At 50.2% G+C, this 126957-nt stretch overlaps 4 protein-coding genes and 1 pseudogene across 4 annotated transcripts; 2 read left to right on the plus strand and 3 right to left on the minus strand.

Annotated features, from left to right (window-relative positions):
• Positions 1-408: 408 nt before the first annotated feature.
• SPATA6L (spermatogenesis associated 6 like) lies at positions 409-36715 on the minus strand. The gene is made up of 13 exons (XM_075558857.1): positions 36677-36715; positions 29202-29339; positions 26337-26385; positions 18471-18512; positions 10106-10230; positions 9172-9249; positions 6384-6623; positions 5714-5816; positions 5501-5503; positions 3840-3871; positions 2161-2345; positions 580-676; positions 409-429 (listed from the first exon to the last, which is right to left on the minus strand). Exons 1-13 carry the CDS (start codon positions 36713-36715, stop codon positions 409-411), a joined length of 1152 nt encoding a protein of 383 aa, XP_075414972.1.
• On the plus strand, positions 31801-33187 carry PLPP6 (phospholipid phosphatase 6). Its single transcript, XM_075559881.1, has one exon. It carries the CDS (start codon positions 31883-31885, stop codon positions 32774-32776), a length of 894 nt encoding a protein of 297 aa, XP_075415996.1. The 5' UTR covers positions 31801-31882; the 3' UTR covers positions 32777-33187.
• Positions 36716-48550: 11835 nt separating the features above from the next.
• On the plus strand, positions 48551-86362 carry CDC37L1 (cell division cycle 37 like 1, HSP90 cochaperone). Its single transcript, XM_075559882.1, has 7 exons — positions 48551-48861; positions 54617-54898; positions 61677-61770; positions 66293-66408; positions 66973-67095; positions 82484-82648; positions 84173-86362. Exons 1-7 carry the CDS (start codon positions 48730-48732, stop codon positions 84272-84274), a joined length of 1014 nt encoding a protein of 337 aa, XP_075415997.1. The 5' UTR covers positions 48551-48729; the 3' UTR covers positions 84275-86362.
• Positions 51973-52161, minus strand: LOC142457800 (small EDRK-rich factor 2-like; annotated as a pseudogene).
• A 1594-nt stretch (positions 86363-87956) lies between the features above and the next one.
• On the minus strand, positions 87957-103950 carry AK3 (adenylate kinase 3). The gene is made up of 5 exons (XM_075559883.1): positions 103700-103950; positions 97460-97579; positions 95325-95497; positions 94396-94514; positions 87957-90215 (listed from the first exon to the last, which is right to left on the minus strand). Exons 1-5 carry the CDS (start codon positions 103848-103850, stop codon positions 90095-90097), a joined length of 684 nt encoding a protein of 227 aa, XP_075415998.1. The 5' UTR covers positions 103851-103950; the 3' UTR covers positions 87957-90094.
• Between the last annotated feature and the right edge of the window lie 23007 nt (positions 103951-126957).

A 126957-nucleotide genomic window follows, 5' to 3' on the forward strand; every position in this document is an offset into this window, starting at 1 on the left:
GAGCAGAGTGGATCCGAAGCCCCAGGAGCTCGGAGTTATTATACAAAGAACAAGCGTAGACACGGAGACACGCACGGGAGAAAGGCGCTTTGTCAGACTTGTATGCAAGCGAAACAACACCCAGGATCTCCAGCAACAACAAAACCAGGGGAGCGGTTCCCAGAAGACAACGGCGTGGGGAGACTGCTTGGACTTGACACTGCCAGACTATGAGAAAATACATTTATGTTCTTCAAAGTCACCTGACTGGGACATCACTAAGTAATCAAAGAAACCATGTTCCCTCCCTCTGCCAGTCTCTCTCTCTCTCTTTCTCATTCCTCTGCTCCAAGTCAGCTGCTCCTCATCTTCAGGGCCCCATTCCATCGTCTCTTCCCCAAGAAAGCCCTTCCCCGACTCCCTACCAGGTCAAATACCTTTAGCAGACACCTGCGGGACACCACACACCACCATCTGCGCTAGCACGATTTTACAGTGATTTCTGGGAGGTCCCGAGGGATGGCTGTCTTGCCCACCAGCCTCTAACTCCCGCTCTCTGTTAGTAGTTAAGTTAGCTGGTGCTTCATCAGAAGCCCTTACCTGGGTTGGGCTTGGCTGCTCAGCCCGGTGGGATGTCAGGATATTGCATATTCTCTCGTGGATCTTCTTCCACGTCGACTCGAAGCCGGAGTGGAACCTGCCCACAGAGCCAACGGGAGGGAGGGAGGTGCTGTTACGTGCTGGAATTGACGACTTAGCACGTCCGTCCGTTCCACACGCAGTATGATTGCAATGTCGTTCTGACACACACACAGAGGAACAATACTCAGATAGGAACTAAAGTCAACCGAGATGGTGGAATGGTTTCATTGAGGGTCTGCCTGTGAATGATTTGTTTTTTCTTTCCTTTTTTATCTGCTGACCTTGTGTTTCTTTCTCTTTTGATTTTTCCCCTCCCTTTAAGGGTGCTCTCCATGTTTCTCATCTCTCTCACCAACAATTACTTTGTGAACTTTCATCTTTGATTTCAAAAAATGTCATACAGAATACAAACCCAATGGTGTTCCACGGCGGGGAAGCCATTGTAGGTTGCCTGTGTTTTAGGCAACCCAGTCCTGACCCAACCTTGGGCCTGCCTTCCGGGCCGTTCTTCACCCACGGCGCACATGCTCCTTTCTTAAAGGTGCTCTCGCTCCCAAGAAAGCCGCTCTCACCTTGGCGGTCGGTGCTGCTGTAGCACGCATGGGGTCCCCAGGACAGCTACTTACTTGTTCTTTCTAAAGAAGGATTCTGCTACCCCTGCCCCGTGGACATGGCTGCCACCTCCAGCCCCCACGCCCATCCCTACTCCTGGAAACTCCTTCCCACCCATCAAGTGGCAGTTCAGCCTGATCCCCCAGGAAAGCCCTCCGTGGCCCCTGTCCTGTCATCTACGGGTAGTGCTCTCGTCACCTCTTCTGGGGAGGGCTCCCCTCGCCGGGACGCTGTCTCCTTCCTTGGTTCATATCTCTTGGTCCTAAACTGCAACTTTCATGAGGTCAGGGCCCAGGGGGAGTAAGCACCTGTTCCCTTGAGGTCCCAGGTGTGGTAGGCTGGGTTCTCGAGAGAAGCAATGTCATCGATGCCTGTGTGTGTGTTTGTACAGAGAAAGGCATTGCTCTTGAGAAATGGCTCACACAGCTGTAGAAGGAGGTAGGTCCAGTTAGTGCCTGCTACCACGGAGTCTTCAGTACGGACTAAAATGCAGGGCAAAGCCAATCAAAATCCTCACATCTGGACCAAGAGGTAGTATCAGAATAAGCAGGGGGAGACTGAAGTTGTCACGGATTGCATCTTGCTGAAACCACAGAAACCAGCCACCGAGAACCCCGTGGAGCCCAGTTCCCCTCTGACCCACAGGAGCCACCAGGAGTCAGCGTGAACTTGACGCAACCAGCTTTTCAGGGCCAAGTTCACTGTCTGTCTTATTTCCAACCAACAGAGGCTGACCTAAGCCTCCCAGAGGCAAGGAAAAAGAATTGGGTCGGGCTGGCTGTAAGGTAGCTTACAGAGGCACTAGTGTGTTTCCGTGCTAAGGTGTCCCAGGCTGACTATCCCAAAGAAAGTACATGTAAGAGGTGCCCTGGCTGCACCTCAGCCAGACCACTGCGTGCTCGGCAGGCAGAGACCCAGCTCACTAACCTTTCTCGCAGAAGCGGGCTGGACGGCCTGAGATGCTGGGAAGTGACCAACGGAGCTTCCTGGTGGAAGTCGGCATCCCCTCCGTTACTGTAACTGGGCCAGGCCTTTCCAAGCTGACTTGCACCTAAAGGCGATGTCGGTGAGTTATTCCTGAGGACAATCCGCTCGTCTGGCTCTTTGATAACCTGCAGGACAACATGTATTTTTCTGGGGGTGCAGCTTTGTTTGGGTTTGTTAAAGCTGAGGGGTGGGTGGGACTAGACAGAGATCAGGGTCAAAATGGCAGACTGTATGTCCCCCAGGGGTCTTCTGCAAATGAAAGAAGACCAGAGAAAGAACCCATTTGGAATTAAACGCCAGGGAAGAGAAACCATGTCATATACAACAAACAAAATTCAGATGCTCAGTCTAGACAAGGGAGCGTTAAAAGGCTTGTGGGAAAATCCCATTATCCTCGAATCCCATTTCCTATGAACTTCCTGAGACCTCTTTTCTATTAATAAGTCAAAGAGATCTATACTCTGAACTTTCATTTTTGAGGTTTGGGGGTGATTTGGTTTAGGAGAGCTTGTGTTTTAGCAAAACAGTTCAAGGCTGCGTGGCATAGAAGCGTAGTAGACTCAGGTTTCCTTGCACACCGATCTGCGTGTGTTGTAACACTTAGGTTCGAACCTGGATCTTGACAAAGCCTTTGAGGACAAGTAATTTACCACCTCCAGCACGGAAGATATTTGATTCTAGAGAAAGCACTGGCAACCACTCCTCGTCAGTCAGCTGGTCCACCACCTGTCCGTCAGCATGTCTTACCCCCACACGTGTCGCTACAATGCTGGAAGCTGTGCCAGCAGGATTGCAAACACCAGCAACGTTACCCCATGCAGACAGGTTTCAGCGGAACTTCCAGACTAAGACCAGACCAGGAAGAAAGTTTTGATGACCTAATTCTGAAAATTCACCCATTAAAAAAAAAAGAACTTGTGGGTGACAACAGAATATTGTCCAACTGGCTTCTCTGGACACTTCTCTGGACACGTCCCAGGGGGACTGTGTGTTCAGGGACATGGGGGGCCCAACGAGATGGACGGGCCACAAGCGCTGCGACACTGGTCTCAAACGTGCCGGCCAGTTTGGGGATGACGTAGGTGGGCAGCATTTCATTCTACGTGTGATGGCAGGAAGCTGGTGTCGACAAACCACACAGGAGGGACTGGGCCTCCAGGTGCCCACACTAATGATGCCAAGCGCTTAGGCCCAGGGAACAACCCAACGGACCCCAAAGCAAACTACAGAGTGGAACCCAGACCCCTCTTCACGTTGACACTCGTTAAACCACGCCATTTCACAAGCAGCCCTAACCAGCGACGGCTCTTTTCACCACCAACTGGCAAAGAAGCATCATAACTGACATAAAAAGACAAACTCACTGCCATCGAGTCAATTCTGACTCATTGCATAGCCCTACGGGACAGAGTAGCCGCCCCTGTGGGCTTCTGAGGCGGTCACTCTTATCAAGAGAAGAGAGCCTCATCTTTCTCCTAAGGAGCAGCTGGTGGGTTCAAACTGCTGACCCTGGCGGTTAGCAGCCCAGCGCAGAATTCACTACGCCACTAGGGTGCCTAAAAAGTTGACATAAGAGCGGTGGAAATAAAGGGTTTTACAAATGCTACTTGTAAAATTACCTTGACATCAATTGCCAGGCTGTCGAGAGAAGCTGGAAGAGAGGGAGGGACAGGTGTCTCGGTGACTCGGCATCACCAGCTGCTCCTACAATCGCAGTCATGACTCCACGGCAGCACAGGCGTATTAGGCAACGAGTGGATTTGCAAAGAACTTAATGCTCCCTGGCAATGGACGTCTCCCTTGAAACGCAATGAGGTCTATAGATGACTAGGGGGTCTCCCTTCTCTTTGAGGTCACCAATGGGCAGCACATGAATGTGGGGCAGGAAATGGGCAGGATAAAGGTGAAATAATCAGTTCCCTAAGCCCGGAAAACTAGTATTTTCCCGGGGGCCCAGAGCCGAGAAGAAAGTGTGAGCCTGAGAAAATGCACAGGCGCTGCCTCCTCCTGTGCTGTTCCCTTGGTTTCCCATTTCCTTGGAAGTCTGCGTACACACGGACGTGAGAGTGTTGCCCACGGCGAACACACGTGGGAAATGGACATACGGCATCGCAGATGGGAATCATTCAACATTCACTGCCATTGAGCCCAGTCTGACTCGGCCTGACCCTACAGGACAGGGTAGAACCACCCCCGAGCTTTCCCAGACTAAAACCCTTTAAGGGAATGGAGAGCCTCATCTTTCTCCGAGGAGTGGCTGGTGGTTTTGAACTGCTGACCTTATGGTTAGCAGCCCAACTCATGACCACTGGGTCACCGGGGCTCCCAGGTTACCCTAGTTCATCATAATTAGGAAGTAGACCTGATGTTGGGGAATGGGAACCATCACTAGGGAGTGGAGTCAAAATACAAGCAGACAAAGCCAACTCTAAATGGGAAGTTTCCAGATTGGGAATAATTTTTGGAGAGTCTCGACAAGGCTATGAGAAGGCAGCCGTCCTTGGTTGGCTGCTGTCCAATGTCAGCACTAGCCAAGAACACTGCTTGCATGGCCATGGGTGGCCGTACAGCCCCTTCAAAGTCCCTCAAAGCCTGCCCAGCTAAGGTGGGACCCCTGCTATCAAGGTCCAGCCCTCCTGGGAGGCACCATGATGCCCTCTTCTCTAAGACTTCTTAGTAAGTGCAGGGATTGCCTGTTGACCTGGCTCCTCTATCACCACGGGATGCCCTAACCCAGCACCTTTCCGAATGTGGCCCAGGGACTTCGCTGGAGTCCCCAAGACACTGCCAGGGGATCCCCCAGGGTCAGAACGGTCTTCCTCATGACACTGGGAGGACATAATTTGCCTTCGTCATGCCTGTTCTCTCTGGTGTGTAACAGTGGAGCCTTCCAGAAGCTACACCACGTGTAATGACGTCTCATTCTGATGGCTACTAGACCGTGTGCTTCAAATGCCCCCGTTTTAATTTCCGGTATGGTCCCCAGGGGCAGTTATGACAAAACTCTTCATCGAAAGGTAACCTGTGCTCGTGTCAAGATACGATGTTCAAGGGTACTGAGGCCAGACAGGTGGAGATCCGCTGCCTTAGCCTCACTGCTCCTGGCTGACAGGGAGTCTTCTAGAACAACTGTGTGGCTACTGATCTCCACTCTACCCCCAGCTCTTTCCCATGCAAAAAAAGGGGGGCTATGGGTGGGTGTGGGTACCTTTGCTAAGATTTCGCCCCGGCATGAAGCTCCTCTCTGCTTTTCCGGCCCAGCCAGGGAGCAGATCGACACAGGCTCAGCACACTTGGTCAGCAACGTGGCTCAGAACACTCCTTCCACACCGGGGGGAGACTGCTCTGTGGGCGCGCCGCCCTGCCTACTCCACAGCTGGGGACTACCTGAGGATTAGGCCCACAGTTTCCAAAGCACCTTGTGATTCCTCCGGATGAAAGGAGACGGACACGGAAGCTTCCATGGGCTAATGTACGGAAGGAACTTAAGTACCTCTTCGCATGGGGAATGGGAAGTTTGACAACTTGCACTTTCTTCGCGACTTTCGGGAACGCAGCTCGGAAAAAGTCTCGCCGAAGGGCTTTGCACTGTCCACCTGGAGGACAACGAAAGAAGTCAGACGTGAGCGCACCTGAGCTAGTCCTACCGGTCGCCGTGGGGGTGTGTCCTGCTATGTCTGTGGAGTCGCCATGTGTCCAGAGGGTAACTGGACAGCCACCGCCCACAGCAGCCTAGGTGGGGACAGCACGTTCGACTTGTGATTTTCAAAAATTAAAGCCAGAGGTGGCTGTTGAGCACATCTTCTCTATCTGACCTCGTGGTGGACATCTCAGCCGAGAAGAGAAGGCCCATCAACCTGAGGAATGGACCCAGAGGCTCCAGTAGCGGGCCCGAGCCTAAGAACCACTGTGAACATGGCGCCGGGCCAGGCGGGGCTTGGCTCTACATGCCCGCTGTGAGTCAGGACCAGTTTGTTGGCACCAAACAACAACAACCACATGGTGATGCAAGAGTTACAAGGACAGTGGCGTGATGGGCGGGGCATAGGTCAGACCACACTGTGATTAATCCAGTCCTATTGGTCAGGTGATGTGAGCTTGCCCCAAGTTCATCTACACGTCCCACCCCAATCCCAGAGACTCAACAATGGTTTTAGGCTCACGTGTCTGACTACAAAGGGAGGTTTCATGTCTCGGGCGATGCTGGCACTATGTCCATTGTTTGCGTGCACTGGCTGGTCCTGGAAGTGACGCCTGGCAGGAAGTGGAGAGGGTGACCGGGACTGGGCACCCCGGGATGCCCTGTCCAGATGATTTCCCTTGGACTTGGTCTTTTTGCTGCTTGTGGGGAGTATTGGTCCAGGTGATGTCAGTAAGGGCTTTTGTGGCTTCGCTCTGTCTTCCTGAGACCAAGAAAAAAGAACACCCTTAACACAGATATTTCAACCGTGAATAGAATTCCATCACAATGCAGCCACGTTTAATCCAAACTGCTGAATGAAGGCAAAAGACCAGGCACCTTTGTGTTTACAAACACAAAGACAAGCATTGTTCTCTGGGTTCTCTGGGCCGGTTGAACACTGCTTGCTAGTATCTGTAACTTGCTGGAAAAACATGTTTCATGACACCGATATCTACCTGGATTGCAGGAGCGTCGGAAAGTCTCAGATGCTTCCCTGTGCCATAATAAACAAGCAGGCTCCCTGAAAGGAGGGATGAAGGAAGGAAGGGAGGGGAAGAAAGAGAAGCGCAGGAAGGAAGATACTCTGGCATATTCTCAAGTGGTTATGTGTTGGGCTGCTAACCACAAGGTCAGCAGTTGAAAACCACGAGCCACTCCTTAGGAAAGATAAGGCTTTCTACTCCCTTAAAGAGCTAGGAGGCAAAGGGTATTTACAGAGGTCTAAATAAAGGCATGTACATATGCAAATATATTTATATATGAGGATGGGAAAGTAGATCTATGGGCATATATGTATAGGTTTAGTATTAAGGTAGCAGATGGACATTGGGCCTCCACTTAAGTACTCCCTCAATGCAAGAACACTTTGTTCTATTAAACTAGCATTCAATGATGCTCACCTTCCCAACATAATCAATGAAGACAAAGTGGGTGCATAAGCAAATGTGGTGAAGAAAACTGATGGTGCCTGGCTATCAAAAGATATAGCGTCTGGGGTCTTAAAGGCTTGAAGGTAAACAAGCAGTCATCTAGCTGAGAAGCAACAAAACCCGCATGGAAGAAGCACACCAGCCTGTGTGATCACGAGGTGTTGAAGGTATGAGATTATCAGGCATCAAAAAACAAAAAATCATATCAGTGTAAATGAGGGGGTTGCATGGAGTGGGGACCCAATGCCCATATGTAGGCAACTGGACATCCCTTACAGAAGGGTCACTGGGAGGAGACAAGCCAGTCAGGGTGCAGTGTAGCAAAGATGAAACATACAACTTTCCTCTAGTTTCTGAATACTTCCTTCCCCTACCCCCCCCCCCACTATCATGATCCCAATTCTACCTTATAAATCTGGCTAGACCAGAGGCTGTATACGGGTACAGATAGGCTCTGGAAACAGAAAATCCAGGATGGATGATCCCATCAGGGCCAGTGATGAGAGTGGCGATACAGGGAGGATAGAGGGAAGGTGGGGTAGAAAGGAGGAACCGATTACAAGGATCTACATATAACCTCCTCCCTGGGGGACGGACAACAGAAAAGTGGGTGACGGACAACAGAAAAGTCAGATAGTGTAAGATATGACAAAATAATAATTTATAAATTATCAAGGGCTCATGAGGGAGGGGGGAGCAGGGAGGGAGGGGAAAAACGAGGAGCTGATGCCGGGGCTTAAGTGGAGAGAAAATGTTTTGAGAATGATGAGGGCAAAGAATGTACAATGTGCTTTATATAATTGATGTATGTGTGGATTGTGATAAGAGTTGTATGTGTCCCTAATAAAATGATTTTTTTTTAAAGAAAAGAAAAAAGAGGAGTCGATACCAAGGGCTCAAGTAGACAGGAAATGTTTTGGAAATGATGATGACAACATATGTACAAATGTACCGGATACCATTGATGTATGGATTGTTATAAAAGCTGTAAGCACCCCCAATAAAATGATATTTTTAATGGAAAGTGGATGTCAAAAGAGATTCTGAAACTTGCTTTTGCCACCCAGAGTAAGTTAAGTGAATGGAAGACATGCTGAGGGAAAGGACCTGAACAGAAGGTGTCAAAGGGCGTCTCAAGGCAGCCAAGGACAATAATACAATACCATGTGCCAAGCTGCAGCTCCAGAAAGCAGAGGGGGATGGACAACTGCTGCGAGAACCGAGGCAAACTGCCAGGCCTCGAGTGACAGCACTGAAGGTCCACGGGTGAAGTGCGGGTGGCAGAAGAGCCCTCAGAAGAAGAGGGAGGAAGAATACACAGGATCGCTGTCACAAAAAGGATGGGTGGATGGCCCCCAGTTCAGGGACGAGCATGTGATCATGAGCCAATGGTACTGAAGGAAGACGTGCTCGCAGCAAGGAAGGCACAGAGAAAACACGGCTCCAGGAATTGACAGAGCACCGAAGGAGAGGCTTCAACAAAGGGCAACCCACAACTACTTTGAACTTCAGCCGAAGGCAGAAGGAAACCCGCGTGTCTGCCTGACTGGCAGCTGACACCGTGGAGCTGGCCTACACAGCCGGACTTGGGACCTGAACCCCTGGGCCCCGCTGCTCCCCAACCACACTGTGCTGAGAGTGGTAAGCACGCCTTCTCTGGCGGCCGGACGGCTGCCGGAGCAAAGCCTTTGAGTTAAGGAAGTCCAACTGCAGCACGAGGTCTCCGGGGCTCCCCGTGCCCCGTGGCTTCCACATCTGGTAAACTGAGTGTGGGTGGGACGTCTGAGTTGGCAGATAAACGTCTGTCATTTCTCCCTCTGGCTTCTCTGCGGCACTTACGAGAAATCTGTTCCAGTGCAGACACACTCGTTCTCGGATGGCCGTCCTTGTAGAAAACTCCAGTTTGGGAGCAATGCCCTGAGAACAAAACAGCATTGAAGGAGCGAGGGGAAGTGCTGGGGGCAGGCTCCATGTCCACCCCCTGCTCCTCTGAAGTCCTGCAGGGACTCAACTGCTTTTCTCTTTGCCTGGCAAAGCGCACACACTGGTCTCTGAGATACACACATACTAAGAATTGCTATGACAAGATTCACTTTTGAAAATGCTTTTGGCAACACATGTACAGATGTGCTTGATACAGTTGATGTATGTGTTATTATAAGAGCCCTAAGAGCCTCCAATAAAAGGATTTTTTTAAAATCTCTAATAAGGAGCCCTGGTGGTGCCATGGTTATGAGTTGGGCTGCAATCCACATGATCAGCAGTTCAAAACCACCAGCAGCTCCTTGGGAGAGCGACCAGGCTTTCCTTAGAAACAGTGACCGTGTCGGAAACCCACCGGGGGTTGCTATGAGTCAGCATTGACTCCCGGGCAGTCTGCTTATTTTCTTTGGCCTGAATATTCATGTGTAGCACTAGAGATGGGGCCTATCCTAAACCGCGGCATCTATTACCTGTGGGAAGTGTTAACTGTGTCCCCATTTTGCAGATGTGTAAACTAAGACACAGGGAGTTCGACTTGCCCAACCGAAGTGGGGAGCCCACGTGTGTCAGGGTACCACTGGGCTGATAGTTTGGAAATAGATGATCAGGTCAACCAGTTGCACGATGGACTCAGCACGACAGGGCTGCTCCTGAGCAGAAAAGAACTTGGGTCCTCACACGGAACCAGCACGTGAGATCCGCCCAAGTCCACGCCACACCAATGGATAAATGTCCAGGTCCCAAGAATTTCTCTCCCCAAAAGACATCCAGCTGGGCCCAGGTCACTTACTGGAAAGCCGATCGCTGTCTTCATGAGCACCTCCCGACACATGCCAGGATGCGAGGGGGTCAGCTTGGGCTCCGGGAAGAGAAACTCCCGTGTGTTTTCTTCATAGTAGGCCAATTTCTCCCACCCTAGGAAGGGAAGAGACACACATGACACACGGCCAGGGAACAGGGAGGTGGGGCAGAGACCGGGCAGGTGTGAGCAGACGCTCGGGCCCTGGTCCTGGTCGGTCCAGTGGAAAGTGACTTCTTTTTCTCTCCTGGACATGTTTTAAATGTGGACCCCAGACCTGAGGTGGTGGGGGTGGAGGGGATTACTAAAAGGCTACTCCCACGGGGGAAAGACGAGGGTTTCTACTCCCTCCCGTATAGAGTTACCGTCTTAGAAACCCACAGGGGCAGCTACCCCGCCCTACACGGCACCGACTCTGTGGCAAAGGCGACTCTGTGAACCTTAACCAAGAAGAAAATCTATCTGCCTGGTTTTTTATGCAATCGATGTATGGATTGTAACAAGAGTTGTAAGAGTCCATTATTTAATATTTTAAATAAATAAAATGAAATAATAAAAACACTGGGTTTTCCAGTTGCTATGAGTCAAATGACTAGAAGTCGGGGCGACTGGTTTGGAGAGGGCAGGGGAGCCCAGGAACACAGGTCCCTATAAACCCAGGAACAGCTGTACCCTCACTTCTTTATCAAGGGCTACTCTGTATTTTAAGTCATATCACATCTAATGACTTCATTATGTCTCTGGGTAACTGCACCCAGCACGTACATAGTGATGGGTAAATAGCTTACACACAGCTGCTGTTGTTGTTAAGTGCCACTGAGTTGGCTCCGACCCATGAGGACCCAAAGCACAAGAGAACGAAACACTGCAGGGTCCTGCGCCATCCTCTCAACTGCCCCTGTGCCGGAGCCCACTGATGGGGCCACGGTGCCAACCCTCTTTTCCGCCGCCCCGCCACCTTCCCAAACACGATGTCCTGTGGGAAACTGAGACCTGGGAAGAATGTATGCGGACAAACGCTTTCTTCTCATAGGTCAGAAGCCTGGGAGGCAAGGATTGTGGGTGGAGGGAGGCCTTCACATTTGTTGGAGTCCCAGTCATGCTCTCCTAATTAAAAATCGTCCCCACAATATCCTCCCATCATAGTGCTACCTTCATGTCACCTCTTACAAGCACATGGCTGACTGCTCTCTGGCCAGCAGCTTCATCTGTGGAAGCAGACATGTTGCTATTGCTCTCCCTGCTGGGGGGACAGTCACTCCCCTTACCTGACCCCAGCACTGGTGTTAGGTTCCTCCCCCAATGACCTCAGGGACCTCTAGACGTAAGATTCTGCTCACCTTGTTACAAAGTACGTGTCTGAGGTTGGGGGGCTTGCATACCCCAAAACGAAGTTGGTGAGAGAATGCATTCTCTCTCTCTCTCTCTCTCTCTCTCTCTCTCTCTCTCTCTCTCTCCCCACTCGAACCTGGTTCCTGATGCTATAGAGGAGGTGAGCACCCAAAATCTTTTGTCTGACTCTTTATTTATTCCCTTCAACTACATAACCATCCCCTTAGGACCCATCTGGAGGTAGGCTGGATCCCACAATGTCTTTCTCCCAAGACTAGTCTCTCCTGACGATACGAGGATAGCCAAAATATGTCATTTGAAATCATGCCCTCCTGGCCCTAAGGAACCCCTGGCCTGCCTTCTTCCAATACAGACTGGCTTCTCCTTTTAGCAGTCCATGATGGTTTCGATATTCTTCTCCAGCTCCACAGTTCAAATGCATCTGTTCTTGGACGGTCTTCCTTATTCCACGTCCAGCTTTCATATGCATGCCATGCCATGGAGAATCCCGTGGCGTGGGTCAGGCACCCCTTAATCCTCGGGGTGACAGCCTTGCTCTTCAATACTCTACAGAGGGCTTGTGCAGAAAATTTGCCTGATGCAATTGTCAGCAGAAGCCAGCCTCTAACATCTGAGTGATTGGTAGGTGCAATTGTACAGTTGATATATAAAGACCATTGGAAAGTCATAGTGGGTAGGAAAGAAAGGAGAGAGAATAAAATGAAGGAGTCAGACACATTTTAGGGTAGCCTGCTCACCTCAGCCCCTCCTGGTGGTCCACATGGAGGTGGGAGAAAAGAGAGTCTTTACTATCTTGAGATATTTATAGGTAGTCATAAGACATGCATATTCAGTAGTTTTATACCTCACAAGGTGGGTGGAATTCACAGTAAGGTCCCTGAGCTTACAGAATGTCTGCTTCTATAGGGAGACAGAATCAACCCTGTGCTCACTTTAAGGCAGCACAGCTGTAAGGGGAGAATCTGTGGGAGCAATACTTAAAGCAGGATCATGTACTTGGACTTTATCTCTAACTTAACCAAAGTGGTGGCTTTCCTGTCGTGGAATACTGGCTTTCCAGATTCCCTCTGTTATAAGTTAGGGAATATAGTCCTAGTCATATTTCCCTCCCTGTTAATTTTCCACATGCAATACGTCTTTTGATTTCTTGACTGCTGCTTCCATAAGCATTGATTGTGGATGCAAGCAAGACAAAATCCTTGACAACTTCATCCATTTCTCCATTTATCACGATATAACCTACTGGTCCAGTTGTGAGAATTCTGGTTCCCTTTGCAGTGAGCTGCCATCCACACTGAAGGCTGCAGTCCTTGAACTTCGCCAGCAAGCGCTCACGTCCTCCTCACTTCCAGCCAGCAAGGCTGGATGTCTGCGTACCACAGGTTGGTAATAAGCCTTCCTCCAATCCCGATGCTGCACTTTTCATACAGTGCAGCTTCTCTGATGATGTGCTCAGCATGCAGACTGTATCCGTGTGGTGAGAGGAGGCCACGCTGGCGCACCTTTCTTGATTTCAAACCATGCAGCGTTCCCTCGTTCTGTTTGCACAACTGCCTCTTGAGCCATGAACAAAATCCACCTGAGCCCAAGGAAGTGTTCTGGATTTCCCTTTCTGCTCAAGGTTCTCCATAGTTGGTCCGGATCCACACAGCTGAATGCCGTGGAATAGTTAAGAAAACACAGTATCTTTGTGGTATGAAGTATAAGTTATCTCCTTTTGTTGCCTCCCTGCATGTTCCCATACCCACTTGGTGTGTGTGTGGGGGGGGTATAGCACCCCCTGGGAAACACTGGTCTAATTGGATTGAGAACCACTAAGCCACAAGTGTTGCCACCTGAGCCATCCCCTGTCCCCAGCAGGTGCTGCACAAGTGGACTGGACTGGACAGACCACAATCAACAACTATCTGTAGCCAGTGAGTTCGTTTCATTGGGTAGTGATGGTTGCTTTATTTGGGAGGAGAATTCTAATGAGAGTTTTTTGACACACCAGTTGGAGAAAATCATGGGTCTTACAGCGAATGATATGATGAATAATTTTTCTCCGACTTGTTCCACTTAATATTGCTACAGACCAGGCAGAAAGACCTGTGAATGACAGCTGGCCATTAGTCCACGGACTCCCCATGGGTCACATGTGATCGTGCATTAACTGGATTGCAATGGTGAGTTGAATCCGAATGCGTGTGGCCTATTGAGTGGAAAATGGTGGCCTGCCCTGTCCACTTATACCTCATTCACAATCAAGCGTGAAACAACAACAAGGACAACTATGGATCGCGGCAGAATATTGTCTAATATACTGCTGGAAGGTGAGCCCCTAGGTTAGGAGGAGCTCAGGATACACAGGAACCACAAGACTCACCGTGTCCCTGTGGGTCGGAACCAACGCGATGGCAGTGCTCACAGTTTAAACTGTCCATGCCAATATGTCTGTTCTTCCTTCTCACCCTGTTGAGATCTTCGTCACCCTTCAGGTTTCATGTCAGATGTCTTCTAGCATCGGCAACAGAACAGGACACCTGGTATTTCCCAAAAATCAGCTCTCCCTTGTCCTCCCATTAGAAGAGCAAACGCCATCATTGGACTGGTGCCTCAAGCCCAACACCTAGGATTCGTCCTTAATTTCACTCTTTCTCTCACTTCTTACATCAAGCCCTGAACACATACTGTTGACAGCCTCTCCCAAAAGATCTGTCCCCTAAGACCTGTCCCCGTTCTGGTCACCAGAGTGGCCTAACCATCACCCTGCTTCCCTTCTTCCTGCAGGAAAACCTCTTCTCCACACACCGAGGTGTCCTCAGTACATCGGAGTGCACCTTTCACCCGCTGCCTTAGTGACCTAGAGCTGCTGGAACAGACAAACCACGCGGGGGCCGTTCTAGAGATCAGATGGTTCATCCTCACCGTGGGGGGGGGGCGGGTTAGATGTCTCTATCAGGGTCCCAGCTGTGTTTATTGCTTCTAGCTCTTTCTCTCATTGCTTCTGGTGCTGCTGGAAGTCCTTGGCATTCGGGCGTGAAGCTGCATGTCTCTGTGGGCACACAGTACCCATCTTCTCTCAGGGTGATCTCTGTCTGGTCTGCTCTTTCAAGGACTTGGAAGTGATTAGGTTTAAGACCCACCCTACTCTGGTAACACCTCATTACTGTACAAAAGAAAGATCCTGTTTCCAAGCAGGGTAGCGCCCACAAGTGCAGGGGCAGGAATTCAATGCATACTTTTAAGGGTACTCAATTCAATCCATGAGAGCTGCTTAAAACCTGTGGGGTTCCCAGCATCTTAAAATAAATCGAAGCATCCAAGCCTCCAAGACTAAAGAACCAGGCAACTAACTACCTGTCATCTCATGGATTCTACCTCTCCGGCTTTGACCCCTCCTGCAGTCAGTCCCTCCAGCAGACCACAGTAGCAGCAGCCTTGTAGTTCAACCCCACTCTCCTTCCTGTACTGCTCCTTGCAGGCTGTCCCTCCTTCTGAGTGACAGACCCTGGTTTAAATGTCAGCTTGCCAGAAAGGTGGTATTTCCACCTGAGGGAGCATCCTTTCCCGCCCCTCCTATCACCTGGCTTTGTTGACACTCTGTGTTAGGCAGGATTCTCTAGAGAAACAAAACCAGGATACTCATGATTTTATATATACAGATGGATAGATAGGTTTATACAGTTAGAAGGAGTATAACAGCTAATTAGTCCACAGAGCAGTACAGAGGGAACAGTTAATATACAGGAAGTCCTTCCACTCTCGTGGGCTGCCGGGATCAAGGTCAAGGAAGGAGAGAACAGAGTCCTCCCTTGGGTAAGGCAGGTAGAGCCTGGCCATGAGCAGCAAAAAGCAGTGTGGGTCAGCAACAGTCAGTAGCTCGGGAGCTTAGGGAAGAAGACGCCATTGGGATACCAAACTCATGCAGTGCAAGGTGACAGGATCTACGAGCCTCAAGCTCAAGCAAAGTGCACACCAGCAGCGTGGCGGAGCAGGTCTTGAAGGAGCCTCATGGCCCCAACAGGGACACCATCGATGGCATCTTTGTTCCTCTTGCCCAAGTGAAACAAGTAAGACTCCAAGAGAAATGGTGATTTCAAGAATACTGGGTACAGACCTATACACAACAAGTACAAAGCATCTCAACCCTGACAATGTGCTTCCAGATACGGGATCGCATGGGGTTCCACCTGTTAAAGAGGGGGGATGTGAGGCTGTGGCATTGGTCTGGTGGGGTGCTCGGTAAAGTGGAGGGGCAGTGAGAGAGAAGAGGCCCTCAACGAGATGGGGTGACACAGAGGCTGCAACCATGGGCTCAGACACGGGAACCCCCGCGGTGCGGGACCAGGCAGTGCTCTGTTACGCTGTGCAAAGGGTCACCACGGAGTGGAATCTGCTCGGAGCCAAGAAAGAACAGCACGCAGCTAAGGAGTGTGCTGGTGGAGGCTCCAACCACATCGCCGGGGCCAGCCCTCTGTCCTGATGTCTTCGTGCCTGGGAAACATCCCACCGGCCTAAAGAGGGCTGGCTAACATAACATCTGGCAGCAGGACTGAATGTACCATTTACTCCAAACTGGAGGTGATTAAGAAGCAAGCACCAGGCTCACCGTCAAACAGGACCACGTGACCCCTGTCTCCACCCACTCCTACTCAAGAACCAGAGGGGTCCTCTGTGGGTTGAGTTTTTCCCCCGCCCCCCTCCCCAGCCCCTCAAAAGGCATGTTGCATGTTGAAGTCCTGAGCTCCTCGCTCCAGTCACGGTAAGGTAACTGTATACGGCGTAGAGAACCTCGTCTCTCTCCTGCAGGGTGTCTGGTGTTTCAAACTGCTGGCCTTGTGGTTCGCAGCCCACAGGGCCAGTTCCTCCCTGTCCTATAGGGTCATTGGGGGTCAAAATGGACTCAGTGGCAGTGAGTTTTTTGGAAATCTTCACAGGAGCAGAAAACCTCATCTTCCTCCTGAGGAGCAGCTGGAGGTTTCAAACTGCTAACCTTTCAGTTGGCAGCCCAACGAGTAACCACTACACCATGAGGGCTCCTGTGTATTCTAAAGGGACACACACACACAGACACACACAATCTATTGTAGAGGGTCTACAACGATACACAAAAACTTACTACTGGTGATTGTGTCTGTGGGGAGTGAGGAGGATTGAGGTCTTTGATTGCTTATTCCAGATAGTCTAGTTACATTGAAATTTTTACAGTGGTCCCTGTTCTAGAACCTGGCACAGAGGATGGCTTGAGGTTTTAGAATATTAGGTATTGGGTAATTTCTAAATTTTTTAATGTAAAATGAAATAAGACCAAATTGAGCTTGTCTTATTTTATTCCCGTGTTAAAATATATCTTTTTATATATATAAAAAGATATATTAATCATGGTACATGTTTGGACATAAAATTAGGTCAACTCAGGGGCTTAAGTGGAGAGCAAGTGTTTTGAGAATGATGTGGGTAACGGAAGCACAAATGTGCTTCATACAATTGATGTATGTATGGATTGTGGTAAGAGTTGTATGAGCCCTCAATAAAATGATTTTTTAAATTAGGTCAACTAAGAAAAAGGGAAAAGAAAAAAAGACTCTGATAAGAAAAGCTCAGTGCCCTGGTTTTGGCGGCTGCTTCAAAGCTGGAAAACAGCCCGCGCAATTTCCAGAGAAGCCGGCTGGAGGCATCTCGTGTGTGTGTGTGTGTGTGTGTGTGTGTGTGTGTGTGTGTGTGTGTGTGTGTGTGTCCAGCAGGAGGCATCTCGTGTCGTGTGTGTGTATGTGTGTGTGTGTGTGTGTCTAGCAGGAGGCATCTCGTGTCGTGTGTGTGTGTGTGTGTGTGTGTGTGTGTGTTTTCCAACCTAGACCCAGAGATGAGGTTCTTGTCAATTTCCAGGGATGCAGCTGACAAGGAACCGAGAGGCAGAAGAAACAATAGAGTCTGGGGGCGGGGGGAATGGGGCACAGAATCCTAGTTCCTGGGAAGTCCAGACTGGCTGGGCTGAGACTAGAGGGCACACTAAAATATTTTCCCTGAAAACCAAATCCAAACCCACTGCCATCGAGTCGATGCCGACGCACGGCAACCCCGTAGGGCAGGGCAGAACTGCCCCTGTGTGTGTCCCAGACAGTCACTCTCCACAGGAGGAGAGAGCCTCATCTTTCTCCCTCAGGGCGGCTGGTGGCTTCAAACCACTGACCCTGGTGGTTAGCAGTCCAGCATGGAACCACTATGCCGCCCGGACTCCTCGAATCCTGCAGGGATCCTCTTTAAACCTTGAACCAACATGGCCCTGGGGATGACCTTTTAGCCTAAATAACAAAATAAAGAAAATGACTGCACTGTACTGCTTTCCCAAATAATCTAGACGAGACCAAACGGCCAGCCATCGCTCTTCAGCCAATAAATGCAGTCACAGGGAAGCCGGCAGATGCTCTGGTGGCACTGAGGGTTAAGCAGTGCGTGGAGTTGTGGTTAAGGGGGTTGGAAAATGAAATGACTAGAAATGGAGCCACTGAATAGAAGGAGCAAGAAGGCTGACATGTTGTGGGAAATGTCACCAAGGCTGCCGAGCAGCTTGTGTAGGAATTGTTCAAGGGGAACCTAGCTTGGCCCCCATAGATACAGTGATCTCTCCCATGGGAAGGCAGGAGCCTAACAATGTCATTCACATGGCCACCAACACGAAAACGACTCCAGTGAAGGCAGAGGGGCCCTGTTGGTGTCCTGGTGACGGGCTGGGCTGCTCACCGCAAGGTCAGCAGTTTGAAACCACTCCCCACTCTGAGGCAGAAAGAGGAGGCTGTCCACGCCCTTAAAGAGTGACAGTCTCAGGTCATCTTAATGGGAGAGAGTCTGAGTTTTTGTGTGAAATTACACAAAATCCAATAGATTCGGCAAAATCCTCCTCATAAAGATGTGTGTGTTATCGAAGACACAGCTTCCAATCCTACCTCCCATCGTTTAATGCCGGGAACCTTTTACAATTCAAGTAATGTATGTGAAAGAAAGGCAATTCTGGGCATGTTACCTGGAGGCACTAGCTGAACCAACTCAAACCTGGTTAAGAAGCCTGAAAAAGAAAAAAGAGTGAGATTTTAATACTTCTTGAAAGTCACCACAAGTTTTCACCAAGTTTAAAACTTCCGTCATCTCCCATGTGGACACTTTGTGAATAATAATAGTGATAGTTATTATAATTAATAAGTACCATGTCCACAGTCATTCGTGTGTTTCTGGGTGGCAGCTTGTTTGGCGTCCCCGAGGCAGAGGTGGTGAAAAACCAAATACAAACCTGAAGGTTGGTGCTTCGAGACCACCCAGAGGTGCCTCGGAGACAAGGCCTGGCGATCTCTGGGCCGAGTTCTGCTCAGCACACACACAGGGTCCCCCATGAGCCAGACCTGACAGGGATGGTGGGTTTGGTTCGAGGTTTGGTGCTTGTTTGGGCAAAGCTGTGTGCTGACCATTCCCCATGGATCACCCACATATCTTTACCACCCCTCCCCCACCCTTATGTGGCAGTTTCGATAAACTAGGAAAACAAATCCAACAGAAACTCATATGTAAGAGATAGTTTTATATAAAGCATAAGTGTATATTCAGAAAGCATCCCAACCCAGTGCTGCCCAAGCCCACAAGCCCATATGTCCGCCACCAATCCACAAAGTCCTCCTCCATCTCACAAAACACATGCAATGACGCCGACTCAGGAGGAAAACCAAATCAATGAGCATGTAAGCACCTCAGCGCTGGCAGGGGTCTCCACACCGTTGCTCCAGCACCCAGGGCTGCATCGAGGTAGGTCCATATGGGTTCTCCTCAGGGATGCCTTGCAGGAAGTGAGCCTTGCCAGCTAAAGTAGGGAACTGGCTAAGGCAGCTACACTGGTCCGACCATCAGAAAGCAAGAGACCCGAGAACTAGAACAACTACTGAGCCATTTATCTCTCTGCCTTCAATTACTCCCACATGTGTTTATCGGGCAGGTTGGCACAATAAATCTTTCACAATAGGACACATCCTTAAAAGGCTGTTAATAGAAGAGCCATATGACCCAGCAATTCTTTTCCTTGGTTTATATCCTAGAGAAACAGCGACCATGACACAAATAGATGGATGCACACCTATGTTCACCCCCCAGCTCTGTTCATAGTAGCAAGAAGATGGCAACAGCCTAAATGCCCATCACTGGAAGAATGGATAAGCCAGCTAGGTACAAATGCACAACAGACTACGATGTAGCATAAAAGAGTAATAGTAACTCTGTGAAACACCTCATTATGCTGAGTGGAATGAGCCCATCAGAAAGAACAGATATTGTATGAGCTCACTATTGTAAAAAGAAGTGATTTTTTTCACCAAAAGAAACATGGGATCAGGCATCAACGACCCAGAACAAAAAAATCATATCAATGTGAATGAAGGGGAGCATGGAGTAGAAACCCAAAGCTCATTGGTAGACAATTGGACATCCCCTTAAAGAAGGGTCACAAGGAAGAGACGAGTCAGTCAGGGTGCAGCATAGCACCGATGAAACATAAGATTTTCCTCTAGCTCTTTAACGCTTCTGCCACTCCCCGCTATCATGACCCCAATTCTACTTTATAAATCTGGCTAGACCAGATAAGAGTTGGAAACACAGGGACTCCAGGACTCCAGGACAGATAAACCCCTCAGAACCAATATTGATACCAGGAGGGGAAGGGGAACGTCACAGCTCGTGACTATCATCGCTGTCAGTACGTTGTTCACCTGCAAAAGCACAGATCAGGCAGAAGTGGTGTCACTATATGTTTGCGATGATGAAAAGAAAACACAGATGAGGCTGCTTATGCATAACCAAACGCCTCATGGAATCTGGCTCCTGGTTTTGGAAGTTTAAGGTATTGGTTTCCTAGGACATCCTTAAGACTCACTGCCATCGACTCGATGCCGACGCCCAAAGACACTCTAGGAAGAGATCCCTGTGGGTCCCTGAGACTATAAGTCTTTACTGGAGTAGAAAGCCTTGTCTTTCTCCCTTGGAGCTGCTGGTGGTTTTGAACTGCTGTCCAATGCGCAGGCACTGTGCCACTGAGGCTCCCAGGACATCACTAGCTGGTCTGATAGTGTGGGTAGAGCTTCAGTTCTACCTCCTAGTTGGTTGAGAAGTAACTGGGACACTGAGAGGACCAGTGGTGGCACCGTGGCTCAGGCTCAGGCTGCTAACCACCTGGAATGGTGGTTACAGGCTGCGGTAGTTACATCATCTTTGTCAATTTGAGAGGCTTAGGAGAGAAGGGGTAGAGTCTAGCTTGTTAATCAGGTCATAGCCAGTGAGGCCTCTGTGTCGGCATGGCCTTCTCCTGAGGATTCTGGGAACCCTTGTCTTCCTCCTTAGAGTCAGGAGTCAGTCTCTGTCTCTCTCTCTCTCTCTCTCTCTCTTTCTCTGCTCACTCCCTGGGAGACATTACAGCTGACAAGACACATGGAACTACACTAGTGCCCTGAGCTGGAGAAGCCATGTGGAGATTCCTGTCAGCACTATGTTTACAACACTCCTGGACCCATAAGACTTCCCACCCACTGGCCTGTGATCTTCCTGCATTCGGCATCATTGCATGTTTCATGAATCTGAAGAATTTATAGACTAGTACTGGACATATGGGCTAATATCAGACTTATGAACCGGCTGGGCTGCTTTCTCAATGTACAGCTGCTCTTGTATATAAAGCTCTTTCTAATACACACAGGTCTCTCCCTGGATTTGTTTCTCTAGTCCACCCACACTCACACATATGCCAAGCATTTGTCGAAAGCACAGGCTGTACAAGACCCCCCAAGGGGAAACACACAGCACCCCCTTTCCAGGGGACTCCAGTTAACAATGTATCGCTACCACTTGTAACACATGCCACCCACACAAAACCCCAAACCAAGCCCCTATCAGAGTTGATGGTAACTCATAGCAACCCCTCTATTGGGTTTCTAAGGCTGTAATCCTGTGGAACAGACAGTCTTATCTTTCTCCGTGGAAATGTTGGTGGGATTGAACCACTGGCCTTGTGGTTAGCAACCCAGTGTTTACCCAACAACCAAACTCTCTGCCATCGAGTCGATGCGGACTCACAGCGGCCCTACAGGACAGGGTAGAACTGCCCCTGAGGGTTTCCGAGTCGGTCGTTCTTGAAGGGAGTAGAGGGCCCCATCTTTCTACCAAGGAGCCGACGGTGGTTTCGAACTGTGGACTTGGTGGTTAGCAGCCCAATTCATAATCAGCACACCCATCAGGGCTCCCCCAACACAACCACACAAATGGAAACTGCTACTAAGGGAGAAAGCATGTTGTTGTTGTTTTAAACAGTCTCATGGGCACTTCATCCACATCATACAAGTCAATAATCCAACCATATCAAGAAGAGTTGTCCAATCTTTAACACAATCAACTTTAGAATGTTTTCTTTCTCTCCCTACTCCTCTAATTTGTGTAATTATTTTTGTTAATTGTAGCAAAATATATACAACAGAACACTCACCAATTCAACATCTACATGTGTAATTCAGGGCCACTGATCACACTCCTCATGTTGTGAAACCATTATTGGTACCCCTCTCCAAATTGTTCCAGCACCAACTTGAACTCAATGACCCCTCAGCACACCCTTCCTGCTTCACCCATGGGTGGTTGTTTTCAGGTGCCACTGAGTCGCTTCTGACCCATAATGACCACCAATAGGAGAAAGCATCACATTGGAAGGAAACTTAGTGGTCATCTGTTGAAGTGCTCAGCAGTTAACGACAAAAAAGGATCCGCAGTTAGGACCCCAGCTGCCCTTCGGCAAAATCAGACGTGGCTGTTGGCTTCCATAATGGCTCCCAGTCTCAGAGACCCTCTGGGGTAGCTCCACCCTCTCTTACCGTGTGGCTATGAGTTAGCATCCACTCCGTGGCAATGGGCTTGGGCTTTTTGTTTGGGTTTCTTGCAGGCAGCGGAATGGTTTATGGGAACTCTTTGCACTTCCTGCACCATGCTGTTCTATAAACCTAAAGTCTATTTTCCCCCCAAATGGATTGTGACAGTGGTATTAGTCTTTATGATAAAAACAAATGAGCCTTTAAGCCACACAAGGAGGGACTTTAAATACATAGTGCCGAGTGAAAGAAGCCTACTTGCCAGATTTCAGCCCTGTGACTTTCTGGGGAAGGGAAACTGTAGAGACAGGACGGCATCAGAGATCATCAGGGGACCAAGGGGGCAGGGAGGGGGCCTGTGACGGGTAAAGGGTGTATCTTCAGGTTCTTGAAACACCTCCAAGTTCGCTGCTTAGGTATTGCTTTTATCATTGCACACTTGCTTTTGAAACTGTTTCTTGATCCTTGCTGGGAAAGTCCCTTTTCTCCCTGAACTGCATCTAGAATTTTCCATGGCACCTCCCTGATGGTGTCACTGGGCCGCTAACCACAAGGCCAGCAGTTCAGAAACACCAGCCGCTGAGGAAGCAAAATGAGGTGTTCTCCCATTAAAATGTACACTCTCGGAGACCTACAGGGCAGTTCTACTCAGTGCTGGAGTATGGATGAGCTCGGCGATGGCAGGGAGTTTGGTTTGGGAGTTGAGCTTTGGGAAGGAGATCGCCAAGCCTTTCTTCCAAGATGCCTCTGGATGGACTCTCACCACCACTCTCCTCAAGAATCCATCAGGGACAGGATCCTCGTGTTCTACACGTGAAGGACCATCCTACCGATGACAAAGGGCAGAGTACATGGACTCAGCCCATGAAACTCAATGTTGTCCTCATGTTAGAATATTCCATGTTTACTCTGGAAATGCCTTTGTCAATTGTGTTCGTCTGGGTTGACCAGAGAAACAAATCGAGGGACACTCACGTTTTGTGTAAGAGAGAGCTGTAGATCAAAGAGTAATTGTATATTAAGAAAACATCCCAGCCCAGTCCAGATCAAGCCCTAAGTCCGGTATTAGCCCATATGTCCGAAACCAGTCTATAAATTCTTTAGACTCACACAACACAGGCAATGATGCCGAATGCAGGAAGATCACAGGCCAGTGGGTGGAAAGTCTTGTGGATCCAGTGGCAGTGGAAGCATCTCAGTACTGGTGTGGGTCTCCACGTGGCTCCTCCAGCCCCAGGCTTCTGGCTGCCATCAGGATAGCTCCTTGTGGCTTGTCAACAGAATGTGAGACAGAGAGTGTGTCCGGCCTCCAGGGAAGAAGTAGTTCCCCAAATCCTCAGAAGACCACGCCCACACACAGGCATTATTGGCTGTGACCTGACTGACAGGCTAGACTCCACCCCTTTCACCAAGTTGACAGGAGAAGACGTAACTGCCACATAAATGACGGCTGCAGACTTGCCCTTGTGGACTCTGCCACAACCCATGGATATAACCGTGCAACCATGGAGAGAACAAGTCAGTGGCAACAGCATGACAATGTCCTTCTACAGAAGACCCCCCAGCTGAGCTCAGGTTCCCAGAGCCAGAACACCAGCCCGGAGCCCTTTCTTGTGTGTATAGCCTGGCCTCAAATGTGTCTTGACTTAATGTTGTTTAGTCTTTTCAAACACAAAATAAATTTTTTTTATGTAAAGATGAAAAGAAAAGGAAAGGGCCAGTTTTAAAAGACTATCCAGTGGATGGTTCTAACTCTTGGTCATTCCGGAGAATGCAAACCAATAGAAATTAGGGGAGCTATCAGAGGTCGCCAGTGGAGCGGAAGGGAGAGGGGAGGGGTGACAAGGAAAGCAACTATGAACACAGGAAATCCCCACGCACTATAATAAAGAAACAAGTGGAATCGGATGTCCAGCAAGGCCATCCGTACCCAGAGAAAAACGGTAATAGAGCACAAAAAGCCACGAGTCCAGGATCCTGAACATAATTACCGCATCAAACGTGGAAATATAAGATCAGCATTTTATAGCTGTCGCTTAAATACAATCGAATAGCTAGTGTGAATGTCATTTTTCCCCTAAATAAAATAGTGTGTTTTCTATGAAAGTTCACACAGGTTTTCATTTAATAATTTCTATACAACCTGTTCAATAACATTAGTCACATTTTTTCAATAAAATAAAAATACTATAATAGCCCATTAAGAATGGACTAAAAGGGGGGATGGTTACCGTGTTAAATTCAAGCTAGTTTTAGCTGCAGTAATTTGCTTTCTGACCTGGCGTTCTCTGCCTGTGGGCAGGGTTTTCCACATTCGTGGTCAATGGTCTGAACGTGTTCAGCGGAGGCTTATTCCCTGTAGGACCCCTGCACATGGATTGTGGGCTTTCGCCATTACCCATGGCCTTCTGCAAGCTGAGCACTCAGAATTTAAGCTCGAGTACATTTCCCTTCTCTGAGCTTGGATTTTGTGTTTATAGTCCTTGGGTCACCCAGGCTGAATGGCTTCTTCCATGTGGGCTTGGCTGTCCTCTCACTTAGATGGCTACTTATTTTAAGGCAAATTTTTGTAAAACCCCAGGTGCTATTTTTTTCTGATAGCTAGGCACGCACCATTGGATTTCTTCACCACATTTTGCTATAAACCCTTATCGGTGATCCCTTCATGAGGGTAAGTACTGAGCGGGCCTGCATTATAAGAACTGATTATTCTTAGGTTCGAGATTACAGTGGAGTGCAAATTCAAAATCCATCCATGTATCCAAGGTGTACTGTGGGAAACTGAGGACCAGGAAGAGAATACATGCGGCCAAACTCTATGCTCACAATTAAGGGTGTGGAAGGCCGAGCCTGGTGGAGGAAGGCCTTCACATGTGTGAGTTAGAGATGACTCCCAGTCACATTCTCCATACGAAAAATCAACCCCACAATAAACCCCCATAATGATGCTCCTTGAAAGATGCCTCTTACAAGCACATGGTTGCTCACTCTGCTCCGAAGGCTACCCATCTCTCGGAACAAATAAGTTCTATGGTCCTCTCCACTCCAAGGGCAGTCAATTCCCCTCTGCCTGCCCCAATCCTGGTCTAGGGTTACTCCCCGAGGATTCAGGGACATCTAAGGTTAAGACACTGCCCACCTTGTTACAAGTGTGACAAGGCCTGCAGGCACTAAGACTACATAAGCCTGTTGGTGAATACATTCACCCCTTTCTCCTGCTGACTTCTGGAAATGTAGCACCCTCCACGCGTTGTCTGTCTCTTTATTTCCCCTCAATTGCACGGCCAGTCCTCAGGACCCTTTTGGTGGAGTGGCAACTATATAGCCTACTGTCACTTTGAGGCAGGGGTGGGGCCTGGCCTGTTGATCAGGTGGCCATCTGATGACTACTTGGATGCGACAGAGTTAAATAGCTCCCCGGAGGCCAGACACACTCCCCCTGGGAGACATTCCTTTTGACAAGCCACAGGGAGCTACACTAATGGAACAACAGCCTTGGAGCTGGAGGCGCCAATGGAGACCCACGCCAGCGCCGAGATGCTGCCACTGCCACCGGAGCCACAATCTTCTCCACCCACTGGCCTTTGAGCTTCCTGCATTCGGCGTCATTGCATGTGCTGTGTGAGTCTGAAGAGAAATTTAGAGACTGGTATCGGACATAGGGGCTAATCTGTGGACTTATGGACTTGATCTGGGCTGGGATGTTTTCTTAATATGCAATTACTCTTTATATAAGGCTCTTTCTTATACACATGAGGGTCTGAATTTGTTTCTCTAGCCTACCCCGACTCACACAGGTGGCGAGGGCGAACCTCACAGTTTACATGTGTGCCTGTTACACTTCAGTGGCAACATTAACTGCATTTTGAGGGTTACTCTAAATGACCTCCACGGGACCTTGAATAATTCTAATAGTACTTATCACAACACTAGCAGCTGGTCTAGAATTTAGAGTCCCGCTGAGATCGTCTATCAGCTCATGAATTCAATTAGGGGGTCTCTACCTTCTAAAATGTCTGCCACAGCGCCAGGATCGACTGCTTTTTCGAAAACCTACAGAGAAAAATGGGGCGATGCAGTTTAAATATTTTACCCATGGGTACACATAGAAACTATACATTTTATTCTTCTGAATAATTCATCCATGGAAAAGTCCCCCAGATCGTATTTTTAGGATTCAACAGGAGCACCTATCACAGGTGGGAAGTTAAAAAGTTACCATGTTGGCGGCAAGGTCCGCTGATGAAGTTTTCTATCAGGTGGTAGATTCCGCTACTCCTGTTTCTTTGTTTCTGACACTAGTGTGTCACCTCCCGTGGTGGGGTGCCCTGGTGGCGCAGTGGGGTTCCTGTTCAAATCCACCAGCCACTCCTCAGAAGAAACAGGAAGCGTTTTACTTCCATAGAAATTTGCAGCCCTGGAAAGCCAAAGGAGCAGCTTCCCTGTGTGCTGGAAGTGACCAAACAGCAGCGGGCTTGTCATGTTTGCCCCGGCAGCTCTGTGGGCTGTGCACTGCTGTGCTAACTGCCAGGTCAGCTGCTCAAACTCACCGGCTGCTCCAAGGGAGGAAGCTGAGGCCGCCTGCTCCCGGAAGGTTACAGTCTCACAAAACCTGAGTATGGGGCCAACTTGATGGCAATGGTTCAGCATCTCAAATGGACACTGTGGCCACCCTGGCAGATGGGGCCCCCGAGCCTGATGTTTCCTCGCTTCTACAAGTCAAGGAGGAAGACGAGATGACCCCCAAGGTTGGTCACGGTTGTAGCATTCTATGTTTTCAGGGTTCTGCGTCACCGGACGTTTATTTGTTCAATGTTTGACATCGTCTCTAGAAACTAGGAGCCCTGGTGGTGGCATCAGGTAAGCGCTGGCCTAGTGGTTCAAATGATCCAGCTGCTCCCTGGGCAGACGACGAACCTACCTATCTGCTCCCTTCAAGATCTGCGGCCTCTCACACACTGCCATTGAATCAATTCCGACTCATTCAGCCCGATAGCACAGGGTAGACCTGGCCGGGTGGGTTTCCGAGGCGGTAACTCTCTAGAGGAGCAGAACGCTTCATTTTTCTCCAGAGAAGTGGCTGCAGGGTTCAAACTGCTAACCTTGTGGTCAGCAGCCCAACCCGTAGGCACATCATCACCAGGCCTCCTCCTACAGTTTCAGAAACTCTATTAAAGGTCACGATGAGTTGGCATCGGCTCCATGACACTGGGAGTAGAAGCAGATTCAAAACTGATGAAACTAAAAAGAACTCTGGCAGGAAGACTGCAGCCGTTCACCAGGCGTTCTCGCCACTACCAACGTCTCAAGGGGAACAGTCCGTTCCCTTCCACTGCAGTGCTATGTGCCAGTGTAGCAGGCCGGCGGGGTTACCCTCTTTATTTACCTAAGAGGCTGCGGCTCGTGTAGGCATGACAACAGCTCACTCCCTGGGTATCATTTCCCAGATCTGTAAAAGGAATGTGCTCTGCCCTGGAGCCTCCCCAAGCCACGTTCTGCCCCAAAAGAACCACCACGGGGGTACTGCGGGAGGGGATCATTAGAATTATCAAGGGGGAATTTGATCCCATCTTCCACGCCCAAAGCAACACCTCAAAGGGGCATTCATCGGTGGCACAGCCATGAACAATGTGGCTAGAGGATGACCATAGCCTCAAAGATCTGCATCACTGAAATGCAATCTACCCTTGAGCCTGTAGCTCAGGCAACCAGGCCTGGCCCAGAGGAGGGCAGTTGGTACATCTGGCAGCCTTCGGATCCTGTGACAGGATTTCCACTTTATGGGGCTGTGGTTGTTAGGTGCCATCGAGTCAACTCTGACCCAGAGGGACCCCGTGCACGAGAGAAGAAAACAATGCGTGGTCCTGTGCCCTCCTCACATTTGCTCCTATGCCAGAGCCTGTGGATGCAGCCCCTGTGTCCATCCGTCTGTTAAAGGTCCTTCCTTTTTTCGTTGTCCTTGTCCTTTACCAAGAATGGTGTCACTCGCTAGGGTCTAGTCTCTTCTGACAACATGTCCAAAGTATGTAAAACAAAGTCTTGCCATCCTGGCAAGTGTCCCGAGTCTAAGCACTCATTTGGTAAGAGACCCCCCCCCCCCAGGGTCTAGAAGGTTTGTTTGGCAGGTCGGCTGACATATTGATAAAGTCTCCTATCAAGGCCATGCAGCTGCCTCCAGCACCTGCAGGAACATTAAGATATGCTCTCTGCTCCAGTTCGAGAAGGCCAGGGGAATTCCAAAAATAGTCCAGGCCCAGCCCAGGAGGTTAGCTCTAGGCTGACAACACTTGGCTCAGGCCTGCGATCCTAAATGGCGTAACCCAACAGGCAACCTGAGTTTCTACACAGTGCTTTTAAAAAGTGCTTTGAAGGGAATATATATATATGTAATAAAACAAGATTGGGAGCCCTGGTGGCCTAGGGGGTCAGCAATTCAAAACCACCAGCCACTCCTCGGGACAAAGATGAGGCTTTCTGCTCCAGTCAAGAGTTAGTCTCAGAAACCCACCGAGCAGCTCTGCCCCGTCCCCCCACTCCAGGGTTGCTATGAGTCAGATTCGACTTGATGGCTCAAAAACTCAGCCTCACTGCCACCTCATCAACTCTGACCCATAGTGACCCTCTAAGCCAGGGGAGAATTGCCCCTGCAGGTTACGAGACGATGAGTCTTTGCGAGAGTAGAAAGCCTCCTCTCTCTCTCCTCTGTGGAGCAGCTGGTGGTTTCAAACTGCTAATCTCAGAGTTAGAAGCCCTACTCAAAACCAGGGCTGGACGGCAGAGGCTAACGAAATGAGCATTCTATTGGCCCCAAGATCTCTGGAGGCAGGCAGTCTTCAGGCGGCCGGACCTCCTTAGAATAGCACACCCACCTTTTCAAATCGCATGGTCTGATGAATCACCACAGGGAACAGAGGTGGGAAGCAGTCCGTCTCCAGGTACTGGTTCAGGAAGTAGACTCCCAGGTACACATCTTGCTTGTTTGGCAGGAACACCCCAGGGCAAGACACCTTAGAAAAATAAAAGAGGAAGACCTAGATGTGTCTTGCTACACGAGGAAGCCAATGTGAAGCCATCTCCACCCTAAGCTCCCCTGATTCCAACCACACAATCAGTTCCACACCTGACTCACTGCCATCGAGTCAACCCTATAGCACAGATATAGCACAAAGCTGCCCCTGTGAGTTTCCAAGACGGTACCTGTTAACAAGAGTGGAGGCCCTGTCTTTCTCTCAAGGAACTGCTTGGTTGTTTTGGATTTATCATTAAACTCAATATTCGGTGTTTTAGCTAACAATTAGCAGTGGTTAGCCCAACATGGCATAAGAGCCTCCTACAATCATCTGGAGGGCAAAGCTATGGAAACAGTGAATACTCAAAGGTTGTTAAGGACTGAGGCGATGGGGGAAGGGGTATGGGTAGGTAGAGGCCAGGGAGTCTTTAGGGCAGCAAAACTCTTTTAGATGACCCTTCTCATCACACTCAGAAGCCCTGGTGGTGTAGTGGTTTCCTGTTGGGCTGCTAACTGCAAGGTCAGCAGTTCGAAACCACCAACAGAGAGAGATGAGGCTTCCTACTCCTGTAAAGAGTTACAGTCTCAGAAACTCACAGGGGGCAGTTCTACCCTGTCCTATAGGGTCACTGTGGGTTGTGCATTGACTTGATAGCAGTAAGTTTGATGTTTGGCCTGATTGTCAAGCACACTCTGCACTATGCATTTGCCAAACACAGAAGACCATTCCATACCCAGTGAGCCCTTCTGTCAACCATGGAATATGGTTCCTAATAATTGATCCATATGAGTTTGACTCTTGTCACAAGAGGTTAACGACAGGAAAGGCTGGACAAGGAGGAACTATGCTCTGAACAATAAAATTACTTTAGAAGGCCATGCTGTGGTTGCAAAAAAACCCATGTTGTAAGCAACCCACACTTATTCCCATGACTAGAGATGGGATGCTCTGGTGGCAGAGTGGGTTACCTGTTGAGCTGTTAACCACAAGTCGAGCAGTTCAAAGACACCACCTGCTTTTCCATGGGAAAGATGAGGCTTTCTACTCCGGTAGAGTTAGTCTCGAAACTCACAGAGGCAGACGCTCTCGAGTTGCAATTGACTTGGCAGCAGTGAATTTTTTTGAAGGGTGGGACAGAAGGGAGAGGGAGCTTTTCTTTGGAGGAGTCCCTGGAAATGTTTTAACATCAAATGCCACCCTCTTACCACCCAGTCTATTCTAACGCATCGGGACCCTGAAGGGCAGCGCAGAGCTGTCCCATCGTGCTTCCACGGGTGTCAACCTGTATGGAAGTGGATTGGCCACGTCTTTCTCTTGCAATCGGTCAATGGGTTCAAACCACTGACCTCTCGGCGAGCAGCCAAGGTGAGCTTAAACAAGGTTCCTGTTGATGTTTGGAGGAGTGGGACATTTTGGGAGAAGGGTTGACAAGAAGGTGTCGCCATGTGAAAAATGTAGTCAGTGTAACTAAAAACTGTGAGGGTGACGGGGCAGTGTGGCAAGCATTCAGTGTGTCTATTTTCACCACAATACATGTGGGGGTTTCTCCACAAAAAGGAAAAACAACAGAGTTACAAAAATTAGAAAGTCAAGGCTCTCCATAAGTGCTCCCGAGCCTGATAGGGGCCCGGGAATTTAGAGTACTGTACTGCAAAATGCACAACAGGGCACATTGAGAAACATTCCGCTCCTACAGGGCAGGGTAGGACTGCCCCTGTGGGTTTCCCAGTGCCCCCCCCCCAAGGTTTCTGAGGTGGCCAATCTTCACGGGTGCCACAGTGGTTACCCGTTGGGCTGCTAACCACGAGGTCAGCAGTTTGAAACCATCAGCGGCCGTTCTTCACGTGGAAGACAAGCCTCTCCACACCCATAAGGAGTTACAATCTCGCAAACCCAGAGACACTTCTACCTCGCCCTGTAGGGCCTCTAAGACTTGGATCAGAATCGACTGGACGGCAGTGCTTTTTCGGGGACATCTTCACAGGCGCAAATCCTCTGCCATCGCGTCAATGCCCATTGCCAGCGATTCTACAGGGCGGGCAGCACTGCCCCTGTGGCCTTCAGAGACGAGAACTCTTTAGGGGAACTGAAAGCCTCTTCTTTCTGTCAGGCAGTGGCTGAAGCTTTCGAACTGCCAACAGCCCGGTCTTCCTCCCAGCGGTGGGCTACTGGGTCTGAACCGCCGACCTTAACAGAGGTTTGCAGGTCAACGCCCAGCAGCCTCTCGAAGGGCAGCTCCCGAGGAGATCGATCACGCGCAGTTTGGAAACCATCGCGCCGCCCCCGCCCCCAGCGCCGACGCAGGCCCCGCCTCCGCCCGCCCCCAGCGCCGACACCGGCCCCGCCTCCGCCCCCAGCGCCGACACAGGCCCCGCCCCCGAGCCGACACAGGCCCCGCCCCCCGAGCCGGCCCCGCCCCGTCTCCGCAGGTGCCGCGCCGGCGGTGCCTCCCCGCGCCTCCGAGCCGGCCGTGCGGAAGCGGAAGCGGCGGCCGGGCTAGGAGGCCGTTCTAGAGCCCGCCGCGCGGCCGCGGCGCAGCGATGCCGAGCCCGAGGAGGAGCGCCGAGGGCCGCGGGCTGGGCGGCCCGGCCGCCGGCTGTGGCAGCGGCAGCGGCAGCGGCAGCAGCCCGGGGACCCCGGCGCACGGCGGCGGCCGGTTCGAGTTCCAGTCCCTGCTCGGCAGCCGCGCGCCCGGCGCGGACCCCACCTGCGCGCGGCTCCGCGCCTCCGAGAGCCCGGTGCATCGCCGCGGCTCCTTCCCGCTGGCCGGGCCGGGCCCCGCGCCGCCGCCCCCGGGCCCGGCGCCGGACGAGGCCCGCATGGACTTGAACCCGTCCTTCCTGGGCATCGCCCTGCGCTCCCTGCTGGCCATCGACCTGTGGCTGTCCAAGAAGCTGGGCGTCTGCGCCGCCGAGGGCTCGGCCTGGGGCAGCGTGCGGCCCCTGATGCTGCTGCTGGAGGTCTCGGGCCACGGCATCCCTTGGCTGCTGGGCACCGTCTACTGCCTGGCCCGCAGCGACAGCTGGGCCGGCCGCGAGGTGCTCATGAACCTGCTCTTCACCCTGCTGCTGGACTTGCTGCTCGTGTCGGTCATCAAAGGACTGGTCCGCAGGCGCCGCCCGGCGCACAACCAGATGGACATGTTCTTCACCCTGTCGGTGGACAAGTACTCCTTCCCCTCGGGCCACGCCACGAGGGCCGCCTTGGTGTCGCGCTTCATCCTGAACCACCTGGTGCTGGCCATTCCACTGAGGGTGCTGGCGGTCCTGTGGGCCTTCGTCGTGGGCCTCTCCAGGGTGTTGCTGGGGCGCCACAATGTCACCGACGTGGCTTTCGGCTTTCTCCTGGGCTACCTGCAGTACAGCATCGTGGACTACTGCTGGCTCTCGCCCCACAACGCGCCCGTCCTCTTTGCGCTGTGGGGCCCACAGTGATGGCAGCGCGTGGACTGCGGCGGGAGACCCGAGGGTTCCCACGCCAGTCAGTGCCATGCCGGCAGAAGCCCCAGCCATTCCTCTTGACCCTGTTAGAATTGTTCTTTGCCTTTGGGACTTGCGGGGATGTGGTGTGTTTGGCTAGGCTGGAGCGTGGGTGGCCATTATTAATCACAGCTATATTAGGGAAAGGAAAAAAAATTCTATCGTATGTATTCAACAACTGTCTCCAGGACAACTGGGGGGGTGGTGGTGGTGAGAAACCAGGCTGGGGTGATTCTGTCATTGTTTTCCTGTTGTTTCTTTAAGTTGACAGTAGTAAAATAGGTGTTCCCTAATAAGTCCATAGATAAAACAGGTCCCTTTTAACAAGTGAACTTCGAAAAAGTAACACGATCTTCATCCAGTAAACAGACACGTAGCTGAGTCTTGAATTACCCTTCACGCTCAGCCTAAAACAGTATCTTAAGAGCTTCAGACATAGGTTTTTCTAGATTATTCCTTGAAGGTCTGTTGCCAGATTTGGAGAGTTGTTCTTAATCCTAATTTTCTTGGTAAGGGGTTCGTTTGTTTCTCGCAGTTATAATCTGATTTTCCATCTTTGCTGATTGGGTGCTGAGAACAAAGGGAATAATCCTTGTCTTCCTCTCCTTCCCCTCTAACCCCCAAAGGAGCTTTACATAGCTAGATATTTGCACAACTCTCTAATGCAATGTTTTGTCACTCAGCGGACAAGTGAGGCTGGAGAAGAAGTAAGCTCATGTTAGGTGCCCGGAGGAAAGGAGGAGGGCACGAGTCCCCATGCTTAGACCTGTGCACAGCAGGAAGCAGATATGACAAGCAGAGAAGCTAAGGGTTGGGAAGTTAAAAGAGTTGAGAGTTTGGCAGAAGGCTGACCCCATAATTATGGCCAATGAACCTGTACAGCAGGGATGGGCCTTCTACGAAACAAATAGCAATGCTTCTCAGCCGGGGACATTGAATGAGCAACTTCCTAAATATCAGCCATTGAAAACGCTTGGGAACACAGTTCTCCCTTGACAACACATTTTTTGTGGTGGTTGGTTTTTTTGTTGTAGTTGAGTCTGTTTTTTTCTTGTTTGGATTTAGGGGTAATGAGAGTGTATGGGTTCTTAACACTCAGTGCTGTGAGGCTAGAGGTTTGAATTCACCCAGAGGAGCCTCAGAAGAAAGGCCTGGTGGTTTACTTCTGGGTAAAAAAAATTGGCCATCAGAAACCACCTGGAGCACAGTTCTACTGTGACCCACATGGGGGTGCCACAAGTCAGAGTCGACTGGACAACAACTAGTTTTCTGGAGGTTTGTCTGTTTAATGCAAGAGTATAAGTTTTCTCATATTTACATGAATGGCCCAGGATGCTAGTTTCTTCCCATGGAATTCTGTTTCCCTGAATTCAGCACATTTGTGTACAGTATTTAACTTGAAATTCTTCGGGAGGAGCCTGCTGCTCTACCAGTTCCTAAAGTCCCATCTGCAGGGACCATAATCTTTAGTGCCTCCCAGAATCACAAGACCAAAGACAGGATGGCCAAACGCAAGATGGGTGCTGCTATTGTTCCTTGAGCACGGAAGGCAACGAGTGCTGCTCTATCTTTAAAAAAAGAAACTTAGAATCACCTATAGGACTGGTTTTGAGATTACCATATTTTTCACCTGTCACCTGTCAAAGCACATGATATGTATGTGCATATAGTGCACATAGCACATAGCAAACTAATGGGATTTCATTGTTTGCCTAAACCAAATCTTGCGCGAGTTATTTGTGTGAAAATATGGTACTTGTTTAGACCCAGGAAGCCCAGGTGGCAGGTGGGTCATGCATTAGGCTGCTAACCACGTGATCTGCGGTTCAAAAACCTCAGGAGAAAGACAAAGCTTTCTACTCCTGTCAAGAGTTACAGTCTCACATCAGTGGTATTATGGTGAGCACAGCTACCTTCCAAGAGCTAGTCTCCAAACCCACAGGGGCAGTTCGGTCCTGTCTTACAAGGGTCGCTAAGTTGAATTCAACTCAATGGCCACGCGTTAGGGAGTTTGGGAGGCTTGTAAACAGGATCGTGGACTTTGTCCTACAGAAGTGCTGGTGGAATTGGTGAATGACTGTGATAAGCAGGTTCTGATGCTCTGCTGGGGTGCAGGGAGGGCAGGGGACAGGACAGAGTGGAAGAGTGAACTTTGGGAGAATGAGAGGCAGGAGGACAAACAGCAAGGCTTCTAAACAAAAGGCCTTTTGCATTCTGGCCACACCCCAAACACCCACTACCTCTTTCCCTGCAGTATTAGCCCCAGTATGACTTGCCAAGTGTTTGGGTTGTGGTTGAACCATGCAAGGATCTGTTCTCTTTATCACAGCAATGTTCAAGCCAGTTCATCTGGAAGCACTGACGCTCCCTCTCGCATGGTTCACAAGCCCAGCTGCTGGGCGCTCAGAATTAGGCTTCCCCTCTGGTTTGAGATGATTATTTTCAGATTCCCCTCGTCTTAGTTGCCTGGGTCTGGGTTTGCCACCATTCAAAACAAAACCAAACTCAGTCAACTCCAACTCACAGCAACCCTGTAAGACAGGGTAGAACTGCCCCTGTGGGTTTCCATACCTGGAACAATGTATGAAAGTAGAGAGCCTCCCCTCTCTCCCAGGGAACAGTTGGCGGTTTTGAACTGCTAACCTTGCAGTAAGCAGCCCAATGGGTAACCCCTAGGCCACCGCAGGTCAATTCACCTGATGATGGCTGGACCATCCTGAGTACTGTAGAATAGGAAATGTTTGTGAACTGCCTGCTGAAGAATGGATGCCTTTGAAAAATAAAAATAAAATGAGCCAACAGTGTTGAACTACGTGGGATGACACCTTGCTTCCTTTCTGCTGTGCTGAGGGGGGCAGCCTAGTTTAGCGCAGGGCTACTCGAGTGCTCCAAGATCTGTGGCAGCAATTTGAGAGCCAAGAGTCAGTGCCACACAAGGGTATGAGTCTGGCCCTACTTGCAGGGAGACCAAGCCGGGAGCAACGATCCGCTTTCCTTCAGGGCTGCACGTCTGATGCATTTTCACTCTTGGATGGAGGCTGACTGTATGTGGGTTTGTGCTAACTGAAAGGTGGGAGGTTTGGGTCCACCCAGAGGCACCTTGGGAGAAAGGCCTGGGTGTCTGCTTCCGGAAAATCAGCCCTTGCACACACGGTGAAGCACAATTCTGCTCTAAAACACTCGAGTTGACTGCTTTCTTGTGGCGACAAGTTTCCCATGGCAGAACACACGGTAACGCTATGCTTGTTCTCATGACAGAGAGAGGCTCCTCATGGCCTAGAATCCAATCTCCCGCACAGTCGGAAAGGTCTGGAAAATGGAAGCTGAGGGCAGGAAAGACTGACTCCAAACAGGAATGATGGGGCCAAGCCACAGCACCACACTTAAGGGCATCCTGTTGGATAATTTACATTTTCTTGCTTGATCAATTGATCGTTTTGGAATTAAGCCAGAGCCTTCTACGAGCAAAAGTTTAGAAGATACTTAGAGTGGTTCACAGAAGTGGGAAATTATCAGGAAGTGATGGGGCTTCTTAAAAGTTAAATGATTCCCTAGTTATTTTAAAATGTATTATTTTAACCTTAACGATTAAAAAAAACCTGGAAAAGAAATCAACATCGTACTGGATTATTTTAAAAGAACAGGAAAAAAATCAGGATAAAGCTAAAGAAACAAAGTTTATGGGGAGGGCGGGGGGGACGCGTTGTAACAGGTTAACTTGAACGAAAGGCTTGGCAGTGGGGAAGACCTAGTTAGGGACTAAAGGTAGGAGAAGTCTGGGGCGCTGGAGTGGGCGGAGGAGGGTTATGTGGGGAGACAGGGACCATGGGAAGGGGATATCCGTCGATCACTTACTGCCCGGAGCTGCAATTCCACCACCACCTCCAGAGGCATCCTCCTGCGCGGGCGAAAAGACCTGATTGAAAGCGCTTTTGGGGATGAGCCGGGTGCCGCGTCCTGTTTCGCTCAACCCCTGGGGCTATCGGTTCCCGGCAGTGTCCCCAGCGCCCCCGCCCCTCGCTGCCCCATCCGTCCCCCGCCCTGCCCGGTCCCTCCCGCCGGCGCGGGGCTCACTCGGCCGCCGCCGAGTCTCGGCTTCCAGAAGGCGGAAGCGTCGCGTTGCCATGGACGCTCAAAGGCTCACCTTCCACCTGGAACGCAGCGGCGCGCGCAGGTGCTGGCCTGGGAACGCGCGCGCGCGCAGGCTTGCCCCGCTGGGCCGGCCCGGTGCACCCACCCCTCCCATGGACTCTGACCCCACTCAGTAGCTCAGAATGCTGACCGTTTCCATCCTAAACGTGCTGTCCATGTTGTCCATTTCTGCACCCCTTTTGCTCCCGCCCTGGGAGTTCCCGGACCGTTCCGATTTCTGCCGATGGCCCGGCCCGTCGAATTTGACGACCTTCTGTTTGGGTGGGCAACTGTGGCCCCGTCAGTAGGAAATGGAACGTGCGCGCCATTGAGAAACGCCGGGGCCATCCGTCACCGTCCGAGACAGCCCTATGGAGGTGGCAACGGAGGAGAGACCGGCCGGCATTTCTCTCCGTGGCTTTGTCCAGTGGTGTCTGGGCTTCTCTTGCGGGAGGGCAGTTGGAAACGCGGTGTCACCCAGTGACTGGTGGCTCTGTGTGCCTGACCCCCGGACAGAACACGTTTCTTTTCAAAAATGGCCCAGGATGCTAGGGGGCCCGGGAGGGCCTTCCCCTAGCCAATCTGAAAGAAAACATGGAAGGGCCAATGAGGTTTGGTAGAGGGGGGCGAGGGGAGATGGGGTGTGGTGCGTCATTTATTACTAATAGTTGGCATTGGAGATGTATGCACTTAAAGACACTGCAGAAAAACCTCTTGAGACCAGGGTATAGGATTGATTGATAATTGATTATCAGAATTCCTGTCCCGGGAATGGGAGAACTCAATGACTACATATCCACTTCCTAGGGCTCTAGCTTCATATCAGGGAGCCTTGGTGGCGCCGTGGGTCAAGCACTGGGCTGCTAACTAAAAGGTATGTGATTCAAACCCGCCAAGCCTTTCGTGCTAGAAAGGGGAAGCAGTCAGCTTCCCTAATGATTTACAGACTTAGTAAACACAGAACCCTGAGCTTGGGATGGGGTGTTGCTGGTCTGGGGAATTTAGCAATGATAGATAAAGGGCTAATCACAATAACCTATTGAAAGCTGCAACATCTTAATAAGAAAATTACAAATAGCCCAATTAAAAATGGGCACAAGACGGAGGAAATTTACTAAAGATGGCATCCAGGTGGCCAACAAGCACGTGAAGAGATGTTCTAAGACCTAAATGTCAACCCCGAAGCGCTCCGGATCATCAAGGTGAAGGCTAGAGCAAACTCAAGGGCCCTATTGCAGGGCATACATGACTACCAGTATACAGAAAGAGGCACACACAGCAGAAGACAAGATCGGTGACTGGGACATGCTGAAATTACATCACTTCTGCACATCAAAAGACTTCATCTGGAGAATGAAACGAGAGCCCACGGGGGGTGGGGGGATGTTTGAGGTTTTTTTTACTAATGACACATGGGACAAAGGGCTAATTTACCAAAATACACAGAACTCTACAACAGCTCAATAAGAAAATATCAAGAGACTCACTTAAAAGGGAAAAAGATATGAACAGACAGTTCACCAAAAAAATTAAGTACAAATGGCTAACAAAGACATAAAAAAATGTACACGATCAATAGCCATCCGGGAAATGGAAACTAAAGCCACCAGGAGATACCACTTTACACCCATGCTAGCCCAAATTAAAAACAAAAAAGAAACCAACAAATGCTGGAGAGGATGTGGAGAGATTGGAACTCATCCACACTGTTGGTGGCCTTGAAAATACATACAGCCACTATGGAAATTGATATAGCAATGCTTAAAGCAACTGGGAATTGAAATCCCATATGACCCAAAATACCACTATTAGGCATATAGCCTAAAGAAATTTGAGACACAACACGAGTTGATATCTGCTCTCCCAAGTTCATAGCAGCGCAGTTCACAATAGCAAGAAACGAAGCAGCCAAACACCCAACAATGGAAGAATGGATAAAGAAACTATGGTATGCATCCCTAAAAACAGTGATGAAAGCATGAAGCACCACATGACACAAAAGGACCTGGAAACCATTCTGCTGAGTGAAGTACGTCAATCACAGAAGGACAAGTATTGTATGAGTCCACTACTACAAGAAGAAATACCAATTAAATAAATCTTATAAACCAATTTCTGAACAAAGGTCAAGAAGGCTACCTTACCAGCCATTAACCACATATCACCTCCCTTTTGCTTACATCACAAGAACCAACTTGAAAGAGGAGACCTCACATTGCCTGGGGTCATGAGGGAAACAGAAAGGTTATTTCCCAGGTTGTCCCCTGATATTATATGCCAAACCTAAGGTGTTTCTTGCTAACCCATAGTCAATGACCATACACTTGGCGGTCATGAGACTCAGGGAGGACCAAAGTTAGACTGCCCTCTTGAACCTAGAGCCCGCCCATCTTGTCACATACAGAGCTCTAGTGCTTCCCTTCCTATTGCGTGTATGCCCCTAGCTCATCTCCCTCCTGGTGCACCTATGCCGATTGTACAACCCCTTCCTGTTACGTATGTCATTAGCTGTAATTAGGGGCTTGCACGTCCCCTACGTGTATATAAGCCTTGATTGGATATTACTCACGCTCTCTGCACAGACCTGGCTGCTGAGGTCATGGCCATCCCGAAAGTGAGCACTTGCAGGCTTTATCTTGTCTGATGTCTCTTTAATTTTACCCCTCAATTACACAACTGCCCCTTGGGCCCGTTCAATTGTGGAGGCTGGTACCCCACATGGTTACCCCTTCAAGAGCGGGGAATGGGAGATGACCATCCGCTGGAAGCTGTACAACATCGAGACAAGGCTGGGGCAAATCAGTGGCCCCCTCCCACACGAATGGAAGGAGAAGCTTGGCTGGAAAATCAAGCAAAGAGCAGGGGAGGGGACCATCTACATTTTGGAAGAGACATTGATAGTTCTGTTGGTGAGTATGGAAGCAACCTCACCTCGGGAAGGGAAGCTAAACAATGACTGCAGGGAACCTAGGGGCACAATGGGCCAGACTTTATGTTCCCAGGGGTTCCTGGGGTTATGAAAACATTTTCCTCACCCTCCAGGGAGCCACAACATAGACTAAGCACCATGATGATGGTGGAAGCTGACCTGGCAGGCAGCATGGCATAACACAGGGGCTACCCCGGAAGGACTTAACCTAGAGGCCTGGCTGAGTGAACTGAACCCTGCCTCCAAATTGCCTGCATCCTTGCACACTAAGGATTGGGGGTACTTGGATGGGAGAAGAAGCAGAGAGTGGCTGACCCGGGACAGTGGAAATGGCAGTCATTGAACCTTGGGGGAACCCCTGGTTTGGTGGGTGTCCAATGGAAAGGGACCCAGAATCACCATGTATTTAGTACCTTGTTCCCCTCATCACAATAACATGGCCGGTTTTGATCGGCTGGGCAGGGATCCGCACTTGGAAGAATTGGCTCAGGAAGGTCCCCCCTGGCACCAATCCCCATGCTTAGAGTCAGCAGAGCTCAATCAATGGGAGATTGAACTGTGTAGGACAACAACTCATAGGTTGCAGCTCAAGGTGGAAACATACTCACTTAGACTCCTCATTCCAACCAGTGTCCAGAGGGCTGTGTCGTGAGAACATTGGCAATGTTATCAGTGCCATCCTCTTATGCCCAGGGTGATGATTGACAATGTTGTACTTTTTTGTTTCTTGGATTTTTGTTTTCTTGCTTTTAGTTTGTTTTGTTTGTTTTGCTGTTTGCTTGCTGGTTGGTTTGTTGCTTTTATTGGTGTAGTTGGTTTTCTGGGGTTTTGATTTTGTCATATTATGGCTGCCTAAGAATACCTGAGTCGTGCATATCCCATGGACATGCAGATGGATTCTTGATCCTACTTCATTCCAACCCCAATACAAGAACAGTTAGTTCTGATAACATGACCCTGCGTGGAATACTCACCTACATGGAATGATCAGTAAGATAAGGTGCTACAGTGAAGTGGTAAAGAAAGCAAATGGTGCCCGCAATCGATAAGAACAGTGGCTGGAGTCTTAAAGGACTGTATCCAAACAAGAAGTCATCTAAGCTAGGAGCCAACTAAGTCCACATGGAACAACACACCAGCTTGTGTGATTCAACGATGACAATAACAAAATTCAAATATGATGATGGGAAAGTATCAGAGCTAAAATCATGAGCACCCAATTGGTAGAAGGCTATGGAAGGCACTGGGAACCCAAAACTCATCTGTGGAGTAACTAGTTCGATTAAGCCACTGGCAGACCCCCCACTAGCTACAGCCAAGCGTCTCAAACAGCCTTACTAGCAGACAAAGGTCATTGTAACCTTGATTATACTGGATCGAATTTGAAACGTGGTCGGCTGACCTCCCTATTGACCCAACCTGGATTTGTTCTAGGTGCAAGTATCTCTTGCATGTCCGATGACAAAAATTTCTTCCCTTGCTTTGTAATTACGTAGGGTGGTCTTCTCTTTCTTACTCATTATTTTTATTTTTATCTTGACAGTATTATTATTTTATCCTTACCACTTTATCTTGGTTTTTTTTTAAATTTTTTCTATTGGGTTTCCCAATTTGTGAAGCACAGAAGGAGTGTCTGCATAGAGATAGTAACTGATACGAGGGTGTATAGGAAATATAGGGGTGGAGGCGGGAGATAAGGAGGGTGAGGGGATTTAGGGAGTAAACAATGCAGGTGGGAGAAGGAGGGAGCACTAGAACTGATTGTGATTACACATCTCATTTTAAAGGCAATTTAACTATGGGGGGAAATGTTCTAACATTAATTGCAATAATGATTGTTCAATTCTTGGTATGATTGAACAATTGAATGATTGAATTGTATGATATGTGGATTAGGTGCCAACAAAATGTTTTAAAAATAAATACAATAAAATTTAAGTATCAAGGGGGAAAATAATGTGCTTGTTCATTAACCATAAGAGAAATACAAATTAAAACAACAGTGAAATACCACTTCACTCTGAGCAAAATAAAAAAAAATAACAAAACAATAAATGCTGGTGAGGATGTGGAAAGATTAGAATGCTTTTAGATTGCTGATGTGGTTGTAGAATTGTACAACCACTATGGAAATCACAGTATAGTGCTTCCTTAAACAAATGTAAACGCACACACCTTATGATCCAGCCATCTCTCTACTGGGTAAAAAAAATAGAACAAAATAGGAATAGACATATGCACCCTATGTTTATTCCAACAATTTCTATAATAGAAAAAAGATGAGAAATTTTAAAACCACAATTCCAGAGGAATGGATAAACTCTGGAACTTTCCTATAATGGAATATTATACACCCTTAAGAATGGTGGGGGAAAAAGAAATAATGGTGCATCTGTCAAACATTTTAAGACAGACAAAATCAGAGAACATTATGCTCAGCAAAGTTAGTCAATCTCAGAGATAAATGTTTTATGACACCATTATTATAAAGGAAAGGTAGATGATTTTCACACTAAAGGTAAGACTTTGAAGACTCTGACAAGGGGTGGGGGCAGAAATAGGACAGAAAAGTAAGGGGGGTGAATGACATACGTGAGGGGTTTAATTCAGAGACTGTCATTGAGTTAGAACCCTAGTGGCATAGTGGGTTATGTTAGGCTGCCCAGCTATCCGGGGGAAAAAATAGCATCTGGGGTCATAAAATCTTGTCTTAAAATAAGCACACATCTAAGTGAGTCACCTAAGTCTGCATAGAAGAAGCACACAAGCCTGTGTGATCCAAGGATTGTAAATAATAAAATCCATGATCAAAGGAGGGAATTATATTAGAGCTAAAATTCTGAGCACCTGGTTTGCAGATAGCTTACCCCACTGCCATCAAATCCATTACGATTCCTAGTGACCCTAGAGGACAGGGTAGAACTGCCCCCACAGGGTGCCAAGGCTGTAAATCTTTATGGAAGCAGACCAACACATCTTCCTCCCTCAAAGCTGCCGGTGGACTTGTGTCTTGCAACTAAGTGTGTAACCACGGTGCCACCACGGCTCCTTACACAGCTAGCAGAACAGACACTCAGTGAACATGTTTGAGTGGAACTAAATGCAGAAGGGAGCCAGCCAATGTCTAGGAGCTCATGGGTAAGGGGCAGAGCTATGCTCACAGAATGAGAAGGTGTTGGGCACAGCAACTTCTGCTCATCTGCCCTTGGGGTGAAAAATGAACTGGCAGGGCATCTTCCCCCTCACTCCAGACCCCCAGCATGGCCACTGGAGGTTGCCAGCTGCCACAGAGAGCAGAAGTTGCTATGTACCTGTTACCTCTGGGCCATTCTGCAAAGAAGTGAGATGCTCCCACCTTCGCAAGTGGCTACATCAAGCCAGTCAAATGACCACAGCTTTAAGAGGTTGACTTAATCACCTGCACTGGGCCTTCTCAGTGGCAGGAAACAGATCTCGACAAATACCTATTACCCCCAGTGTCTCTGCCAGTACGGATGTCGGTGGTGCAGGACTGGCACATCAGCACATCCTGCTGGCATCCTGACCCTATCCAAGGAAACTGGCAGGTGCCAAGTGGGAATTTCCCAGAGTTACTGAGCAGGGAAGGAACAAAAGCTGTGATTGTAACAGGAGTGTTCAAAGCATCCACATGGAAGCTTCTCTGGTCCTGAACTTTATGGAAGCCTTGTTTGGTGGGCGGGGGGCGGGGAGTCACTTTGATGTTAAAATTACATCCTTTGGGGGAAACTGTACAATAGAGGAGTAAGTTATTACCCTATGAACCAGCTAATCAATCCTACCATCACTGTAGGGGACATCACAGGCCTTAGATGCCGAGTAAGCATCCTGGTGCCCCTATTGGGTATGTGTGGGACTGCTAACTGCAAGGCCAGTGGTTCAACCTCAGCAGCCATTCCAAGGGGACCAGGTGAGGCAGTCTGTAGCCACAGAAACCCTATAGAGAAGTGGTTCTCAACCTTCCTAATGCTGTGCCCCAGCCCTTTCATACAGCTCCTCATGTGGCGACCCCCAACCATAAAATGATTTTCATTGCTACTTTATAACTGTCATTTTGCTACTGTTTAGGAATTGTAATGTAAAATATCTGCTATGCAGGATGTATTTCCGTTGTTACAAATTGAACATAATTAAAGCATAGTGATCCATCATAAAGACAAGATGTAATTATATTGTGAAATATTTATTTCTAATGACAAATAAATGAAATTTTGTCTTGAAGCATGGTGTAGCATGGGTAACAGTTTTCACGTGGGGTACTCAGTAGGTGGATATATCTGCATGTGGGTGAACCTGCCTGGAGATGGATAGAGGAGCGACGTTTCAGTTCCTAAAACCATCAGAAATAGCTGTTGCTTGATGGTCTTAGGTGGCCCCTGTGAAAGGGTCGTTGGACCCCCAAGGGCTTGAGACCCACAGGTTGCGAACCGCTGCTATAGAGGGTCACTGTGAGTTAGAATTGACTTAATGACAGTGGGTTTGATTTAGGGATATTAAGTCCTTGATAAGTCCTGATAGCACAGTGGTTAGGTACTAGGCTGCCAATCCAAAGGTGGATGGTTCAAGTCCACCAGCCTCTCTTAAGAGACAAAGACTTAGTCTGCTGCAGTGAGGATTAGTCTTGGAAACCCAGTCGGGCAGTTCTACTGTCTATGAGATGTCAGTGGGCCAGAATTGGACCCATAGCAGAGGGTTTGGCTTATGAAGCACTTTATGAGTCAGCATCAGGACTGGAGGAAGGCTCATGAACAACCCGCAGTATGCGGTTGACACGCCTTGTTTGCTGGAAGTGAGGAGCACTCGAAGTACTTGCTGATGAAGAGCAAAGACTGCAGCCTTCTGTGTGGATAACAACTCATTTCAACGAAAACCACTCACAACTGGACCAGTAGGTAACATCATGAGACATGGAGAAAAGATCGAAGTTGTCAGGGATTTGGTTTTGCTTGGATCCACAACCAATGCTCATGGAAGCAGCAGTCAAGAGTTCAAATGATGCCTTACGCCAGCGATTCTTAACCTGTGAGTAGAGATCCCTTTGGGGGTTGAATGACCCTTTCACAGGGGCCGCCTGATTCATAACAGTAGCAAAATTACAGTTATGAAGTAGCAATGAAAATAATTTTATGGTTGGGGATTCACCACAACACGAGGAACTGTATGAAAGGGTTGCGGCATTAGGAAGGTTGAGAACCACTGCCTTAGGCAAATCTGCTGCACAAGACCTCTTCAAAGTGTTGAAGAGCAAGAATATTACTCTGAGCACTAAGGTGCACTTAACCCAAGCCATAGTATTTTCAGTTGCATGTGGAAGTTGGACATTGAATAAGGAAGATCAAAGGAGAATCCATGCATTTGAACTGTGGGGGTGGTGAAGAATGTCGAAAGGATCATGGACTGCCAAGTGAACAAACAGATCTGTCTTAGAAAAAGTAGCAAGGATGACAAGACTTTGTCTTGCATATGTTAGACACGAAGTCAGGAGAGACCAGTCCCTGGAGAAGGACATCGTGCTTGGTAGAGGGACAGTGAAAAAGAGGAAAGCCCTCAACGAAATGGATTGAGACCGTGGTTGCAACAATGGGCTCAAGTATAGCAACAATTGTAAGGATGGCCCAGGACCGGGCAGTACTTTATTCTGTTGCGCATGGGGTCGCCAAGAGTCAGAACTGACTCGATGCTGCCGAACAGCAACGACATGAGTCAGAACCAACTCAAATGGCAGTGGGTTGGGGCCCAACAAGTTGAAGTGGAATATAATCAAGTCACTACAACTGTGTTGTCCAATATGGTAGCCTCATGAGGCTATGTAATTCCTTTCAAATGAAATAGATGTAAATTCAGTTCCTCACTGGGACCAGCCTAGTCACCTTTAAAGTGCTTAGTGGTCACATGTGGCTAGTGGCTACAGTAGGGGATGGTGACGGAAGACTATTTCCATCACACACAAGGCTCTGTTGGACACCTGTGCTCTACTGAATGCTCCCCGAACTCCACTTCCTGCCGAGTTGATACCCAGCCAGAGCGAGGCTATAGGACAGAGGATTGCTCCACAGGGATTCCAAGTCTGTAGATCGCACAAGGGGAGCAGACTGCCATATCTTCCTCCCTCAGAGCCTTAGTGGCCCTGCACTTAACACACTGCATCACCAGGGCTCCTTGGTACTCTGTTCCCTAACTTCATTCATCATGGCACTATGACAGCATAGAGTGAGCAGACAGGTGTGGAATGTGGACCTGCTTCAGGATGCCATCTGTTTGTTGATGTGCCTCCATGCCACTGAGAATAGGGCCCATCGTGGCAGGGACTTGGCATCAAAGATTTTATGCCGAGAGGTTGTTGTCAGAGGTGGTACAGCCGAGAGGAGTCATGGGAATGGCTTTTGGGTAAGGATATGTTTCCTTTGATATTTGTGTTAAGATCTTACCAGCAGAGTTTACTGGGACGTACCCAGAAACCAAACTCACGCCATCTAGCTCATCCCGACACATAGTGACCCTATAGGATGGGGTGGGCAGACAGCCTCATCTTTCTCCTAAGGAGCAGCTGGTGGTTTCAACACGTAACTCACTACAGCAGCACGACTCTTCTCCCAACTCCAAACCAAATTCACTGTCCATGCTGACTCGTAGCAACCCCGTGGACTTCTCTGGTACACATAAAAGCACACTGCCATCAAGTTGATTCGGACTCAGTGACCCCGTAGGACAGGGTGGAACTGCCACTTGGAGTGTCTGAGACTGTAACGGTTTACAGGGAGTAGAAAGCCCTTTCTCCCCTGGTAACATGTAACCAAATCCATCATACAAAGCAAAAGGTCAGCCTTTTAGGCTGCCAGTTCAAACCAAGCAACCTAAATAATGGAGGCCATTGGAGATACCGTGATCATTTGGGCATGACAGCGCCATGTGATTTTGACAGTTAGGACCATGGTCTGTGATGATACAAGATGAAGCTGGACAGTGCTCAAGTATGTAGTGGTAAATGATACGGGGTTTGAAATTTTGCTTCCAAATGTTCCAGGAAATCAGCAAAAGACAGAGAAGAATCAAATAAGAAACATCTGAGTCACTGTTGCATCTGGGTGCTGGATTTATGCAGTCATTGTACTGCCCTGTCCTTCTGTGCATTTAAGAATGGTCAGAATTTAAAACTGTTAACTCGTGAACAAACACAGTGAAACGTGTAAGTACCGAACTCAACAGTATTGTCTTATTTTCCTAGGTCTCACAAGGTTTATGTCTTGGGCAGGGTGTTAATCATTTTTTTTAACCTGGAAAATATTCATGTTTTCCTTCCCTGACAGGTTTCTGCCTGATAGGGTTCCAGCTTCCACAGGTTTTACTGTAATTTATTCACAATCCAATGGACAGACCAGGTCCCTGAGTGGCGAAAGTGGCCTGAGCTCAGCTAACCCAGAAGGTTGGTGAATGGACTTCATCCAGCAGTGTCACTGAAAAAAAGATCAACTTCCCATGATTACAGCAATTTAAAAAATGCCCATGGACCTCACTGCTTAGAGCCAGAATCCACTATGAACACAGAATATGTTGAGCATCATAGAATATGCTCTTTTTTGTTGTGGTGCCTAAGGTCGCCAAAAGTCAGTGGCTGCTGCCAGGAGGCAGTGAGCTATTTACAGGTAATTACATTGTTTCCTGTTCCTTTTTCTTTTCACCCCCCAGGGCATTGTGCTGCAACCAGATAAATCTTTGACGTTTGGTGCAAAACAACAACCTTTGCATAACTTCCTGGTAGTGAAATTGCTGAATTAAAGGGTGGAAGCATTTAAACTTTATTATAACACCGAATTAACCTTCCTAAACCATTACAAATGACATTCTGGATGGCAGCATTTCCCCACACCTGGTCAACATCCGGGATTAGCAAACTCAAAAATCCTGGCCAATCCGGTCGATTAAAAAACAAACTAGTGTGTGCTTTTTGACTTGGAATTCCTTGATGGTGGGTGGAGCGCCAAGACCTGTTTACTGTGCACGTTTTGAAATCACTCCCGAGCCAGATCTGCCTCTTTCCCCCTTGAACAAGGTGTGCGACCTCGGGCCAGCAGGATGTATTTCGGATTCAGCGAGCGAAGAAGGCAGGCAGGGACCCCCTGGTTGGCTGTTCGCTGTACTCCGCTCGGTTTCTTAAGCCTCTGCTCGCCCCAGTCCGTCGTGGGCGTCCTGCGCCCAGCCCAGTGCCAAAGAAACCTGTTCGTAAAGAGAAAAGTGGGGTCTGACATTCAACTCGCAGCTCCCCACTGCCACCCAGAAAGGCGGCCTTCGCATCCCATGCACAGGAGCAATGAGCTGCCGTTTTTTTCCACGCCGCACGCAAAGCGGACACGACGTCCTCGCTCGCCGGAGGCCACAACCGACAGCCTCGGGAGGACGCTAAGCGACGCGCCACCTCCACACGTCTCCCCACGCCGGCTCCGTTAGGGGCGCGCAGGCAGCGCTGAGGGGCGCGAGAGAGTCAAGTCTTCAGCGAGCGCTCTCGGCACCGCGCCCACCTTCCCAAACAGGACGCCACACGACGGGCACCGCCGAGAAAAAAAGCCCAGCTCCAGGCCCACCCTCCGCGCGGAGGCCGCAGGCCCCGCCCCTCGGGCCGCCGACCGGAAGTGACGCAAACCCGCGTCCGTCCTCTTCCGCCGTCCGCCGCCGGCGCGGCCGAGTCCGGCACGGGGTCTGCGTCGGCGTCCGCGGCCCGCGCGGGGATTGTGGGTAACGGCCTCGGCCTCCGGCGCGGCGGTGTCCGCTCGGCCGGGTCCAGTGCAGCCGAGGCAGTTGGCCGTGGCGGTTGTGGGGCTGCAGACAGCGGGACATGGAGCAGCCTTGGCCGCCGCCGGGACCCTGGAGCCTGCCCCGCGCCGAGGGCGAGGCTGAGCCGGAGAGTGACTTGGACGCGTCCCCCGGGGTCCCCTGCTGCCCGCAGCTGCCGGACGGCGGCGCCCAGGTGAGGAGAGGGGCGCGTTCTACTGGAAGTGCGGGCTCCGGGCCCCCCCCCACCCCGCGAGCTCTGCCTGCGCCCCCGCTCTTGTAGCATCTTCGGAGCGGGCCGTGCGGGGCCGTGGGTCCTCCCCGCACCTCTCTCCTATCCCCTTGGCTGATTCCCCACCCTTGGAAGGCTCCCCTCCTCCTCGCCCTGCCGACAGCACCCACATTTGGAGCGGCTCGGGCTACCCCCCTGACCCTTTGTCCTCCTGCTCCCGGCTTCGCCGTGCGCCCTACCCGGTTTCAGGTGCGTGCGCTGGGACGCAGCCGGGGGCACTGAGTGGTTGTAATTGAACAACTCGCCGAGTTCCTGAGGTAGAAGTAGTTTCCCATCTTTTTCCTCCGCCCCGCCCCCCCTCCATGCTGACATGTGAGCGAATTCCAGGAGCCCCGCTCTAGATGCTGGCGTACGTCTCCCACTCGCGTGACCATCGCTCTCTAAAAATAAAAGCAACAGCAACAACAAAAGCGAGCGTGGTTGTTACTCGTTCTGCTTCTGGCCACCCCCAATCTCGAGCAAACCCAAGCTGCACGCTGACCTGCCCGCGGGCCGCTCCGCCCTCCGGGTCCCGCCCAGACGAGATCCAGCCTTTGAGGGTCGTTGTGGGTCCGCGTGTCCTGGTTTCTAACCTCTGGACCGGAGGGTGTTTTACGCACGTGCCCCGGGTTACAGAATGGGCACTGCCACCAGTTTTCGGGCTGCTACGTTTGCCTGACTTCAGGCCGGTGGCATTCGGACGAGCGCAACCCGAATGGAGAGCCGCGGTTCGCTCGCCGCGGTTTCCTGAAGACCGGCCCGACCAGGTAGGGCCGGCCGTTCAGCGTTCAGCTAACGGGTTAGTTGGCTTCATCATCGCAGACTCCATTCGCTCGCGAGCCAGCCTGCCGCCGGGATCATGCAGGACATTTTTTCAGGACCGCCTGAGACCTGACGGGGTCAGTCGTCACCCACTAATTATGGATCAGGAGTGTCTACAAAAAACAGCGCATACCAGGTTACAGGGCCTCAGGAAAGAATGCCCAGCAGCTGCTCTCCCCTCCCCCGTTTGGGGTGGGGTGGGGGGAATCTGACAAATTTCAGGGCTTCGTAGCAGAACCACAATCGGAACCTGAGAAACACCGGCTGTAAAATAGGTGTGTAGTTTCTGTGCTTGTGCACTCAGGCATCAGGCACGTAGAGTCATCACGTCCGCATAGATGCAAGGCCGCTTCAGGGGCGTGTAGGGGTTCGCACCTTGAAGAGGCGGGGCAGCTAGTTAGCTAGAACTTCTGCTACCTAGTCCAGTGTTGTCCTCACCGTGAAGCGCAGTAAAACTTGATTTGGCCAGAACTTAAGTGGTCAGACTTGCAAAGTAACTATTTAGTAATTCTTAGTTCATGTGTTTATAACAGACCTGCTCCCACCACCACCCCTGCCATTTTAGGCTGTGTTTTTGGCTTGGATATTTGGGGAAGTAGTTTATATTCACTTTATAATATTAATTTTTAAACAAGCAAAGCAACTTTACTTGCTAATGTCAAGGCAGACTAGAATGTAGAGATCTTGCTTGGCAGCTGTTGTAATGATGCATGGGTCAGCCGTATTCATGCCAACAGCAGCCCGTTGTGCCACCGCCAGGGCTCCTTAACGCTGCTGTTTTTGTTGTTAGGTGCTATGATCGTTAAGGTTTTCTGTGCCCACCAAATGAGTTCTGACTCACAGTGACCCTCTGCCCAGCAGAAACAAACACTGCTGGTCCTAAGTGAGCCTCACAATGTCCTGGTTGAGCCAGATGACATAGTCACTGTGTCCATCCACAGACCATAGAGGTTAGGATTCACTGGCTTGGAACCAGTTCATTCCAGTTTGATTTCCTGCTGAGAATTTGCCTTTCTAGCCCAGATAGACTGACGTGGAACCTACATTTCAACAAAATCCTTAAGGAACTCTTAGGTATACGTAAGAATTTGGGGGTGATATAGTTCAGTCTCTAAAGTTGCACCCTCCGGCCCCCCCAAATTTCATCACCTTACTCCAAACGTCTTAACTCCAACTTCAAATCTCATCTCCTACATCTTGTCAAGCAAATATGGTCTTCATCTACAGACTCTAGAATACAAGCTATCTGCTTCCAGAGTACACTGGTAGAACTTGTGTTCAAGGTAGACACATTTCCATGATAAGTGGGAGGAATGGAGGAAAGAACAGATAAGCAGGCACCAAGCAAGTTCAAAGCCCAGAAGAACAATTGTATTCTCCCTCAAGGTTTGGAAAGGTTCCCTCTATTTTGTTTCTGTGAGCCAGACTGTGTGGTGGCCATACTCTCTTGTTTCTGGTTGTAGGCTCTTAAAGAGTGGGCTTGGGCTCTGCCTTCGAGGTCCACTGGGGTGGCCCAGCTCTCCTAGTCCATCTGAGTGGCGAACTACACCTGTGGGCCTGGCTGGTGCCTTGGCAAGGCAGCCAGCGCTCTTGAACTGAGCCGCTGAAGATCTGACTCTTAAGTAGGAAGCGATGGCTCCAGCCATTGGCGCTCAGCAGATGGGGTTCTGCCCTGCTTTGGGTATTCCCTCTAAAAGCTCTGCGGATGCCCAGGCTGCTCCAGGGGGGACCCTCTTCTGGGAGAACAGCGCATGCAGCTGCTTTGGCCGGTTCCCGTCCCTGTAGTCCCAAGACACTGTCTAGGCGGAGCTGAAGGTTTTTTCTGCTGCCCTGTAGTTGGTTTGCTCCCGCAGTGACAGCCTTAGTCCTTATAACAAAAGATGGTGTAGCCACACCCTTGGTGAATGTTCCACAGATTTAGATTTAGTTTTCTTTCTTTTTTTTTTTTTTTAATTACAAAGCTACACTTTGTTTAACACTTTGGGGTGAGCCCCACAGGAATAAAAAACACTGGGAAAGGGTAACCCCTTCACCCCCCAGGTGTGGCCCAGGGGGAGAGGGGCTACCTGAGGGGAAGGAAGCACAACAGGGACCCACTGCAGACTCGGGGCAAAGGGAATGCCATCCGTGCTGGGACCTGCGAGCACTATAGGAGGAACGCAAGCCTGGTAGGACTGGCTCCAGGCACACAGGCCGAGGGCAGGAAGCCACAAGCTACTTGGGTTCCTCCTTCTCGTTTGCCTTTTTCTGCTTCTGCTGCATGATCTCCAAGTCCCTCTGCTTGCGGGCAGCAGCAGAAAGCCCGTCATCTCCGCGCTTTCCCTGGCACTTTCCCTTAACCGAGTTGCTCTGCTTTTTCATATTCTTCTAGCGGTCAAGCTCACGTTGGTTACCGCGGCTCATGGTGACGGCAGCAGCTCCAGCCTGCCTAGGTTGCGTCTCCTCGTTCTTAGATTTAGTTTTCATTGTGCACTGTTAATTGTTAAGTTCAGCTTTGAGTTTTTTATGATCAGCCTCAGGAGAAACCTTGTGGCCTCTTTAAGATACTGCTTAGAAATCTCCGCTCCCTCTCCAAGTTCATCACTTATAGAAGTCCTACCTTCCACCAAACATCTGACGCTAATTCAGATAGGGTCCTTGCGACGGCATAAAACACCGTTCAGCCATTGTCCAAGCACATGTTCATCATCTTTCCAGTCTGCACCTGAGCACTTCCAGCATCTGTGCCTAGTAGCCTTCTGTTGTTGGCATCCAGTGCATGCTCTTCAGACTGTAAGGACTTGCTCTTTGGTTCGCCTCAGTTTCTCTGGAGCCCTTACCAGAATCACCTTTGACACCCATGGTTCTACTAACAGTCTCATCAAGGCAAGTTAGGCGTTTATTGTCAGGCACCATAACACTCTCCCAGTCTCTACCCAGTACCCACAACCTGGTCCACGTTATAGGTGTGCGCTCCAGCAGCATCCCCACTTGTTGGTACCAGGTTCTGGCTTCGTTACCTCACACTGCTGTAACAAATGCGTGTCTGTAAGCAACTCATTAATTTCTTCAGTGGGGAGGGCTGGGGGGGTGTCAGCTCCCTTTGTGCACGCTGGAGGAGGGTCTTTGTCTCTTTAGCTTCTGCCTCCTGACTGCTTGCAGACGCCCATGTGTCTGATCATCTCTGCTCCTCTAGATTGATGTGTATTTAATCTCTTCTGTCTCAAAGAGGGAGAGAAGGCCCTCAAGGAGGTGGATGGACTCCGTGGCAGCAACACTGGGCTCGAGCACAGGAACCATTGTGAGGACAGTGCGGGACAGGCAGGGTTTTGTTCCGTTGTGCATGGGGTGGGGGTGGGGGTGGAGGTGGTCACTGGGTTGGAGCTGACTGAATGGCACTTAGCAACATCTCAAAAGAGGGACTTTAAGACCCACCCTCCCCTCATCCTGTCTTGTTACCGTAGACAGCCAGCCCACTCCCAAATGGATGTACCACACAGATTTGGGGGGTGGGTGGGGAACAGGGACAGGGCAGTGTGGTGGTTAGGCCCCAGGTCCCTGGGCTGAGTGGGTAATGATAGCATCTAAAGGGCAGCACTACCCACATTTGTCCCCATAGCAACCTCTGTTTACTTGAAAACTCACCTGGGAAGTCAGAGAGCTCAGTAAGGGGGGGGGGCGCAGGAGTAATGGTCTTAGAGCCACCCACCTCAGCATTCATCACCACCACCTGGTCTCTGTCCCCAGAATGGAGATGCTTTTATTCATCCAGTTCTTATGGAATTCAACCCCTTCAAGAGACTGGTAGTTTGGTTAACACACATAGATGCCAGGCCAAGTGCAGGTGGCATGCTGGAAGCCTGCCACTGTGAATGGCAAGGGAAGGCCTAAGAGGCCGTTTAGGGGGGCGAGACCAGGAGCCAGGAAGATGGACCCCTGCCAGGGTTGCCCAGGAGATGGGGAGGGCTTGTGATGATCCCGGAGGGCTGAGGGACAAGCAAGCACCAAAGTGCCCCTGGGATTAGTCTAGAGGGGTCGCAGGAAGTGAGGTGGTGTGGAACCGGGTTGTGGGTGGAATGTCAGACATAGGTTGCCAATTGCTCGTCGAGCCGAGTGGAGAATGTCCTGGGAGCGCTTGAGACCAGCAGGCCCAGGATGCGTCCTCGAGGTGTGGCATGGAAAGGGTTTGAGTTCTAGCAGCGGCTGTGGTGGAGCAGGTAGGGGAACAGAATGGAGAGAGGATGTGGAAGAAGTATCTTGACATTGGTGACATTTGGCTAAGAAATCACCAAGAACACGCCTTCAGGTTTTGTTTCCTCGAGCGGAAAACGGCAGCAAAGACACCTGCTGTGTGGTGGCCTTGGTGCTGTGGATGTCTGTCCTCATTGAATACCTGCTGCTGTCCAGGGAGCACGCACACGGGGAGGGGCACGCACACAAAGGTGGGCTCCTTTGGTTTGGTTTTGGTTTTCTATGATCCGTTTCAATAGAAATTTTCAGCAAAAATGTTTGGAAATCACAGGGGCTCAGGATGGCCCAGAAGCCAACAAAGTGGTTACGTTTGAATCAAAGGTTCTTTGCGGCCAAGACTTCCTCCCCCAGTTTTCAAGGCCTGCTTCTCTGCAGGTCGGGAGGTGAGCATTACTGTGAATGCAAGCTTTGTTGTTGTTGCCTTGGTTTGAGGGTTCTGACCTCTGCCAGTCAAGTGAGCGTTAGCACCGCCCTATGCATGGCATTGTGCTGCCTGCCAGGCCTTTCTTCAGAGGGAGGGACGCCGATGCACTGAGTGGCTCAGAAGACAAGGCCTGCGAGGGCTTGTGGGTCAAAACTGCATGCTGTGGTCCTGCCTTTTCTGACACAGAGCCCTGTTTGTCCCTAGATGTACAGCCGCGGCATTGAGCTGGCTTGCCAAAAGCAGAAAGAGTTCGTGAAGAGTTCTGTGGCGTGCAAGTGGAACCTGGCGGAAGCACAGCAGAAACTGGGGAGCTTAGCACTGCATAACTCGGAGTCCTTGGACCAGGAGCATGCCCGCGTGCAGACAGCAGTCTCGGAACTGAGGCAGCGGGAGGAGGAGTGGCGGCAGAAGGAGGCGGCGCTTGTTCAGGGAGAGCGCATGTGTCTGTGGAACACGGACGCCATCAGCAAGGATGTTTTTAATAAGGTATGGCCTTTTGTCACGCCACAGTGGACGTGGGGTGAGGCAGGGGACACTTGGCACTCTATGCAGAGCTGGCGTGCACACCCAGCAGAGTGGCAGGATCCTCTCTTTGTGGCAGGCAGCAGGTCTTGGTGGGGTGTTCTGAAGAGTGCTTGTTATGGAGACCGGTGTCGCTGGGGGCTCCAATGTGGCTAGTACTTCATCCAAGTAGACCTCTTCCCCTCACTGGTCAACTGTCTCACTACTGACAGCAGCGAAACCTCTGCTTGTGCGGTAGTGAGGTGGTGGGCCTGGTAGCCATAGGAAGCTGGGCCACATTGCCCTGTGCACTGGCTCCCTCCTACCCAGCTGCCACATGAAACTGGCCTCCTGGGACCGTGGTCTCCCAGCAGACAAGCGGGCCACCTGTGCCAATGGGGACCCACAATTGCTGGGTGGCATCGGAGAGGGTGCTGGGAAGCGGTTAGTGTGGATTTAGTGGTGCTGGACAGTCCTGGAGCCTCATCCTTAGCAGACCGGGGCTCAGCCAGACCCCCTGTCTTTAACACCTCCCAGGAAGCCCTGAGCTCGCTGCCTGGAGAGTGAATGCAGAGGGGAAGGCAGTGCCCTTGAAACTGAAGCAGGTAACTGAGGGCCCTCCGGGCACACAGCCCAGCTTTGTCCAGCCAAGTCTCCACCTAGCCATGCTTCCACAGGCACACGGTCCACAAGTGGACTTGTCCTGGGAGCCCTGCTGACCCTTCAAATCCACTGGCCACCCATGAAGAACGGTACTCTTGCTGAGTTGGGTCTTCTTGATGGCAGGCAGGCGGTGGGTGGGTTGGATTTGCCACGATGGTGAGCATGCCGGAACTCTCAGCAGTGGTTGTCCCTGTGGACCCGGTTTCAGGGAAAAGCAGACGCGTGTGCTTTGAAAACAAGGGAAACAAATCCTTCATTTCCCACAAGAACCTGGCTTTTGGAACCTGATGGTGTCGATGATAAGTGAGGAGTGGGTGCTTGTGGCGACAGCCTTACTCAAGACTGGGCTTCCTCATCCTCTGGCTTTGTGACCTTGGGCAAGTCATTGACATCTCGAAACCGCCTGGATAAATCAGAAGTCATTATCCGTCCCTGTGCCACAGGCTGGGTGTGAAGATTGGATTGGTGAATGTTGGGAAAGCATGTGGGGTGGGGCTGGCTGTGGCTCCAGCGCGCTGGCTGACGTCCTGTGCTGGCAGCGCACAGACAGTTGTGTTAGCAGGACCCTCAGGTAGTACTGGACCTAGTGGTGCACGAGTTAGCGCTAAAAAGGCTTCAGAAATTACTTAATCTCTTTTGTCTCTAGGAGCATCGTGGGTTACAAATTGGGCTGCTAACCAAAAGGTGAGCAGTTCAAAACCACCAACCCTCTGAACCCAGTGGCTGGACATGTATGGAGCTCAGTGTCTCCAAACCGGGTGCCCTGACCCGGCGTGGCTGAAACCATCTGCAGTTTTCCAAGTTGCTTTTGCAGCATTTGAGTAAAAGTGCGTCCCCCTTTGAAAAGGTCGACATGGTACTGTGGCGCTCATGTGTGGGGACAGGTTATGTCTTAGGACAGTGGTCTTGAGGACCCTGCTGCCAGGAGGCCTTTCAGAATCCACAGTTGAACAGGCTCCCCCAGGGAATTCTGTGCGTATCAAAAACTGAAATAGGAGTCTTGTCTGACTCAGGTGGGAAGGCAACTTCTCGGTGGAGCTGAACTGGAATGAGCTGGTTCAAGTCCTTTTACAGTAGGCCACAAGGTTAAAAGTGCCTGTTGAAGCGTGGGAACCCCTGCTCTAAGCTGCAGGCACGAGAGAGTTTCAATGATCCTGTCCTCAGTGTGTGTTTATGTAGTACTTGGACTGCTGGACAGAGATCAGGTACATACACACCCCTGTCTGCTAAAAGACTTGCTGACCCATCCATTGTCCTCCAGTCCATTCCACCTCACAGTGGCTGTCAGACAAACCAGAAGGGCCCCTTTTGGTTGTCAGTCTTTACAGGAGCCGAGAATCCTATCTTCCTGACTGAGAATGACTGGTGGGTTTGAACTGCTGACCTTGTGCTTAGCAGCCCAATGTGTAAACCATTCTGCCACCAGAGGTAACTTAAGAAGCTGGGCAAATATGTAGAGTGACATGAGGATACAGTGATCCACAATGAAATGGTGAAGAGGATGTTCCTGGCTGTGGCTTTGGTGAGACTAAGGTGCAGTGAAGTTGTTGAAACTCGTTTTTACCAGACTCAGGAAAAGCCCCTGCCATCGAGTCGATTTCACCTCACAGTGCATTGCCATTTCTGCTACTTCTGAGAAGAAGGCTGGTGTCCATTATTGATGGAGGAGAGAGTCCTGAGTGGGCTTGTAAAACCCACTGTGTCTCAGACTGCTGGAGTCTCAATCCTTCCTTGCCTTCTTTGTGTGAAGGCTTGTGTTCCTGGCTGTGGATTTCAAAATGCAGGAAGAGGGGAACAAACTGCTGAGCTTGATCATTTCATGGACCAGTGCTTTAATGTGGAACAAATGATGTCGTTGTCTATTGGACGCTGCAGTAATCGGTGTTTGTTGGTATTTTGGAGCACCGGATATAATTCAGTCTAAGCACGTGCCCATGGGTACCGTTTTTGTACGGCTCGGGCCTTTTTCCAGTGTGCCAGATTAGCTGAAGGACATATGTCATGGAAGCAAACCTGTGGCTTTTGTGTGTGATCCACCATCACTGGCCCATGGGCCTGTGGCAGGGGAGATGCCGCGTGCCTATGCGGCGGCGGCGGCGGCGGCAGCAGCAGCAGCACCGTTTCTCCTAACTAACCAGGCCAGAGCTGGCACTTGCCCCGGACTTTCTGAAGCCCCTGCTGACAAAGTCCGTGGAATAGCTCATGGAAGCCCGTGTCCCTGTCCACACTGGTCATCATTCTGCCATCTGTGCCCAGCTGTTCCTTCCCTGGCTGCCCAGTCCGCTTGGAGCAGGACTTTTCATCGTGTGTCACTAAGATTCCCAGGCTGTGACCTGACCAGATCTCCCAGGTACAGTTGAGACTCACGTGCCTGTCCAGATAAGTAAGGCAGAACTTTTTTCAAATCTTCAGTCAGCCAGGACCCTCGAGCCATCCACTTCCTCCAGGTTTGTAGAGTAGGGTTTCTTTTTATGTGTACACAGCTGATGCTGAACCTTTTGGACGAAGCTCATCCTTCTTACCAGAGCCCACCCTCACCCTCCCCTTTGTTCCTCTGAGACTTTTCCACCTGGTCTGGGACAGGCGCGCCTCGCTTTCTCACACTCCACTTGGGTTCTGGGCAGAGAGGGCTTTGTACCAACAGTGTGTAGCTAGCCTGCTTCGCACCAGCTTGCCTGCACCGTTTTCCACGTTCGCTGCGTCTCTCAGGGTCACATGTTGGTCGGTCTCGTGGTTCCAGTGTTTCCATGGTGCCGCCTCACAGCCCAGACACAGGAGAGGCTCAGCATCACTGTGTATGCACTGGGAGACCCGAGTCTGTGTGACTCGCGATAGTGTGAGAGTCTTTTTGTTGGGGTCCTTCTCCGAGGTCCGTCTGCCCTGGTGTCTGCTCCCTTTACAGCCACTCCCAGCCCCCTCTGGAAGCGTCTCTCCAGCCGCTGCGTTGCATCAGTAACAGCAGTCAGTCATGCAAAGACCCAGCACTGCCCACCAGACCAGTACTTGCTGCCTCTTCAGTGTTAAGGAACGCTAGCACTATGCTATGTGTGTGAGATTGAACGTGAGGGGCCACTGCTTCCATTGCCCCAGGCTGTGCCATCGAGTCGGTTCCCACGCACGGTGGCCGCTCCTGCCTCACCTGCACCAGTGTTATGTGTGAGCCCGGTTTCCAGGGACTAATTCCTCCAAAACGGACAGCCTACTCCTCCTCCATCATATTCTGTTCTCCGAGAGCGCTGCCGGAACCTGTGCTCTTTGGGTGAACTGCTGGTTTTTGAAATAGCACTTATCAAAATAGCCAGTCTAGGAATCAAATGCTTACTTCCCATGCCTTTTAGCTCTGTCTCTGAAACACACACACACACACACACACACACACACACACACACACACGAGACCCATGGTACTCCAGGTCTGGACCCATCACAATGAAGCCCACTCCTGACACCAGTTGTGTGGTCTTAATTAGTGTTCTCAATTCTACTTCTCTACTTGATCTTTCTGGTTTCTAATATCCATTATGATGGCTACACAGAACAGACAGAATTAGTGATTCATTAAAGTCAAAATGCTATGAGAAATGTGCATGTTAAGTTGTTTATCAGGATGTGTTACAAAGTTCTTTCAACTCTCATTGGCCGTAACCAGAAGACATTTCAGCGTGAGCTCCGTGGGTCAGCAAACCCAGCTCCCTGAATTAAGTGCTCAGTACTCCATTCCGTGGGTCACCAGAGGCACCCCGCTCCGTAAGCCAGCCTCCTACACAAAACCACTCGGCTTTCCTTGCTCCGTGGGCTGGGAGGTCCATCACGCTGTCGCATGCTCCGGTTCTGCTGCTGCTCCTCTGACGGAACAGCAGTCGTCTCGATCCAGGAAGTTTGCTGCCCAGGGATCTCAGGTCCAGAGGACCAGCTCCACTACTGGCCTTTGCTCATAGACCCTCCTCCTCCTCCTCACAGGGTTCATTTTATCCACAGCAGGACGGCACTCCAGGGAAACCTATTCGCAGTCACTCACAGGTGAATCCCATCAGTGTCTTTCCCACCTTCTCACCTGACCCATGCAGGGAAAAGCTGAGACTCGGCCTGGAGGAGCCACATTAAACCATTCATTTCCCTGTAACAGTGACACAGCGTCCAGCTACACACAAGCACTACAGTTCGACAAACTGACATACAAGTTCAGCACTGTTTCCAATAGAGTCCAATCTTTCTAAGCCTCTTCTGTGCCTGCACAGACGTATGTTTATGTATTTTTCCCTCACAGCCAGATCATTTATCTGAACAGTGCTGCTCTATTCGATAAAATGTGCTGACCTGCTTTACTGCAGTGATCCTGATGCAAATCTTTTCCTTGTGTCTCTGCTTTGGGTTTTTCCTTTAACTGTAGTAGAGTCAAGATAGCTTCGGTGTACACATGAGCTCACTAGGACTGGCATGAAGACCCTGTTTTTAGCAACATTAGCTCAGGCTCCCACATTGGTTTCTGCCTCAGAGCTCGAGACCTGGTTAGCTGTGCCCACCCCATAGCCACCGGCCACACGTGCTGTCCAGCCCTTGAATGGGCCGGTCAGGATTGAGCGCTGCTCCCAGTGTCAAGTACACGTCAGAGACGTGTTACGCTGTTGGGAGCCCTCACGTCCAGTGACGTAGCTCCCAGTAGCATACAAGCTACACAGTATGACACATTGACAAACAGGTGATGGTTCTTAGAGGTAAATACCCCAGAGTAAAGTAGTCATTCGCAGTTTGTTTGTATTGTCTCCTTGCTGCAGTGTGCATTGCTGACTAAATGAGCTGAAATGAAATATGTTACTAAAATGAATGTTCCCTGTTTTGCTTTTACTTTTAATTGGGGCTAATGGAAAAATTCAAATTCCTTTTGCACTTCTGATTATACAGGCCGTCAGTCCTTGGAGTACCAATGAGACCAGCCCCTAACTTTCAAGAATTTGTAGCTATATTTCTTTCCTTTGGGGCAGGGGGCCTCAAGCTTTTTAAACAGGGTGCCAGTTCACTGTCCCTCAGACCCGTTGGAGGGCTGGACTACAGTTTTAAAAAAACTATGAACAAATTCCTATGCACACTGCACATATCTTATTTTGAAGTAAAAAACAAAACGGGGCAAAAACTCCTGGCGGGCCGGGTAACTGTCCTCGGCGGGCCGGAGTTTGAGGACGCCTGCTTTGGTGCATACGATTTAAAAGCTGCCCGTGAAGTAGGTCACGGTCATGGTGCTGGTGATCAGGAGTGTGTGGCCTGGCCTTGGTGAAATCTGCCAGATGAGGACCCGTGGCCATGGGGTGAAAAGGCATGTAGGGATTTTCTGAAAGGATGTTTGTAACCGGGAACTGCCTGTATTTCAGTTGGACGATCCTTATCTAGATGGAAGACCATAAGGGGGAAATGCCTATATTAAAAAATATATATATTTTTAATACCTTTATTTTTAAATAAATAAATTGTGGGTGCTTTCTGATTATAAACTGGCTGAGGGCTAGTTAGCAATTTCGTTTTGGCAGTGATGATCTACGGCGCACTGCGATCACCGACTGTCCTGAGCGACGCTTCTTTATCTCAATAGTGTTTCTGAGGAGATAAAGATTCCAGCTAGGTCTGGTGCAGTGACATTTTAAACTGAAAATAAGCTGTTTCCTAACAGAAATTTGTCATTGACGTCTCCTGAGAAAGGCAGCCTGTTGAAGGGCTGCCGGTGACTTCTCCCTTTGGTCTTAGCAGAGTTTGTGGTGGGCACACTCCTGCAGTCACCTCTGGCACGCATGTATGAGCCATGTGTAACCCACTCGGGGATTGTATGTGGAAGGGACTTTCTGTGCCTACATTTGACGGAGAAAGTTCGTTTAGCACAAAGGGTGCTTCCATTGTTTCTCTGTGTCGTTCCAAAGACAGCTCTCTGATTTCCCACATGTATATAATTTTAAACAATGTCAATTAAACTTCCAAAAGTTTAACATAATTAAATAACGTAATACCGAATCATCATCTTCTAGTGTTTAAAAAGAAAGGTGGTAGGCATTGAGTATTTGTGAACAAAGATTCCGTCAGGATGCATCATCTGATTTTCATTTGTACATTTTTAGAGTTTCATTAATCAAGATAAACGAAAAGAAACAGAAGATGAAGATAAAACAAAATCATTTATGCAGAAATATGAACAAAAAATCAGACATTTTGGTAAGTCATCTCCTTGAATTCCTTTTGTAATCCTTGGTGGCATGTGGAGATGTATTTTAAAAAACGGACTTAGAAAATGGGAACCAAAAGGAAGTTCAGTGACAAATTGCAGGTGCTGAGCGACGCCTGGCAGGCCGTGCAGCTTGTTGTGGACTTTGTTTCCCCGCTGGCTTTGCTCTGTTTCTGTAGCACACGGAGAGGTGCACTCCAGCTGCCGTTAGCGAGATGCGGGCACACGCTTCTCCCCTGCACGCCCCGCTGTCCCCGTGCACACTGCTCAAAGCTGGATCAGTACTTCGTGTTCAAGATGCTTTTCTAAATTGTAACGAAATGACACCTTGTTGTAGCCGTTGTGTAGTGTGGCTGCAGCCGTCACCGCGTGAGCAGTGTCACCCTCCTGCTGTCGCTGCCGCATGACCGGCCTCCGCACCTCCTTGCGCTGCTTTCTTCCCTGCCAGCCAGTCTGCTGCTCCTCTGCTTCTTGGGTCCCGTGACCTTCCGCGCCCGAGACTGCCGTTTTGTCCTGGCACTTCTGGATTGGAGGTCCGGGCAGCTCAGTGCACCACCACCCAAGTGTGGCTGCTGCTGTCCCTACTCGGACCCCGTGCACAGCCGAACCAAACGCTGCCCGGGCTGTGCCAGCCTTGCCCTTGTTCCGATGCTCGAGCCCATGGGGACAGGCGTCTCTCCCACCGCCCCCCTCCACTTGACCAAGCACGATGTCCTCCTCCAAGGACTGCTCTCCTGACTAATGACCAAAGTGTGGGAGACCAAGTCCATTGGTAGACAAGTGTCCAGAGAACTAAAGCAGTAACTTCTCTTTTGGAGACAAGGGGCGGGGCTTCCCATAGGCGGTCTTTTCTGAGCTAGATTCTCAGGTGCGCCTGGTGTGCGCTGTCCTGCCAGCGTAGCCATGCCCATGAGCGGCGGTGGTGGGGATGAAGACACTAAGCCGAGTTTTCTGGTCCCGAGCAATAGATTCATGTAGTAAGCATGGTTTTTCTCTGCAGATGTGAATAAGCTCTCAAATGTGTGAATTTTAAAACTTCTTTCCTACTGATTTTTTTTGACCCAAAGTAATTAAAATTTCAGTCTGATCAACACATTGGATATTATTGTAGATATTTTTTCTCCTTCATAGAATAGTTATGTGCAGTTTTTTCACTGAGGAAAAAAAAGGCCCTTTGCGTTGAGTTTTATGCAAGAATAGTAACCCCCAAACATAAGCTGTTTATTTTCTTTTCACACATATGAATCCTTGTGGCATTATCTCTAATAGGAAAAAAAACAATGGCAACTATCGGTTCCTTGGATAGATCTTAACATGTTTAAACCAGTAGAGCAGAGAGTCCTGAGGATAAAAAGCAAACATTTGCCAGGGAGTCACTGGTGGTGGTGAGGTGGCCCTCTCACCACCAGGCCTGGCTTCCTGGGCCCTGGTGTTCTGCTTCAGATAAGAGGCCCCTGTGTTGGTCCAGAGCTTGTATTGTCTTTAGTGTCACCCAGCTGGCCGCCTTCTGGCCAGCTGCTTTGGGGCCATGGGCAGCCTAGAGGCTTTGCAGGAAAATGAGCCCCTGGATCTGCAGCAATGTTGTGCAGGAAAATGTCCCAGCCTCACAAGGGACATCCTCCTGTAACCCCTGCTGCTGGGGGGGTCAGCAAAACCCAGGTGCCCTCGCTGTGCTTAGTGTCTCGCTCACATGGCTGTAAGTGGTGTGATGGGTCATGTGGCTCCTGCAGTGACAGTGGCGTGAGGGTCTCCAGAGCTCAGTATGTGTGTTGCAGGCAGTTAGCACTGGACCTTCCATGGTCACTCATGCATGCATCCCTAGTGGAGAGAGCCCGTGTGATCTGAGTTCATGTACAATTTCCCTCATTGCCTCCAAGGGCCCCTTAGACTATAAACTGCTGAGCAGGCATCGGAGTGGCTGGTTGGGGAGGGCACGTGATTGGCAAGGGGCTGTTAGGCCATTGTGTGCCCTGTGCCCATCCTGGACTCCTCACCAGAGACCTCGCGCACGCCCAGTTTCCAGCCATGCTGCTGAGTGGGCCCGTACGTGGAGGAGATGTGCTCCTTGCACAGCCATCCTAGCATGCTGCTAAGGTAGCAACCTCTGAGCGGCTCCAGCTCTCTGGGACGCACCATAACGCACGCCTGCTCACCACTCCCTCCCTCTGAGTGGTGGGAACCAGCCGGAGATGGTGTGGGAGGGTGAGATCCCCAGCTGACTGCATTTGGCTGAGCGCTGAAACAGCCCTAAGCGGGACCTGGAAGGTTATAGACCCGGAAAGAGAACAGGCGGCCTCAGTGTAGGGAGGCCTGGGGACTGGGAGAGGGCAAGGAAAGGCGAGGCTGTGGAATTCGTGGCTGAGTTTGATGACAAATTCCCAGTGGGCTCTTCAGGACGGAAGAGGACAAGGCATTGCCAGGCCATAAGCCGATGGAAGACAGGCTGGCTCACTGTTGTTGCATGGGAATCCTAGTGGGGATTTTAAAGTGAAGCCCGTTCCGGAAACCCACGGGTTTTTAAACAACGAAACATAATGAAAAATAAGTTGATTTTCATTTCCTGTTTTAATGTACTTACTGTGTTTAGACATTTTAGCAGGTATTTCCACAACCTAGGGCTGTTAACTTTTTGCTAAAGTCCTGGAAAAAAATGAATTTATATGTATAATTCTGGGGCTTCAGAACCATTTGGTTGGTTTTCCATTTCTTAAGAGAAAAGTATGTTTGGTTCTTGAATTTTTTGTTTGAACAAGAATTTGGAGTTCCACAGCTGAAGCGAAATATCAATGTCTTGTCATTCCCAGGGTCAAAATGTTTCATTTTAAGCCTCTGGGAGGAAAACCGATGAGGACATGTGTCTTTGAGGACCATTGTAGGGATTAGTGATTTGGTAGGACACTGAAAGAGGATTGATTGGGATTCGGACGTTCCCTAGAGAAAATGTACAGGTGGAAGCACATAATTGTTACTGTATTTTATTTGCTCAGATGGGGTTTTTCAAGCGTTCAGGGAAATTGTTTGGCTGTGTTCAATGGCTTGTCCTTAATGGAAGGATTATCAGACTGTATGTTGGTTGCATGAAGGGGAGTGTGTTGTTTCCCCATTGTTACTGATACCGATGCTCCAGGGCCTTTACTCAGTGCCAAGGCACCAACTCATTGAAACCTCCCAGCCATTGCGGGTGAAGGGGAGGTAATGTACTACATGAGGGAAATGGGGGGCGGGGGGGGGCAAGCCATGGAGAGGATTGGCCATTTGTCTAAGTTGTTGAATGCAAAACAGTGTTCTGAAGCGTAGCCCACCTCTCACAGCGAGAAGTTCTTTGGAGGGAAGTCCTGCAGGTTGTAGTTAGATTAATGTGGGGTTGGGCTGCTAACCGCAAGGTCAACTGTTTGACCTTTTCAGCTGCTCCCTGGGAGGAAGCTAAGGCTTTCTCCTTCTGTAAAGATTTACAGCCTTGGGACCCTAAGGAGCAGGTCAAGGTTGCCCTCTAGGGTCACGAGGAATCAGAATTGATGTGATGGCCGTTGGTTTTCTAGATGGAGGTCCAGGGAGAGAGAGGAACTCGCCCAGAGTCCCTGAGCTCCGTGTTTGATGCAGGCATTGTGTCTCCAGAGCCAGCACCTTGCTAGATTGTGTTACTCTCCGTTTGTGAGTTTGCCAGTCAATTCTAAGGTAACCTCAGTCGTTTGAAGTATGTTCTGTTCCACCCAGCCATTGACTGCCCTGCTTCTTTCATAGACTCCCTTTCTCCCCACAGCGGGCTCTCTGGCTACCTGCAGTCTGACTTCTCTCCATGGTCGGCGTTCAGGGGGTCGTTTTTGTGGTGACTTCGTGAGTTGTGTTAGATGGAGTGGTAGAGTTGAACAGCGTTCATTCATGGTTAATGACGCCCTGCAAGTGTCACTGGCCCTCTCGTGCTGTCCCAAACGGAGGGGTCTTGGGAGCACACAGGCAGACACTGCCCTGTGGAAGTCAGCCACAGAAGCGGGCTCCATGGGGGGCAGAAAGGGTGGCAGGCAGTAAATTCCTGAAGCGTCACAGAGCTAAGGCCCGACAGCCTCCGGGCTCTGCTTAGGGCATCTGCGCTCAGCATGCTAGGTCAGACGGCCGCCTCTGACTGCTCGCTGTTTCTCAGAACTTCAAAGGCCAAGGCACCCTTTCCAAGGCTCTGCTGGGGCACCCAGTTAGTGTCCCGCCATACTGCGTTCATTCCTGCGTTCATTTCTGCCTCTCTCACCTCAGGTGACTAGCTGCCCTGTTTGCTGGGGTTGGGGGCTTCCCTGGATGCAGGACTATTTCCGCCTTCAGCAGGAAAGCCCCAGACAACCGCAGGCACATTAGTCTGACGACTTAACTGACAGCAAAGGAAGGCTGTGTGGATCACGCAAGCAGAGCGTTCTCCCACGCCCCCTCTGCTTCCCAGAGGCAGCGCGCTGGGACCCGCCATGGGCCTCCTGGAGAATCCGTACAGGAAGAGAGTCTTTGACAGTCACTCTTGTTTTTTCGCAGGTATGTTGAGCCGCTGGGGTGACAGTCAGAGGTTCTTGTCTGACCACCCCTACCTTGTCTGTGAAGAAACCACCCAGTATCTTAGTCTGTGGTGTTTCCATCTAGAAGCCGAACAGGTATCACGGGCCCCAGCTTTTCATCTGGGGAGTGTAGTGGGGTTCGACTTCTTCTTACTGCTTTTTTTCCCCTCCCTTTGGTTTTAATTTTGTTGGGTGTTTTTGTTTGTTTGTTTGTTTAGCATTGTTTACTTTAAATGAAAGCAGAGCTTTTCAAATGTGCTTGAGCTTAATACGTTGGGGTTTTTTTTGCTTTCTTTGATTTTTAAGTTGTTTTCATTAACAAATGTGGAAATTTTTCCTGATGTGGCCCCTCCCTTTCCCTCTCCCAGGGACATCTCTCATGATCCCGTGTAGTGAATAAACCTTCTCTGTTAACTACTTAGAAAGTCTTGTTTTAAGTCCCCAGCAGTATTCGCACACTATGCAATGGAGCCGGTAGCCCGCTCTGCCATCGTTTCCTGGTCGCCGACATAGCAACCGTATGCTTGTCAGAGCTCCAGCATGTTGTGTGTGGTTGTAGAGGACTTCACGTACTGTAACACCAAGAGTACTCTCCCCGTTCAGACTTGCAGCCGCTCTCCTTCCAGAGGCATTTCTTTAACCCTCTCTGTTTGCTTTCAGAAAGGGGCTCTGATGGAGCAGATAGCACACCAAGCCGTGGTCATGCAGTTTATTATGGAAATGGCCAAAACCTGTAATGTGGATCCAAGAGGGTGTTTTCGTTTATTTTTCCAGAAAGCCAAAGTAAGTAGCTACATGGTATGGTCCAGAGGGAAGGTGAGGCCCCTGTGCCGAGCCCCTCAGCCCCGGCCCAGGCGGGGGAGCCCCTCCTCTAGACTGAGCCAAGTGGGCGTGACAAGCAGGAGGAAAGGCCAGTCGCTGATTTCACACTGACTTAGATTTAAGGGCAGTATAAAAGAGTGACATCAAGACCTGCTCAGACGAGGGGTGCGTGCATGTATATTCAGGAAGGTGGGGGTCTTCAGGACAGTCACTTCTCAGTGTCTTCTGAGAAAGCCCACAGCTGTCAGGTGCTGAGGCGCCCTGTTGGTCCTGGGTGTAGAAAACACAGTGAATGGGTGGGGAAATGCACCGGACACTGAAGATCGCAAGAGTGATTTTCACAGTTGTGGTTCACAGAATACTCTGTTGCTAGTGAAATGATATTTATGAAAGTTCATGGCAAAGAAAGCAAGCGAAGATACTGGAATTGTCCTACAAACTCTTAAAATGTCCTTGGTTCGGCAGGGTGATGCTAGGCAAGTGTAACGTTGATCTGCTTGGAGACGAAGGCTGCGTGCTGTGCGCACTCAGCGGAGTAGCAGTCCAGCACCTGCACAGGGAGATGCGCAGGTGTACTTTCCCCCACCGCTGATGGCAGCGGGAACAGACAGACACAAACAAGTAGAGAGACTTAGGGGAATTACCGGTACCTATGCTAACCCCAGAAAGTCTGCTAGGAAAGCACCCCAGAGAGGAGGTTTTCAAAGACCCTTTCATGGTGCACTGGGCCAGATTTCATTTCATTAGAAAGTGGTGGCCTTATTAGATGCTGGTAGGGTGAGGTTGACACTGGCTGAGAGTGGCCCTTTGCACAATAGAGTGAAACACTGCCTGGTCCACTGCCATCTTCACGGACATCGCTGCATTTGAGCCCATTGTTCTCTCTCCTCGAAGGGTCTCAGTGTGGGTGGATGGCCTTCTCCGAGTATGAGGTCTTTCCAGGGCCTGGCCTCCCCTGAGAGCCCGTGCACAGGAAATGAGCCAGAGGCTCTCCAGCTTCATTTCTGGGGAGCATCTTGGCTGTGCTTCTTCCAAGACAGCTTTGTCCGTTTTTCTGGCAGTCCGTGCTGTATTCTTTCTTCTTCGCCAGCACTGCCCATCAAAGCAATCAGTTCTTTTTTAAAAAATCATTTTATTGGGGCTTATACAACTCTTATCACAATCCATACGTATATCAATTGTGTAAAGCACATTTGTACATTCATTGCCCTCATCATTTTCAAAACATTTGCTCTCCACTTAAACCCTTGGCATCAGGTCCTCTTTTTTTCCCCCTTCCTCACGAGCCCTTGATAATTTATAAATTATTATTTTGTCATATCTTGCCCTGTCCGACATCTCCCTTCACGCACTTTTCTGTTGTCCATCCCCCAGGGAGGAGGTCACATGTAGATCCTTGTAATCGGTTCCCTCCTTCCAACCCACTCTCCCTCTTCCCTCCCAGTATCGCCACTCACACCCCTGGTCCTAAAGGTATCATCTACCTTGGATTCCCTGTGTTTTCAGTTCCTGTCTGTACCAGTGTACATCCTCTGGTCTAGCCAGACTGGCAAGGTAGAATTTGGATCATGATAGAATGGGGGGGGAGGGGGGCGGGAGGAAGCATTTAGGAACTAGAGGAAAGTTGTATTTTTCATCAGTGCTATATCGCACCTTGACTGACTCATCTCCTCACCTAGACCCGTCTGCAAGGGGATCTCCAGTGGCCGACAAATGGGCTTTGGATCTCCACTCCGCACTCCCCCTGTCATTCACTATGATAAGATTTTTTGTTCTGATGATACCTTATACCTGCTCCCTTTGACACCTCGTGATCTCACAGGCTGGTTTGCTTCTTCCATGTGGGCTTTGTTGCTTCTTAGCTAGATGGCCACTTGTTTACCTTCAAGCTTTTAAGACCCAAGGCTCTATCTCTTTCGATAGCTGGGCACCATCAGCTTTCTTTACCACATTTGCTTATGCACCCATTTGTCTTCAGCGATCGTATCAGGGAGGAGATCACACAATGATACGATTTTTTTGTTCTTTGATGCCTGATAAGTGATCCCTTCGGCATCTCGTGTTCACACAGGCTGATGTGCTTCTTCCATGTGGGCTTTGTTGCTTCTGAGCTAGATGGCCACTTGTTTACCTTTAAGACCCCAGACACTATCTCTTTTGATAGCCGAGCACCATTAGCTTTCTTCACCACATTTGCTTATGTACCCACTTTGGCTTCAGCAGTTGTGTCAGGAAGGTGAGCATCATAGGCTGCCAGTATAATAGAAGAAAGTATTCTAGCATTGAGGGAGTACTTTAGTGGAGGCCCAATGTCCATCTGCTACCTTAATGCTAAACCCATACATATGTGCACATAGGTCTATTTCCCCATCCTCATATATAAATATATTTGCTTATGTACATTCCTTTATTTAGACCACTATAAATGTCCTTTGCCTCCTATCTCTTTTCTCTATTTCCTTTGACTATTCTCTTGTCCCAGGATCATGCTCAGCCTTCATTTGGGTTTCAGTATTTCCTCTTGGTTACATTACCCTTGATCACTCCCTACCAGGCCTCCTACACCCTCTTGACCACCAATTTGGATCACTTGTTGTTCCCTTGTCCTTGGGTTTGTTAACACCACTTCCTTACCCCCACCTCCCCCTCTCCCATGTCCCCTCGGAACTATTGGTCCCGTTGTTTTCTCCTCCAGATTCTTCATTCAGCCTATCTTATTTTGATAGACCTGCAGAGATGATAACATGCACAAAACCAAACCAGCAAAACTGAGCAACAACATAAAACAAAACAACAACAAACCAATGACAAAAAAATCCAAAAGTAAACACAACAAGAAAGAAAAACTTGTAGTTAGTTCAAGGACTGTTTGTTGGACTTTGGGAGTGTTTTCCAGTCCGGTCTGTTGGGGTACCACGCCCTGGCCCAAGGACCTCGCCACTCCGTTCCCTTGCTGTTGTTGCATGCCCTTAGTGTTTTGCCTCGTTGTGGCAGGATCAGATCAGGCACAATTCCCACCCTGTGTCTCAGGTTTTGTCCTCTGTAGGGCTATTGGTCAGTGAGGGACGTCATGTCTCATAGTGGGACCGGCCATGTGGTCCTCTGTGGATTGGCTGCTCTAATCGGGAACATCGTCCTCAAGGCCTGGTGGACCAGGGTGTTCTCCACTCTCTCCTCATCCCCCTTCATCTCCTTCTGTGTGCTCCGATCAGATATGTCTCTCCCCCGGAGCTGCAGATTCAGTGCTGTCCATTGAAATAAATTATTCTGGGGGGAGGTGCAGCTGTCTACATAGTAGTTGGGATTGGGGCCAGCTCCCCAGACTTCTCCACTGGTTCCCTCCTTGATGGCTCTAATAGTTTGGGGTTTAACTTCAAGGTCTGTGATCCACCTTGAGTTTCTTCTTGTGCATGGAGTGAGATAAGGGTCTTGCTTTATTTTTCTGCAGGTAAATATCCATTTTTTCTAGCACCACTTGTTAAAGAGGGCATCTGCTTCCCATTGGATGTTTCTTTGGGCCCTTTTCAAAGATCAGTTGTCTGTATGCTGATGATCTTATTTCCAGGTTTTCAGTTATTTTCTATTGGTCTGTCTGTCAGTGTACCAACAGTACCTTGCAGTCTTGACAACTGTGACTGTATAGTATTTGGTAAAGTCAGTTAAAGCAAGCCCTCCCACTGTGTCCTTCTTCTTGAGGAGTTCTTTGCTAATTCTGGGCTTCTTCCCTCTCCATATTAAGTTGGTAATCAGTTTTTCCATTTCTTTGAAGAAAGATGAGGGTAATTGTATCGGGATGGTATTAAACTTATATAGTGCTTTTGGCAGAACTGACATCTTGACTATATTGAGTCTTCCAACCTACAAGCATAGGATATTCTTCCATTGTTGAGTTCACTATTGGTTTCTTGTAATAGTGTTCTGTAGTTTCCCTTATGTAGATCTTTTGTTCTTTTAGTGAAGTATATCCATAGATATTTCAATTAGTGTTTGGCTATTGTGAAGAGTACCACTTTTTTGATCTCCTCTTCTGTGGTCTTATCTGATGTGTACTGCAGGTCCATGACTTCTGTTTGTTGATCTTGTATCCTGCCACTCTGAGAAACCCCTCTATTGGTCCCAGGACTCCCGTGGAGCTTTTTTGGGATTTTCCATATATAAAATCATATTATCTGCAAATAATAATAATTTCACCTCTTCCTTCCCCGGACAAATACCTGTGATGTTTTGTTTTTTTGCCTTACGCTGTTAGCTGAAATCTCCAGCACAATATTGAATAAGAGTGGGGAAAAGGGGCATCCTTGTCTGGTCCCCTTTTTCAGTGGGATTGTGTTCGTCTTTTCTCCTTTAACTACCACTGTGGGTGTTCGTTTCCATATGTAGTTTTTGTTTTCTGGAGGAATTTTCCTTCCATTCCTATCTTCTCGAGTGTCTTAAACAGGAGTTGGTGTTGGATGTTGTCGAATGCTTTTTCTTCATCTATTGATATTATCATGTGGTTCTTAAATAGTTTTTCATGTTGATGTGATGAATAATACTAATGATCTTTTATATGTTGAACCATCCCTGCATCCCTAGTATGAATCCCACTTGGTCATGGTGAATTATTTGTTTTATATATTTTTGTATTCTATTGGCCAATATTTTGTTAAGGATTTTTGCATCGATGTTCATTAGGGATATTGGTCTGTAGTTGTTGATTCTTGTGGGATCTTTGCCCAGTTTTTGTATCAGTTATACTAGCTTGATAGAGGGAGTTCGGGAGTTTGCTGTCTTTTTCTATGTTCTGGAAGAGCTTGTGTGGGATTGGTGTTAGTTCTTCCCTAAATGCTTGGTAAAATTCTCCAGTGTAGCCATCTGGTCCAGGGGACTTTTTTTTATTGGTAATCCCTTGATAACCTTGTCTATTTCTTTTATTGCTATCGGTCTGTTGAGATTCTTGACGTCCATTGAGGATAGTCTAGGGAGGGATTGGTTTGCCAAGAATTTGTCCATGTCTATCAAGTTGTTGAATTCATTGGAGTACAGTCCTTCATAGTACTATGTAATTATCCTTTTGATTTCATTAGGCTCTGTTGTAATGTCCTCTCTTGCATCCCTTATTTTTGCTATTGAAATTTGTTCCCTCCTTTCTTTGGTTAGGTTTTCCAGTGGTCTGTTGATTCGGTTTATCCTTTCAAAGAACCAACTTTTAACAGCATTAATTTTTTCCATAGCTTTCTTATTTTCCCTCTCCTTAATCTCAACCCTGATTTTTATTATTTCTTTTCTTTTGCTATTAGTAGGATTGTTGACTCTGCTCTAGTTGTTGTAAATTTTGTGCCAGCATATCAATCATGAGTCTCTCTTCCTTTCTCAGGTGTGCATGTATTGCTATGAAACGTCCTCTGATAACTGCCTTTGCTGTGTCCCATAAGTTTTGATACGTCATGTTTGCATTCTCATTGATTTCTAAAAATTTCCTAATTTCATATCTGATCTGTGCCAGTATGCATGCCTTCTGGGGTAGAGAGTTATTCATCCTCCACTTGTTTGCGCTTGTTTTCTTTGTCTTCCCTTTGTTGATTTCCACTGGATCCTGTGGCACAGTGGTCAGAGAGAGAGTTCTGTATATCAATGTGATTAAATTTATGTAGATCCGCTTTATGCCCCAGCATGTGGTCTATCTTCGAATATGTACCATGTGTGCTTGAAAAGAATATGCATTTTTTTGTATTTGGATGAAAAGCTCTGTAAATATCAGGTCAAATTGTCTAATTGTAGTGCTTAGATCTCTAGCTTCCTTGTTGAGTTTCTTTCCCTGTGAACTGTCTTTCTCAGAGAGTGGTGTATTGAAGTCACCCAGTATAATTATTGAGGCTGTGATTTCTTTTTTCATCTTTTGGAGTGTTTGGTTGATGTATTTAGCGGGTCTCCCATTTGGGGAATATATGTTTACAATGCGTAGTGGTTGTTTGTCTACCATTCCCTTGAGCATTGTATAGCGACCCTCCTTATCTCTTTATGGTTTTCACTTTGAGGTCAATTTTATCCGAGATTAGGATTGCAACCCCTGGTTTTTTTTGAATTGCTGTTTGCTTGATATGCCTTTCTCCAGCCTTTGATTCTCAGCCTATTTTTGTCTGTAGACTTGAGATGTACCTCCTGTAGGCAACAGATTGATGGGTTGTGTTTTCTAAGCCAGTCTGTAGTCTCAGTCTTTTAATGCCTGAGTTTAGGTCATTGATATTCAAGGTTATTATCTCCATCTGCAGACTCTGTGATGTCATCTTGCACCTTTTGTGTTGGGTGTTGTCCTACCTTCCTTTCTCATTAGTGTGTTGTGTATGTGTGTGTATCATTCTTGACTTCTTTCCATCCTTAAGCCAATCCTATCTTGGGGTCTGTTTTCTCTTTGTTGCCCTCTGGGTGAAGTTGTTCTATGTTGCGGTCTCTTATTTATGCTTGTTAAGTGTTGTTCTTCTGCTCATACTGTGTCAGCAAGGATCTTTTGTAGGACTGGGTTTCTTCTAACATATTCTTTGAGTTTTTCCTTGTCAGGAAAGACTCTTACTTCTCCATCTAGATAGATAATTTGGGTGGGTAGAGTATTCTTGGGTCTGCGTTGTTTTCCTTCAATTTTTCGAATATGTTACTCTACTCTCGCCTCTTCTTCATAGTTTCTGCTGATAAGTCTGAGCATATTCTTATTTGGGAACCTTTATATGTGATTGCTTGTCTTTCCCTAGCTGCTCTCATGATTTTCTCCTTTTCCTCAAAGTTGGATAGTTTAACTATTATTGCCTTGGTGACTTCTTGGGATTCAGTCTAGCTGGTGTTCTTTCAGCCTCCTGAATGGCTGCCTGGTTTTCATTCATTAAGCTGGGGAGGTTTTCCTCCAAGAATTCTCTCACTATTGTTGTAGATGACTTCTTTGTTGTGTTTTCCTCCGGCAAGCCAATAATTCTAATGTTCCACTTCATAGCATCAGACATTGCTCTTAGGTTTCCTTCAGCTTCTCTGATGATCTTATTAGATTTCTCTTTGCATTTGTTAAAGTCTGCTTGGCTGTCCTCCAAGTCACTGATGCAGTTCTCTGCTTCCTCCAGTCGGTTCTGGAGGTCCGTGTATCTGCTACTGGTTTTTGTCATCTCCTCCCTAAGCTCTTGTATTTCCCTTTGGTGTATTGACTTTATCCCCTCTACCATTTCATCCTCTTTCTGTATTGTTTTCTTCAAATCCTGTATGACTCCAAGGAGCAGTCTGAAAATTTCTTTCTGTGGCAGCTCAATGTCTGCTGCTTCTATGCATGTCGTTATGTTCAGGACATCATCTGCCATTGCCTTTTGTTTCTCCTGTTTTTTCATTGAGGTCGCTGTGGTTGATGGCTGTTTGTATTGTGTTGTTTTAGAGGAGCCAGGTGCCATTTTCCAGGGAGTCCAAAAGCACTGGCTCTCTCTGGGAGACTTGTAGGAATGTTCTTCGAACTGCCTACAGCTAATTTCACTATGGAATTAACCTACCACTTTATCTGTTGCTTTCCTCTCAAGGGAGTTGCCCCCGAAGACTGGTGGGTTGCCTGCTTTGGTGTTGTGGTTGGGCAGAGGTTCCTGCAGCAGCTTAGAGTTGAGGAGTGTTGGCTGAGCTGCCTTAGGCTCCCAGGCACACAGATAGGAATTGCCCTTATAAGAAGTTGGATGGTCCAACTTGGTGGTCCATGAACTTTTCCCCAGCCTCAGGCTAGCTACACAGGGTGGCGCTCACCAAGCATTTACTTCTGGGTGTGGCGCAGAGGTAAATGCCCTAGGCTCCAGGAGTTGTCTGGAGGTCAGCAGTGGAGTGTGAGAGAACAGGAAAGAAACAAAGGAGAAAAAAAAAAGAAAAAGTCTAAAAAAAGACTAAAAAAACATGAAAAAGTAAACCCACTGAGACTGTGCAGGGATATAGAGAAGAGAGGTAAACAAAAGTAACTGTAGCTGAATCCTGATCCCTGCCCTTGGGGCTGCAAGGCAGGGGTTTAGTCCCTGCCCTGAGGCAGCAATCAAGCTGTGGCTATGTTGAGAAAATGTTCCTGCGCATCCGCTGCTGAGACTGGCTGGATAGAGAGAAGAGAGGGAAACAAAAGTAACAATGTAGCTGAGCCCTGATCCCAGCCCAAGGTCAAGCCCTAGCCCCTCAAAACTGAGTCTGTGCCTACTTATCTTTATGATCTTCCTCCTGAGATCCAGCAGTGTTGAATTTCTCTCTATGCAACTCTGGCTGATTTCTGCGGAGTCCCTCTGGTATGTGTTACCCTGTTGCTATCTTCCCGGAAGTTTCCGCATTCAATTATTTTTTGTTTGTTTCTTTGAATTTTTTGCTTTTAAGATCCTTTATTAGGGGCCCTTACAACTAACTCCCTTTTACAGTCCATACATCAGTTGTATCAGACATATTTGTACATATATTGGCATCATTCTTTTTAGACTTTCTATTGAGCCCTTGGGATTGGCTCCTCTTTTGTTCCCTCCCCAGCCCCCTGTGGCTCCTCAGGAACCTATAGATTGTTCTTATTCTCATACCTCACACAGACTGCTGTCTCCCTTCCCCTCTGGTTTCTGTTGTTCTTCCCCCTGGAAAGGTGAGTGTGGTTGTGTCCCATTCATCGCCCTATTCTTTGGGTATCACAATTCCCATTCCTGTTCCTGGGTTCCATGTGTCTTGATGTGCACATGTCCCCGTCTAGTCCAGAGTGGGAAGCAGCACGGGTCATGATAGTGGGAGGTGAGGAGGTCTCAGGGATCGGAGGTATATTGCTTGATTCATCGATGCTCTACTGCATCCTGATAGACTCATCCACTCCTTACGACCCCTCTGTAGGGGGATGTTCCATTTTCCAAATATGAAATTGGGGTCTCCACTCCGACCCCCCTCATTGTGAATCTTTGATGTCTGTTGTCCGGTCCCAGTGATAGTGTATGATTGCACAAGTTGTTGTGCTGGTCCCATGTGGGCTCACTGCTTCACTGTTGAACGGCCGCTTGTGTAATTTCAAGCCTTGAAGACCCCAGACACTATATCTTTTAATAACCGGCCACCATCCACTCTCTTTACCACATTTGCTCATGTACCCATTTTATCTTCAGTGACTGTGTGGGTGGGGGGATGGTGGGGGTAGGTTGAGCATCAGAAAATGCCATTCTGTTAGAAGACTGTACTTGTATTGAGGGAGCGTATGAACTAAGGCCCATCTGCAGCCTCAGTGTATTACCTTATAAATATATGTACATAGGCTAATACCTCTATTTTTATGGATTAATGTATGTACATAAGTACACACCTCTGTTAATACTTCTATCTGTAGCTTTGCTTCCTAGAGCCTTTGTCTGTTTCCTTTTGCCTCCTCCTGCCCCACCATCATGTTTCCCCTTCTTCCACCTCTTAGTACTTCCTCTCAGCTAGATTGGTATTGTTCTAATACCCACAGGATCTCTGCAACCTCCTAGTTGTTGGTTTTAATTCCCTAATTATTCCTCTGTCTTTGGTGTTGTTTGCTCACCATCCCCCATCCCACCTTCTCCCCACAAGACCCTCCGGGGCCATTGCTTTCTCCCCGAGCTTGCTTCCCATGTATGTTTTATATAAGTAGGCAAGCCAGCAGAGTCCTCGTCCAAACAATAAGGGAAAAAAAGGGGAAAAAAAACCCAAACCATACATAGCTCCAGGTCTGTCCCTGGCCTTTATGGATCTCTTCCCCCTGGTCCTGGGGGTTTCTGGGGCTGCCTTTCCTAGCTGAAAGTGTATTTTGGGGGCTATTTAGGGGCTTTGTGGATTGGCTTTGCACCAGTTGCTGATCTCTTATGCTCCCTCATTGGTTCGCCCCACTGCAGGGGATTCAGGCCACACTATCTCCCCACCGTGTGTCCCCACTAGTGCCTTTGTCGCTTTATGTTCCTGTCAGGGGACATGTCTCGAGTAGTTGGTGGTCCTGCAGTCCTCTGTGCCTTAGCAGCTCCGTGGAGGGACATTATCTCCCAGGCTTGAAGTGCCCATATGCAGTGTAGGCTGACTGTCCCTTTTCCTACTTGGTTTGCTTCTGTATGGGCGTGGTAAGTCTGTGCCTTACCCCCACCTGAAGGCTTAGTGTTATTCTCTGTCACATACTTCTAGGGCAAGGGTCAGATTGGTTGGGGCTGGCCCTGTAGCCCAGTCTTTTCACACAATCCTCCAAGTGGTTATATTGCCCTCCTGCTTTGGTGCTCTGTGGTGGGGTCTGTATGCACACTCCGGATTCTGGGCTCCATCTTGACGCCTCCCTGCAATCAATTCTCTTGTCTTCCTTACTTTTGGCCCAGCTTTCCCTTGCATGTGAGTTGATGGAAAGTACCTGGGCTTCAGTCAGGCGCACTGTAGCCTCAAGGTAACACCCTGGCTTTCCTGCACGTCAGATAGGTCTTGTGATATGTTTGATCTCTGGTCTGCTGCTCCCATGGGCACTGATTGTGGGTCCAGGTCAAATGGAACCCTGGACCTCTTCAATCAACTCTTCATGTATCGTGATGATGTTTTGTCTTCTGGTCCAGTTGGGAGAATGTCAAAACAATGTTATGTTGAGGTATAATCATTTTTAAGGTTCTAGTCGATCTTCATCAGTGAGTGCTTGAAGTCCTCTATGCTTTCGGCAAACAGGATTGTATCATCAACATACCGAAGGTTGTGAATGAGTTCCCACTCTTCTTTATACAGTCCAGCTTTGTGGGCTATTTGCTCTGCACACAGAATGAATCAGTATGGTGAAAAGGTGTACAGCCCTGATGCACGTCTTTTCCTGATTTTAAAACCAGGCAGTGCTCCCTTGTTTTGCTCCAGTGATGTCTAAGACTAAGAATACTCACATTAGGATCGTATTCATCTTTCTCACTCGCGTTCTTTCCTGAGCGTACAGTTGAGATTGAATTAAGCCAGAGATTAACAAAATTGTCAAAACTGGAGCATGCTGTTGCTCCGCTTGCTGGTGTTACTCTTGCTTTGGCAGATAGTTATTTACACAAATACACTATTAGTGTTATATTAAGTTTGCAAATGTTACTTGACAGCGAGACGTTTTCTGATTCCTCTGCTTCAGTTTCTCATGCAGATGCTCTGCGGAGAAAGATGGAGCCTTTCACTCCCCAAGAGTGACAAACTGGGAAGCCCACAGGGCAGCTCTGCCCTGTCCTCGAGGGTCACTGTGAGTTGGAGCCGACTCGATGGCAGGGAGTAAGATAACCCACATGAAGACGAGCTACTTGGGCTCTTGGGTCATCTTAAACGTTGAGACCCCAGAGCTTGAGAGCCGTTGCCGCCTTTGAGAAGCCCTGTCCCAGGTGCACGGGCTGCCGTGCTGGGGGCCAGCCCTCCATGTCTGTCAACAGCAGAGTGAAGTAGTGGTCTGTTCAGTCCGTCAAATCCCAGCCCCCACCCCAGCATGGACCCCCCCTAACAAGGTTGTGAGCAAAGCAGGTCACAGACTCGGCCAGTCCTCTTCATGAAGCGCAAGATCTGGCAGAACTTGGCAATAGCTAATTTAGGAATCCATCCACAAGGGGACTTCCAAAAGTTCATGGGAAAACTCCCTTTCTCCACGAACTTTTTGAACCCCCCTGTATAAGCGGTCAAGTTGAAAAGACAAAGGAGCATTGAAGTCTGTGGTCATCACACTGGTCACTCAGGAGGGGACGGGGACGCTGGTGTGAGTGGTTTCCTTGGCCGCTGGGCCTGGCCCCTTTCCTCATCTGGGGACACAGTGGGTTTCCCCGCGATCTGCTGTCTGTGCTTTTCATGCACATCTGCACACAGACGGTGCATTCTAGTGTCCACAGGAAGACTAGGAGGAAACAGAGGCCATGCTCAGGTGGGAGAATGGTACCTGATTTCCATCTTCAGGTCCTCAGTTGAACATGTTTTCCTTTATAAAGAAGGGGAAAGAATTCTCTTTTTAAATTGAAAATGCCAGCAGGGCAGTCGTCTCCTTTTAAATGCCCTAAACGCATCTGAAGCGCTGCTGCCATAGGACATGTTCCGGAAGCAGTAGTCGTGATGCCTCGCGAGTGCGTCAGACTCCAGTGGCTGGTGCGCATCTGCACTTGACATGGGGACGTGAGATTCGCCCTCTGTGATGTGGTGGGACTCGTCTTTAGGAGGATTGTGCGTGTGTGGCTATGTAGGAGGATTGTGCTTGTGTGGCTGTGTAGGAGGATTGTGCGTGTGTGGCTGTGTAGGAGGATTGTGCGTGTGTGGCTGTGTAGGAGGATTGTGCGTGTGTGGCTGTGTAGCGATGTCCTTTGGTCAGATTAGGAGGATTGTGCGTGTGTGGCTGTGTAGCGGTGTCCTTTGGTCAGATCAAACAAAGACACGAGGTCTTGGCTCCTAGCATCGTGCTCTTGGTGATTTTTAAAAATTCAGCATCAATCGCACTTAATTATAGTGAAAAAAGTTATTTGCTACTGAAAACACTGTTAAACTAAGTAGTAATTGTACTTGCCTTTTAAAATTATTCTTCATAATTCATAACCACACCTTGTTTTTTACTATGTGCTCTCTTTTCCATGGCCAATGTCAGAATGATGTTTTACTTGAAAATACGATTATTGAACTTCATGGCTTCAAGTCCTCGTTATGGGTCTGATCAGTTTTGCTCTAATAGTCAGTGTTCTTTTTTTCTTCCTCAACTCCTTAGCATTGTCTCCTTTTCACTCCTTACCCCTGAAACCTTAGTCCACTTGCTGTCCCTGTGGGCTCGTCAGCCCGGAGTTTCAGATCCCCAGACCAGAAAAGCATACAACACAACTTCAAGAGGCTGGCCTCCGGTGACGTAAGGCCTCTGAGATACACCCTGCTGTGAACGAAACAAAACAAAAATAGAGAAAATGTTGAAAACCAGATCCGGGCCAGCATGCATCAGAGACGGGGTCAACTGGCCGAGTGTTTACTGTTCAAGTCAGGTTTTTGCCTTTGATCGTCTCTGCTCTTCTCCACTGCCCGCCGTTTACTGACTCCTTCCCTCCCGTCCCTCAGTTGTGGATCCAGGGAGTGCACCAGAGGCTTGTCTCCTCTGTGGTTCCCACAAAGGAATCTTGGGCTCCCTCTGATATCCATGGTCTTCTGCAGACCAGAGGCTCTGATACTAATTCCTCCTTCGATTTCCGATCGTATGATGTACAGTCCTTTGGTCCCTGATGATGGTGTGCTTCTTCCATGTGGACTTAGTTGATATCTCGCTTAGATGGCTGCTTGTTTGGAGACAAGCTTTTAAGGCCCAGACACTATTTTATCTAATAAGTGGGCACCATCTAAATTCTTGTCACAGTTTGCTACAGCACCCATGTCATCTGTGCTCCCTTCCCGAGGGCAAGTATTGAGCCAGGGCCCTGATGTCAGAACTAGTTGTCCTTAAGTTGGAGCTAGGATTAGTGTGAGCCCCAAACGCATTCCTGGATCTACGGAGTTGTTTTCCTTCCCTTTTAATATATTATTATTTGAGGGTTAATGTCACTTCATCCCATGGTTCAGTCATGACAAGCAGAATTGTACAATTCCCTCCGCAGTCAGTTTCCAAAAATTCTTTTTCTTTCTGGATTCCTTGACATTTCCCTTTTACCACCACCACCCCCTACTCACACCCCCCCCCCACCAAAAAAATCCTTTTATTCTCCTTGCTGTCCCTATAGCTTAATTCTGGGTCTCATTTACTGAAAAAGACAAAAACACACCATTTCAAGAGGTGACCCCCCCCAATGACATAACATCTCTGAGATATACACCCCAATATGAACAAAGTAAAACAGAATGTCCCTCACAGGTTTGCTGGCACTGTTATGGTTGTTTGTCAGCCTGCCAGCAGTTCCTCAGTCCTGGCAAAGCTGGCCTCTGCTTCCTCAGACACAGGTGCGTTTCCTGGCTGCCGTCCGCAGGTTACAGTGTGTCTGTCTGACAGAGAGTCCAGTGGAGTTTCCCTATGGGCTCTCTGACAGCATCAATCACTTTTATTGGGTACTTTGTGTCAAGCACTGTTTTAAACTCGCTACAGGGATTAACTCCTGAGAGCATTTTAGGGAGATGAGAATCTGTTTTCAGGTGAGAAAATTGGTGCTGAGAAATTAACCCGCTCTCCCCTGAGTTAGAGCAGAAAAGGGCCAGTCAAGCCCCTCTGGGTCTAAAGCCCAGGCCTGGGCATCGGGATGTCACTCCCACCTTCCCCAGCGAGTCGCACAGCCGTTTCAGGATTGGTTTGGGATCTAAAGAGACTGCCTGTATATTCACATGAGCACCATGTATTGAGAATAGTGCTTCATGTGTGGGCTAGAAACATAATTAAGGACGTTATTCCTAAATCCCTGAAGAGTAAGATGGCCACACGCAATGATTTGCCTACGTACTGACACTAGTCAGTAACCCACAGGTTTCTGTCTGGTTACATGACCGCAGCCACATTGAAGAGAAATGGCATCTCAAATGTTCCCATGGAGATCACAGAAAGGCGTGTTTCAGAGGTCTTAGTCACCACAGGAACTTAACCTTCCTTAACCTTGGATGTGCACTGTCACCTCAGGAGCTGCCAAGAAACCTAGATGAGGCCCCTGTCAGTATAGGGAGATTGGGATCGACAATTTTGCTGATACTTTAGATCAGTGGTTCTCAACCTTCCTAATGCCACAACCCTTTAATACAGTTCCTCATGTTGTGGTGACCCTCCAACCATAAAATTATTTTTGTTGCTACTTCATCAGTAATTTTGCTAGTTCTGAATCGGGCGACCCTATGAAAGGGTCATTCAACCCCCAGGTTGAGAACAACCACAGCTTTAGATCCTTGGATGGCCAAGCGTCTCCTTTAACATAGACCCTCGCCCCTATCCTGTCTCCATGATGTTGGGATGAGGTACTTGCTAAACTGGAGCACAGAGGCATCTCCGTGCTGTGGTTGCATACTGTGTAAGGCGTTGTGAGCGAGAGAAGATTGTGGATGGGTAATGGTGCCCCTCACTCGTTGACAGAAAATTAAAGTCGTCCAAGAAGACCCCTTGGTCGTTGCTGGCAGTAAGGAAATGGATGGCTAGTACAGGTGTGAGAGGCTCGGTGAGGACTGTTGTAGGTGCTGGCAAAGATCTGCATGAATGGCGGGGAAGAGAGAAAGCAAGACCACTCTGTGTCTGCGAGAGGGGCTCCTTACTGGTTTGCAGACGCAGCAGGAACCGGAACAAGCCGGCCATTGATGGACGTGGCCCGCAGGCCACATCCACACTTGAACCGCGTGCTCCATCCGCTCCTGCCACTGCAGCCTGACCTGCTCTTGACAAGCTTGCGTTGGTCCTGACGTCTTGAAAACCCTCTCTGTTTTTTTGTGTTTTCTCTAGGCGGAGGAAGAAGGCTATTTTGAAGCATTCAAAAATGAACTTGAAGCTTTCAAGTCAAGAGTAAGACTTTATTCTCAGTCACAAAGTTTTCAGCCTATGATGGTTCAGAATCATGTTCTCCATTCTGGAGCTGGATCTATAGGTGTATTAGAATCCTTCCCACAGGTACGTTGGAAAAGGAAATAATCTGTATTATAAATGTATCAGTGCGCACAATTTGCCTCCTGTTGGACTGTTCCCTCTTACATATGTGTGACCCCGAAGGTAGCCCTGAGCATCATTCCATGCCATGTTCCAGCATTGAATCGCTTCCGTCTCCTGGCTACTTAGCGACCCCAGGTTCCAGTTAAACGAAGGAGCCCTGGTGGCATGGTGGTTGCAAATTGGGCTGCTAACCACACCTTCAGTAGCTTGAAACTCCCAGGCGCTCTGGGAGTTTCCTACTCCCCAAAGAGTGACCGGCTCAGAACTGCTCGGCAGCTCTGCTCTGTCCTGTGGGGTTGCCGTGTGCTGCTGTGCACTTGACAGCAGTGAGCCTGGAGTCTTTCTCAGGTCATGTGTTACCTAGGGTCCATCTCCAATGTCGACTCCAGAAGGTGGCTTCTGAGGGCTTCTCATGGTGAGTGGCAGGCTAGGTCCCTTATTGCACGAGTTTGTAATTATCCCCTTCAATGCTTGTATTGACGGCCAGACTTGGTGCACTTCGTGTCAAGCTGCCAGCAGGTTGAGCCTCTTCACAGGGTGAAAGCAGTGTCACCAGCACCAGGAGGATAGCAGAAGAGCCTGCCTCACACCACCGTCCTGGGTCCTCATGAGAGTTGAGCCACGTTTCGCTTGTGGGTCTGAGACACTCATGCCATGGGAAGCCAGCTTCATCTGTCCCCTTCGCAGGATGGAAAGGGACATGTCGTTGTGAGAGGACAATGGGAGAAGCGTCCTCAGTGCATTCTTAGGCCTCATCAAGTCGTGGGACTAGATAGGTTCTCAGTATTCTGACCTCATGACGCTATAATTTCACCAAGCCATTATAAGTCAGAGGGATAATTTATAGAATGTAATTGGTCATATTCAACTCAAGACTAGAATATTGCACTCCAGGATGGAAATCATAATTCAAGGTGTGATTTTTAAATAGTTAACAGTCCTACGGGAGCCGTTCTGGAATGTCCTTCCAGGTTCTCTATGGGTCAGCTTCGATCGACTCTATGGCTGTGAGTTTGGGTCTGAGAGGGTGGTTCATGAGGTGTTAACACAGTCTAGGTTTATTTTTCCTTTATCGAAGGAAGTGATGGTTTGCTGCTTCCAGTTTAGACCTTGCCAAACAGAACATTCCTACCATTTTATTCAACAAACCTACACGAAACTGTGCCTTTATCCTCAATTGACTGAAGGGTCTAAGATCGTAATCCTCACGATCCCTTGCTGGCTCTAGCCAGAGTGCTGTGGAAGGTGCGGCCGCCTGGCGAGGCATCCCTGCCCACCAGTGTTGCTGGGCAGAAGCAAGGGGCCGTCCTCTGGGGCTGCTCTCAGGTGTCTCGTCTGTGCCCCGGCCCGGGGACTCGTGGTGAGGACTCGGGTCTCCTTCCTGCATCACCCTGACAGCAGACGAGAGGAAGTGGGGTGCAGGGGTGCTTGTCCTTGCCTGGCGCTGGCCATCACATGTGCTTTTCTCCTGCCCTTGTCTCCCAGAACCCGGGCCCGCTTCAGTATTCCGTCAACGCCTCTCCCTGCAGCTTCGACTCCGTGGTCCACAAAGACGACGATGACCCCAAGATGATGGACACGGTGTGATGTGGCTAAGACTGCTGAGGCCAAGCCGCCGTGTGGCGGGGGGAGGCGCGTGGCCATTGTCTGGACACTTGCACGGGCGCTGCACTTTATTTTTGTCGGGGTTTGATGGGCGGGGCAGAAGAGTACTGAAACGTTTGGTTGTTTTTTTTACGTGCTGCTAGTTTGTTTTGTTCTGCCTTCTTGAGAGGAGTGGTATCAGAATCTGCGGGAAGTCAACTGGACTCTAGGTTTGCTTTGCTTTTCCTTCCTTTGGCTACTAAATCTGCCTTTGGTCTTATTGTTCCCCATCTTTGGAATCAGAGTTCTGGAAATCTGCACAAATCCAGTGTTTACAAGAACCGGTGGATCCTACAAGTCCTAAAAGTCCGCTGCTCTGTGGCCAGATGCCTGCAGACGCGGCCCTGCTCTCCGAAAAGACCGAAGATCAAAGTGAGGAGCTTGTACCTTCCGAGTAGCTGTCGCATCTGCTGTTTCCCGTGGGCAAAGCAATAAATCAGTAGTTGGCAACCTACTGTACTCAACTGGATGGTACCAATGGGAACCACACAATTGCCCTAAAAACAGCGCTAACTGCACTTGCATTGGCCGCCCCATCAGCTAAATCCAGCACGGTAGTCGACCAGTTGACAGCATCCTAAATTGGCACACTCACACCCTGAATTGTCACTCAACTGTGTTCCCTAGTGGTGGCGGCTCCCTGTTGGCTTTGGAAGAGCAAGGGTTCTAGTGGCACAAGAAGCCGCACAGCTGGGATTTGACGCCTCATCTGCAAAAGCTGGGCATGGAAATCGCTAGATAGTCATTTGAAGCTCATACTGAATCTCTTGACTTGGCATGGCCGGGGGTGGGGGGTCCATCTCTCAGGGAGCAGGTTTTATAGGGGTCTGAAGGAGCTGGTAGACCAACAGGAAGAAGCTGATCTGAAGAACTAGGGTGGCGGCTTGTTTATTTGAGTCTGATGGAAGCCAAGGATTTTTCCAACCGCAGGGGAATCTGGCAGCACTAAGTGCCGGGAGCTGCCAACACTTGCAACGCTTTTTGTTTGGCTCTCCTCACCCTGGCTCGGCCTCCATGTCGCTCACTTCAAGGATGTCAGGATGCTTGATGACCCACTGGACGTGGCATTAGATGACATGCTAATTATGCGATCCTTTTGACTTGAGGGGTCCGCTCCTAACCCACAGGAAGGGGAGCCTCGAGCTTGGACCGGGTCATTGTTTGGCCCCGTGGCCTCGTGTGGAAGATGGTGAGCAGTGGGGTTTGTGCTCCAGGCTAAGAAGTCAGACCCAGGAGCCCTAGGCGGTCAGACCTGGGTCCTGCGGTACCTCAGTGTCCACAGGGACGGCCCGATGGATGGGCTCCGCCTCATCTGTAGCACCTCTCCCTGGTTTTCAGAATAAAAGTCTCTGCTTTTGATAAGAAAGATATAATAAATAATAAAATATCTGACTAATTTATACGCACCCTCCGCCAGCCTGTACTTGTTATCTGTCCAGTGACCCGGCTGGAGAAGTGTGTGTCCCAAGTCTCCGCTCTGCCCCGCTTCCGGAAGAAGCCCTTGCGATGAGCGCACGCCGTAGCTGGACCGCAGTGTTCTGTCAGCCTGAGCTCTCCCAGGGAAGCACCCAGATGCAGTGCGTGTCATTTTGCCTCTACAGGGGAGGGGTACTCATGACACGACTGTGAGGAGGAGACGAGCGCCCACACTGAAAACCCAATTTGTGCAGGGCATCTCTCTCTCAAACTGGGAATCGTCGAAGGAGCGAGTCTTTCAAACGTGCTTGCTCTGAAGGGGAACGCCGGTGAAAGCAACGGGGCTGGCGGGGAAGGACTTGGAGGACTTGGCCTTCTGCAGGCTGAGCAGGACGCGGGTCTTCCCGGCAGTAAGACGGCATCCTGGAGTGGTCCCCTTCCCCTGTGTGAGTGCTGAGAGGGTCATGTCTGCCTTGTCTAAAAGGAGGGGGGCAGAGCACACCAGGCCTCGGGAAGTCCAGGCGGATGACCCCTTTGACCTCGAGCGTGCCCATCAAAGTTTCTTCTTTCACTTGATTGAACTTATTTTCGAATAAAGGATTTTTTAAAAATAAAGTCTGCATTTATTCCATGTGAACCATCTCCCCTGTTGAATTCAGCTATTACCTGATGACTCGCCCCCTGCTCTAAGGTTTCCTATGAAAACCAGGGCATTCTCCTCGAAAGGCGGACGGATGTGTACTTGGTCCCGCAGGAAAATGACTGGGGGCTGATTAGGCCATGTTCAGAAGTGGAAAATGAAAAAGGAAGTCATCTTCCAAGTCTCAGTCTTGGGCTTTTAAAGACATCTCATTTCAGTTCTTGACAGGTGTGTGTGAAAGGGCGCTGGTCTGGAAGGAGTAGACACTCGTCGGCATTCATTTCCCATCTGTGGGCACGCAGATTTCCTGATTGTCCTGAGGCTGATTTGTCTAGTCCAGGTTCCTTTGCTATATAGTAGATTGTACGTGTGGGGGGAGAGAGAACAGTGGATACAGGTTGAGTAAAGCTGAAAGAATAGAACCTTAAAAGTTGGGCATTTTTTAAATTAGGAAAAAGGGGTTTTTTTTGTTTTTTTTTTTTAGCGATTTCCCCCAAATGTCATACCTTAGTTTCTTTAATTCCTTGTGCTGTGTATCCTTCAAGCACACGCTTTTGAGCCCTTTCAGCAACAAGACATCGTCACATGGATGACACTTTGGGAAAATCCTTAAAGGGCAATGAGCGGCCCGTGGGCTGAGGCACAGGCAGGGCGGGGATGGACACTGCAGAGCAAGCATCCTGTGCTGCACTCACTGCAGTGCCCACGGCCCACTTTAAAACTCCAGGGAGCATACCTCTCACTGCAAATGTAGAGCTGGGGAGAGCAGGCCTTTGGATTTATAGCGTCTGAGAAGACGCCTGCCGGTTTACAACTCAATTTATTCTTGCTGTGGATGCAAGGACAGGAACCCAGTAGAATCTGGGTGTCGAGAGTAGTCTAAAATTACAGTCTGGTACAGGTCAGCTTGGCACGCATTTTATTCTGCGGGATATCACCGGAGGTGGCACTAGCAAAGTACCTCGGCCCACTGTTGGGCAAGTCAAACCAGTGCTGACTCATAGTGATGCCCCTATGGGTTTCCGAGACCAGTGTTCACGGGAGTAGAAAGCCCAGTCTCTCCTGAGCTGCTGCTGGTTTCAAACTGCCAACCACACGGATCGCAGCCCAACACATAACCAGTGGAACTGAGCAGAGATCTCGGGCGGGGGCGAATGGCCACCAGCGGTGTGTTTCCCACAGCACACTGCATTCGACCCCAAGGGCTGGGCCCACACAACTGGTGGATTCTCCAAAGGGGAGAGCGGCCTGGTCCCCACCTACCAGGCAGAGATAGCAGGAGAGGCTCTGAGTGAGAGTCTCGGCTCCTGCCAACCTTCCAAGTGGCACGTGAGCCCACAGGCTTCTCAGGCAGTACAGACTACTCCGCCACGGCATTCGTGGGACCATGTCCACTCCCCCAGCATAGACACTGTTCACTAAGACACTACCCCAATCCCAGACAGAGAATGAACATTCTTCTTTTGACAGGTGTCAGGGAGGTACGTGTGGCCCCAGCGGAGATTTTGGTGGCAGGGACAGGTGGGGTGCAGAGGGCTCTGCAGGGGCCACAGACAGTCACACCCACAGTTTGAAGACTCCATTTTATTATAAAGATGAGTTTAGGTCGCATAGCCTTGGGGTGCAGTGGTAGTTCATGAGTTTAGCAAGTCAAAACAGTTTGGTAAAGTACACAACATTTAAGTAAGGCATTAGAAACAATTTTGTAAAGAATGCAACATGCACTGTTTTGAAAAAGCGTTGGTCGCTTTGAAAGATCAACAAGGAATGAATAATCAGAAAATCAATTTCCCCACCCAAACAAGAACCAATTGTACACAAAGTGGTTCAACCGTTGAAAAGAGCAGAGGCCAGGCCTTGTTTGGATGTGGGCCTCCTGGTGGTGGTAGCACCTGTGGGCTAACGGGAAGGCAGGCGTTCACACCTGCCAGTAAGACTATTGCTGTGGAAACCCTGTGGGGGGTGAGTGTTTCTACACTGTCCTTCCGAGGGGCTATGGGTGAGACTGGCAGCAATGGGGTTTTGTTTTTAAAAACATTAGGCCACTTTGGTGTAGTGGTGTGCTCTCCTCCACTGGGTGTGAAGCCCACAGGCTGTCCTCGTGTCCTCGAGGCCCAGGGAAGGAATGTGCCGCTCGGATGGATCACACCACCAGGGCTGTTCCTGCGGCACTTGCAGGGATGGCCATGGAATCTTCTGGCTAAGTGCCAGCGAGTGGGCTCTGGCTCATCACGACCCGTATGTACAGCAGAGAGAAACTCGGCTGGGCCCCGGGCCATCCTCACAACATGGCTGTGTTGGAGCCCATTACTGGACCCTCCAGTGACCCTCTACCAAAGCATGCCATCTGTCCTCCTCCAGGGCCAGTCCTAACGGAGCATGTGTGAAGTGTGAGCCATGCAGTTCTGCAGCCACAGCCACTTCCTCGAGCAGGAGCTCAGCCCTGGCTCAGCAAAAGGAGCTGGGGTGGCAGTGGGTTCTGTGCTGGGCTGCTAACCGTGAGGTGGGCGGTTTGAAACCACCAGCCAGTCCGAGGGAGAAACTGGAAGCCCACAAGAGTGGCTCTGAGCCCAAACTGACTAGACGGCAGTGGGTTTGGAGTTTCTGGGTCATTTTATACAGCATGGGGGCTCTGGAGGGTTTATGTATCAGTTGTTAACCACAAGGTCAGTGGTTCAGACCCACCAGCCAGAGGGAGACTGTCGAGGCTGTCTCTGCCTGCAAAGATGCAAAGTCTTGGAAGCCCGAGACTGTAGGGTGGCTGAGTCAGAATCAACTCGATGGCAGTGAGTGCGTTTGTAACTCACGTGAAGCCATTGCAGTACTGCTGCTCACAAAATACGACTGCGCTGGTCTCTCCCTTCCTTCCCTCTCTCCCTCCTTTCCTAAAGCATTGAAGCATATCAGACACTGGCCACCAAGAAACACGGGCATCCTCACACACATTTCTGAACCTGAGTCACCTCTAAGACGCACTACGTCACATTCTCCACAGAAGAGAAAGTTCAGTCCACTCTGCCGCTTCTCCAAGAAGTTACACTATCCGATTCTACCTAAGTCCTCCCCTCTCGGTCTACATGCTACTTCACGAAAAGAAAGCCAGGTGCTACAATACTATTAGCCTAACTGCGGTGATGGGTACACACGTCAAAGGGCATTGAAAACTCGAGCAAACAGCAGGTGTGACAGGCCACAAAGGAAACAGTACACTTGGCCAGCGTGTTGGGTTTCTTAAAGACCAGCAGTAACTGCATCCTGCCACGGAGCCATTTGTGAATCCACTTGGAGTGTGGGAGAGACAATCACCTCACCATTCTCCCGGTGCGAGGAAGCTCTGGACATCTGTGTGCACGCTGCCTCAGGAGAGACTAGCTCAGTAGGCCCCGTTTACTCAGCTTTCCCAGCAAAGGATGGACACCTCGATCAGCCACTCACTGAATGAAAAGGCAGCTGGCTACCAAATGCTCTTTTAATGTGGAGCTAAAAAGAACTTTCTGGGTCTGCACAGCCATCACACGGACGGGCTAGGCAGGCATGCCCACAGGCCGAAGGACATACAGGACAATTTGGAAGGGCGTGCGTGGGCAGGACGCCGTCGGCGGGCCTTCAGGATCTCAGAAAGCCAGCGGCAATGAAAGGGACCTGGGTCCAGGGTGCACGCGGGTGGGCGGTGTCCGGGCCGTGGAGGGTCCGCCCGGCGGTGCTCCTCACGGAGTGACGGAGGCGCTCTGGCTGGTCTGTGGCACTTTGGTTTGGAGGAATGCATACACGTGGGGCCAGATCTTGTTGGTTTCGGTTCCGGAGAAGGTCTCCAACACCCCCTTTCTCCTAAAAGAGGGGGCAGGGGGGTGGAGAAGAACACAGGCCTGAGTCTCCTTAACAAGCTTCTGTCAACAAAGACGACAGTGGAGTCCGGGTCTGAGTTGAGTGCAGGTTTGCGATCGCGGGAGAAAGGCTCTGGCTGGCACCTGACACCGAGCCAGGTCTCACCTGTGCCCTGGAGTTTACAGCAGCGGTCACTCCGTGAAAGGACGGTGCAGCACTGGCCCCTTGTGGAGGGGCTTTCAGAAAGTGCGTGGGGAAATTCCATTCCCTCTGCAGCCCATCCTTCCGCCATCTTTCTGAAGCCCCCCCTCCCGCAGGCTAAGTGCACTCTGACGCTACTTCAGTGGATTCAGTCAAAGCCCAGCTTTCCTTAGGGCACAAGCTGGGAAGTAAAATGACAGTCCGGCCCACCCACTGTTTGGTTGGGAACTCGGGCTGTTTGGTTTCTCACGCTCACTTACCCGGGTGCAAAAAGGAGCTGGCTAATATTTAACCCTTGCTTTTCACTGGATTGCTTTCCCCACTCCATTCTCCCCTTCTGACTTTTAGGGGAAACTGGAGGAGAACCTGTTGCTTTTATTTACTTATTTTTTCTTCCCTCGTGGGCTTCTCCCATCCAGGAGGGTTGGCCCCAGCTTGTCACAGGCAGGCCACCAGTCAGTCTGTCTACTGCAGCTCCTGGGGGTGGGGTAGGGTGAGACGTGAGGATCAGAACACGGCTGCCTCGCAAAGTACACATACATCCTCACCTGCCTGGCAGGGTGCGCCCATGTGGGCGCGCGTGACACAGCCTAAAGGTTGCATGGAGTCCCGGTATGTGTAGTATGGGGGGGGGGGTGGAGGGGTGTACGCAGTTCCAGTCCACCCAGAGGTGTGGAAGAAAGGCCTGGCACTCTCTTTGTGGAAGGTCACAGCCTTGAACACCCTGTTCTGCGACACACGTGCTGTGCTGATGGTGACTGCTTAGCCAGAGCTGTAGAGACCCCAAGCGGCACAAACTGGGCCCCCCCAGACGGGCCTCGGAGTAGAGGCCTGGCAATCTGCTTCTGAAATGTCAGGCCCCGAGAACCCGAGAGGGCCCAGCGGCACCCGGTCAGCCAGACCACTGCAGTTCCAGCAAGGTTTTCCCAGGACTCCCCGGAGACAAAAGGATCCCTCTCTGGACGCCTAACGCTCACCGCAGTTCAGGTAAATGAGTATTCTGCCTGCTTTCTGGGTAAGCAACACCAAAGAAAAGAAACGATGCAGAAGCCCACTGGCCTTCAAGTCCATGCTGACTCACGGCGACCCCACAGGATAGGACAGGACAGGACAGGACTGCCCTGAGGGCCTCCGAGGCTGTGACTCTTTATGGAAGCACACCACTGCATCGTTCTCCTTTGAAGCAGCTCATGGGTTTGAACTGCCAACCAACGCTTAACCTGCGTGCCACCCTGGCTCCGGTATGTAAATACGGCATATTAGAAGCCTACCTGGCTGCCAACGCTTGTAACGAGACACTGGTGTGGCGGGTTAGCGGCCACGAAATCAAATGGAACTGGCTTCCTGCTCGTCGGCTCTGGAGAGCGCTGGTCCACACAGACCTTGCCCCAGGGCCAAGGAGAGCTGAGGGTTTTTTAAACAGTGCAGCTGCTGGCATGTTACAATGATTCCGCAGACAGGCTGTGCCACACACCGGGTGACGTGCAGCCCTCGCCATGCATGCAGGAGCGAGAGGGGAAAGCCTGAATTAATGGCAGGAGGCAGCACCAGCTAGAATTACCTCTAAGACAGACCCGTGTCATCCATGTATCTGGGCAGCATTCCCCAATGTCCTTCAACACACCTTGAAGGAACTAAACCCTTCCCAGGGTGAAGGGTTAAGGTACACAGCTGTGGTTGGAGGCAGGCACCCAGGCAAAGGCACCTGGAAGAAAGGCCTGGCCACCGGCTTCCATTTACAAACAAAACCGCCCTTGGAAACCGTGTGAAGCACGCAAGCCCCTAAGCAATGCTTTAGTTCCCTCACCTAACAGCACTGTGGGTCGTTTTTCATCCGTCCAGTCTGGAGGCCTCCCCCCTTTCTCTGCTGACTTCTGGGCAAGGCCTTGACCATGCGGCCTCCATTGCCCAGCTCTAAGGACAGAAGGATAGGGGAAGAGCTGAGCCGTGCTGACCTTGGGACCTCTGCTGGCAGGACATGCTGAGCCAGTGGCTGAACTGGTAGGACGGTAGGACGTCAGCTGGAGTGCCGGGGACAGGCTGCCCTCAGAGCCCCCCCGCCACACCCCCTCAGGATGGGAACCAGCACAGGGAATCTTTGAAGCTGAGAAGAGGAGGCCTGGTGAGGATCTCTGAGCACATAGACCAGCCTTTGGTGTTCAAGGCGTGGAACCAGCACCTTCCCCTTTCATAGCAGCCCTATAGGGCAGGGTAGAACTGCCCCTGGGAGGAGTTTCCAAGACTAACTATTTACAGCTCCCACAGAGCTGCTGGTGGTTTTGAACTACTGACCTTGTGGATCCGCAGCCCAAAGCATAACCTCCCCTTTTGCCTCAGGCAGGTGAGAATTTAGCACGCTACCGAGTCAGATGCACATAGCACGCTGCCATCAGTTTGTCCGCCCAGCTCTCCTAGCATGCCCGCCTGACCCCGGCACAAAAGGGCCTGGCTGGGCTGCGCTGATTATCGTGGGCCAAGGGCCTTGTCAGGAGTGAAGAAGAGTCATTAACGCCGGTGACTCACCTGGAATGACTCACTGCCTCCTGCCTCCCACCATCCCTGGCTGTCAGGTCTGACTCACAGAGACCTACCTGCAGGGCCCAAAACTGCCCGGGAGGAGGGTGTTCTAAGGCTGTCAATCTTCATGGGGACAGACAGCCTCCTCCGTCTCTGTTAGAGCCACCGGTAGGCTCAAACTGCTGACCTGGTGGTTAGCAGGCCCCTCGTTCAACCCACCGCACCACCAGGGCTCCTGTGTCCGTTCTCACTCGCGGAGAGAGCCCTGAGGCGTTAGTTTGCTTTACAAAGCGATGGTTTTGCAGCACACCTGCAGGAGGAGCCCAAGCTCCCGCCTGGGGGGGACACCCGGCCCCCCCACCCCCCGCCTGGCTCCGTGAACACAGCATGCTAGCGCTGGCCTAGGGGTCCTGGGTGACTTGCTATACAATGCAGTAGGTCACTGCTTGGGTCTGAGGACCCTCGAAAATGTCTTCCCACGTCTCTCGGGGGCTCTGCTGGTGCTTGGTGCAGGGGGAAGTGTTGCTTTCTTCAGAGAGCAGGCACACCTGCACCCCATCAGGTGGAAACTCGCGCCGCCACCGGGTCAGTGCTGACCCACAGCGCCCATGTGGCTTCCCAGATGGTCAGTGTGGATGGGAGTAGCAAGCCCAATCTTTCCCGAGGAGCTGCTGGTGGTTTCAAACTGCCGACCTCACGGATCACAGCCCAACTTGTGACCGACCGACACTCCCGGGCCTCCAGTCAAAGACTGGGGTGGGGGTGGGGGGCAATGGACTGCCTTGGCCCCTCTGTGCCACAGCGTCCCCTCCTGGCACATGGACCAAAAGGAAACAGCAGTGTCTGTCAGGTCGGTTCCCAACCCCTGGGTGTGGGAGGTGCTGGCCTGGCACGCTCTCACGTCAGCAGTTGGGGTGACCCTGGCCCACCGCCCTCCAGGTGCGGACCCACCAGTTAATCTGTACCATCCCTGTGATTAATTGCTGTGATGGGCCCCAGGCGGTACCGTCAACCCGCTCAGCTGCTCGGTGGCACCTTGGAAGCAAGGACTGGCAGTCAACTTCTGATGAGTCTGAACACACGACAGCGGAGCCCAGTTCTAATCTGACGCACACCTGGGGGCGCTGAGGGCAGAATGGACTCACTGCCAGGCAGCGCCAGGTATGCTCCTGGCAATGGGCAAGCCTGCACGCCTGGTGGCAGGTGCGGCCCAGCCACCTTCATGAAAGAAGAGCTGGCCTAGGGTCAGGCACCGCACACAAGGCAGCAGGGCGGAGAGAACAGCACACGCTCGGAACCAGCCACACCAGCCAGCGAGCTGACCTTCAGCCTGCCTTGGAAGAGCAAGTCCCCTCATGGCTACAGCCCATTTGCACGGGGTCTCCTGTTCCCACTGGAAGATGGAACGCAGGCTCCTGGGAGGGCTGCTCCCCACACCAGAGAGGTCTGGAAAGCAAGCACTCACTGGTAGAACTCCAGCACTGGCTCCGTCTGGGCCTCGTACGCCTTCAACCTCTTGAGGACTGTCTCTGGCCTGTCATCCTCGCGCTGGACCAGAGGCTCGCCCGTCAGGTCGTCCACGCCCTACAGGGGAGGCAAAGCCAGTCTGACATTCCTGCAGGGGGCTGTGAAACCAACATCCCCTCCCTACACAAGCAGCAAGCCCCACGGTGAAGTGCAGTGCCCTGGGGTTGAATCCACAGGCTTGGACATCGGGCCATCCTGGGGACAGCGAGCCGGGAGACGCGGGTGGCAGCCGCAGGCCCCTCGGAGGTTGGGAAAGGAGCCTCCAGACTAAGTTGACATGCATACAGCAAGATTCCCTTTCCGACAGGACAGCTCAAGAAACCAAGGTGTCGCTAGCCCTGGCACACCCCCTCGGGCCTTCCCTGGCTCTGCAGAGAGAGGGGCAATATTAAAGGCTTCAGAAGGAACAACAGAGCCCTGCTTCTGCTGGGTGGAGGTCCTGGGGAGTCCAGATGGTGAATGTGCTCGGCTGCCACCCGAAAAGTAGTAGGTCCCAGTGCACTCAGGTGCATCACAAGAAAGGCCTGGCTGTCTGCTCCCAAAGTATGGGCCACTTAGAACCCAGTGGTACACGGTTCTAAGCAGTGAGTCAGTCTGCTCAGGGAGAACGAGTTCCCCGCCTGCTGCTCTGGGAAAGCCTTTGCCACCGGGCAGCTGACCACCCCCAGGAGGCCGAGAATATACCTCAAGAGCTCCAGTCAGGAGCGGGGTTTCCAAGTTCTCAAAGCCTACACCTGCAGCCCTGTCAGGGCAAGAGGGCTGGAGGCAGGTGCTACAGAGAAAGCTGCACCCATCCACCACCACCGCTGACCGCTAGGAGACAGTGTGCTCGGTGGCAGGCCCCGTTGCCCCACCACCACCGCTCACCACTGTCTTGGGAGGGTTGAACTCGATGTTGTAGACACGACCACTGGCTGGGTGGATCCAGCGAGCAGTGAGACGCTGCTTAATGACCTCGAAGGGCACGTTCAGGTTGATCACCGTGTCCAGCTGATACAGTCTGTCCAGGGCCTCAGCCTGTGGCACGGTCCTTGGAAAACCTTTTAAAGAGACCATTTTAAAAGGGAGGGGGCAGGGGAAGAAAAAAAATCAAGTGAGTGTTGAGCAGTGTAGACTCCATCTACCCCCGGCGAGAGAGCTGAGGCAACACTCCTGGACCAGGAGAGCCCAGCAGTCCATAGCAGATTACGGGGCTGACTCGGGAAGCGCTTCGCTGCATCCGTTCCCTGTGCGCGACATCACCCATTGTTGAGAGGCCACACAAAGACTAAGGACAACAACCACACAAAGGAAAAACGCACCAGGCTGGCCGCCCACAGTTGTGTGGAAGCTGCTGCTGGGACCATACTCAGGGCGCACCCTCGGTCCCTGCAGGGCGGCTGGGGGCAGGAGGAGGCCTAGCCATCTGTCACTACAGCCCCAGGCCACGCTGTCTTGCCTCACCCCACACATCCCCTTGAGTGCGAAAGGGCAGCTGACCCAGGCCACAGGATTTCCATTGAGCTCAGCTGCACACAAGCGCTGGACCACGAGTAAGGAAGGCCGCAGAACAATCGGTACAGCTCCCCTAGGGGGCTGGTGAACAACAGACCACAGACTGCGCACGCCCCTGGGCTTCTGGAAGAACACACACATCTGCCTGGGAGCAGTCTAGCCAGAATGCTCCTTAGAAGCAAGGCTGGCAAGACTTGATCTCATGGCCCTTGGACAGGTCGGCGGGAGGGGCCAGTCCCTCGAGAGGGAGCACACAGTACAGGGTCGGCAAAGGGTAGGAAGACCCTCCACTGGATGGGCAGGCACCGTGGCTGCAAACGGATGGCGCAGGACCGGACCTCTCGCCCCTGCCACGTCATTTCCCCTCCTGCCTCCTCCCTGGCCCTTTCCTTCCATGTCTTCGCACACCATTCTGAAGAAACCATTCCTGTGGAGGAAGACTCGGGCCTGGGCGATCATGTGTGTGTGCTGAGACCCTGAGAGAGGACTTAGGGCGGCCCCCACAAGCTGCCCCGTCAGCCAGGCCAGAGCAGGCGGAGCCCTGGCTCCTCCTGGGGGAACAGGAACTGGGTGTCCCCAGGTCCTCTGGTCTGTTACTCTTCCACCCTGGCACAGACCTGGCTCAGAGGCCACAGTTCTGAGTGACGTTGTGACTGGCTACCTCTGAGGCTCCAGTCTCCCCAGCATCCCTCTCCCCCACCCTCGCCCGATTGCTCAGCTCCAGGCCTAGGAGGGGCACATCTTTCCAGGTCGGGCTCTGTCACTTACAGCTAGGGGACGGGGACACCAGACAGAGTCCCTGCACACTCTGTCCTGGGGATGATGTCCTCCCAGAGCACGTTCTGCATGGCATACCCAGCAGCCTCCCTCAGCTCTTCCACCGGGAGTTCACTCAGCCACCTTCCAGCTGATTCTCACCTTTCAGAACCTTCCTTGTGGGAAGCCAAGGGTCTTAGGACACACTCTCCCTCCCAGCTCACCTCTCTCCTCCTCAGCCTCCTGGCCCTCTGCCCGCCAGAAGACACCAGACGCTCATGGGGGTGAGGGGCGGGGCGGGGGGAGGATGAGCCAAAGTCGAGTGTGCTGCCCAACCGCCAACTGTTTTTGTCCTGAGAATCACTACAGGTTGGCATCCACTCTGATGCAGTGGGTTGTTGTTTGTGGGTTTTTTGGGGGGGGTGGGGTCTAACAGGAACCCTTGTGCACCTAGAACCCAAGGCCTCAAGGGGCTAGAAGCAGCACCCAGGCCCCCTTGGCCGCACCCAGCTGGCCAGCTCCTGCCCACCCATGTGCTCTCTCCAGCAGCGGTGCTCAGCACCCTGAGCAGCTAAAAAGAAACGTTGGTGGTGCAGGGGTGAAGCTCTCCATGGCCAACAGGAGTGGTGGTGCCTCAAATCCCTGCCAGCTCCACGGACGGAAGCCCTGGTGATCTGCTCCCACAGGCCCCAGACTAGGACCTCTGATGGGGTCACTCCGAATCCGAACCAGCCGACGGCCTCTCCACTCACCGTCCAGCAGCCAGCTGCTCCGGGCCGCCTGTTTCAGCTCGTGCAGGACCAGCCGGGTCATGACGTCATCGGGGATGAGCTTCCCTTGGTCAATGAAAGTCTTGGCCAGAACGCCTATCTCTGCAGGGGAGGGGCGGCAGGGAGCCGGTCAGCAAGGGCATCTGTTGGACCCCAGCCCAGGAGCTAAGAACTGCTCACCCGACGAGACGCCCCAGGTGCCATCAATGCCCCCAAACCACTGCCCCCGAGGAGATTCCGAGGGACCCTGCAAGAAGGGAAGAGCTGCTCCCTACGGTCGGTCCCTGGGCCTGTCAGTCTTTCCTGAAACAGACTGCCTCGTTCTTCTATGCAGAGCAATGCATGGCTCTGCATGGCTACAGCCATCAGCCCATGATTAACCCACTACGCCACCAGGGCCCCTCCGCGTGGCTGAAAATGTCTGCCGCCAACATTTGTGACGCACAGAGGTGATAAAATAATCAACATGATTGCGATCATGTGGGCACAGGTGCCTGTAATTAACCACCACCACCACCAAACTCACGGCCGTCCAGTCAAAGCTGACGCAGCGACACAAAGGGCAGGTGCAGCAGCCCCCATGGGTTTCCAAGATTGAAACGGTTAATCGGAGTACAGTCTTATCTTTCTCCTACTGAGCGGATGGTGGGTTTGAACTGCTGGCTTTGCAGTCAGCACCCCAACATGCAACCACGATGCCCAGGTCTCAGACAAAACACACAGCAACAGGGGAAGCTACCGATCAATAAAGAAGCGCTGAGACTGCGGGGAGCTCCACTCAGGCCCAGGGGGTGCCCTGGATCAGGGTCGACATGATGGCAACGGGTTTATGGACCACTGTGTTATCAGTAGGTGCTGAAAATCGCAGCGTCAGAGGCATTTTTGCATCTTTTATTTACTTTTCGGCAGTTTGTGATCTACAGCTCTAAGCTTTGCCTTCCCAGCTCCCCACATGATATGCAAGGGCTTCTAGTCCAGGATGCTCTTGGATTTTGGTACATACACACTGGCTTGGCTCCCAATAATTTGAATTATTTCTAAAGAGAATTCTGCTTTTTAAAAAGCTTATTTTCTTCTCAATGCAAAACAGCTTGTTTGGGAGCTTCCACACCTACCCCCATCACCCCAAAAAAGCTAGCTTCAAAGGCAGGCAATGATTTGTGATAAGTTAATTTTCTACAGAGCAATTCACGAATAAACAGAGAGGGCAAAGGTTAGGGGGAAAAAATCAGGGAAGTCAGATCCCACTTGGATGGTAATCATTGGAAATCCTTCCAAGAAATGGTCTAAGAGGTGTTTTCATTCCACAAAAAGCCATTGCTATTTCTGTGTCCTTTCCTGAAAGCCCAGAGGGCTTACATGACCTCAACCAGTGAGACCTCGCCACAAACAGGCTTGGATGCCCGTCTGAGCGGCTCCCACACCCAGCAGAGGGCTTGAGCCAGTCGGGGCTCCTAGTTCCTGCAGCAGCTGCTCTCAGAAGCAGGGCATCACCAGCCAGGAGGCTGGGTGGTAGAGTGGTGGTTCAAGGCCTTCCTTGCTTGCTAACCAGAAGATGCATGCTTTACAGCTAGCTGGTTAGGAGCGATAGACCCACTGCCAGTGAGTCCATCCGAACTCACACCGCCCCCATCTGGGGTTTACGAGGCAGGGCATCTTTAAGAGAGCAGACCACTTCACCTTTCTCCGTTAGAGTGGCTGGTGGGTTTGAACCTCCGACTTTGCGGTGAGCAGCCCCACACCGAACCCACAGCACCACTGGGGTTCCTTTATGGGTGCTGATGGGCTGTTGTAAAGCTGCCCGTGGGGATGGCTGCACAACTATGAAGATCGTCAAATCCAGTTGCACATTGTCATGGGCGGACTTGTGTATTTGTAAGGCATGTCACACACCAATAAAGCTCCCAGGAAACTAAGTGGGGCACTCCCTGCCGACAGCAGGATTGTTAAGACCTGTGTGGAACAGCAGGCATGTCAGCTCCATGAGTCACAATCGGCGGGTGGCAACCAGGAATCCCCACCGGCACCACGGTCCTAGCTGGGCGTGACTGCTGTGAGCCTAAGCACTGGCCGCTCGCTGACTGGAGGGTCACCGCCCCGTCTGAGAAAGCTGTGGCGGTCTGCTCCTGGAAAGATGGGCAAGGGCACGGGAAACAAGCTCGCTGCTGTCCGACACTCACAGCAACCGACAGGATGGGGCAGAACTGCTGCCCCTGTGCGTTTCCCAGACTGTAACTCGTTATGTTTCTCTCCCCCGTAAAATGTACACCCATGGAAAACATATGAGGCAGCTCTACTGTCCTGTAGGGTCACTATGTGTGTGGTACCAGCACCCACCACCGAAGGGGACAGAGGCATCATCGGACAAGACAAAGCATGTGACGGCTCCACGACCCACCATGACTGCAGGGGCCGGGTCTGCGCCAAGAGTTGCACACGCGCACACACACACACACTCTTGGGCGTGCAAGCCCCACTAAGTACAGGGAACCACACGCAACAAAGTGGGCTGTACCCTCACCCTAAAGGTGCCTGAGTTCATTGGGGAGTAAGCTAATGCCAGTGCTGGGGCAGGTGAGGGGAGCGACTGTCCGCAGAGCCTAGGGAGCAATAGCACACAGACGGCAATCAGCCGGCTGCTTGTACGAGGTAACGTTAAGGCAGCAATATGATGGGAGGATATAGTGGGGAACAATATTAATTATGAGAATGTGATTGGGACTCACCTCCAACTCACAAGGGTGAAGGCCTCCCTCCACTCCAGAAACCCAGCCTGCCAGGCTTCTTTAGATGTGAGAATACAAAGGCTTGATCTAGATCAGTAGTTCTCAACCTGTGGGTGACGACCCTTTGGGGGTCGAACGACCCTTTCACAGGGGTCGCCCAATTCATAACAGTAGCAAAATGACAGTGTTGAAGTAGCAACAAAAACAATTTTATGGTTGGGGGGGCAGTCACAACATGAGGAACTGTATGAAAGGGTCGCAGCATTGGGAAGGTTGAGAAACATTGATCTAGATCAATGAACTATATTCATGGTGTATTAAAGGGGGGAAAAAAAGGTATGAGATTAAAGGATTTATCCACAAACATTCTCTTCCTGTTCTGTTTCCCACAACTATGAACCTGTATCAACTCGACAGCCAGGTGCTTAGGGGGTTTAACTTAAAGACAAGAACCAAAGAGATGGGATGGGGGGGGGATATAAAAAGAGGAGCTGATACCAAGGGCTCAAGTAGAAAGAAAATGATGGCAACATATATGCAACTGTGCTTGATACGATTGATGTAAGAGCTATAAAAGCCCCCCAATAAAAGATTATTTTAAAAAAGAACCAAAGAGATGGGAAAAGACGAGCCACTTCATCTGGGGTCACTATGAAGATCCCCGTAAACGCAACGTCCGCCGTTCAAACCCACAGCCGCTCCTCCGGCAAAGACGAGGCTGTCTGCTCCCATAGGAGTGCGTCTCGGCCCCTATGGCCGTCAGCACCCTCCGTCGGGCCGAAGCAGTGCTCGGTGGACGTGACCTGTGAGGGCTGCCCTGATGGGGCAGGAGTTCAGACTGGCATCGACCTGCCCAACAGGTCGGTCTGTGCGCACTCCATGCACAGCGTGGACAAGCCGCTGGAGACCCTCAAGAAAATGGGAAACCGTGTCCTATCTCCTGGGTCCCCAGTAGCAGGGGCCTCGTTTTCTTTTCGAGTATTCTCGTGACCTGTGTTTCTCTGGGTTTCGTGACTCTACTTCACCCAGAATGTGGTAAGTATATTCTTCCACTTAGAGATTACACCTTCCTTTTGGCCCTGATCCTGTTGGGGGATGGGGGGGACACCCAACCCACTGACAAATATTTGTTGAGGAGGAGAGCGCATCTGTAATAACATCTCCCCAAGCTGGGAGACTTGTTTTCCTTGCTAAAGAGCTGCTGCAAGGATTCCAGAACCCACAGGCACCCCGGGGCCAGCCGAGCTTGCTCCTCCCCGTTTCCTTGTTTGGGAACTGGTTGGAGAAGACAAGGATGGAGGGCTCAGAATCAAAAACCCAACCACCCACTGCTTCTGGATTTCTTAAAAAGTTGATGCCATTGTCTTTTATTTTTGTTCACATGTTCTGCGTCTTAAAAGTTAACGGACCGTAGGCTCTCACCCACCCGGCTAAGACTCGCCTCCTTGCAATGTTTTTCCTTAAAGAATCCCAGGATGCTTTGCCCCACCCACTCTGGGTAAGCTCACTCCCAACCCACGCAGCTGGAAGTTACCAAACTACTTCAGCTTGTTGCAACAAGACCATTAAGCAAGCGAGCCAAACGACTTAGCCCTCAGACAGCATTTCATGAAAATACGACCATATTTTCCAGATCAATGCTAGCAGACAAAGCGGCACGAAAAATTGCCAACGAAGCCGCGCAGATTCATCAGACAGGATGAAGTGGATTTCGATGCTGTCTTGCCGAAAGACACTACAGAGAAAGCGAAAACAGGCTGGGACAGAATACAAATAAAGTAGAAAGCAAATGTTTTGAGAATGATGATGGCAGCAAATGTACAGATGTGCTTGATACAATGGATGGATGGATGGATGGATGGATTGTGATAAGAGTTGTACGAGCCCCAAATAAAATGATTTAAAAAGAAACAAACCAGCCATGGGAGGGAGGGGATACAAAACCCAAACCAAGGCCTCCAGTCGTGACCCCGTGTGTGCAGAGAACAGTCTTCAGGGGTTGTGACCTTTTGGAATTTGACTGCTGGGCCTTCCTTCTGAGATGCCTCTGGACAGGTTTGAGCCATTAACCTTTCAGTTGGCAACGGGGTGTGCAAACAGGGTGCCACCCAGGGGCTAGTTACCGACCTGTATGTGATGGCATGGCGCATGAAATAAAAGCAAACAACAAACCACACCCACCTACTCCACGCCACTCATAGCGACCCTAACAGGCAGGCAGAAAATGGACGTGCTTGCGCAGAAATCAACATTTTAATGAGAAAAAGCAGAAGACGAAGGAGGGATTTCTTTTGCTGTGTACGCGCTCTGCTCGCGTTTCTAAAGCTTTCACCACTGCGTCTACAATTTTGTTGTTGTCAAAAGTAGCTTCAAAATGGGTTCTGTTGGGGGGAAAGGCAATCCTTTGGAAAGAAAAACGGAACAAAAATTCACTCACTGTTGGCTTTTTTTATAAACAGACTTCTGACATAATTTACATACACAAAGCTCACCATTGTGAAATGCAGTTTGTTGGCTGAATTTTGTGCTGAGCTATTAAGAATTTATGCGAAATAAGAAAAAAATCTTCAGATGACCAACTATGCACAAGAATAGCTTCTGTGCCCCAGGAACCTCGGGGTCACGAAAATAAAATGATCAAAGGGGCCCTCAGTGCAAGGTGGTTATTCCGGCCGGCAGAGAGGGAGAAAGATGTGGCAGTCATGTCCACAAGGTTTACAACCTGGAAAACCCCACGGGGCGGTTATGCTCTGTCCAGTAGGATCGCCATGAGTAGGATGACTGCGGGGCATGGGTCTGGTTTCTGGTTTGGTTTGGTTTTGAAATAAAAGTGCCAATGCTAATTCTAGCAGTCACTGAGGACGGCAATGGGGATAACACTTGCTCTTTGGACTGTGGTGGAGACTTCAGAACTAAAGATGTACTACACTTTAAACAAGACGCCCAAATCAGTGAAAAACAGCAGATTCCAGCGGAGCCCTGGTGGCACGGGGGTTCCGCATCCGGCTGCAAACCGCCGGCTCTCTGGAGAAAGGTGAGTCCTCCTACACTAGTAGGGAGTTGGAGGCTCGCAAGCTCACAGGGGCAGTTCTACCCGGTCTATTGGGTGGCCAGGTGTCAAAATCTACTCGATGGCTGAGTTCTTGTTTCTCTGAGCAAGAGTAATGACAATGTCCCGGTGCGGGGTCACGTGGAGCCCAGGCCGCAGCCCCAAGGATTCTCGGGCGCAGCCGCGACCAGGGCTGGGTGTGCTTCCTCTATTCTTTGGCTGGGTTTCCTTCCTTTAGCCTTTGAACTTCGAGCCTGTCCGTCACCCCAGTGCCTGACCCCAATGACCCGTCCAAAGCTGACTCCCGAGGCCCGAGTTTCGGGGCGCAGCCGCTCACTCCACAGATGCCGCAGCAGGCGAAAAGGAGTGCGCTCGCACCCCCGGCCCCAACTCCCCGGCCCGCAGGGCCCCCGCCCACCACCCCCAGCCGGGGGCCCGGCACCCCACCTGTGCCCCGTAGCATGTTGTCCCGGAGCAGGTCCCCGCTGGAGAGGTGCTTCAGCTCGAAGTGCTTGATGATGCGCGAAGACACGGTGCCCTTGCCCGAGCCGGGGGCCCCCATGATCGCGGCGCGGAGCAGCTTCGCCGACGCCCCCATGGCCGCAGAGAAGAAGCCGCCGCGCAGCTGGGTCTGGGTCCGGCTCCGGCGCCGGCCTGTGCGCCCAACCCCGCGCGCCCGGAAGTGAGTCGCGGTCACCCCGCCCGCACGGGCGCCCCCGCCCCCAAGCTCGCCGGCGCCCGACCGGCCCCCCGCCACCCAGTCCGGGTGCGCGTCCCCGCCAGGCCCCGCCCGGTCCGGCACGCGATCGCCCCGCCCGCCCGCATGTGCCCCCCGCCCCCAAGCCTGCGCCCGTCGGAACCAGCCCTGGGCCACACAGTCCCCGCGCGGCCCTCCAGGCCCCGCCCCGTCACGTCACCGCGCCCCCGCCCCCCCCACTCGGCCCCGCCCCGTCGCTTGTTACCCCGCCCCCTGCGCGCACCCCGCCCCCTGCGCGCACCCCACCCAACCGTCACCCACCCGCTCCCTCCGGCCCGCCCGGGCCCCGGCCGTTCTACGTCCCCCTGCCCGCTCACTCGTGCCCCTCTGTTTCTTCGGGGTGCTGGGGGCGCCCCCCAAGTCCCCTGCTAGTCGTTCCTGTCTACCCTGGCTCCGCCCTCCACGCCCCCAGACCCCAAATGGCCTTGCCGAACGGCCCAGCCGGAGAGGCCCTCTGGGTCTCTTGACCACCCCTACACTGGCTGTTCCTCGACTCCCCCAGCGCGCTGGGCGCCCCTTCCTAGCCACCCCATTCAGACGCCACCCTCCCTGCCTACATCCCTAGGCACCCTGCCCCCCACCCAACTGGTGACCTCCGCCTTGGTCCTCCCCACCCTCCCGCGCCCTTCTTTCTCCCTTGACCCCCACACTCACCCTCTGTTGGCGCAGGGCCACCCTTCCCCGCTGGCTTTCACTCCGGGCTGAACCGGCCTCCTCATTCCACAGGGGCTGCAACGTCCCACCTCCAGGGCCGCACTTCCAGACCCTGAGGAAGTGTTGCTTCTGCCCCGAAGAGCCAAAAGGTACCAGCTGCTCCTCAGACCCCACTGTTTTCCCTGGGGAAATTCCCCATCCCTTAAATATTCATCCAGTGGTAGGGGGGGGGGGGGAGTTCTGTCAGGATCAAGACAAAATTTCTTCTGCTCCACGGAGGAGAAACAGAAGACAGAGGCTGCCATCAGCATTCATGACGACCACAGCAAGGGAGACCACCCAGCTGTGTCAGCTCCCCTCCCTAACATGTGGGGCCTCCTGAAGTTAGAACTGGCAACTTTTCGAGGGGGTGTGAGAGAGGTGAAGTGTGTCTTTGAAGAGGTGACATTTGCCTACATGCCGACTTAAAGGAGGGAGAAAGGCAGGGCCCAGGACTAGAACTGCTCACCAGCTAATTGTGTGCCTGTGTCATCTGTACAATGTGCGTGGAGGAAAACGACAGTGCGCAAAGTCAGGCCAGCGAGCGTTCAATAAAGGGCTTTAAGAGGACTGCTCTGTGCGAAGGCGCAAAGCACACACGGAAAACAAACAGGGCCATCCTCCACATAGGTTCTCAAAGGGTCAGTTCAAAATCGGCTTCCACTGCAGAGGAAATAGATGTCATTTAAGAGAGGGATGGATGGTGAGGGAAGCCTGCTCCAAGACTGAATTTGAGAAGAGTGGATTTCACTAGGTTACACAATGACTGGCTCCTACACATTGGCAACGGGAGCGCTGGTTGCACAACAGTTTAGGGCTCAAGTGCTAACCTAAGATTGCCGGTTTGAGCCCGCAGCGAGGCTCTGTGGGAGAAGGGCCTGATAAGGCCTGCTGCCTAACGAGACACGGACAGACAGTTCCCGAACGATGACACCCAGGTAGCCAACAAGCAGATGAAGAAATGTTCTCGCCCATCAGCCATAAGAGAAATGCAAATTAAAACAGCAATGGGACGCTCACACTGATACTCTTAGCAAAGTGATAGATAATAAAGTAGATAGATAATAGAGTAGATGATAGATAGATAATAGAGTAGATAGATAGGTAGGTAGATAGATAGATAACAGAGGAGGCGAGAGAGGATGTGATGTGGAGAGATTGGACCTTTCATCTTTGCCCCTGGGATGGCGGACGTGTACAGCCACTCTGGAAGTCGGAACGACACTTCCTGAGCCAAATGCAAAGACAAAAACTTGAGGATCCTGCCATCTCTCTCCCTGCTCTCTACCCTGAAGAGACAGAGAGAACAACACAGGACAGACATGTGCACATCCATGTGGATTGCAGAAAGCTCTATGACCGCACCGAGATGGAAACAATCAAACACCCTGTCTGTGGCGGAACGGATAAACAAGCTCTGCCATATTCCACAGTGGAATATTACGCACCCTTCAAAACAACGATGGGCAGTCAGAATCCTCAAGACGGGCACAAAACTCGAGAGAAAACTATGCACGGCAGGCTCGTCAATCAGATTTTATGACAATGATTAGGAAGGAAGGAAAAGGAAGCCTGGTTCCGCACCAAAGGCTAAGACTGTAAAGACCACCCACGGGGAGGCCAGGATGGGGGTGGGGCGTGGCGAGCCGGAAAGGAATGGGGCTGGAAAGCAAAGATCCATAGATGTGGGAGGGTTTATAATGAGACAGTCATTGGATCCAGGAGGTGGGAGGTGCAGCTCCATAGAATGTGTTTTTCTTGGTATGTATTCCACAAATAAAAAGGGGGGGCGGAAACTAGTATATAAATAAATAGAAACAAAATTAAAATGGAAGAGAGAGCAAGCAGGGTCACAGCCTAAAATAATAATAATAAGCCTCTCCAGCTTCCTTACCCGGCAGACCTGAGCATTGGTCTGAAACGGAAGGAGGAAAAGTAGACGTGAATCTGACTTGGCTACACTTGTGACACGTACCTAAGTGTCAGTCAGACAGCATAACACGGCTGACAGCCTAGAACGCTGAGGCTGCTCTGCTCTGACTCGCGCAGTCACGGAGTCAGACTCGTGGCTCAGCAATACCGGCAATACATGCTCACCACTGAGCAAGAGGGAATCGGATGCATTTTGGAATGAACATAAGCCCAGGAAGACAAAAGAAGGGATTCTGTTGTTGTTGTTGTTTTTTTCAGAGTCCAAAACCAATAACTAAAAGGACTAGAAAATAAGAACCAGAGCTGACGAAAGAAAAAAAAGTTCTGGACACGTCTAAGTTCTGAAACGACAGAGTGGCTGGGGGTGTGCAGAAGGAACTCGTCTTCTCTGAAGGTAGAGTGTGTGAGGTGTCAGCCCTGCTTAGCCCAATGGAGAGGCGGAATTTCAAGGAAAGCAACAACCGGGGAAGTTTGGGTTTGGAAGAAAACATTCCAACCAACATTCCAATATGACAAACTACATCCTCTTGAAAGGTAGCTAGATAGGGACAAAGGGGGGTTGTCTCCCCTAAATGCCTACACCACACACAAATCAGCTGTCCATGCCACAATAAATGGGTTGGAGAGAAATCAGGCACACTAATTAGATACCTAAGGGAAAATCCAAAATGAAACACGCTCAGTCCCAAGTAATCTAGGCCCCGTTGGGTAGCCTACCTGGGTGCATTTACTAGACATTAGCGACCTGGCATTACACAAGTACACTTAAACTCAGCCAATAACAGAGATTCTCAACCTGTGGGTCATGACCCCTTTGGAGGTCAAACAACCCTTTCAGCGGGTCCACCCACATGGAGATACACCCACATATGAGTACCCATCATGAAGACTGTTACCCATGCTACACGACAAAATTTCATTTATTTGTAATTAGAAATAAATATTTCACAATATATAATTACATATTGTTTTACGATTCATCCCTATACTTTAATCGTGTTCAATTTCTAACAATGAAAATATATCCTGCATATTAGATATTTTCATTATGATTCATAACAGTAGCAAAATTACAGTTATGAAGTAGCAACGAAAATAATGTTATGGTGGGGGGGGGGGTGTCACCACAACCTGAGGAACTGTATGAAAGGGTCCCAGCATTAGGAAGGTTGAGAACCACTGGCCAAGTCCCCTCAACCACGGCTTCCCAGCCAGTGGGGATGGGAGGGAATAAGAGCAGGCCACAGACCCCTTTGTCTCTTGTCTTGCCACAAGGGGAGGGTGAGATTCCTCCCAGGTGCCGGCCTGCTTGCCCACTCTCAGCCTGCTCACTGTCTTGGGATATCCTGCTCTTGGCTCTGCACACTGGCTCCATGCTCCTGTTCCAGTATGCGTAAATCCTTTCAGCATGGAGAAGCAAGAACGAGGGGGAAACCACCCCAGAAACCTAACACCCTTATCAAGGAGATGAATGACTGGGTGTTGTAGCCACACCAAATGCCAACTCACTGGGGCTTCGCTGGGCTGTTGATGATGGATGAGTAAGAACTGCCAAGCTGTGGGGAATTTCCTGGCACTTCTGCCTGGAGGAGTCATTTGGCCACACTCAGGCATTTCTGTGGGCGTGGTCGCTGCTTGTAGGTATGTATTGTGATTAAGAGCTGCATGACCCCCATAAAATGATTTAAATATATATAGAAAGTTTTCACACTTTCCTTAAAAAAAAAAAAAGTTGCCCCAAGGTGTCCCAAAACAGATTCCAGTTTAATTTGTACCCAGCAGGGGGTACAAAGTGTCTATACAGGCAAATTTGAATCCCATCAAGCCCCAAGAAAGCATAGTTGTTGATTGCTGTCCTTTCAGCAACTCCCTCTTTAGGGTCATCAGTCAGCTTGAGCCTACTGTCATCACCACTCTGCATTTTGAGTCCAAGACTTGCTCTAAAGACTTAGAGTCTTGGGAACTTAAGAGTCCAGCTGATGGGGTGGTGGTGGTGTGTGTGTGTGTGTGTGTGTGTGTGTTGTATCAGGCAATATTCTGATGCGATTCGTAGAGTTTCCATGGACTAATAGTCCGATAGAGGTCGCCAGTCCTTTCTTCCTACCCTGTCTGAGTCTGGAAGCTCCCCTGAAACCTGTGCACCTGTCTAGCAAGTGTTTCAAATATCAGTGAACTATGCTCCCAGCATCACAACGGCATGAGTCACTGTCTTGATAAACCTGAGCTCAGTGAGATGTTGCCTGAATCCCAGAACTCAGAGATAGGAGGGAGAAGGCCGAGAGGAGAAGGGGGAGGTAGATACTAGAGATGGTGGAGCGAGAGGGTTGTTTGGGAAAACTGGGCATTTGGGAGGTCTTTAACCTCCACCCTCTCAGAATAACCATGTGCTGATCCATTTCATGGGAATCATGTAGTGGCTGAGTGGGTTCAGGCCAGCGGGTGCAGAAACATGCCAACAGCAACACAGACTGGGTCAGCCTCCCACATGGGGTAGACAAAATCCTACCAAGAAGAGAGAGGTTCTCACTGTTTCTCTTCTTTAAAAGGCCACACCCCAAAGGAGGCATCACCAGGCTGCCAGCAGATTGACAGGTAGGGCTCCACCCCCCACTTCTACTGAGACTGTCAACTTGGTGTAAAATCTAACTACACAGAACCATCCTTTTCTGATCTGACATGTTTCCTAATGAGAGCAAATAAGCTCCAAAACACCCATTAATAATCAGAAGGTAGAATGTACAAATTATGAATCTACATAGGCAGATTGGAAGCCATCAAAATGAAATGGAGCACATAAAGATTTCCTACTTCCTAGACAGAATGGCCATTCTGAAGTGGACATACGGACCTGCTCTGCCAAGAACAACATCGGCAAAAACAGAAGCCAAGTTCTACCCTGAAGTACAAAAGTACAAGAATCAACGATGAGATAGCCTTCCTATGCCTACAGGAAGACCAGTTAATATATGTAGTAGTTACACAATTTTCATGTTAACTTGATAAAAGAATGAAGGGGTGGATTCTAGCCTGTCAATCAGGTCACTTTGGGTGGGGCCTTCTCAGGAGGATTCTGGGAACTTTCCTTCTCTTGATTCCGCCATCAGAAGAGGCGGCCAACTCTCTCAGCTTCAAATTCCCGTTGACAAGGCATGTGGAGCCACACTGACAGCAGCCCGAGCCCTGGAGATGCTCCCACTGCCATTGGATCCACAGGCCTTTCCACCCTCAAGCCTGTGATCTTCCTGCATTCGGCATCATTGCATGTGCTGTGTGATTCTGAAGAGAAATTCATGGGCTAATATCAGACTGATGGGCTAATATCGAACTTATGGACTTGATCTGGACTGGGCTGGGATGTTTTCTCAATGTACAATGACTCTTTGATATAAAGTTCTTTCTTATGAGTGTCCCTGGATTTGTTTCTTGTCAACTGAGTCAACCACACTTTTAACATTATTAAGTTTTATGTACCACTCACTAAGACCAACTTGGAAAACATTGAAGAGTTTTACCAATTTCTGTACTCTGAAACTGATCAAATCTACTAGTGAGATGCATGAGTAATTACTGATGATTTGAATAAGGAAGTTGGAAACAAGTATCATTCATTGGCAAATATGGCCTTGGTGACAGAAGTGGCATCGGAGGCATATGACAACATTTTGCAGAGTCAGGACCTGTTCATTGAAAGCACCTTTTGTCAACAGAGTAAGCAGTCCCTCTACATGTGGCACCACGGTGGCACAGCAGGTCACTTGTTGGACTTCTAGCCACAAGGCCAGTGATTCAAACCATCAGTCGCTCTGCAGGAGAGGCTTTCCCTTCTGTGAAGGTTTCCAGGCTCGGCAACCCACAGGGGCAGTTCTACCCTGTCCTAGAGGGTCACTATGAGTCAGCATCCACTCAGCGGCAATGAGTTTGGTTTTGGAGTTGATGAACATGGACCTCACCACATGAATACACAGAGGGAATGAAATGGACTACATGTGTGGACAAAGACCAAGGGGAGCTCACTATCATCCGTCAGAACAACCCCCAGGGGTGGGCAAATTCCGGAAGAAACTATCAATTGCTGATATGAAAATTCAGGTTGAAGCTGAACAAAAGGAAAGCAAAATTACAAAAACTGAAGCACAGCCCTCAGCTTACATTGAGGGAATCTCCAAACAGTTCACGTAAAAATTTTACCATCTTTTAATTCCACTTTCCATGAACTTTTTGGTCTCCTTTGTATATCCTGCCTGAATTAGAGACCATCTTTTTAAAAAAAAATTAATCATTTTATTGCGGGCTTTTATAGCTCTTAGAACAATCCATACATCAATTGCATTAAGCACATTTGTACATATGTTGCTGTTAGGTAGCTTAGCCTAGGTAATTGGGAAGTCCATTTACGCATGCCCAGGAGAGCCAGCAAAGGACAAAACTGTATTTTCCCGCCGGAGGCGCAGATGGGCGTTACACCTGGAGCAGCCCACCTGGGCCAGGTGACTGCAATTCAGCCAATGGGATCAACCTGGGGTCTTTCACCACGCCTCCCCAGGGGAACCCTTAAGAAGGCAGGAACCGAAAGGGAGAGGGTCTTGTTTGGCTGGTCTGGTCGTCTTGGAGAGGGTCTTGTTTGGCTGGTCTGGTCGTCTTCGTGGGTGGAGAGAGATCCTTGCGTGACCCTGAGCAGCCTCTGCCAGGCCGCATGGTCAAAGGAATCCTATGGGTGTCGCTAAAACCTGAAGCTTCTTTTAACTCTCATAAATTCACTTGGATCACGAGCCTGGCTTCGGCGTGAAATCTTTCTCGTGCGGAGCCAAGGACCGAGGTTGGAATCTAGCCTGGAGAGAGAGACCTTACATTGCTATCATCATTTTCAAAACATTTTCTTTCTACTTGAGCCCTTGATATCAGCTCCTGTCTTTTCACTCCCTCTCCCACCCTCCCATCCTTGTAGACCCCTGATTATTTTCATATCTTACAGCCTGTTGTTCCTCCCCGTGGGGGGCGGGGTAGACCTGGATCATTGTTGTCAGTTCCTCATTTCTCCCCCTTCTCTTCCCACCTTCCCCCTACTCTCCTGGTATTGCTACTCCTATGATTGTTCCTGAGGGATTTATCTGTCCTGGATTCCGCGTGTCAAGAGCTCTTATCTGCTCTGACCTAGTCTGATTTGTAAGGTAGAACTGGGGTCATGATAGTGGGGGAGGAAGCGTTAAAGAACTAGAGGCATGGTGTGTGTTCCTTCGGTGCTGTGCTGCACCCTGGCTGGCTCATTCCTCCCCTGGGACCCTTCTGTGAGGGCATGTCCAATTGTCTACAGATGGGCTTTGGGTCTCTACTCTGACCCCCATCATTTGCATCGATATATTTGTTTTGGGTCTTCTGATGCCTGATACCCGATCCCATCGACACCACGTGATCACATGGGTTGGTGTGCTTCTTCCATGTGGGCTTTGTTGCCTGCCAGATGGTCAGTTGTTTAACTTTTAAGACCCGAGCCCCTATAGCTTTCTTCACCACATTTGCTTATGCACCCATTTTGACTTCAGCAATCCGGTCCAGATGGTGAGCATGACAGAATGCTAGGTTATTAGAACAAAGTGTTTTTGCATTGAGGGAGTACTTGAGTAGAGACCCAATGCCTATCTGCTACCTTAATACTTAACATTTACATATATATACCTAGACCTATGTCCCTATCGTTACATTAATATATTACATGCCTATGTTTATACCTCAATAAATGTCTTTTGCCTCCTAGGTCTTTCTTCTATTTCTTTTTACTTTCCTTCTGCCCCACAATCATGTCCGACCTTCATTCTACTCTCACTACTTTCTCCTACCTCCTCCTCCCCCGTGTACCCCAGGAGGCACGTGTGACCTCTACTTCCCGGCCATAGGCCTTGGGCTGGTGAGGAATGGATTCTCCTGCTCCCTGTGAAGCCAGAGGAGGTCAGATGTGCCTTCCGAGCCGTTTTCTTACTCTTGAACGAAAGTAGAATTGTAATGGCCCAGATCTAGGGCGTTCCAGGGACAGAGTAAGGGCTGGAGGAGGCTGGGGGAACCGAACCAGGAGCGAGCTCAGACACGCCCCAGGCCTCGTTTGTGTTTCAGTTCTGCTTGCTTTAACCCACAGTGAACTCGGAACTCACCCGCAGGGGAGGCCCTAGAGCTGAAAGCAGGTTTGTTCCTGCCCTTGGCTTCCTCAAAGGGGTGGACCTACAGGCCCTGGTGACCCTTGCCCCTGAAATGCAGCCCGTGTGTTGTCAGCTGGCCAGGTTTTCCGAGAAGCCCCAAGGCTGCGTGTTTCCAGGGAAATCTGACTTTTAAACATTAGCGATCCATTCAAATTGAAGAGAAAGGACCCATCCCCCACCTCCCCAAGTGTTTCAAGCAATTGCACTTTGGCCCCCTTTCCAGCTCACGAGAGGCTGTGATGTGCAGCCTCCCCTGCACACGTGGTGGGCGGTTCGAGTCCACACGGAGGCCCTTGGAAGAACGGCCTGGTATCTACTGGCCCTGAATCAGCCTCTGGGGCACAGCTCCACCTGAGGGGTACTAACTGTGTTTTGCTACTTGGGTTTGGGCTCAGCGGCTGGCTGGGAGCATTTTCATTGGCTGTGAAGATGACGCGCCCATGTGGAGGGAAAGGGTAAGGCAGGTGATGGGCGGCGCTGCCCCACCTGCACGGGGACTGCCCCTCCTGCACCTGGGTCTGTTTTTGAGCTTCATTCTCCCAGTCCCACCCCCCGCCAAGCCCCTGGCAAGGCTCCGACTTCTTCACCCGCTCACTTAGTCTCTTTTAGCTTGGAGCTTGCTTTCCCAGTTGATCCTTCCAGAAGTTCTCAGCCTCTACCACCCAGCACAGCACAGCTGACTGCGCACAGGGGCCACCGTGGGCTCACGTCACCTCCATGGCCTCAGCGGGGCCATCAAGTGCACCTCCTCCCTGGGGCTCAGAATTCCTAAGGGAGACCCAGGGGAGGACAAAGGGTAAGAAGCCTGGGAGGGGCGGAAAGATAGGGAAGACCAAGGTGGAACCCAGTTCCCTATCTCCCCTCACCCCCTAGCCAACTGCTTTCTTTGTATTGAGGCTTTTCTGTGTTTTATTTGCTTGTCTGTTGCTGCGTTTCCTTTGTATGGCTTTCTTATATGAGATCCAGGCCAGCTAATCCAGAGACAGAAATGAGATGAATGGTTCCTTAGGGTGATGGCAGGGAGGTTGATGGGCATCGGGGAGCTAATCATAGCGGGTACAAGAATGTAGACAGCATTCTGAAATTGATTGTGTCGATGATGGCATCCGACGGCCTTCTCTTGAAGCCCCCCACCCCGTCCCCCCACCCCGTCCCCCTGTGTGCAGCGTAAACTGTGCTCGGAGAGGTTTCCGAGGCTCCAAATCTCTAGGCCTTTCTTTGGAGGCCTTCTGGGCTGCTTCAAACTGCTGACCTTCCGACTAGTAGTAGAGTGTGTGATTGTGTCACCCTGTTGCCTGACCCAGTGCCCCCTACTTGGCTCCCCAAAATACGATGGAGAGAAAGAGAGTACATGCCCACTGACACAGCCAATGGGTGGCCTGGGGCTCGAGTGGACCCTAGGTCATTCCACTTACCTTTGTTGGGTCTCTGCGGTCTGCCCTGGGAGTGGAGCTCAGTGAAGGCGCAGGGGGGCGGGGGGGGGGCGATAGCTCAACGCCCAAAGAGCCTCTGAGCAGAAAGTTGGAAAAATCTCTAAAAGGTGTGTTCTTGGTCAGAGGGGGGAGTTTGATCTTGTTCAGGACCAGGGGCCCTGCGTGTCATCGAAGATCTAGGATGTCCACACGGTCTCTGCAGAGGACCCCGGGTCAAGACACCAGTTTCTGAATCCACGCAAACGTAAAGGCTTGGCCCAAGAGGTTTTTTAAAAAAAAATCTCATTTCAACCTATTAGTTAGCAATGAGGCAATAATGCTCTCTTAGAACAATAACAATCTCTTGGAATATTCAGGGCTGTCATGGATCGAATTGGATCCCCTCACAAAGTTATGTGGAAACCCTAATCCCTGTGACTGTGGCCCTGCTTGGAAACTGAGTCACACTAGAGTAGGGTATAGTTTATCCCACTTCACTTCTGAATGTCGTCTCGGGTTAGGAGTCTGGACAGAGAGATGCACTGGGAAGATGCAGGAGTGGGGGGACATCTGCCCACAAACAGCAGCGGCGCACCCATGGTTGCTCCAGATGCTGGGAATTGGCAGAGGGGCCTATAGAAGGGTGTCAACCTCCATAGACTGAGGAAATCCGTGTCTGTCTTTGAAAGCCCCCCAGTGGTCATAGTTTGTTAAGGCAGTGAGCAAAGGGAGTCCTGGGTGATGCAAAGGTCTGCAGAATACATTGCAAACCCCAAGGTTAGGCATTCAAGTTCACTCAGACAGAGTGCCTAGGAAGAAAGGCCTGGCAATCTACTTCTGGAAAACCAGCCACCGGAAACCCTGTGAGCACAGTTCTACGGAGACACACACGGGGTCCCTGCGTGTTGGAGGGGACTTGGTGGCAGCAGGTTTGATGGTGGTTCACAGCATCTACTGAGTCACGTTCTGTCTGTGACAAAAAACCAAACTCACTGCCATCGAGTCAACTTCGGCTCACTGAACCCTCTACGACAGGGTAGAACTGCCCCAGTGAGTTTCTAAGACTGTAACTCTTTACAAGAGTAGAAAATTTCATCTTTCCCCAGGAGTAGCCGATAGCTTTGAACTGCTGACCTTGTAGTTAGCAGCCCCTTGCATAAGCCATTACACCACCAGGGCTCCTCATTTAGGCACTAGCTATGCCTCTGAGCTCTGGAGGAGCCCTGCTGGTATTGTGGTTACATGTGGGTTGCTAACCACAAGGTTGGCGGTTTGAAACCACCAGCTGCTACCTTGGGAGAAAGATGAGGCTTTCTGTGCCCAATGGTGATACTTCATTTCATAAGCTTTGGACATGATGTCAGGAGAGACCAGTCCCCGGAGAAGGACATCATGCTTGGTAGAGGGCAGTGAACGAGAGGAAGGCCCTCAAGGAGATGGATGGACACAGTGGTTGCAACTGTGAACTCAGGCATGGGGACAATTGTGAGGATGGCGCAGGACTGGGTAGTGTTTCCTTCTGTTGTGCCCGGGTCTCTATGGTTCAGAGCTGACTCGATGTCACTTCACAACAGCAAGGATGTACAGAAACCCACAGGGACAGTTCTGTCCTGTCCCGTGGGGTCACTATGTGTCGCAATGGCCTCGATGGCAGTGGGTTTGTTTTGGTCCGTTCTGGAGGCCGGGAGCACAAGATCAGGGTGTGGTTAGTGTGGGTGTGCCTCTGACGCTTTGGGGGAGAACCCCTTGCGAGCCTCTCTCCAGCTGTGAGTAGCCCCCTGGCTTGTAGCTGCCTCACTACAAGTGCTGGCAGATGGCGCTGTGTCCTCAGGAAGTGCTTGCAAAGGCAGGCTGGAGGAGGCAGGCAGCTGGTTTACTGAGATTCCAACCTCCAAGGCTGCATAATTAAATAGCCGTCCTCTTCCCACTCTGTGGGACGACACTGTCTCCCTGTCACTGCCTCTTCTCTCCTCGTAGGGCACCAGTGCCTAAAGGACTGAGACCCACCCCACACCAGTATGGCCTCATCTCAAGCTAACTGATGGTCTCTTCAAAGACCCTCTTTCCTCGCCGCGTCAGGAGTTAGGAGCTCAACATATCTTCATGGGTGGGGGGCTCAGTTCAACCCATAACACACCAAAATGGCAGAAGAGGGCAGCGACAGTGACATCAGAACAGGGCCCCTTCCATCTCCCCTTTCCCTTTTGCATCCCTGTCCCGCCATGTTGGAAAATGAGAACATCTAGTCACTGAGATCAGAGCCCTGCCCCGTCCCTGCTCCCCCTCCCCGGTCCTCCACCTCAGGTATCAGTCAGTAGGTTCTATTCTTTGCGTCTCGGAGCACCTGCCCTGTCGCTCCTCTTCAGCATCCTCTTTCTTGGCCATTGCCTCCCCTAGAGCATCCACTTCCTTCCCAGAGAAGCCCCAGGCTTTCGGTCTGCACCCTCCTGGCTGCCAGAGGGAACAGCCAGCAACACCCAGCCATCAGCTCAGGTGGTTCTCCTGCCAGAGAAGTGTCCATCTTCCTCGGAGCTCTTAGGTAAAGTGAGCTTGTATCTGTTGTGGATTGAATTGTGTCGATTTGGCTGGGTCAAGATTCTTAGTATCACAGGCTCAGCACTGTGAGAGATTACCAACACAGCTCCTGGTACACCCCATACCACCTTTTAAGAGTCTCCAGAGGCCAGAGCCCAGGGCTGTGCTTTCTAAAAGGTTCTTGCGGTACTTCTGACCGTGTCAAGTTTAAGAGCCCATTTTGTGATCGGCTGCAACTATCCTATGCAGTGTCAATCCTCGCATCAAAGATTAGAGTCCGTTATGTTCTGAGGCAGGATGCAATCTTGAGGATCAGGCTCTATCTCGAGTTATAAAAGCGATGAGACGCAGACAGAAGGACTCACCTCTACCAAGGAAGAGGATCCAGGAGCAGAGCTCATTCTTTGGACCCGGGGCCCCTATGCTGGGAGCCTCCTAGACCTGGGGGAAGACTGATACCCAGACACGGAACACCAGGCCACCGATGCTGAAAGAAGACAAGGACCTTCCTCCTAAACTGTGAGCCAACAGAAGTCAGACTTCTAGTCCCCTCAGCTGCGAGAGACCACATTTGGGGGCTAAAGCCATCCACTGGTAGCATTTCTGTTGTAGCAGGACTAGAGATCTCAGACAGTGTCCCTAGCACTCCCTGATGTGACACTCTGCCCATGCCCTTCCCCCCAGCTTTTCTCAGTGCTGCAGGACCCTGGCAGTTCCCTGCCCCAGGGCCTTTGAACATGCTGATGCCCTGAGACAGGACTCCTTTCTCCCGTTTTCATTGGTCTCCAGTCTCTAATTCCAAATGCCACTCAGCAGTTGATATAGTTAAAGTTTATTGTGCCAACCTGGCCGATAAACACATGTGGGGTTAATTGAAGGGCGGAGAGAGAAATACCTCGGTGAGCCTCGCCTTGTGAGTTCTCGGGTCTCTTGCTTTGTGATGGTCAGACCAGGGTGCAGCTGCCTTAGCCAGTTCCTGCTTCAGCTGGCAAGGCTCACTTCCTGTAAGACATCCCTGAGGAGAAGCGCATGAACCTACTCCAATGCAGCCCTGGGTGCTGGAGATGCTGTCAGTGCTGAGATGCTTACACATTCACTGACTCGGTTTTCCTCTTGCAGTCAGTGTCATAACATGTGTTTTGTGAGATGGAGGAGGACTTTGTGGATCGGTGTCGGACATATGGATTTATATTGGACTTGTGGGCTTGGGCAGCACTGGGTTGAGATGTTTTCTTGATGCGCACTCACCCTTTATATAAAACTCTCTTATACATCTGAGTTTCTGTGGGTTTGTCTCTTTAATGTACCCAGACTCACACAGCGGTCTTTACTTCTGGGACGGGAGCCCCGAGGGCACGGTAGGTATGTGCTAAGCGCATGCTGCTTACATCAGGCTGGTGGTTGGAGCCCAGGCAGCGGCTCCTTGCACGGAAAGGCCTGGTCATCTACTCCTGCAAAGACACTGCATTGTTGGGTGCCATCGAGTCACTGATGACCCATCGCACTCCATGCACAACAGAACAAAGCAGTCCTGTGTGTGCGCCAACCTCACCTGGCTCCCTGGTGGCAGCCACCAGGCCAATCCATCTTGTTGAGGGCCTTCCTCATTTTCGCTGTCCCTCCACGTTACCAAGCACGGTGACCTTCTCCAGGGACCAGCCTCTCCTGTAAAGATGAGAGTCTAGACAACCCTAACTAAGGTCATTCCTCTGTCACACGGGGTCACGAGTCAGAACGGACTCAGTGACACGCTACAACAAGCCACCCCCTCCCAGAAGCCTTCTCTAGCCCGTCCCTGAGTCCGATTTGCTGCCCCCACTCAGCGTCACCAGCAAGTCCTGTCCATCCTCTGAATGTAGCATTGGTCAGACCCGCAGTTTGACAAATGTGAGTCCCAGGTTCCCCGCTTCCTCGTCACCTGGGCCATTTACTTTATATGCAGGCTCCTGGTACCCACCCCGTGCCACCAGTGAAGACTCTCTAAAGACATTCTAAAATGTTCTTGCCATGTTTCTGACCTGTGCCAAGTCTAAGAGCCCACCCAGGACTCAAAGACCACCCACAGGCAGGTGTGTATTCAGCTGCAGTGTCTCCTGCTGCCAGCAGATGGCACTGAGTCAAAGCCAACTGCTTTCAGGTAGCGCCAGGGACGGGAAGCTTTTGTTGTTTCACTGGACTTCAAATGCTGCCCATTGACTTTCTTTGTCCCCTACCCGAGTTTGACTCCACTGTCCCAACAGCATGAATAAATTGGTTTTTTAAAGGCTGATCCTAAAACAAGGACAAAAGTGGGAGGAGTCAGGTGCTGAGAGATGGGAAGGAAATTGATCATTTACCTACGAGGAGGTTTCCTTCCTGCAACCAGGAAGGCTGGGATCCCTGGGGTGTGGTGAAGTGACTCAGAGGATTCAGGAAAGCGTGTCATTTCAGGGGGAGGGTGGGGCTGTCCTGTAATATCTGCTAGCCCTGCTTGACTTTCTTTAGGGACGCTTACAAAAAAATGCTCCTCAGGAAGCCCAGTGGTCGCCCTTTCTCCCAGGCCAGGACTTAATTCTGCTGGGGTGTTGTGAGTCCGCTGGAGGTTGGAGGTCAGGCCTCCTCCTCCCCTCCTCCCCACTTCCCTGGGGACCCCAGGCTCTGTGTGCAGTGGCTGATAGCGAGGCTGTGAGGTCCTGGGGCCCCTCTATCAGGCAAAGCCAGAACCAGCAGCAGGCCCCTCTCCTCCCAATGCAGGGCTTTCCGCTCAGAGGCCCTGCAGAGGGATCCAGAAGGAGGGGCCCCCACCCAGCTGCAGACACATGGAAGAGGCTAAAGCCCCGCTCTCCACAGGGGCTGCTCTCCCTGGGGAGGCACAGCTTACAGGCGCCACTCAACGTAGGGACAACACACTGTAGAAAGAGCTGCCCTGTTCTTTTCAACGGAACTGTACTCCAGTGCTCTGAATTGTCCCCCTCCCACCTGGATCTGTGGACAGCCAAGTCCAATAGGTGGGGGGGGGGAGGCAAGCACATGGGGGACTAAGATGGAGGTGGGGTGAGATCGGGTCATCAAGATCTTGACCCCGATGGAGAGGCCAGCCCTGCAGGTCACCCTGCAAGGGGTAAGGCCCCTGTCCCTGCAGATAGGCCGCGTGGCATGGGGTGCTGGGGTCCTTAAGTGGAGAAAGGACTGTTGGGAAGGAGCAGGCGAGGGGGCAGAGCAACTACATGTATGCACATAGAACGGGCATGGGGAAGGGGAATCGAGTTCATGGACAAAGGAAACGAATGTGGAACACGCGTTGTGTTGGAATTGGAACTCTCAATGCGAACTCATGGTACACACACACACATGTTTGTTGTTATCCAATCAGCCCTTGACTCATGGCTCGCACAGAGACAAATGCATACAGGTTGCTGTTGTTGTTAGCTGGTATCCAGTTGGACCCTGACTCATGGGGAACCCGCATATGAAATAACTACCCATGCACCATGCGAGTGTGACGTATCCTGGTAAATGTTTCCTTTGGGCATCAGCAATCCTTATGGCTGGGAAACTTGTTTAAAGTTGTGGTCAGCCACTGAAGCACCATCAGGGTAATTGTTCTGGAGTTTCTTCTCTGAAAAGTCAAGACATCCGTTCATTCCAGCAGAACAGGAGCTCTGGTGGCATAGTGGTGATGCATTGGGCGTTCGAAACTATCGGCTGATCCTCAGCAGAAAGACAAGGCGTTCGGCCCCCGTAAAGATATACAGTCTCGGATACCCGCGGGGCGGTTCTACCCTGTCCTGTGCAGTAGAACTCTGCGTCAGAGTGGGCTTCCTGGCAGAAGGTTTGGTTTTCTTGCACAAACAAGAACACAAATGCGCCCGAACCCTAGATTCTGCTAAACAAAATTGAAGTAAAATATTCACAGTCAAAATATTTGAGCCTTAATTTTATCACATTAAGCATGACCATCAACTACTGAATATGCGAGTCTCTCAACGGAAGAGGGCTTGTCAGAGGGGCCTTCAAAAAGCTTGTGTGGAAAATGGACTTAAACGATGATTTTTTGTAAATGATCATTTTCCCACAAACGTTTTGAAGTTCCCTCAGATGTTTCCAAGTGCTCTATAACACATATATTATTTTTATAAATCCAGGGGGAAAATTAGCACTATTTTTAGTTTTGTTTTCTCCTCTTAATTAATTTTTCTTTTCAAAATTCTGAATTAGATACAGATGCGAATTCTCCGTTCGGCAATTCAGGCACAGATTCACTCCACCCAACGCCGTCCCTTAATGGTCCATCCCTTCTCTCTCTTCCCCCTCTGCTTCCTGCTTCCATTCCTCCTCCTTCCGAACTTGGACTTTGTCCTCGGGAAAATGCTGCGTCTTTCTAAACGGCTGTTCCAGGCCCGAAGGGCTACTCAGGCCTATAGCGTGAGGAGCCCCACTGGTCTCTATCCCACTGAACATGCTTTATTAAGAAGAAAAAGGAAATCAATGCGTCAAGCCAATTATTCCCAGTTCACTCTGATGAAGTGAAACTGGGATAGACCAGAATTTGTGAAATATGAGTTACCTGGAATGATGACTGTGTCAGTCTGGGTAGACTGGAGAAACAAATCCATAGAAACTCAAATGTGTATAAGACAGAGTTATATATAATTGTACATTAAGAAAAAATCTCTGCCCAGTCCAGATCTAACGCATAAGTCTCATAGTAGCCCATCTGTCCAATACCAATCTATAAATTCCTCTTCAGACTCAAGAAACACATACAATGATGCTGAGTGCAAGACGGTCACAGACCAGAGGTAGAAAGTCTTTGGATCCAGTGACGTTGTAAACATCTCAGCGCTGGCAGGGAGACTCTGTGACTGCTCCGGCTCTGGAGGTCTGGTTGCATCAGGGTAGGTCCATGTGGCTTCTCCAGCTCAGGGCACTAGTGTAATTCCATGTTTTGTTTCCCGTCTCCAAGGAGGAAATTTAGCAGTTCCCAGAATTCTCAGAAAGCTATGCCCACACAAAGGTCTCTGACTGACAGGCTAGACTTCACCCCTACACTCGTAATCCTCACATTGACAGCAGATTAGGTGAGCACCACAATACCTGTATGGGGAAAATGAGGGGCTACCACACCCTACAAGAAACTTAATCTCCTTGGAAAACAGCGCAGTGTACCTATGGCATAGGATCGGAATCAGTGCCCTACTCAGAGAGGGTGGCTGGCCTCGCCACTTTGAAGGCATGCTGCCTGCTCCCCACGGGCCTGGGTAATCCAGTCTCCTGCATCAGGCTCCTGAAAGGGTCCACTAAGCTTCTCTCACGTCTCCCCTTGGAGAGTTCAGGTCTGTAATTTTCCCATTCCAGTGATCGTGGCACACCACACTTTACAAATTTGGGTCTCTTCCAAATGTGCTGCATCGGCCTTGCACTGAACCAGTTTAAACCAGTTCAAAGGCCTAATGATAAAAGTAAAGATTCATTGTGCTGATTTTTGAATGAATCTCTCTGGGCTAAGCCTTTGCCTTGGCCTCACTAAATATATGTCAGCACAGCAGTTTCTTGGAGTTCTCAGAAATCGCTGGAAATATCCCTCCAAGAAATACACACGTTGGTGTTTCTTGGAATTCCCTGCAGCTAGGTTCCCTTCTCTGGTTTCAGGCCCCCCCCACCCCTACTCAGCTGGAAGTCACAGGACAGCCATTGTTCTTCACTTCTCCCGGAAGGCGTAACTCAGACTTGTCCTTTCCTTCGCCTCCCAGACGCAGACTAACTAACCATCTTCCTAGGGTGGTTGCAAAGAGCCCCATTGCCTCACAGACGTCTGCGCTAGTCTTGCCTTCTTCTTCAAATCCTTTTACTGGGGCTCATACAACTCATCACAATCCATACGCCCATCCGTTATGTCAATCACATTGGTACATTTGTTGCCATCATCATTTTCAAAACATTTTTTCTCTCCTTGAGCTCTTGGTATCAGCTTCTAATTTTTTCTCCTCCCTCTCTCCCTCCCTCCCTCATGAACCCTTGATCATTTATAAATTATTATTTGTTCATGTCTTACACTGACTGATGTCTCCCTTCACCCACTTTTCTCTTGTTCATCACCTAGGGAGGGGGTTATATGTAGATAATTGTGATTGGTTCCCCCTATTTTCCCCCACCTTCCCCTTACTCTCCTGGTATGACTACTCTCAATATTGGTCCTGACGGGGGTTTTCTGTCCTGGATTCCCCGTGTTTCCAACTCTAATCTGTACCAGTATACATCCTCTGGTCTAGCCAAATTTGTAAGGTAGAATTGGGATCATGACATTGGGGGGGAGGAAGGATTAAAGAACTAGAAGAAAAATGTATGTTTCATTGGTGCTATAATGCACCCTGACTGGCTCGTCTCCTCCCTGTTATCCTTCTGTAAGGGGATGTCCAGTTGCCTACAGATGGGCTTTGGGTCTCCACTCTGCACTCCCCCTCATTCACATTGATATGATTTTTTTGTTCTGGATCTTTGATGCCTGATACCTGATCCTAGAGAAACCGCATGATCACACAGGCTGGTGTGCTTCTTCCATGTGGGCTTTGTTTCTTCCCAGCTAGATGGCTACTTGTTTATTTTCAAGCCTTTAAGACCCTAGACCTGCAGTTCACAACCTGTGGGTTGCGACCCCTTTGTGGCCGAATGACCCTTTCACAGGAGTCACCTGATTCATAACAGCAGCAAAATCACAGTTATGAAGTACCAACGAGAATAATTTTATGGTTGGGGGGTCCCCACAACATGAGGAACTGTATTAAAGGGTCACGACATTAAGAAAGTTAACAACCACTACCCTAGACGCTATATCTTTTGATAGTCGGGCAACTGCTTTCTTCACCACATTTGCTTATGCACCCACATTGTCTTCAGCGATCATATTGGGAAGTTAAGCATCATGGAATACCAGGTTAATAGAACAAAGTGTTCTTGTGTTGAGGGAGTACTTGAGTAGAGACCCGATATCCATCTGCTATCTTAATACTAAGCCTATGAATATATGTACATAGACCTGTTTTTCCATCATCATATATAAATATATTTACATATGTACATGCCTGTATTTTAGACCTTGTGTTAGTCTGGGTACCTTAGAGAAACAAATCCACAGAAACCCATATGTATAAGAGTTTTACATTAAGGATACGTGTACATTAAGAAAGCATCCCAACCCAGTGCTGCCCAAGCCCGTAAGTCCAACATTAGCCCATATGTTTTGACACAGATGTACAATATCCTCCTCAATCTCACAAAACACATGCAATAACGCCGAGTGCAGGAGGAAAGTCAAATCAGTGAGCATCTCCGCATTGGCAGGGGTCTCCACGCGGCTGCTCCAGCACCCAGGGCTGCATCAGGGTAGGTCTATGCGGCTTCTTCTTGGGGATGTCTTGCAGGAAGTGAGCCTTGCCAGTTGAAGCAGGGAACTGGCTAAGGCAGCTGCACCCTGGCCCGACCATCACAAAGCAAGAGACCCGAGGACTAGAAAGGCCAGGCTCATGGAGCCATTTATCTCTTTGCCCTTCAATTAATCCCATATGTGTTTATCAGCAAAATTGGTCCAATAAACCTTAACTATCTCAGTCCTCTAGAAATGTCCTTTGCTTCCTAGTTCTTTCCTCTCTTTCCTTTTACTTTCCTCTTGTCCCACTATCATGGTCAGCTTTCATTTGGCTTTCAGCAATTCCTCTTGGTTACATTGCCCTTGATCAAGCCACACCAGGCTTCCTACACCCTCCTCACCATTAATTTTAGAGCACTTTTTGTTCCCTTTCCCTGGGCTTGTTAACACTCACTTTATTTATTTATTTAATTGTTTTATTAGGGCTCATACAACTCTTACCACAATCCATACATACATCAATTGTGTAAAGCACATCTGTACATTCACTGCCCTCATCATTCTCAAAACATTTGCTCTCCACTTAAGCCCCCGGCATCAGGTCCTCATTTTTCCCCTCCCTCCCATCTCCCCCTCCCTCTTGAGCCCTTGATAATTTATAAATTATTATTTTGTCATATCTTGCCCTGTCCGACGTCTCCCTTCACGTACTTTTCTGCTGTCGGTCCCCCAGGGAGGAGGTCACATGTAGATCCTTGTAATCAGTTCCCTCTTTCCAACCCACTCTCGTTCTACCCTCCCAGTATCACCACTCACACCCCTGGTTCTGAAGGGATCCTCCGACCTGGATTCCCTGTGTTTCCAGTTCCTGTCTGTACCAGTGTATATCCTCTGGTCTAGTTAGACTTGCAAGGTAGAATTCAGATCATGATAATTGGGGGTGGGGTGGGGGAGGAAGCTTTTAGGAACTAGAGGAAAGTTGTATTTTTCATTGGTGTTATATCACACCTTGAATGGCTTGTCTCCTCCCCTAGACCCCTCTGCAAGGGGCTCTCCAGTGGCTGACAAATGGGCTTTGGGTCTCCCCTCTGCACTCGCCCCCTCATTCACTATGGTAAGATTTTTTTGTTCTGATGATGTCTTATACTTGCTCCCTTTGACACCTCGTGATCACACAGGCTGGTGTGCTTCTTCCATATGGGCATTGTTGCTTCTGAGCTAGATGGTCACTTGTTCACCTTCAAGCCTTTAAGACCCCAGTCTCTATACTTTTTGATAGCTGGACCCCATCAGCTTTCTTTACCACAATTGCTTATTCACCTGCTTTGTCTTCAGTGATCTTATCATGGAGGTGTGCACCCAATGATACGATTTTTTTGTTCTTTGATGCCTGATAACTGATCCCTTTGGTACTTCATGATCACACAGGCTGGTGTGGGCTTTGTTGTTTCTGGGCTAGATGGCTGCTTGTTTACCCTCAAGCTTTTTTTTTTTTTTTTTTTTTGGTGGTGGTGGTGGTGGTGGATCCTCAAGCTTTTAAGACCCCAGATGCTATATCTTTTGATAGCCGGGCAACATCAGCTTTCTTCACCACATTTGCTTATTCGCCCGCTTTGTCTTCAGAGGTTATGTCGGGAAGGCGAGCATCATAGAATGCCAATGTAATAGAAGAAAGTATTTTTGCATTGAGGGAGTACTTGAGTGGAGACCCAATGTCCATCTGCTACCTTAATACTAAACCTATAAATATAGGCACATAGATCTATTTCCCCATCCTCATATATAAATATATTTGCATATGTACATGTTTTTATCTAGCCCTCTATAAATGCCCTTTGTCTCCCAGCTCTTTCCTCTATTTCCCTTGACTCTCCTCCTGTCCCACTATCATGCTCAGTCCCCACCTGGGTTTCAGAAATTCCTCTTGGTTACATTACCCTTGATCATACCCTACCAGGCCTCCTACACCCTCCTCACCACCAATTTGGATCACTTGTTTTTCCCTTGTCCCTGGGTTTGTTAACACTACTTCCTTTCCCCCCACCTCCCTCTATCTCATGTCCCCCCAGAACTGTTCGTCCCATTGTTTTCTCCTCCAATTGTTCATCCAGTCTATCTTATTTAGACAGACCTGTGGAGAAAATAACATGCACAAAACAAGACAGAGCAAAACCAAGCAACTATATACAACAAAACAACAACAACAACAATAAACTACTGACAAAGAACAAAACAAAACGCAAGAAAGAAGAGCTTGTAGTTAGTTCAAGGACTGTTTGCTGGCCTTTAGGAGTGCTTTCCAGTCCAGTCTGTTGGGGCACCATGCCCTGGCTCCAAAGTCCACCTTCAGCATTCCCTGGGGACCTTGCTTCTTCATTCCCTTGTTGTTCCACTGCACTCCCCCCAGTGCTTTGCCTTGGTGTGGCAGGATCAGACCAGGGGTAATTCCCATACTGTCTCAGGTGCTGTCCCCTGCAGGGCCATGAACACCTACTTTCTTTCCCCTGCCTCCTCCTCTGCTGTGCCCACCCCCTAGCCAAACTATCACCCCCATTGTTTTCTCCTCTGGATTGTTTATCCCACCTATCTTATCTAGACAGATATGCAGAAACTATAATATGCACAAAAACAAGTCTTGCCTATTCTAAGAGGGTCTCCACTTGCTAGCACTGGCTCGGGCCATGGTGTGTGTGTGGCCGGGGGTGGGTGGAGGTGGTGGTGAGCAGGAAAGCTGAAGACAATGCATGCCAAATACACTGTCCAGAATGATCCAGAGGTAAACGGCCACTGGGGAAGAGAATGGCCCAGAGATAATGCCAAGTGGGCAGTCATGCAAATCAGGG

This window comes from Tenrec ecaudatus, chromosome 10 (assembly GCF_050624435.1).
Source record: "Tenrec ecaudatus isolate mTenEca1 chromosome 10, mTenEca1.hap1, whole genome shotgun sequence".
NCBI lineage: Eukaryota > Metazoa > Chordata > Mammalia > Afrosoricida > Tenrecidae > Tenrec > Tenrec ecaudatus.

Excerpts from the sequence above, each read along its gene's own strand:
- PLPP6 (XM_075559881.1), top strand. The coding sequence starts at position 31,883 with ATGCCGAGCCCGAGGAGGAGCGCCGAGGGCCGCGGGCTGGGCGGCCCG.
- SPATA6L (XM_075558857.1), bottom strand. The coding sequence starts at position 36,715 with ATGCCTCTGGAGGTGGTGGTGGAATTGCAGCTCCGGGCA. Across the intron at positions 29,340-36,676 it reads TGGAATTGCAGCTCCGGGCA|GTGTCTTGCCCTGGGGTGTT; the intron begins GTAAGTGATCGA and ends TATTTTTCTAAG. Across the intron at positions 10,231-18,470 it reads GGTTCAGCTAGTGCCTCCAG|GGTGGGAGAAATTGGCCTAC; the intron begins GTAACATGCCCA and ends TTCCCTTCCTAG.
- CDC37L1 (XM_075559882.1), top strand. The coding sequence starts at position 48,730 with ATGGAGCAGCCTTGGCCGCCGCCGGGACCCTGGAGCCTGCCCCGCGCC. Across the intron at positions 48,862-54,616 it reads TGCCGGACGGCGGCGCCCAG|ATGTACAGCCGCGGCATTGA; the intron begins GTGAGGAGAGGG and ends GTTTGTCCCTAG. Across the intron at positions 67,096-82,483 it reads TATTTTTCCAGAAAGCCAAA|GCGGAGGAAGAAGGCTATTT; the intron begins GTAAGTAGCTAC and ends TGTTTTCTCTAG.
- AK3 (XM_075559883.1), bottom strand. The coding sequence starts at position 103,850 with ATGGGGGCGTCGGCGAAGCTGCTCCGCGCCGCGATCATGGGGGCCCCC. Across the intron at positions 97,580-103,699 it reads CAACATGCTACGGGGCACAG|AGATAGGCGTTCTGGCCAAG; the intron begins GTGGGGTGCCGG and ends CCTCCCCTGCAG. Across the intron at positions 95,498-97,459 it reads GAGCAGCTGGCTGCTGGACG|GTTTTCCAAGGACCGTGCCA; the intron begins GTGAGTGGAGAG and ends TCTCTTTAAAAG.